Below are 141,737 nucleotides of genomic sequence, written 5' to 3'. Positions count from 1 at the left end.
ACTGGGTCACAGCATAGGAACCCCATTGCCAAATTGGGGTATTAGGTCTTGTTCATTTGGAGAGGTTTTGTTTTCTCTTGTTTTGTTTACACGGAGAGTTAAGCTTCAAGCCAACATAGGAGTTTACCTGGACTCAGGACTGAGCCCCGGAGGCTGTTAGTGCTTAGGGGACACAGGAATGGACCAGGAAGAGACCTCTCCCTGCCCAAGAATCCAGAGTTGCTGAAAGAACAGTCCTGTGGGCACCTAGTCCTGGCCGTGAGTCTCCAGCATGGCACTGGTCAAGAAACAGGAAAAGAGGCAGGTTACAGGCATCCCGGGACCTGAGCCCTGTAAAACTGGCCACCCAGCCCAGTTTTACAGATCAGGCGGCTGGGGGACAAATCACTCCACCCGCCTGTTTCCTTTCTGCAGGCTGGCCAGGAGAACACCACGCTCTACACTTGAACTTGCATTTGAACTTGCTTCGTCAGAGTAATTGCCCCCATAAATGGGCCTGGGCACTCAGGGAAAGCCTCCCATTAGAGAGCCCCATGGTGCCTGCCTCTGTAGCTGGTGCTGACACCTGGAGACAGCCTGGACTCCACCGAGGACCGGTGGGAGCAGGCTGGGCCTGGGGCAGTCCAGGAGGAAGGGGATCCCCAGGCCCAGAGAGGCCTGCCCGGGTTGCTGGCAGGGAGGCCCGGCGTCTCAGCAGCTCACCCGGCAGCCCCTGGCCACAGTGCCTGGCCTGGCCTGTGGTGACTTCCAGCTCCCTGTGCCCGTGTTCCATCTGCCTTTCTTCTTTGGTTTTCAGAGAGAGAAGAGCTAACCCAGAGCGTGCTGGCCCAGGTGGCAGAGCAGTTCTCCAGGTGCACAGCCCTCTACACACGCGCTGTCCCGACGGGCCGTCTGCTTCCGTGGCACAGGAGGCCCTTGTCTGAGGCTGGCCTAGGCCAGCAGGACTCCCTCTGTGACTTCTGTCCCTAAGCAGCTTGGCACACCCCGGGAATGCTCACCTATCCCAAAGACCAGGTCCCACGGTCACTTCTAGAATGTGAGCTCCAACTGCAGAGAATGTTCTCGGCTGGTTCTTCTGGACTAGAAGACAGTCTGCACTTTTTTTTTAAAGCACCACTTTAAAAATGGGCCTCCTCACCGAGGTCCTCCTAAGGGGGCCTCATCTCCACCCTGTGCTGCCCACTAATTCTAAGTGGGCGTTTAGTTTCTCAGGCTGACTTTTCTGCAGTGTCTTACTATCCCCCGGTGATTAAAATGGGGGAAAGGGCAGGTGGGCGGTGTATTTTAAAGCCCATGAATTATTGAACTGACTGGTCAGGGCCTCCAGAGGTTACACCAGTCCCCTGAGGGTGACTGTTCCCAGTGGGTGGGGTGCTCGGTGACCTGAGGACCTTGTAAACTTCTCTTCACTGCCCAGGGCAGAGGAAGTCAGTCCGCCACCTGGGGACACTGAGTTCCTTAAAAGCATCTCTGAGTGTCTTGGTCTCCACCCCACACCGCCACCTGGAGGCCTCGCCCCTGACAGGGGTCATAGAGTTTGCTGGGCCACGTTTAGCTTTGAGGATTTTATGAGTTACGTTTTGTATTTTTTTTTTCCATTTTATTTCTAGAGCATTTAAGATCAATGAACTGAAAGCTGAAGTTGCGGACCACCTGGCGGTGCTGGAGAAACGCGTGGAATGTGAGTGGGGTTGTTTCCTTTCTGCTTCTGTCTTCTAACCACCCTTAGAGCCAACCACTTGGCCGGGGTGAGGTTAGTGCCACTGGTAAGCGAGGCTGTTTTCCTTTTGAAATGCTTGGGGCTCCTGTGACCTCGCCAGGGCTGGAAGGGTAAGCCATCTGAGCATGTCGCTCCTGCTTTAAAGCACCGCGGCACAGGACTCAGGCTTCTGCGCACAGAGCAGAGGGAAGACTCGGGCGCTCACACTCGGCCCCGGAGCCTCTGCTTCAGGCCCCGCTGTGGCTTCTGCAGAATGAGGCATTCTCGGCACACCCACCCGCACACTGTGGGTTTTTGGAATATGTCTACAAAGTTGTTATCACAAAAGCAAAGCAGAAAAGTGAGCAAAGGAGAGTCGATTCCAGTCTTGATTCAGTTACCGGAACTCCACATTCTGGGAGGAAGACAGCTTCCTGTCGCCCACGTCTCTCACTCTCGGCACTAATGGCAGGATCAGGGCTTGACTCCCACCCGCCTGACGTTCCTGACGTTCCGCATCTGGCTCGCAGCCCAGCGCGGGAGGTGCTTTGTCAGTGTCCCGGCGGAGGTTAATGGTTAATGGGCACCTTATTTATTAACAGGATTAAGCAAACAATATCCAAACAAGAGGCCATTAGGGGCCTGGCTTGCTCCCCAAAACATGTGGCAGATCTGTGCTTGTAAGATTGACAGAATGTCACTTTTCCTATCGTGTTTGAAGTGCTCATAATTAAAAAAAAAAATGAAAAACTCAGCACTACACCAGGACTGATTCATCTAAACAAGTTGAATCGTGAGCTCCATGGACATGGGCAAACTTTTCAAAGTGTGTTGGCGTTTTAAAACTCACCTGCTCATTGGACCTTCTCGCACACCCCATTAGCTCTGCGTCTGCCAGGCCCCCACCAGCCTCTCGCCAACAGCCAGGGGGAGAAGGAAGAGCGGCAGAGCCTCACTGCCTGCCAGCCCTTGTGTGCACCAAAGCCCTTCCCCGAGGCAGCGTCTCTCTTAGGATATATCTAAAAAGATAATTTAAAAAAAAAAAAAAAAACAGTGCTAATGATTAAAAATAAAATTTCTTTGGGAGGCAGGGACTTGCAGAAGGCCCCAGAAACCCTTCTGAAGTCTGAGAAGACAGCCCAAGGTTCCAGACTTGCTAACCCTGCTGGTCAGCCTGTCTGAGGGTCCAGGCCAGCCAGGGGACATGATGGGCCAGTTCTGGGCTGGACTCCAGGGCGCTGTGAGTGCTAGGAGGGGAGCTTCTGCTTTGGGGATGCTTGGTCTCTGCAAACCTGTGCCTGCAGTTTGAGGGTGGACGAGGAACTGATGGACAGTATTTGTGTCTGGCCTCGACTCCAGTGTCCTCCTGCCACTGCCTGTGCATCCCCTTAGGAGAGGCCGCCCTGGCCCTGCTCCTGGAGCTGAAATGAGCCATGGAGGGGAGCTGCGGACTCTCCCGAAGGGAGCCTGGTGTTTAGACGATGGTATTTAATCTGAGCAACCCTGGACTCCTGTGCCAGACACGTGATGAATTCATAAACATGCGCTCGCGGGCTGTGGTGCGCTAGGCTACCCTGTTTGGCTGCATCAGGCCTGTCTCTCCCTTAGATCTACTAACTTTCCAGAACTTTCTGCCTTTCAAGTGTTGGCAAGATGGAGCTCTGCTTGCTGCCAATGTTGATCTACTGTTGGCTCCTGTCAGTGTCCTCATGGCGAGCCCACAGGCGGGCAGGGGGGACACTGAGGTCTGGAAGGCCCTGGGAGGCCACCTCATCTCAGCAGAGGACCGTGACATTCAGCAACTTCTTAAAGGGCCCACAATGCTGAAAGCAGGAGGAATCCCTCCAAAGGGTGGTGTGGCTGTCCAGCTCTAGTGCCCCTGTGGCCACCGCCCTGGCTCCATGCATGACCTCAACCTGAGTGTCTGTCCCCAGTCTGCCCACCGTGGTGGTATAGAGCGGGACAGAAGCTTCCCTGGCCCGGGAGCCCGTCACCAGGACCAGAGCTGAGCTTGCCCCTTTGGGCAGAAGAATCAGGTTCCTGAGTGCGGCCAGGCTGCCTCTGGACCCCGGTGGCCCGGGTGGGAGGGTCATCAGGAAGCCCCTCCCTTTGCTTTTCCTTCAGAAACGGTTCCTGTTTTACCTTTAGCAGTTATTCAGGGCCAAGCTTGATGAGGAGCAGGATAGCCTGCTGAGGTGCGACCACAAAGTGACAAAGCTGACCTCTCCTTCCTCTAGGCCCACTCTGCCCTGGAAGCCTCCTGCAGGCCACGCGGGGAGGATGGGGGGCAGTGGGCTGGGAGCGTCCAGACCCAGCTCTGCTAACCCTTAGCTGGGCCTCTTGATTGCTGTCTGGGTGAGGTCAAGGTTTTCTCCTGGTTAACTGCTCTGGGAGCTTAAAGAGAAGCTTTTATCTTAATGAGGTTTCAGTGCTTGCCGAGGAAACGTGGCCTCGCTGTATTTCAGTGCCCAGGGCCACATGTCCCCGTTTCTTCTTTGGGGGATAAAAGACTCTCATATCCTCAGCTGGCACTGGGCAGTGAAGAGGAGCGGACGTGGGCAAGGGTGGGGACATGGGACGGGGGTGGGGCTGCCACACTGAAGATACAGCACAGACAGATGTGGCTCGAGGTTGCCGGGAACATGCCTGGGGTGACAGAGCCCCTGTGGCTGAGCCGGGCAGGTGGGGCCATCCTACTGTCAGCAGAGTGGGCCAGAGCGGGAGCCTCTGCCAAGAGCCCGTTCTCCCCAGGGCCCCTGGTTACCAGGTCCCCCCAGTCTCTCCACGGTAACCCCCTGCTGTGTCTCTTTGTCACTAGTGGAAGGACTGAAAGTGTTGGAGATCGAGAAATGCAAGAGTGACATCAAAAAGATGAGGGAAGAACTGGCGGCCAGAAACAGCAGGTAAGGTCCGCGCTGGGGGCGCTGCAGGCCGCCGGCCTGGGCCTGGGCAGAGCCTGTCTGGGGCGGTGGACTTGGTGTCCCCAGAAGAAGGGCTTGTGTGACTCGCTCCAGCTCCAGCTTTGGCCACACGGGCTGGAGGGAGCCCCACTCTCCTGGGACCTACTGTTGGAGCCCGAGGCTTTCCTACCATAAAGGGTGTTCATGGATGATAGAGGCGGGAAGGTGACTTCGCGTGAGGGGACCCTCCTGCAGACCCAGCGTGCACAGGAGTCCACTTGGCTTGAAAGGTGTGGACACCGATTTCAATAAGAATGTACAGATATTTGGCTTACCAGGCACAAACATCTAGGTGCTCCCATCCTCATCCCCAGGCCAGGAGACATCCCCACAACACAGGCATCAGGGAACAATATGGTGAGAGCACCAGCCATCATGGACAGAGGGACACCGGGGGGACCAGTGAACCGTAGTTCAGACAAAACATGCCTGAGGTTCATCAGTGCCTCCTCAGAAGTCTATCAGAAGGACCCTCCTCCAAAGCTGTGGTCACCGTAAGCATGGGCCAGCCACGCACAGCCTGAGGACAGAGCCACACGGTAACAATGTGGCTATGACGGGCAGGCATGTGCCTGAGCCCACACAGCACTAAGGCTCTGGCTGATCCACTGAGGGACCCCTTCACCTCCCACGTGGTCTCTGCCCAGGAGGCTGAGCCACTGAGTAATAGCTGAAGGCCACACTGACTATGACCACGGCTTTGGCAGAGGGTCCTTCAGATGGACTTCTGAGTAACTGCTGTGGGGCCTCACAGGGACCAGTGAGCGGGGGAGCAGCCCTGGGCAAAGGCACACGTTTTCTCAGGGCCTCCTAACGTGTTGAGAACCGTGCCCGAGGGCCACCCACTCAGTGAGGAGGGCAGACCTGCAACAGGTGCAGGAGACCTGTCACGGCCAGCACCTGGCCTCTTGGGGAGGACGCTGAGCAGCTCACCTCCTGAATCACACCCCACCACGGTCATCATACTGACCTGGTGACTGATTGGCCTTGGGAATGTCTCGTGCCGTTTGATTTGGAGAATGCCAAGGTGAAGGAGTTTGTGACCACAGGAAATACGAGTTAGCGGTTTGTCTCTGTTGTCCCCATGCTAGAGGCTCCTCAGGGATGGGAGTCCCTCCTGGGTGGCCTTGGGAAGAGACTAGAGTTGCTCAGCCCACAGCTGTCACACAGCTGGGCCGGCGAGGCTAGGACCTGGCTGGGCAGTCTGAGGCCCAAGGCACAATGCAGCCTTGGCATCCCCCATTTCCCCCGGCCCAGGTGAGGGCAGGTGGCCTTGGGCAGGGATCGTGGGTTGGCAGGTCTCCTCGCCAGCCCAGCCAGCAGCCTCAGGGCAGGCGGGCTGCAGCAGGTGCCTGGGCTCCTTCGAGCTCCTCCGCGCTCTGCAGGAAGCGCCTTCTCAGAGCTCCCAGCGCCACAGCCTGAGGAGGCGCCTTCCCAGGGCCTGTGAGCCTTCTAGACTTGGAGTTCAGCTCTCCGTTCCGGCACGTCCCAAGTAAGGGAGGCAGGTACAGGGACTCCAGTCCGGAACCAGAGGGGGTCAAACCCATTAGGAAAACAAACCCAGGGCCCAGTCCACCTGGTGCTGGAGCCCACAGCCCCTCGGGTACCCCGCAAAGCAGCCCCTCCCCGCTCTCTAGAAGAGCAGGCTCAGAGCAAGGAGCCATGAGCGGCGGAGGGAAGGGTCCATGTAATCACGAGTGAGTCTCGTGGCAGCTCCGGCCCTGGGTGCTGGGCCCTTGGAGCGCGGCTTCACCTCCCTGGTCTGCAGGGAGGGGCTGTGTCCTTGCTGAGCAGCCCTTCCTCGTGAGCCACACAGCACTAAGGCTCTGGGCTGATCCACTGAGGAACCCCTTCAGTGGATGTCGGCCCAGCCCAGGGCCAAGGTTTTGCTTTATGGGGACACAGAGGGGAGAACAAGGGCACCAGGAGAGACAGAGCCCTGCCCGATGCCCACAGGGTGGCAGATGCGCCTAACAGGCTGACCTACGTTCACCCACACACAAGCACATCCCACAGGGCTCTGAGCCTGGAGCCTGGAGCCAGAGCAGAGCCCGCCCGGGGTCAGTGGGGCTCTGCATGGTCCGCCAGCACCCCGGAGCAGGCTGCCCACTCTGAGCTCCCTGGGTTCTCGAGGTTGTTTCAAGAGGACAGAGGTTCAGAGGGTTCTCTGGCTGCAGCTGCCCTGGCTCCAACACTGCTCAGGCAGAGGGCCGGAGAGGGCTGGAGATCTAGGATCGCTGCTTTCACCCCAAAACAAAGACCTTGACCACTGGACTGAGCCCCAGGGGAGGGGAGGATGGGACGGCAGGGAAATGAAAGCAGATAAGCTCCAAGTGGAATGAAATGGAAAGGCACCCTGCCAGCTGCCCCACGTGTTCCCGTGGCAACAGGGCTCAATGAGGGCTGCTGGCCCCCGATCTGCTGGCACCCAGCAGTCTCTCTGCTCCCACGGCGGCCGGCTGCCGTTGCCAGGAGGCAGCCAGGTTCTGGCAGTCAAGCCATCCTGCCTGCTGGGGGCCTGCAGGACCCTTCTGGGGACACAAGATCTTGAGGAAGCATGGGTTGGAAAGGCAAAAAGGGGCAGCAGTGCACCCCGGTTTTCCCACTGCACAGGTCAGTCTCCCCTGCTCAGAACGAGTGAGTAGGTTTCCTGTGTACAGGGCAACGTGGAAACGCTTTGATTGGCACGTTTGGTCCTTTGGTTATTGTTTTGCTAGGTCCAGATTAGAATCCACTCTGTACATCAACGTGCTGTAGCAGCTCTGATGATTTGTCAAGTGTGGACTCTGAGCGAGGCCCAGCAGCTGGCCAAGACAATAACATAGACAGCTCTGTTTCACAAATGAAGAGGTTTGTTATTCTGAGCTTGAAAATAGCTTAGGCTCTTGGCAAAGCCCCAGACTACCCGGACGGGACTGTGGTGGTCACCAGTAGCCACAGCAGCCAGCAAATGCCCCCAGCAGCCAGCAAATGCCCCCAGCTTAAATCTGGATGTGAAGCTTCCCAGGAGTTTCCATGTGTATTTATCCAGTTTTGAAAAACAATTAAAATGTACTGTTTTGTGATATTTTTTCACTCATTATGAACAATTAATGGATTAATTTTATCCAACATGCAGCTCATGGATGTTTCTAGAAGGCCATGACCCAGCACTTGGTTAACCACCAAACGTGCCCTGCCCTGGCCTCCCTACTGCGGGTGGCCTTTCACTTTCCCCTCACCTGAACCTCCCTTGCTTCATATCATAGTCACAATCACCTTGATAATGATGTAGCCGTCCTCCATGTGGATGAGCCAAACTGGCTTGAATCATTTCCCACCGGAGGCCTTAAGGTGGCCCCTGGGGTGTTCTGCGTTGTAACAGCAGACAACGCTGCATGAATCTCTTTGTGCACGGAGCTATTTACTCGTGTCTAATTCTTTCTTCTTTAGATCAGTCTCCCTAAGCAGAAGTACAGACTTAAAGGCGGTGCATTCCTCTGTAGCTCTTGCTGCACAAGATAAATGGCTTTTCCAGAAGATAGAGCTTTGTTTACTGATATACTGGCCCCTGCACACCACAGGGTGACTCCAGGCTGCCCAGGGGTCCCACCTCTGTAGTCCTCCTTGGACGAGTGGGGAGCATGCTCACTTCTAAGCTGGTTGAGTTCCAACCCTGATTCCTGGTCTGCCCAGCCCCCTGGCCAGGGCAGCCAGAGCTCCCGGGGCTACCTCTACAGGAGCCCCGGGGACAGCCCTGCAGGCCAGCACACTCCAAAACGTACCTAGCTCATTTCCTTCTCATGTTGAGTGGGGAAGAAAAACTAAGAAATTTCAGCCTTCAACATTGTATGCAGGGAAACTGCCAACACTGAAGGCCCAGCTCTGGGGCTGGACTGGCAGCAGGTGCTGCAGACACACTCGGGGGACCGCACAAGTGCTTCTCGCCCACTGGAAAATGAGTCCAGCTTGTGAAGCCACAGGGACTAAGCCCCTGACGTTAGGTGGAAGTAGCAAGTCGCCGCACAGTGAATTTGGTCCAGTTCCCTCTTTGTTCAGAAGTACAAGTGGCTCTCCATGGGGTCCATGCCCAGGTGTGCTCTGCAAGGACACATCAAACTGCTCACAGAAGGGACCCCCCGGGAGTGGGCGCAGGGGAAGGAGCGAGTGCATTGAGGATGTGGGGTTGTTTCCTCTTCACTCCTGTGTTCTCTGGACTTGTTAAAATAAGAAAGTTCTGCCTATATCATTAGAACGAAGAAGAACTTTTAGGGCTGGGGAGGGAGCCCAGTGGTAGAGGAGCTGCCATGCATGTGTGAGGCCCTGGGTTTGATCCCCAGCACTGTGGGGCAGAGGAGTGTCACCATGGACAGAAGGTGTGACTTATGCAGTCCAGGGGGGAGATAATGAATGTCCATGCACTTCTGCCCTTCTCAATGCTTTATTCACTTAAATCACTTAATACAATTTCACTCTATAGGTTCTTATGGAATGACAATCCTTAACTCTGGACATGGCAATAGACATAATCAGTTCACAGCAAACAATTCTGGATTAATTCCAAGCACTGCAAACACACTTCATCATGACAGGCTCATGACAGGCATTCCCTCTGCATGCAAAGCCCAAGTGTCAGATCAGAAGTCTCAAGTCTCAGGCTCTGAGTCCAGCAGATGCACAGTCAGACCATGGTGACCAGGTCAGGAACCAAGGCAGGCTTCTCCTGGGACAGAGCTCACGGTGGCTGAGGAGAGGGTCACAGGGAGAAGTCCTCTTCTCACCAGAGCCCAGAGGCTGCTGTAGAGTTTGAGGGTGGTGAGAACAATGCCAAGGACCAGGCACACGGGAAGAGTTGGGATGTCAGTCTTGTGTACGTGGGTGTCGGCTGGCTGAATGTCTGCTCATTTGCTCCAATATTTATACTAGATTTTGGGGCTTCTGACCCCCTCTCAATCCCTATCAGCTGCCACCAGGTTTGTCAGTGAGGTCATTTGCCCTGGATTAAAGCATCTGGTCTGGTGGTCCCCACCCTGATTTTCTTGCCTTTCCCCCTTATCGAGGTGAGGAACCCGTAACAGAGACTTCACTCTGAGCTTGTCAGGGTGGGGGAGTGACCTATTGGTGCCTGAGGGCCACACTGGAGGGCTCTGTGGGTGGGCCTGGTGAGACTGCAGGTTTCAAACTGGAGTTTTAAGATGGAGTTGCTCAGGCTCAGGCCTCAGGCCACCCTTACAAGGGGGTGGATGGGTGGAAGAGATTTAGAAGCTTGTCTAAAGCTGGAAAGAGACTCCTCACCTGACTCTGGTGTTTTCCAAGAGCCGGTGTGACAGCCCAGGTCCAGCCCGGGGACTGGCTTTAGGGTTTCGTTCGCTCTTGCTCTGATGGGGTGCCGGGGCCCTGCACAGGTGAGCCCCAGGCCTGAGGGCAGTGCTGCCACTGATGTCCACCTTTTCTCCTCAGGACAAGCTGTCCCTGTAAGTATAGCTTTTTGGATAACAACAAGAAGTTGGCTCCTCGAAGAGATGTCCCCACCTATCCCAAGGTGAGCTGGAAGTCCAGCCTGGGGAAGGCGGCAGCTCTGTGTGCAAACCCCCGGCCCAGGAGCCCCACGGACATTGATAAAAACAGGTCCCTGGCTGCTCAAGGGTGGGCCACTCTCTGGCAGAAGGTTTTTCTCTTTGACGTCTGTTTGGCAGAAGTGAAGGCAGACCTCCTGACCACTGGCCGAGTCTCTCAGCACACGGGGCTGACTCTGTAAGAGGTGTTTCCACTCAAGAGAGGTTGAACTTGAGGGCTGGGCTGTGGCTCGGTGGCAGAGCACTTGCCTGGCATGTATAAAGCACTGGGTTCGAGTCTCAGCACTGCATATCAATCAGTAAAGGTCCATTGACAACTAAAATATTAAAAAAAAAAAAAGTAGGTTGACCTTGAATGTTTGAATTTTCTAAAATGCACTTGGTTGGATCTCCTGTCCCTGAACAATCCACGGTTTTAACGGAGAGTCTCCTCAGGTTATAAAAGCAGCCGGGCCCTTGGTTCAGTAGCCCTGCGCTGGGACTGAGCTATTAAGGAAGTGGGCTGTTAAGGAAGGTCGCCTTCGCAGCTGTGGCCTCGGGTGGTGAGCCAGCAAACCCCTGGCTCCTACTCTTAGCTGAGACTGAGGCACTGGGCCCCTCAGACAGGCCCTCCCACTGCCCACAGTCCGAGTGGCGGCCAAGGCCTCCAGGAGCCTCCGCGTGGGCCTGGGGGGCGGTGAGTGGTTTTCTGGCGAGGTTTGAGCCATGCACTGAATGTGATTGGAGACTTTCCTCTGGAGACCAGTGTCTCTCTGCAGGAAAACAGGACCCAATCCCTAGTAACCCTGTCCCAGGACTCACCACGCACGGCCCAGGCCAGTCCTCCATGCCAGCCCCTTCTTAAGAAAACCAACAAAAGACCTGGGAGAAGGCCACAGCAGATGCCACAGGCCGTATCTTCCTATGTGTAAAAGACAATCCACCCTGAACATGGGGTGTGCCGGGAGCCGGCCTTAGGCTCAGCCCCATCAGCAAGTGTGTGGCTTAGCCCACAGCTGAACCCGGGTGGATCCCAGCATCTGAGTCGCGTCTGCCCGTGTGCTGAGGGCCCTGGGCCTCTCTTTCCTGTGTTTTTATTGTCGGCGTGTGACACCTGATTGACGATGGGTACAGCTCATCTTCTCTAGATGCAGAGTGCTGTGAACTCAGACCTCTGCCATGGTCAAGATAGGGAACCCTTCCATGGCCCAGTGCCCCAGGCCCTGGCCCTCCTCTGGCCACCATGATGCAAGTCCGTTCAGCTGTTTGCCCTCTCCAGAGGAAGGCACCCGGGGTCTGTGCACAGTGTCTGTGAAGGGGATCAAGGAGCACATGCCACCGTCTGCATCAGAGGCCGCTGGCCTCTGTCTGCACACGCCTCAGGGCCTGGTTAACTTGGAACTCCTGTCCTCCTAGTACCTGCTCTCTCCAGAGACCATCGAAGCCCTGCGGAAGCCCACCTTTGACGTCTGGCTGTGGGAGCCCAATGAGGTAGGTGAGGGGCACCATGGGTGCCAGGGTCACGGGGCAGGCTGCTCAGGACCGAGGACCCTCACCAGGGATGTCACAACTGCTTGTCCTCCTCTGTGCTTTCTCTTGTCTGCTCTTCTCTATAGAAGAAAACCCTGGGTCTCCAGGTTTTAGTTCAAACTAGTACTTCATAGGCTCGGGGGGCAGGAGATGGGATGGCTATAGGGTGGGGAGCTTCCACACCTGGAGTCCTGACCCAGGCGGCTGCACGGCCACCAGACACATGGACACGTGGGATTCAGGGAAAGAGGAGTCACTTCTGGCAGCCAGCTGTTTCTTCAAAACTTCCCATTGCCTGAGGAACACAAAAAAGGAGACTTTTTTTTTTTTCATTTGATTCTATTTCCCTAATAATATCAGATATGCCCTTCTCTGTCCACACCCAAGAAAAGAAAGTCTCCTCATCTTGGATGGACATCAGACCCAGCCATTTTCAACCCACCAAAATCTGAGGACTCTGTGGCTTGTCAGCAGCACGGGGACCCAGCCCGAGTTGCTCACCTGCAGCCCCAGAGGCTCCCGCAGTGAGACTTGGCACCGTTAGGATTCATGACTCAAGGTTACCGATACCAGGCTACCAGAATCTCCGAGGCTCATGCTCCACATATGTGGTCTCCCAGTGCACGCTGGCCAGCAGAGCCAAGACCCAGCCTCTGCTCCCCACGCCAGTTCATCCAGGGGAGCAGCCCACAGATGCTGCAGAGCATCAGCAGCCCACAGTCTGCACCCAGCACCCAGGCTGCAGCACTGGAGCAGAAATCACAGGAGCAGGATGGGTTGTAAGTGGGCAGCCCTCCTAGCCCTGAGCGTGGAGGCCCAGGGAGCGGAGGCAGAGCCTGAGGAGAGGTGGCACGCAGCTCCCCTGAGGCTGGGCACAGTAGGTCCAAGGCAAGTCACCCCACAACAGAGCGCCTAGAGCGCCAGGACTCCTGCTCCAGCAGGGGCCAGCATGGCTCTGGCTCTTCCTCTAGGAAAGCCAGTCATGTGAGTTCAGCCCACTGCAGTGCCACAGAGCCAGGGCGAGGGATGGACAGCCTCACTGTCCCTTCGGCCACCTTCCTCCTCATGGAGCATCTGAGCATAGAGCTGCCCATAGCTGGAGTGGTGGAAGCTTTGCCCCATGAGTTGAAGGGCTTATACACCCATGAGAAAGCCCATTTGTCTTTGTCCTCCAATTTGCAGAGTGTTTATAGCCGTCCTCAGGGCTGCCAGGTGGCCAGTTCCTGCAGCTTGACCAGCCGCTGTGTGGTGTCTCCCACTGCCCATGGCTTTGGCCAGGGAAACTGGCAAGGTACTTCCAGAAGTATCCAGCTGCCTGCTGTGACAACCAGGGGTTCCCAAAGCCTGAGGCCTTGGCCTCTGGTGAATCGGGTGGTGCCGGGAATTTGTGAATAGCAAGAATGACAACTGGCGGGACAGACCGAGAGCCCGTGAAACTGCCTCTGGCCATCAGCAAGCCTCACTCCCTTCCAGTGGGGCAGTCCTGCCACCCGCAGCTGGGCACAGTGTCCCACCCATCCCAAACCAGACAGAACAGACCTCAGGCTGCCCTGGTGCCTCTGATCTGTTAGGGCTTCCTCCAGGGCTGGGACAGCAGGCATGGTGGCTCTGTCATGCTGCTGGGGCCCCCTTATAATTCTGCCCCTCGCAGTCACGCAGCCCACTCAGCCCAGCACCACCACAGCGTCTGGGAGCTGCGCTCGCTCGGGGACATGGTTCAGGCCTGCAAGCAGGGAGCAGATGGGCCGTCCCTGCACCATGTTGGCACCAGATGGTTTGTCTGCCAGCTGCCTTTGTCTCCAGACTCCGATTTCACAGCAAACACTTCAGTTCTTCAGGGCTGATTTGAGCAGGGTCTGGGCTAGTGGGGCGGGAGCAAGGGGTCTGCAGGCCCCGTGGTCTTGAGGCTAACATCCAGGACAGTGGGACCACGGGCAGCTCTGGACAGCGAGGCCCCCGGCTGGGTGACCTGGGCAGCTGCTGTGCAGCAACCTGGAGTCAGCCCTCTAATCCTCATCCAGGCCCAGATGCCAGCCCTCTGTAAGGGGCTCCTTAGGGGCCACCATCTCCCAAACCTGGCCCCTTCACATTAACCACGCCTGAACAGTCCTATCAGGGAAGATGAGCCTGTGGATAGCATGCTTCAAGGACATCCCAGGTGTGACATCTCAAGCTGCCATATGTGGCCTGTGTGTGCGGTAGTGTCTAGCCTTCCAAATGGACTAACTCTCCGTGATGCCACAGAATCTGTTCCCTATCCTGACGGCACTAAGAGATCAGCATTACGCGAATCTGTCTCCCCTGCCGCACCCGCTTCTCCTGCTCTGCTTACCACGCGAGAGTGCGTGTCAGTGGCACACCTGCCGTCCTTCGCTCAGGTGGCCGAGGCCAAGTGCACACACTGGACAGCTTACACTATGGGAACTTACTGTCTCACATTCTGGAGGCTGAAGTTGGCCAAGGTCAAGGTGCCTCCAGGCGGGTTCCTCCTGTGGCTCATAGATGGCATCTTCCTGCAGGGCGTTCCGTGGTGTGTGTCTGCATCCCGATTTCACAAGGATGGGTCGCGGTGGATCAGGGCCACCCCAGTGACCTGTTGCCCTCCCACCTCTGTAAAGTGTGGTCAGGCCGGCTGTCAGCTTTGACATGCCTGGTGGACACAATTCAGTCCCAGATGTGACCTTCCCACATGGTGCACCCAGGGGAAAAACGCGCTGGGCTCCAGCAGGGACAGCCACTGCCACGTGCAAGCACCAAGCCGTGGGTGGACAGACGGAGGCAGGTGCCATCACTGGGGTCCTGCCACACGCCCTCGGGAGCTGCCTCGGTATCCCCATTCTGCAGATCTCCATCTCCCTGGGCGCTGCGTCCGAGACCTGCTTTCCCTGGGAAACAGCCGGCTCTTGTGGAGCTCCCTGATTTAGAATCACCTGTCTCTTCCTCCCTGGCTTAATGCACTCCAGGACAACAGGGCTAAACACAAACCGTTTCACCTTGAACAGGGGTCTGTAGACAGCAGAGTTCCCTGAAATCACCTTTAGGAGGAGCCCTTGCCCCAGCGGGGCCCACACTGCAGACCCTGTGATTAGGGCATTAGAAAGCGTCCCTGGTCCCATTATGCTCCCCAGAGGAGCATAATTTAGCACTTTTTATATGTAAACCATCAAACTCCTTTGATCCCTCAGCCACAGTCAAGTGTCGGGATTCCGCTCCAGGAGGTGCCCGTCCCCCGGGGTGCGCTGGGTGAACTGCACTAAACTATGCTATTGACCTGCGTGCTTTCCAGTGTAGATGTTAATAAAGTGATTTCTGTAGTCGTTGGGAGTGGGGGACCCCCACCCAGCCACTGTTCCTTCTTGTGTGAACCTCAGTAGCTTCTGAACTGGCTTCCCAATCCAGGAGAACTGTCTGTGCTCCCAGACCCCACAGCCCACTTGGGTGATCCTGGAGACACACCCACTGATCAGGACCCACTCTGAGGATAAGAGCTCACCCTCCCTGGGACAGGCCTGGTCACACCACTGGGTCACCCTGGTGGCATTTCCCAGGACAGTGCAGGGAGCTGGAGTGGGCAGCTGGCCTCCTTCTCCCAGTGCTGACCGCCTGGCCCTTTGCCCACAGATGCTGAGCTGCTTGGAGCACATGTACCATGATCTCGGCCTGGTGAGGGACTTCAGCATCAACCCCATCACACTCAGGCGGTGGCTGGTAAGTGTCCTGTCCACTCTGTTCTCAGGCAAACCCTCCAGCCACACTGGAGTGAGGGCTGCACACCTCCTGGGGGACTGCTACCAAGAGAGGTGTCATTTCTGAGCAAGTTCTGCAAGGACTTTACGGCATTGGGCCCATCTCTGGCCTCCCACCTGCCCTGGGCCCCCCAAGCTCCCACTTGGAGGAGCAAAGAGATAGCTGAAATCAGAGAGTCAGAGAGGCAAGTGAGGTGGAATGGGCTACAGCAGAGCGTGTGTGTGTGTGTGTGTGTGTGTGTGTGTGTGTGTGTAAAATACCTTTTTAAAAAGTTAGGCAATTGCTCAGAACTGAGCATTAAAGACCTGTGGGATGGTGAGGGGACCTAGCACCCCTCATGTACTGTCCCCTGCCCACACCCAACTTTGCTTCCCAGCAAGGCTTATCACACACCCCCGTGGATACCTCAGTCCATGCCCCAGTGAGCCAGGGCAGAGCCCATGGACGTTCTCAGGCTCCAAGGGCCCCTGGTTTCTACAGCAGCAAATGCAGGGACGCTCTGGCCTCGGTTTGGGTGGAGCACCCCTGATCCTCCTGGGGCCCTCTGGGGGCAGGGTGGGCAGGGTGGGCAGGCCAGGCACAGGGCGGATCTGACTCTCTGGCCTCCGCAGCTCTGCGTGCACGACAACTACAGAAACAACCCGTTCCATAACTTCCGGCACTGCTTCTGCGTGACCCAGATGATGTACAGCATGATCTGGCTCTGTGGGCTCCAGGTGCGTCCCCCAAGGCCACCCAGCTGTCTCCCAGCAGGGGAGCAGCAGCACTATCCCCAGAGATAGCCACAGGCCTGGGGTCCAGCTGTTCCACCTGTGAGGCCACTCCCAGAATCGAAAGTCGCTGGGTCCCACCTCCCCACCCCAGCCAGGGTCTGGGTCCTCCCTCCCCCAGCCCAGGGGCTCATGTTGGCTGGAGGGCAGCGTGTCCTGCCTGTCACTGTCTCCCACCACCCCACCCCTCCTCGGCCAGCCCTGCTCCCTGTGCAGAGGGCAGAAACTAACGCTGTCCCTCATCCAGGAAAAGTTTTCCCAAGTGGATATCGCGGTCCTGATGACAGCGGCCGTCTGCCACGACCTGGATCACCCGGGGTACAACAACACGTGTGTACATGTTCCTCTCTCCTTTTCTCCTAAACATGCCCCGGCTATCAGGGAACCCTCCAGCCTGACCCCCAGACGGTTCCCAGCAGGGGATGTGGAGGAAGGCCCCCAGCTCTGCCCCTGCAGGACACAGCTCCCAGCCTCCCCACCTTGTCCAGGCCCTGGGCCTCCCCTGAGGGGAGCCTTCAAGGTAACCAGCAAAGGAGGGTGGCCACTCCCAGAGCCCTGCCTGCAGGCCCCTCGCCTCCCCCTTCAGGAGCACAGGAGCAGGCCAAGGGCAAGGTCAGAAGGGAGCCCGAGAGGGCTGGGAAGAGGGGGCAGAGGTGGCCCATGGTGGGGCTGTGGGGCCAGGAGGATGGGCAGAGCCCTGAGTCCCTCCTGCTGAGGGGCAGAGTGCTGCCCACACAGCCAGCAGGGCCCAGCATGTGGCAGGGGCCTGCGTTCACAGTGACATGTGGGTCCTTCCTCATGAACCTGTGTGTTTGTGCAATGATTCTAAGTGTCCTGAGAGCCATGCCGTGGTCCGCTAGGATCACAGTGGATTCCAGGGTGTGGCCATTTTGCTCCTCAAAGGAGGTGGGCCTCCAGGCAGCCACCGGTTCCCTTCCTGCTGGCACAGGCGGGTGGGGAGGGAGGACCCTCCGCATCTGACCCAGAACCCAGCTGGTCCCTCTCCTACACCTGCCTTCGCACAGGCTTACGACTGACCATTTTTGCCACAATGCTTGAGGCTCTCTGCCAGGGAGAAGCCCGAGCTCATGGGTGGGACCTGGCCCGTGGGGTTTTAAAACGTGGGATACCCAGTTAGGGGAGCAGCTGGGAGCCAGGGGCACTGACAGAGTGGGCTCCTGGTAAGGCAGACGGCACCCCCTCCGGGCCGTGGCGCTTCCCTGCAGGCCACTTGCACCTGAGCTCCTCTGCTCTGCCCTCGCACCCCAGGTACCAGATCAATGCCCGCACAGAGCTGGCCGTCCGCTACAATGACATCTCGCCCCTGGAGAACCACCACTGTGCCGTGGCCTTCCAGATCCTGGCCCAGCCCGAGTGCAACATTTTCTCCAACGTGCCTGCAGACGGGTTCAAGCAGATCAGACAGGTGCGTGGGCCAGGGTCCTCCGCGTGCAGAGAGGCTGTGGGGACAGCAGAACCCTACTGTCCATGGTTGGAGGCCCCAGAGAGTCCTGGTCACAGCAAAGCCACCAGGGACTCTGGGAACTGCCCTCCTTCCCTGCCTTCTCCAGGACCCCGAATGGAGAGGGGACCCATGCCGTGGGCACTGATGTCTACTGGCCTGCATATCACAGCCACTCAATTCAACCCCACCAGCTCATGGAGATGAGCTCTGTGTCCATCTTGTAGATCAGGACACTGAGGCTTAGAGAGTTTGGATCCCTCGCCCAAAGGGGTGCACTCCATGGACAGGCACGTCTGCTCCAACCTGCTGAGCTGACCCCTGCACCCATAGCTCCAGCTGGGTCACCTGACCACGGCATGGTCAGCCCCACTGCCCCCGGCTCAAGAATACCATCTCACCAGCAGCCCCTGCCCGGGCACCCAGAGAGATGGCCTCCTCCCACAGGTCCCCATGGAGCCCTGATCCCCACAGGTCCCCATGGAGCTCCACCTGCTGACACTGCAGGGGAGGGACGGTCCCAAAGTGAACCAGGGAGGGCTGGGTGGGCCTGATGACAGCCGGCCCAGAACGTCTGCCTGTGACTTTATCTGGAAAAAGGTCTTTGCAGAAGTACTTAAGTTAGTTTCCAGATGCCAGGGTGGATGCCCAGCTGGGCCCTGAACCAACAAGTGTCCTCCTCAGGGACAGAGGAGGACAGGGCACCCACAGGAGGCAGAGACCAGAGTGATGTGGACACAAGCCAGGGAAGGCCTAGGCCCACCAGCAGCTGGACAGGCAGGAGGAACCCTTCCAGAGCCTGGGAGACCCTGTCGACAGCACTCTGGACTCCGGCCTCCAGGACGGAGGGAGCACATTTCAGCAGTCATGTGCTGCCCCGTGGGGGGCTCTGCAGGCAGGCCAGGACACAGGCTCGGAGGAGCAGCTGCTGCCCTCCATCCCACAGGACTTGCCCTCTGTCTCAGGCTCCTCACCCCACAGCCAGCACAGCGGGGGAAGCACGGCCCCTCACTCCAGCAGAGAGCCGTGGCCTGCGCGCCACCAGGCCCCTCTGTCCACAGCCAAAGTGCAGAGCTGGCCCTGGGCTTGCTCAGGTCCCTGCTGCACCACGACCCCTGGCCCCACATTCCCATAGGCTGTGTGCCCTCTCCTCCATGTTCATGGACCAGCTGCAAGCTCGTGCCATGGTGGTGTTGGCGGGCTCTGGCCAGCCTCCCCCTGAAGGGGCTAGCTGTGAGGGGACGCCCACCGTATGGCGGCTGCTGCCTGGGCCTGCCCAGCAGGGCTCCTCCAGTAAGAGGGCCTGGTGTCTGGCCAGGGGGCCTGCTAGGCAGCACGCAGAGAGGGCTCGCTTGACCGCACACAGGCTCTTCCCCATGGCGGCCACCGGGACCTACAAGGACCGTCCTGCTTCAAAACCTTACTGGAGTGAAGAGTTTCTCTAGGAGTAAAATCCAGTTGTTCCAATTTAAAAAAAAAAAAAATCTTATCATTGAAGATTCTGAGGATAACTGGACAAATCCTTTAGAATAACAGATTTTTACATAGATATTACATAATTCAAAATGCAGGTGATGCCCCGCCCCCAAATATATATTTGATATTGCCTATATTGATTGTATTTGATGCTGGTGGTTTTATTTTCTTGGAAAAGTAGAACACCCCACCTGGCAGAGAGGCTCTGTAGATGTGGGAGGGATGGAAGGATGGATGGATGATAGTGATTTTGACTTGTGTGACTTTTCCTGATCCAATGTTTGGTTAACAAAGTAGTCATTCTAGTACATTTTCTGTTGCTGTAACAAAATACCATAGGTTAGGTGATTTATCCAGGGAAGAAGTTTCTTTCTGCTTACAGTTCTGGAGGCTGAAAGTCCAAGAGCGTGGCTCCTGCCTCTGCTCAGCTTCTGGTGGGGGCTGCTCAGCTGAGGCTTCATCAGGACATGACAGGAGCTTAAAGGGCAAGTGAGCGCGAGAACTCACTCCTTGGACAGTTATCACAGTCCCCAGAGGGTGGAGTCCTGGGACCCAAACTCTCCTCCAAGGCCCCAGCACCTCTCACTCAGTTACCCCGGGGACCCCACTGCAACATGAGGTTGGAGGGGCCAACCACGTTCAAACCACAGCAGTAATGAAAACATGCATGTTAAAAAACTCACTGCCGCCTCATTTACAAATTGGTTCAAAGGTTATTAAGTATATTTTTATAATTTCCAAGTAACATGTACACATATGGATGAGATGATAGAAAAAATACCCTCAGAAAATCAGTTCTCGACTTCCACAAGGTCTGGAAGGAACAGACCTATCTAGGCGGCCAAACGTGGGGGAAAGGTCCTTGGCGGAAATTGCTGGGTTTCTCGAGTCCGCCTGTGAGCCTGTGAGTCAGTCGGTGTCCCTCGGGCCTGCCCCGGGGTGCATGGACCAGGCCTCGCGGCAGAAGCCATGCCAACCTGAGTGGCCCCAGGCCTCCCACCGGCTGTGGCCTGGGCGAGTCCCCTGCTCGCCACATGGCCGTCTCCGTGTCTGCAGAGCGGGGACAGCGGTCGGGGCTCAGTGACCGTCCAGGCGGTGCCCTGCTAACGCTGTCTTCTCTCGCGGCTCAGGGGGTGATCACGCTGATCCTGGCCACTGACATGGCACGGCACGCAGAGATCATGGACTCTTTCAAGGAGAAAGTGGAGAGCTTTGACTACAGCAACGAGGAGCACATGACCCTGGTGCGTGGTCCTGCTCTGCCCCGGGGACTGCCGCCCGGGATCACAGCAGCCAGCACGGGCGGGAGACCCAGGCACGAAACCCATAGCCTGGCCTTGGGGTGAGGGCCCCTTACCGCTGGCACCCAGGGTCACGACTTACAAGGCCAGCTGTGGCAGGGCTGCCCCCCCAAAGGGCCCTCCTGCGTGGCTAGGACGTGTTTCCCCATGGGCCAGCAAGGCTGGGCTAGGCTCCCCAGAGTTCCGAGGCACCCCGCCCTCGGTGCTTTAAATGGGGGTTTCCTTCCTCGCCCTTTCTTGAAAGACACCTCCTCGTTCTCACACTCCCAGCCTCGGGTCTCTTCTTGGCACCCTGTCCATCGTAGCCTCCTGACAGGGCCTCCCCTCTTAACCTCCTGACAGGGCCTCCTCTCTTAGCCTCCTGACAGGGCCTCCCCTCTTAGCCTCCTGGCAGGGCCTCCTCTCTGTCTCCTGCCTTGACAACCAGGAAATGGTGTTTGAACTTGCGGTTTATAGTTGGTATTACAAGTGTCAGTGTCTGATGCCGTGGGGTGGCTGGCGCTCCCAGTCTCCTGGTGGGGGAGCATGTCCCTCCAGGTGACACAGCTGTTTCCCCTCACCTGGCCTCGGGGCCAGTTCCCGCCTGGGAGGTCACCCTTCCCATGCGGCAGCAGTGGTCTACACTCTGACCTGCGTCACCTCAGTCACAACCTCTCTTCTTTCAGCTGAAGATGATCTTGATCAAGTGCTGCGACATCTCCAACGAGGTGCGGCCCATGGAGGTGGCGGAGCCCTGGGTGGACTGTTTGTTAGAAGAGTATTTTATGCAGGTAAGAGACTCACGAGGCCCACGGCTCTTAGCGGCCTGCGACATGGGGTCGGGGTGTGCTGGCGTGCCCAGCCCCCACCCGCAGCCTGCAGAACGCCTTCCCAGCAGCAGCCGAACCAGGGGCTCAGACTGGAGGGGCCTGAGGAGGCTTCGGGCTGAGGCCCACCTGTCACCACCGTGGAGCTGCCTTTAGGGGCAGCTCCTCAAGTGAACTGCAGAAAGGTCGAGAAGCGAGAGCCAGAGAGGCAGGGGGAGCCCAGGGAAGGCGAGCCTGGGCGGGTCACCTCATGAGGACAGCACAGGGAGCCGGGGACAGATGCCTGGACAGCCCTGCAATGCCCTGGTGAGGGCGGCCTCGGGCCAGGGCTCCACTGCCCGGCCACGGCTCCGCACACCTGCTGAGGCGCCTCCCCCTCCCAGCACACGGTGTTGGCCCCGCAGCGGCTTCCTTTCTTCCTGTGAGGACAGTGACACTCAGGGTTCCCAGGTCCCATGGCGCCTCTGTCTACCACACTCCCACAGAGCGACCAAGAGAAGTCAGAAGGCCTCCCTGTGGCCCCGTTCATGGACCGAGACAAAGTGACCAAAGCTACAGCCCAAATTGGGTTCATCAAGTTTGTCCTGATCCCGATGTTCGAAACGGTGACCAAGGTGAGTGGCCGTCACCACAGACTGATGGTGCACCAGTGAGAAATGCACACGTCTGTGCACATGAGCACACACACACCTGCAAACGGGCATTCACACGTTCACACATGCACATCAGTACACACACGTGTCAGTACATGCACACACATGTGCACGTGGCCACAGAGCACAGGCGCCTCACCATCTTACTGTCATGGAGACGGCTGCAGGGAGCCACTGCACCCTGCGGGGCCCAGCCGCCTTCCGGCTCTCTGGGTGCTGGGCTCCCCTGCACTGTCGGGGTCCCACCTGCCGCCCGTCACCACTGGCCCAACACCCAGCCTGCAGTTCTGGTGCCTGGCTCTCCTGACCCCCAGGCCTCACCCCTAAGGAACCAACCAGAATTGGTGCCTATGGCCACTGCTCAAGGCCTCTACCTCAAGTCCCCCATGTCCAAGACAGTCACCTTCCCCACCCCATCACCCACCCCCTGTTCTGCCAACCCTCTGGCCGGGGTGTGTCTCAGGGCTGCCCTTCCTATTCCAGGACCACCAGCCAGGGGGCTTTTGGCAGCCGTCACCTGTGTGTGTCAGCACAGGGACTTCCCAGCCCGTTCCCCAATGTGACTCCTGGGGGCAGGGGAAGGGAGGGGGCAGGGGAAGGGAGGGGGCTTGGGGGTCCCCCAAGGAGCAGCGGGAGGGGATGGCGCTGGAGCCTGGTAACAGCCCCAGGTACTGGGCTGACCACATGGCTGCCCACCACTGTCACCTAGATCTCCTGAAGGCCCCCACCCAGGAGGGCCAGGAGGGCCACCTGGGGAAGTGGCCTGTGGGATCTGGGAAACTGCAGGCCTGACCGCTCTCTTCCTGAGCGTGCGCCGTTGCCCAAGAGCGGTGGACAGACACAGGGCCGTCTCTCTCCGCAGCTGTTCCCCGTGGTGAAGGAGATCATGCTGCAGCCCCTCTGGGAATCCAGAGACCACTACGAGGAGCTGAAACAGCTGGACGACGCCATGCAGGAGGTGAAGGCCACGAGAGGGCTCAGGCAGGCCACGCGGAGGGGTTAGGCTCTGCTGTCACCCAGCCCAAGCCCTATATGTACTGGACAGGCAGCACCAAGCCACGGGGAGGCCGGGCGTCTGGACACTCTGGGACACCTGGCCTGTATACACAGGCCCTGAGGAGCACTGGGGTGACCTGGCTTCTCTGAGGGGTTGGCCACCATGCCTCATCGAGAACCTGGGGGGGGGGGTCGCACAGCCTTAGAGCACTGGTCCCTGTCAGGGGCTCTGGCCTGGGGAGGTCCCTCGCTTCCTGACCCCAGCTGTCCATGCAGGGCAGCAGAGAGACCAGGACAGAGTAACCACACACCAGGCGGCCCAGCTCCTCTGTGGTCAGGAAGCCTGTCTGACGCTGGCTCTCAGGAAAGGTCAAAGTCACAGGTCCAGGGAAGGTCATGTCTCCACAAACCCGGGAGCTGGCAGGGCTGCCTCAGCACTCCCTGGTGCACATGTCCCCTCCAAAGCCCTTGCTGCTCGGGACCCACAGGGTCCCCAGCCTGACACCAGCTTCCCACGAGGCCTCTCTCTGTCCATCCTCCTGCTCAGGGCCCAGGACATCTAGAGCGGTCTCAGGCCCCTCATGCTCCTCCCAGACCTGGCCTTGGCCACCACTGCCCCCTCCCTTCCTGGCCCCTGCTTACCTTAGCCAGGGCTCCCCATGACGGTGCGCCAAGCCCCACCCACTGGGTGCCAAGTGTCCTCCAGGGATCACCCACCTGCGGGCAGAGCTGGGAACACGGGGCTCGGCCAACGCTGACGAGGCAGCCGAGAAGCCAGACCTGCCGTCCTGGTTCTGCCAGTTGGTCCTTCACCACAAAGTCGGGGGGGGGGGGCTCTGAAGTCCTGAGGGGACACGATGTCGTCCCCAGACCCAGCTTCTGCCTCTCTGCAGGGCCATCCCACGAGCTGCTGCTGGGAAGGTCTTGAGTCTCAAGTCCTTTGCCCTGTTGCCCAGTGGGGACCAGGACTCCCCACAGTGCCATCATGTCCCCAAAAAGGAGACACCAGAGCAGTGACGGGGCCATGCCTGAGCCACAGACCCTGCACCCACTGCCAGCCCCCAGCTGTGGGATGCAGCCGGCCCAGCTCCTGTCCAGGTGCTGGTCATGGTCTGCCAGGCAAGGCACAGGACAGGGCAGTGCGCTCCGGCATGAGGAAGCCGTGGACAGCAGGCTCACGGTTCAGCCCTCGCCGCCCTGGCCCTGACTCTGGCCTGCTCTGCTCTGTCCCAGTTACAGAAGACGACGGAGCGCCTGGCACCAGGGAGCACCGAGAGGTGCGGCGGGAAGAGCAGAGATGGGCAGGAAAGTGCAGGTAGCGCTCTGGGGGGGGGGGGGCTCCCGGCGCGGTCACTTAGACAGAGTGGGAGGGGGTTGGGACCCCTGTGTGTGCGTGTGTGTGTGTGTGCACGTACGCATTTGTGTGCTGGTCTCCCCCTGTTCTTGTAAGGCGCAACCTGGGGACTCCATCCCACGGCCTATCTAATCCCTCACTTCCCACAGGCCCCACCCAAACACCTCCTCGGGCCTCACGATGGGGTTTAAATGTCACCTCATGAACCCTTGAGGGTCACTCAAGCCATGGTATACAGCCTGTTTAATTCCTTGAATGCAGTAAATAGATTTGGGCTCTGAGAAAAGGAGAGCACACTTCAGTTAGTAGAAAAGATCAATAATTAGGATATAAATAGGGCCTTGATCCACGTGGGGCATGCACAGGGCCTGGGCAGGGTGGTGAGGTGGCAGGTGCACAGGTGCTCCATGGTGAGCACCACGGGAGGCAGGTGCACACCTGAGGGAGCCAAGTCTGGCTCTCACTCTCAGGGAGCTGAGGAGGGGTCTCCATCACAGCAGGAAAGATTCCCTTTCTATGGTGCCTGTTTTGGGGACAGGTGTTAGAGGCATTCTGAGTAGCCCTGTGCCCATCCAGAAAACAATATTTTTAAAGTGAAACTGAAGTACTTAAGACTTTTCCAAAATAAAGCATTTGTGTACTTCGCCTAGGCATTTTCCCCTGCACCTGCTGACACTGGTCATTCACTTAACCCGCGTGGTGGCAGACGCGGTCCATGCAGCCACCCCGCAATAAGGTCACACCAGTCACGTGTCTGTCGGGTGACTTGAGAGCTCCTCAGTTCATAAAGCGTTTGGAGCACAGGGCCTGGGAACTGGGGCTGGGCCTGCCAGAGGGCCAGCGACTCCCGCATGCCCTAGCCTCGCTGCACACAGGCCGAGCGTCTCCACCTCAGACCTCTAAGCTGGAGTAGCACCCGCGTCACTGTGGCTTTAGCAATTAAATGAGCAGCGCACTGGTCCTCGCCAGGTGCCCAGCCAACTGCAGCATCCATCTTTGATGGCTTCGGGTTCTTCCATGGCTCAGAAGAGGGATGGTGCTTTCCTTGCCCACGTGTGTTCAACAGGACGACCCATGACCTCAATCTTTTAAAACAGTCCTGCCCGCCTTCCTGCCAGGCCCCAGAGCTCACCAGGAGCCCTTTCCTTTTCCCAGCAGACTGTTCCTGAAGGAAGCGGAAGAGCTGCGGTACTATCCAGGGCGGAGCTCCACAAGATGCCCGGGCCGGGGTCGCGCCCTGCGCCGGGCACCTCCAGGCCACGTTTTCTAAGAACCATTTTGTTCACTGATCAAAAAAAAAGGAATTCATGATGCTGTACAGAATTTTTATTTTTAAACTGTCTTTTAAATAATATATTCTTATACAGAAATGGGTACTGTACTTTTTCTTTGGTAGAGTTGTGTATCCGGGCTGCTTCCCAAGTGTTCACGTGGAGACAAAGGACACTGCTTTTTCAACAGATGTATCTCAGACCCATTGACCAGTGTGATGTAATGCAAACGTCCGTGTAAATTCTGCATTAAATGTCAGAATGTGCCAGAGTGCGGGGCCGTGCACATTCCTGTGTTCACGAGCAGAGGAGCATTGATCCACGTGGGGCATGCACAGGGCTGGGCAGGGTGGTGAGGCACACAGGCTGTGTGGGAGCACCACGGGAGGCAGGTGCACACCCCGGGAGCCAAGTCTGGCTCTCACTCACAGGGAGCTGGGGAGGGGTCTCCATCACAGCAGGAAAGATTCCCTTTCCATGGTGCCTGTTTTGGGGACAGGCATTGGAGGCATTCTGGGTAGCCCTGTGCCTATCCAGGACGGCCAACCCCCTGGGACGGTGGCACACATGGCAACCTTGCTCAGACTCACTACCCCCATGTGACTCACCACAGACTCACCAGTCCATGCCTGGACTCCTGGACTCTGTGAAAAGCCAACAGAGGTTTCTAACCCCCACCTGGGCTGTGTGCCCAGCTCTGCTCCCCTGGAGGAGGGACAAAATCACCCCGAGAGCCTCCATTCTAAAGAACTGACCTTAAAAGGCCACTTGCATAAGCCGAGCTTTGGGCACCCCTAGATGCCCTAGATGGCTAGTAACACCCGACACATCGCGAATGCCACATCTGTGGAGGAAGGGAAAACGTACGTAGTCAGTTCAGATGTGAGTTTTTTTCTAAATGTTTTTTTTTTAATATTTATTTTTTAGCTTTAGGGAGACACAATATCTTTATTTTATTTTTATGTGGTGCTGAGGATCGAACCCAGTGCCTCATGCATGCCAGGCGAGCGCACAACTTGAGCCATATCCCCAGCCCCAATAAGTTTCTTTTAAAAAACTTAACCTTGGGGCTGGCATTGTGGCTCAGTGGTAGAGTGCTCACTTGGCAAGCATGAGGCACTGGGGTCGATCCTCAGCACCACATAAAAACAAATAAAGGTATTGTATCCAAGTACAACTAAAAAAAAAAAAAAAAAAAAAAAAAAAAAACCTTAATCTTTATTTGTTTTTATGTGATTCTGAGGATCGAACCCAGGGCCTCACCTATGCTAGGCAAGCGCTCTACCACCAAGCCACAGCCCCAGCCACCCAAATATTTTTTAAATATTTATTTTTCAGTTGTAGTTGGACACAAGACCTTTATTCTATCCATTCATTCATTTTTTTTTGTGGTGCCGAGGATCAAACCCAGGGCCCTGCACATGCTAGGCGAGCGCTGTACTGTTGAGCCACAACTCCAGCGCCTCTCAAATGTATTTTATACAAGAATATGGATGCTGTTGATGCAGAGGGCAGGATGCACACCATCACGTGTGCACATGTGCGTCCACACAGGCAATGCGTGTGCACTACCAGACAAGCCACACGTGAGCTCCAAGGAGCTCCTGCCCCAGTCTGGGCACAAAATAACCGAGCCACCACACCACCTTGTAAATTCAAACAGCAACTCTTTATTCCCGAACTCTCACGACACTCTACACACACATTCTGGGAAAATACACTCCCTCCACCGGGCTCTGCGACCAATACTCTCAGAACCCCCGCAAGAACTCAACGGGAACTCAAGGAGCAGGCACCTGAGCAGCAGGATATGCCCTATTCCCAGCAGGATCCACCCTAAACCTGGAGCCGCCCTAATCCAGCAGGATCCACCCTAAACCTGGAGCCACCCTAATCCCTGAGCAGGGTCACCTTTCAACCAAAAAATGCCATGCGTCATTCATACTTGGCTATGGCTCTCAGCAAGCTGCCCCTGCAGGGCCGCACACTTCCTCTGGGCTCAGCCTCTACCACGTCCCAGAACCCAAAACCCGCAGATGGCAAGTTGGCAGGGAGGGGAACTCTTGGCAGAGTCTGCAGAGGGTCAGGTTCTTGGTTGACAGCGTGGTTTCCATTAACAGGGGCCTTAGGAACTGGCACGGGGGCATCGGGCTCCCCATGAATGCTCCCCCAAGGCCTCTGCTTCAAGTGTTTACACGCAGGGCAGTTCCTGCTCCATCAGCTGAGCCTGTGGGGACAAGGAGCCTGAGTCACTGCTCCCAGGGCAGGTCCCCAACCTTCACGTTGCAGAGAAAGCCCACTGGGAACAATCCATGGCAGAGCATCCCCACAATCCCCAAGGACAGAGGCCCATCCACCCTGGTCGTCTGCACACCCAGAGACCCAGAGCCTGGCTCCCCAGAGACCCACATGTGCAGGGGAGTCCATGGCCACACTCAGCAGTAGAGACGAGGGAACTCTTGGTACAGCAGAGGAGGTGCACAGGTCAGGGCAGCCCCCAGCCCCGGGGACAGGTCCAGCAGGAGGAGCCAGTGTGCAGACAGGCAGGCTGAGGGAAGACGGACTCCTGGAGGGGCCCGTTCCCAGGTCAGGCGCACACTGGACACACAGAACACCCACTCCAGGTAAATGTGGGTCGGTGGGACCTGCTCCAGGTTGCCCAGGTACAGGACGGCAGCTGCTTCATGTGGCCAGCCGCCCCACTGAACAAGCTGCTCCTGAGTGGCCAGCGCCAACCTGCCCTGCACGGTGGACTTCCTGCCCCACACTGGCATTCAGCCAGCACAAGGGGACAGGTGCCCAGACCAAGGTGCACATCAGGGCATGAGCAGCAAAGCAGCCAGGAGAGCACCACTGCCGGGCTGCTGTCCAGCCACAGCCCGTCACAGCCAGACTCTCGCCCTGCACGAGTTTGTCGCCTGTGCTGGTGACCACCACACCTTCATGGCCTTGGGTCCCTGCAAGCAGCAGGGAGACGCTGTTTCCAATGCTTTGCCCCCAGAGACTCGGGGAATGCTGCGCATGTCCAAGACTGAATCTGACCAATCCCAACGAATCTGCCTCTGCAGCGCCATCCTCCGAGTTGGGCCCTGCCACGTGCTGCCCTGGGAAGGCACGGCCCGGACACCTGTTACCCTCTTCTGTCGAGAGCAGTCTCATCCCAGCCAGCATCCTGGGGCCAGCACCCCGCCCTGCTCCTATACTCACCCTGCCCAGCTCCCTTCGCCTGTGAGAGCTGAGCCCGGGACTCTTCACTTGCTGTCACTGGCCACCACGTCACATGGGAAACACGACACAGAAACAGTGCCCTGAGGTCGGGCGCACACTGGACACACAGAACACCCACTCCAGGTAAATGTGGGTAGGTGGGACCTGCTCCAGGTTGCCCTGGTACAGGACGGCAGCTGCTTCGTGTGGCCAGCCGCCTAGCTGCCCGCCTGGCCCACCGCCACAGGAGACCCGTAAGACTGGAACCAGTCTGTCTAGGGAGAGATGGAGCCACGGCTCAGATGGCGGAGGCTGCTCCCCGTGACGAGCCGAGGTGGGCGAGGGCGCTGGGGCCAGTGTCCCCTGGGTCCTCGGGCAGGTGTTCCAGAGTCCACCGTGGGAGCTCCAATCCTTCCAAGGGGAGGTAGAGTGAGCAGCAGCAGGTCCCACAGACTCCTGGAGCCGGGGGGCGGAAGCCCTCCTTCGCCTTTGGCAGAACTCCTCACGGTGAGAACACACAATGCAGGAGCTCACCTGGGACAGAGCCCCGCCCTGAGGGGAGGAGCCCCTTGTCACTGTCCCCCTCAAAGTTCCCTTGGTACTGCACAGTGAACCACGGGCACTTTAAAATTTTGACACAGAGCCTCCTAAGTTGGCCAGGCCACTTTCAAATTTAGGATCCTCCTGCCTCAGCCTCTGGAGTCATTGGGGTCACAGGTGTGCATCAGCCCACCCACCCCCAAAATTCATTCGTGAAAGTCAACCCGTAGTCCCTCAGAGTGTGACTGTACTTGGAGTCAGGGTCTTTAAACAGGTAATGAGGTAAAATGGGGTCCTTGGGACAGCCCTGAGCCAATGCGGCTGTGTCCTCACAGGAAGGGGATTGGCGCGCGCACGCACACACACACACATACACACAGGATGGCCCTCTGAGGACACAGGTGGAGCACGCCAACTGCCAGCCACAGAGAGGGGTTCCCGGAGGAACCAGCGTGGACACACCTTGACCTGGGTCTCCAGCCTCCTGGAGGGTAAGAAAGGCGTGCCTGCTGCTGAGTCCTGGCCGGGGTACTTGGCTATGGCCACCCAAGCAGACTGATCACGAACCGCTGCCTACTGGGCACCAAGATGCCCGCCGGCCTCCAGGGCTGTCCTCTCTCTGGGACTTGCCTACCATGGGGAGATGGCCCCATCCTGGGGAGCCCTTGAAGGTCTTAGGCAAGGGCACCATGACACCCCAGCCCTCATGCAGCCCCCAAAGTCACCCCTCCATCTCAGGGGCTGCGAGGCCAGGAGGGGAAGCCCAGGAAACGCCCAGGGCTTCACCCTCCTCCCCAAGGGCAGGCCCGTGGCTTCCTCCTCGGCAGATACCAGCAGCAAGCGGCAGTGGACTGAGAAGCCCTCGGAGACAGACAAAGTCATGACCTTGAGCACTGGCCACCCGAGGACCGCTGACTTGGCCGGCCCAGCACACGAGGTCGGGCCACTAAGTCAAGCTCCGGGCCCTCTGAGCCCAGGTCCTCAGCTCTGCGGTCCAGCTGGGTCTAAAACACCACTAGGGAGTGTCACTGCCCACTTCTCCTCCAGTGTCTGCATTTCCTAAGATTTTCCTTTAATGAGTAAGTAAATGTTATTTTAAAGATGGGCATGAGCCTGGCGGGAGTTTCAGTCCACAGGAGAAGGCTGTGCAAGGTGGGGGCAGAGACGCGTCCAGATACACACCATCAGAGGCTGAGGGTCACTGGCGTCCACTGGCCACTCATCGGATACCACACGCTGTGCGGCTCACAAACAACAGCATGTGTGGCTCACAGTTCTGGAGGCTGGACGTCCAAACCCCAGGTGCCCACAGGCTCAGTGTCTGGTGAGGCTGCTTCCTGGTCACATGGTGCAGAGCGAGGCCACCTCTGGGACCTCCTTCAGAAGGACACTATCCTCATCATAAAACCTCCACCCTCATGACCTGGTCCCCTCCCACAGGCCTCACCTCCTAAAACTGTCACACCAGGGTTGATTTTAATGATGAATGAGGGCAGGGGTCACAGACATCTGGACTGTAGCTGCTGGTGACCCCTGGAACCTGGGAGAGGCGGGAAGGGTCCTTCCCTGAAGCCTCAGAAGAAGCAGCCCTGCCATGTGACACCTGATCCCAGACTTGTACCTCCAGAAGGACAGGGAACCCCTCCCCTGAGCACCAGAAAGACGGGGGACCTCCTCCCCCGACACCAGGAGGACAGGGGACAGGGAGGCTTACTTGGGGTCACTAATGGAACCACAGATGCCAGTTTTTGTTCAGCAGTGCTTTTTTGGCATTAGGGATGCTTTAAATCATCAAATGAACAATTCGCAGCAGTGACAACCGTCCTGCCACAACCAGGCTGACCCCACTTACTTAGTTACTGCCCCCACCCTCCCGCCATCGCTCAGCTCTCAGATCTGCCCGTGGCTCTCCACCTAGCATGGGACTTCCACTCTGCCAGGCTGTGAGGACTGGCACCACGTGCCACCCTTCCACCAACCACTGCTACCAGCCGGCCCACGGCTCAGCGTCCCCCATGCCTCTGCAATGGCCAGTTTGCATTGTGTTGCTGCCCAGGAGGACAGGTTCCTGTGAACGCCTGACGGCCCTTTAGCTCCCCTGTTCTGAAGCTCCGACCTCTGCTCACTTTCCTCCTGGAAGCCTGTCTTCTCTGCTGACCCCGGAGCTCCTTCCGTGCTGACCCTGGGCTCTGTGCTGCTGCCTCCCAGCTGGTCCCCTGGGATGCTGCTGTGACAGAATGTGTCTCCCACGAGGTGAGGCCCTGGAGGGGCTTCGCCTCGGGGATGGCATCAGTGCCAGGGAGCTGCCTCGGCCTCTGCTACCAGGAGGACACAGAGGGAGGAAGGCAGCTTGGAAAGGGAGGCCCACCTGCAGCCAGAGCCGCTGGCCCATCTCCAGCTGCAGCCTCTAGAGCCGCGAGAGGCACACGCTGTGGCCTGGGGTCCCCGTGCTGTGCTCTGTGACAGCCCATACCCATGCGGCCAGTGACTCCCTCACCCTGCCCACATCCCCACGCTGGCTGCCCACAGTGGACTCTCCTATAGATGTGGGTTCAGAATTCCAGGCGCCGCTCGGCTGGGCTGGGTCCTTTCTGGAGGCAGCAGAGGAAGTTCACGTCCGAGCCCTTGTCTGCGTCCAGAGGCCACCCACGTTCCCTGGCTCGTGGCCCCTCTCCCCATTCCAAGCACACCACTCCAACCTCTGCTTGTGGCGTTCCATCTCCTCCCTCTCCAGGGGCCCCGTCTGTCTTCCCACCCCACCTCCTCTGCGTCCCCTGCACAGGGGCCCTGCCCTGACACTGGACCCTCATGGGCAATGTGGTACAACCCCCGTCTCAGGGTCCTGAAGTGACACATGGCAAAGCCCTCTGCTGTACACGCTCACGGCCAAGCTTCCAGGGGAGGACGTGGTCATCTCACTGCGTCCCACACACGGCTCAAGTGCTGGGTTGCGGGTGGGGCCTTTCCTTACCCCATCGGCACTGCAGGACCAGCGCCCTGAGGCCCCTCCCCTTCTGGGTTTTAGCTTCCTCCTCACACTCTAAGGTAAGTGGCCAACCCCTTACCCAAGGCCAAGGAGGTGGCCCTGTCCAGGGCTTTTACTACCAGCACTGGGAGCGTTGCCCACCAGCCAGATGCCCACCCTACACTGGCTTTCCTGCTGTTGAGGTCCCTCCAGCTGTCGGTCTCCCCGGCTCCTGCTGTGCCCTGCAAGGGCCGCCCTTGGTACCCTCGCAGGTGTGCACACAGGCACGTGGGCACACCTTACTCCCTGAGCCCTGCTCCCAGGAAACCAAAAAGATAAAAGTATGGCGAGTGTTCATCCTTGGCACGGTGAGCAGTGAAAACAGGAACATCTGGGCTTCGTTTAAGAGCAAAGGCACGGTGCCCAGGGAGACCGGGCGGGCAGGCAGTTGGGTGGTTTGTGGAGCAGTGAGACCAGGCAACCAGGCCTTGCGCAAGCTCTGAGGATGGGCTGGGGCATCGTGATTTCTAGACTTTCTGTTGTTTTTATTAAAAATAATTTTTTTCCACCGCCCCCAATCCAAGTGCATTGGCTCTGCCAGCTGCCAGGTGACACAACAAAAGGCCCAGCAACTGGACCACTGCCCACACCTGCTGCAGGCTGGCGCCCCGACCTAGCCCACGTGCCCCTCGTGCACCAAAGCCAGGCCCACAGCCCCTGATACGCACTGTCTGGGGCTCCACGGGCTCCATCTCTGCAGGCCACGCATTGCGGGAGTGACAGAGGCAGCGTGCTGAGCACTGCAGAAACGTGCCGAGCCTTCTTCCATTCACACTCCACCTGCTGCCCCCGGACAGGCCCCGCCAGCCTTGGTGGAAGCACTGGGAAGCTTGTGGGGCCCAAGCAAGCCTCCCCGACTTCCCTAGCCACTCCCCTCCGACTTCCAGGCCACACTCATCATTTGTGTGCTGGGTCAGCTTGGCCTTCAGGACAGAGGGTCACCCAGAAGCCACCTGTCCTGCAACAGCCTGGCAGGGTTTCTCATGACTCATGTGGCCCGTGCACCTCCCGTGTTGGCATCCAGGGCTGCCAGGGCCAAGGCCGCAAGCTCAGAGGCTGGACCCAGCATCTTCTCCAACAGGAGTCCAGGATCAAGGGACCGCAGGCCCACACTCCCTCTGCAGGCTCCAGGGGAGGATCCCCCCACTCTTCTAGCTCCCAGGAAGTTCTCAGCAATCTCTGGGGGTCCCTCGGCAAAGGCAGCACTACTCCAGTCTCTGCCTGCCACTCCAGGGCCTTCTGTGTGTCTGTCCAACTTTCCTCTTACAAGGATGCCAGCCCTCCGCCAGGCTGACTCGCCTCAATTTGGCTGCATCTGCAAAGACCCTCTTCCCAGAGGAGGTCCCTTCCTTGGGTCTGACAGTTGACAGGCCGCAGGTCCGTTCCCTACACTCTCTAGGTCTTAGCCTCCCCACACCAGCTTCCTCCTCTTCAAGTTTTGTAAACTAAAATCACATCTGCCATGAGCTCCACGCAGGTCTGCAGCTAGCTCTCCCTCCTGGTCAGGCTTCCCCAAACAAGCAGGATGCACCCGTGACAAAGCATGAGTGACAGGCCCAGGGAACATCAGCAGGTACAGGGAGCAGCCACAAATTCTGTCTGATAGGACCAGGGTAGCTGCAGCATTCTGGGCACCTTGTGACTGGGAGAAATCATGACCTCACATAATCTGCTTAGTCAAATTCAGACCTGAAGTTCTGCCATGGATGGCTTGGATATGAATGGAGGGTGTATCTGTCAGCCACTGCTGTGTCACGGGCACCCCAAACTCTACAGCTTCTCAGTGCCGTGTGTGACTCTCACTGAAGGGGGCCTGGAGAGGGGAGAATGGGTGCCTGGGGCAGCTCCCGTGCAATCTGGACTCTTCGTTTCTGCTGGGATTGCACAAAAGCCCCGGGAAAGGCAGGAGCTGATCTGCTGTGACAGCTGCTGCCCACCACTTTAACTAGATAGATTTTTGTCCTTGGTTGTGGACTCTGCCAGGCCCAGCTCAGCTGCAGTGGGTTGTCTGGACAGTCTCACCCCAGGCCTGGCACTAGCTTCATGTCAGCACAGAGTCGGCCATGTATGTGGCCCTCTTGCGGCAGCCATGTGCCCATTCACCGTGGTAACGGGCTCTAAGCAGCCAGAGAGCATAAGCCCCCGTGCTCAAGTGCTTGTCCAGTCCCAACACACGCCGTGCTTCTTGCACCTGGCCAGAGTAAGCAGTCATGCGTTCAAGCCCAGGTTTAAGAGATGTGCAACCAGATTCATGATAGAAGGAGCAATGGCTCAGTCATAGCCCTGTCAGCCAAAACTGGGGTGAGGAAGACCGTGGCTGGTGCCGTGGTCAGCCATCTGTCACAGAGCCTGCCTAAACTTCTCTGCCACCACACACAGCTGTGTCTCCTACCGCCACCCAGTGACCTCATTCCAGGGGTCAGGACATGCCGTAAGCCGCAGTGCTGTTCCCCAGAGTCTCACTAAAGGGTCCCAACCTCTGTGACTGGGAGATGACCAGAGGCCTGCTTTTGCCACCAGCACTGCCAGTCTGGTGCCACCAGCACGTCACCTGCCAAGACCCAAGAGCCACACCTGAGCAAGCCTCTGAACACTGGCCTCGCAGCAGGAGCTGGGGGATTTGTCAACGTGAGGCCTTCTGGGAGCCCAGCGGTCCGCCAGGTCCAAGTTCAAAGGTGTGGCGCTCCTGGAAGGCGGGCTGATACGAGCATCTCATGAGTGAGAACGGCACGTTCACAGGATGACTGCGGCCCTCAGAGAGCACGAGTTTTGAGGACATTCCGTTTTATTCATTTAGATGAACAACGTGGATGCAAACTGCAGTCTGACCCTGATTTTGCTGAGGGAAAATGTAGGCGACAGGACGTCCCTGTGGGCCAGCTTCCTCACCCTCCGCGGTGCAGACACATCCCTTACTTCCTGTTCACTTACTCACTCACTCGTTCATGTTCAGATGCTCAGGGGCAACCTGGGGCCTTCTGCAGGGAGGTGAGCAGCCCCCCGCCAAGCTATACACCCAGCCCCTTCTCACAGGAGGCAGTGTGGACACACTGAAGGACACACTGACCGCACAGACCCGCAGGTTAGAGCAGGTCCCCCATGAGAGTAGCCAGTGTCCACCTACGGGCTGTCCAAGGGCCTGAGCCAGCAGAGCAAGGCACGTCTCCGAGCCTGACCTTAATTCTCTTTATATTTATTGTCAGAGAAATGCCCCCTCCCCAATGGCAAGGGCAGCACACTCAGGTCATCCAGTAGCCAGCCTCGTGCTGAGGACTCCAGATGCTCTGAGTTCCTCCAAGAGAGAGCAGGCCCTGGGAGTGGGGCGCAGAAGTGAGCGCATCTGCGGCCGGGTGCCTACGGAGGTGTCCAGTGCGGCAGAGTTAACCACAACTGGAACAGCAGACGTGAGTGTGGGGGGACAAGCGTGCGGACCAGCCTGCTCTCAAGCAACCAGCTGCCTCATCTTCCCCTTGTTAGGCACCTTTGGTCCACTCATGCCAGGTGCTCAGGAGCCTCTCACGCTCCCCGGCGTGAGCCAATGTATGGACCACAGGCCCCCAGGTGCGTCTGCACCAGGTCATCGTCATTGCCATGAACGAGAGTGAACAAATGAACAGCCAAGAAATGGCAACACAGCAGTCTTCATTGAAAAAAAATTTAAGTCCAGTAAGGACGGGGTGTGGCTCAGTGGTGGGGCACTTGCCTGGCACATGCAGGGCCCTGGGTTCGATCCTCAGCACCACATATAAATAAATAAAATAAAGGTATTGTGTCCAACTACAACTAAAAAATAATATATATTTAAAAAGCCCAATAAGGACAGGAAGCTTTTAAAAAAGCACCTATTGTTAGCCTAGTGAGCCCATCTCCTTGGGTCTCATGAAGAAGGCTGCGAGCTGGGGGCACTGGAGCCAAGGAGGGATGAAGGACAGGTCAGTGCGGCTCACAATGCTACTTATCAACTGTCCTGCTGAAAAGGCTGCATCTTCTGCCCACGCTCCCAGACGGAAGGGTCGCCAGCATCCCGTGAAACTGACTGAAGGGAGGCTGGAGGGAGAAGGGGTGCCGGGCAGCTCCCAGGCAATCGCACTCTTCGTTTCTGCTGGGATTGCACAAAAGCCCGGGAAAGGCAGGAGCTGATCTGCTGCGGCGGCCGCTGCCCACCACTTTAACTAGACAGATGCTGTCTTAGGAAAAATACATCTGCCTTTGGTCAGGAAGGAAAGGCCACAGAGAGGGGGAGGACGCTGGTGTGACTACAGAACGGGGGCGGGCTGTGCTCTCCTCCTTGGACCAGGTCAAGAGTAAACCCAGCTCTCTCACAGCCGTAGGTCATGTGATCCAACTATGTGGGAGAAACAACAGGACTTACAGAGGGCCTGGAAGTGACCTTGGTTTCTTGATTCCAGCCATCTGAGCCTCCCTGGAGAGTGCAGCAGCCCCCACAGGATATAAGGCCCGCGGCTCAAATCCTGCCTGTTCTGCAGATCATGAGGGCTTGGGCCAAACGGCCCTGGGGAGATGCCCGGACCGCGCATCCTCATCTGTCAGTCTGGGATTTCTGCTGAGCACAGCCCCAGGGCGATGGCCACCCACAGGGACAGAATGGGCTCCTCACTCTCCACTACTGCTGACCACTGCCAACAAGCATGGGCTCCCTCCCTGGGGAGGCAGAAAGAGCCCGGATGCAGAGCAGAGAGACAGGGTCAGGTCCTGCCTGGATCGTGGGGCACTGAGCAACCTGCCACAGCCTCCTACGGCATCCAGGGTGGGCTGGGATTTCCAAGGTCCCCAACTCTACTGCAGGAGACCCTCAACATCACAGCTGAGGGTACCATGACAACCTGCATTCAGGCTGTGTCCAGCACCCAGGATACCTGCAGCCCACACTGTCCCCACCACCCCAGGACACCTCCAGCCCTGACTGCCCCACCAACCCATGGTGACCTCTTATACAACATATGTAGCACAATGTCACAACCACTAATATGACACAGCTCTCGTCCCTGCAGGATCCCCTCTGCCCTCCACAGCCTCACCTCTTCATACCCTTCCCACCCCAGCAACTGACCTGCTCTCCCTCTCTAACTTTGTTGTTCTGGGACTGTGACATAAGTGCAGCCACAGCATTCAGAACGTCTGGCCTGGCCTTCCCTCAGCATAGTTCCCTGCAGGCTCACCCAGATCACTGTGAACATCTATTCCTTCCTCCTGCTGGGCACGAGTCATGGTGGATTGACAGTCTGTGTCTAGCTCAGGGACATCTGGGCTAATTCCAGTCTGGGGCTATGATGAACACAGCTGCTTTAAATGTTCACCCACTGGGTTTGTGCAAATATGAGTCAGTGTTTCTCTGCAATGAATACCCAGGAAAGGGAAAACTGTCAGCGTTTCAAAATGGAGCACTGGTGTCCAACACTGACAGAGAGTGGGAGGAGACCATGAGGGACAGCACGCCCATGAAGCCAGAACCTCACCCTTGCACAAACAGTACACGGAAAGCACTTCTGCAAGGACGTCTGCCCACCCGCGGCTCGGTCCACCCTTGCTGTTGGTCCTGTGGCCAGGGGGCATTGACTCCAGCAACCCCCTCCCTTTGCCTTTACAGACTCCCCCTGGCTTCAACCTGCTGCATGCACACATAGCTACCGTGGTGCCTGCCTCACACTGCAACAGTAAGCTCACTGTCTTCAGGAATGGGTCACCTGTTTTGACATCAGCAGTCCTTAGATCACACTGTATTTGATGTTTCATTTCCTAAGATGCTGCCCAACTGTGGTCCAGAGTGTCTGCCCCCCTCACGTTCCTGCCAACAATGCACGAGGATCTTCCCATTTGCATCAGCGTTTGGTTTTGCCCCACCACGTCTTAGCCAACCTGCAGGGTGTCCAGCACTGCGGCTGTGATCTGCCTGTTGTGGTGGCTGAGTGGGCGAGCACCTGGGCGGCTTCTCTAAGCTCCCCCTGCATTCATGTGCTTGGTCTTTTGCTCAATTTTTGATTGACTGTTTTAATTCATCGTCTTTCCTGTTGAGTTTCTAAAGCTCTTTGTGTGACATTCTGTGTCCTGGACCTCTGCTGGATAAGGGATTTGCAAATCCCTTCTCCCAGGCCAAGGCCTGGCTTACCATCCTCTAGTGTGTGTGCTGCTCGGGGTGGACCTAGGGTGCTGTCCAACACCTGTGTCTTCCACTGAGTGGCACCTCTTCTCAACCTCCAAACAGCATCTTCCGAGCAGCAAACATTTTTTATTTTTGATGAAGTTCAATTTTGCTTTTTCTCATACCAATCCTGTCAAATCTAAAAATGCTCTGCCTAACCCTAAATTCTGATGATTATTTTTCCTCAAACTTTTATAGTTCTGGGGCTGGGGATGTGGCTCAAGCGGTAGTGTGCTCGCCTGACATGCGTGCGGCCCGGGTTCGATCCTCAGCACCACATACAAACAGAGATGTTGTGTCCGCTGAAAACTAAAAAAATAAATATTGAAAATTCTCTCTTTAAAAAAAAAAAAATTATAGTTCTGCATTTCACCCACTGTCCCTTCAGGATCAGCTTGTGAATGCAGTCCGAGGTTAAGGTTCAAGTTAAATTTTTGCCTCCACATCTCCAATGACTCCAGCACCTATTTTCGAAAACCCATTTTTTTTCTCTACTGATTGCTTTTATGCCGTTCTCAAAATCAGCTGGGCATATTTGTTGGGGTCTACTTTTGAATTTTCTTTTCTATTCCATTGATCTCTGTATCTATTTCTCCTCTAATCATTATAATGATTATAAATCTTAAAATTGGGTAGCCTAATTCCTCCCACTTTCTCTTTTAGCTATTCTAGCTTCTTTACTTTTCCATGTTTACAATTATCTTGCCTGTATTTATAAAAATTTTATTTTCACGTGTATTAAATTAAACGCATATTTCGTTTTGTGGAGAATTGACATCTTTACTATACTGAATCTTCCAATCCATGAACATGGTATGTCTCTTCACTTATTTAGACATTTTTAAATTTCTTTCATCGGCATTTTCTAGTTTCTGGCATACACGTCTTGTTTTGTTGATTATACCTAAGTAGGTCTGCTTTCTTTTGAATGATCTTAAATGTTACTACACTTTGCATTTTAGTGTCCACAAGTTCATTGCTAGTCTATAGTAATACTATTGGTCTTTGTGTTATTTCTTGTATCCTATGACCTTGCTGAACTCACTTATGTTCTGGGAGGGCTGGGGCTTTGTTTTTGTTTGGGGGTTTCTGTACATTCTTTGGGATTCTTGGGTAGACAATCACATCATTGGAAAATAAGGATAGATTTTTTTCTGACTTGTGTGTGTTTTGCAACAGGTTAAAGGAGAAAAAAAATCACATGGTCACGTTGATCAAAGCAGATCAACTTTTTATTTTCGCCTTCTTGTACAGGCTAGAACTCCCAGCACTATGTTGAATAAAAGTGGGCAGAGGGCTGGGGATGTGGCTCAAGCGGTAGCGCACTCACCTGGCATGCGTGCGGCCTGGGTTCAATCCTCAGCACCACCTACAGACAGAGATATAGGGTCCGCCGAAAACTAAAAAAAAAAAACATTAAAAAATAATTCTCTCACTCTCTCTTAAAAAAAAAAAGCGGGCAGAGCAGTTACTTGCTCTGTTTCTGATCTTTGGGGGAGAGTATTCAATCTTTTAAGCATTTAACTTTTGTATCTGTAGATGTTCTTCATCAACTTAAGGAAGTTCCCCTCTATCCCCACTTTTCTGAGAGTTTTTACTATGAATGGTGTTGTGTTTTGTCAGATGCTTTTTCTACTTTGATCAACATGACCATGTAATTTTTTTTCTTCTTTAACCTGTTACAAAAGAGATGGTTTACACTGATTAGGTTTTGACTATTTAACCAGTCGTGCATAGCCAAAATATTCTCCTCCTTGTCATAATGATTCATTCTTCTTATATATTGTTGAATTCCATTTGGGAAAATTTCATTAAGGATTTTCCTTCTATATTAATATTGATCTTTAGTTTGCTTTTTGTACCATCTGGCTGGTTTTAGTATCAGGATGATACTAGTTTCATAAAATTGAGAAGTGGTCCTCCCTCTTCTATTATCTGCAAAAGATTGTGTAGAGATGACACTAATTCCTCATTAAATGCCTAAAATAATTCTTCAATGAAAACTCAGGCATAGGAATTTCTTTTTAATCATTAATTCAATTTCCTTACTAGCTATGGAGCTATTCAAATGGTCTATCTCATAATGGGTGAATTTTCTATCTTGTTGTTTCAAAGAACTTGTCCTTTTCATCTAAGTTGCCAAATTTATGTGTGTAGAATTATTTCTAGTGATCTCCTACTACCCTTTGATGCCTGCAGGGTCTGTAGTGATACTCCCTTTCATTCCTGATATTAATCACTTGTCTGTTCCTTTGTCAGTCTTGCTAGAGGTTTATTGATCTTTTCAAAGAACCAACCCTTTGTCTGATTTTCTGCATTGTTTTTCTGTTTCAATTCCATGATTTCTTATCTTTGTTATTTCTTTCCTTTGGCTTTCGCCTTTTAGTTAGATTATTGATTTGAGCTTACTTCCTCTCTTCTAACATAAGCATTTAGTGCTATAAATTTCCTTCTTGACCCTGCCATAGCTGTGCCCCACAGCTAAATTTCATATGTTGTCTTTTCAATTTCACTCAGTTCAATGTCTTTTTTACATTTCCCTAGAGAATTCCTCCTTGATCCATGGATCATTTAAAACAGGGTTACTTAGGCCCCAACTGCTGGAAGATTTTCCTGCCATCTTTCTGTTACTGATATCTAATTTGATTGCACTATGGACAAAGAACACACTCTGGGGCTATAGATAGAGCACTAGTCAAGCCAAGCAAGGCCCAGATTCAGTCCTCAGACCTGGGCGGGGCAGGGCACATGCTCCACGTGCTTTCAGTTTGTTGAGGTCTGTTTTCTGCTTTCTGATGCAATCTACCTTGGTATGTGTGACATAATGGGTTTCGTGCTGAGGTTTGGATGGTACGTTCTATGAACATGGAGCAGATGGTGCTGGTGGATAGTTTTGTTGAATTCTTCTACGTCCTGGCTTGTTTTATGTCTGGCCACAGATTGGCTGTGGTCATTTACTAAAGGCCACCGCTATTTTTTTTATCCATACTATCTAAAAAAAGCCTACCTTAAATACTCAGATACTGATAGATTAAGAAGAAAAGGGTGGTAGAGGCTGAGAGCACAGCGCAGCACCACGTGTGTGCTCAGCATGCACCAGTTCAGTCCCGGCTGGAATTCAAGAAACCAGGGTTCCCTCCAGGCCCTCTGTTCAGTCAGCTTGTTCTGCCATTGTGCAGGGTGCAGAGTTGGGCAGTCCTCCCCTCAGCCTCCTGAGCCTACTGAGACCCTCCCACTCAAGGAAAGCCCCTTTCTCAGGGAACTGAAAGGATGACTTCCCTCCCCTGTTTACCTGGACTTTGGTCCTAACTCACTTCTTCCTCTGGCCAGTTGCTAAATGCTAATTCTCTGCAGAGCTAATTTACCAAATGACCAATTCCCCAATTTTTTACTGTTTCCTAGAACTTGATACTTTACTGATACTTTACATTGATACTTCACTGCTCTGGATTCCAGTAAGTTTCCTCTCTTGCTCTTTCAGACCTCAGAGAAGCAAAACCTACCTATTTCACTTGCCTTGGAACACTGGGTTCTCTGAGCTCTGCCCACTGCTTTGTAAATGGTCTCATTACTAAACTTTTCTCATTGACCCAGTTTTCTGTGCCATCTGTTCCCCACTGTGGTCTTATCAAACAATGTACAGCCCAGGGAGCTACGCCATTACCCAGGACCCCCACAGAGGGAATCTGTCAGGCTCTTTCTGCAGTAAAATGCAGATACAGAGACTTCTGTCTCCTCTTAAACACAGAATGCTGCAGAGAACATAGCTCCCCACTAATAGTGAAAAAAAGACAGATAACCCTCAAACCATCAGAGGCGAGTCACAGGGAACAAAGCAAACTGGATTCTGAAAAGGAATGGGCCCATCGATAAGGGAGAGAAAACACCAGGTGCTTCATTTTGGCAGCTGTTACAGTGATTCAGCGATGCTTGTCAAAGCACAGAAAGGAAGAGCTCATTCAGCACCACTGGACAGATGTAAGCCCCCAGGCAGAGGGGCCCTGCAGTGGGGGAGGGACTGGGCTCTACTCCAAATACAGTGCCAGCAATGGGGGCCGACTGCTAAGGACAAGAGGAGCCAGTGGGTAGAAAGCCACAGGAGATTCCAAGGTGAAGCAGGCCCTGGCTAAATCGACTTAATAGGATTCTTGCTGAAGGCAGGCCAGGTGACCAGACGTACCCTGGGAGGCGGGAGGGTGGGAAGCAGGCCAGGTATCAGTGATATTGAGGGTAGGACTACCTTGCTGGTTGCCTTAGCAGGTTTCTTGTCAAGACTGACTTTTACAAGCACACTGAGGAGCCTAGGAGAAGGTGAGAAGACTGGCAGAAGATGGGTTAAACAGAGACTCTTTGCCACAGGGCACAGAAGAAAGAGGTGGCTGCCACACAGACGGCAAGAATGATCTGGCTAAATGCTGAGCGATTCCTACAGGTCAGTTAGGTGGCAAATGGGAAGAGAGCCTGCATTCACAACAGGTGTGTCATAGTGGTCAGCAGACCCTAGGACAGGTACAAGCCCCACAAACTCTGGACTCTTCTACCAGCAAAAGACAAGCTGTCCAGGGAAGGGCGGTCAACCCTGGTCCTCAGGGCAAAAGCAAAGATCCACTGGTTCTCAGAGAAGAAAGGACCAACCCCTAACCCCGAGGGGCGGAAAATGCCCTCCATCAGCACAGATAGAGATCCTCTGCCCTAAGGGAGGGAGGCCCTGGGTTGGAGTCTGCTGCCATAGAACAGAACCACTGGCCAGCTCCTGCCTGGGTCGTCTCAGCTCCGTACCAGGGGCTGAAGGTGGGCAGACCCCTTCTGGGCCATCGTGCTACTTGATCCAGTAACTACTGAGACAGCAACGGAAGCCTGCAGCTGGGGTGTGACTCCACTTCACCTTCGGTTCTTTGTGTACCTTGAAGCAAGGTGTCAGGTGCACACATGTGGGACTGTCAAAAGACAAAATCACAGCCAATGTGAAGATCTAGTTGGTTTCTGTGCACGTCTCCAGCATCAGGCGGCACTTCGTTCCAAAGAGCTGAGCAAGTGGGGACCAGGAGCAGATGGTCCCTGAAGGTTAAAGTCACAAAGGTTAAAGCAGAGACTTCCTTACGGCACTGACGTGGGTGGGCCAGAATCTCCTGGCTTTTTGAAAACTGGTCTGTTTCAAAGTTGAGCCCGATGCGGTGGCACCTCACACACACACACACACACACACACACACACACGACTCCACCCTGGGCTGCCCTGGGCTGCTGGGCCCAGACAAGACTTGTCCAAAACAGCAGCCTCCCATCAACTGGGACAGGACTGTGTGACCTACTGATGAACGGGCCCCTCGTTATTCCTTGTGTTGAAATCAGCTTCATGGGTATTATTACCAGGCCGGGGCCTTCCAGGAAACTGAGGCAGTGTAAAGACCCACCTCCCCCAAACAGTTCTTGTGACATGTCCATCCGAGTAACAGGCATGTTTATGGAAGGAGTAGGAAAAGGGAAAGAGGACAGTCTCAAGGGCGTGGCCCCACCCTCCCTGCCCCCAGAGGAGAGGGACAGTGCTCCTCTCCTGACCTCCAGTTTTACTGGAGTCCCAGGGAAGTTTCCAGAGAGGCCTGCCCAGGTCCACCTCTGACTTTTGACTGACAGCAGGATGACATCAAGTCCCCACTGCCTTGGCAACTCTAGGTCACTTTGGCCCACGCTGACCAGTTCTAACTGGAGCCTGTTTTACAGAACTTATGGCTGGGGAATTATCCTTATCTCCCCGATTCCAGGATCTAGTCTGCGTCAGGGTCACAGTCTTCCCTCAGGGTTCTTATCAGCACTCGGGGGCCTCCATTTCCCCTGCAGATGGCAGGTAGCTTTCTGAGGACTGTGACTTATCCTGTGGACTTAAGCCAGGCAGGGCTGCAGGGAGATGGCTTTTTAAAAGTGAAAGCACATGGATCAGCACAGGGAGCCATTTATTTATTTATTTTTAGCTGCTGATGGATCTTTATTTACATGTGGTGCTGAGAATTGAGCCTCACACGTGCCAGACAAGCACTCTATCACTGAGCCACAGCCACAGCCCAGGGGGCCCATTTTATAGAATTAGTCCCTTAACCCTGTGTGTATTCCCACCACTCTCATCTGTCCATTCCCTACTGACAGCACCATTTCACTCCAGCTGTTTTATGATTTACATGTCTGGGGCATAGCTTTTCCGACCCTCTCTACCTATTTACTGGGGTGCTTGGGACTGAACTGGTGCGTGCTGAGACACACGTGGCCCTGAGCTGCACTCCCAGCCTTTACCCCCCTTTCCTTCTTCATCTATTAGTATCTGTGTATTTAAGGTGGGCTTATTTTAGATAGTATGGATAAAAAAATAGCATTTATAAACCATGAGACAAAATATCATTTTTAAAAGAATTTTTAAGTGAATAGAAATGTGAGCTAGGTTTATTAGGATTCATCGACATAAGGATTGTACAGCAGACCAGAAACAGCTGAAGAGGGAACTAATGAGCGGGAAGCTCCATCTGTAGCACAGGGAAATGAAACATAAGACAAGACAGAATAAGCAGCTCATGTCTATCCTCTAAGAAAAGAAACACAAAGGGAAGGGACAACATTCAAAGAGAAAGCTCCAGGCTGCTTTCTTTGGGGGGAAAAAACCTCAAAACTGTGCACTGGCTGGATGTCCTGTTTGGGTTCTGGCTACAGGAAAACCACACACGAGTGTCTCAACCCGACACAACTTGCATCTCCTCCTGTTGGCAGTGGGCATGACATGGGCAGCCAAACGCCTGGCAGCCCTGCCTCAGGATCACCTCTGGGTGTCCTGGGAGGAGACAGGCCTCACCAGGAGGCCACAGACTCCATGCTGCACGTCCTGGCCCAGCGCAAAGACATGGTGAGCTGAGCACACCTGACCCGGAACCTACCCAGATGCAGCTGTGGGTCCTGCCATCCTCGCGGTTCCTGGACAGGCTGTGACGTGTGCAGAGTTCTCAACAATGCTCATCTGATAATGTTTTCCTTCTCTCCTGATTTCGTGGAGAGGTTTTTCAGGCTGGGAGACTTTGTTTGATTCAATTTCTGGGGCAGTCTGGGCTAGGACGGCAGCTCCCTTCCACCTGCGATCAGAGTCCCCTGTTTCTGCTTCACATCAATAAGGAGCTCAGCAGCTTGCTCTGTGTCTGGCAGAGACTTGAGGCTGGGGGGAAGGGAGCTCCACAGTGGACACGGGAAGGCTCCAGGGCTTGGGTGCACATGGGCGGCCCTGGTAGGGTGCTGCGCACGTCTTCTGGGATTGGTGCAGACTGGTGCAGATTGGTGCAGGCTTTTTCTATATAGTGAAAAATTGGAAGCGGGATCAAAAAGCAAGGAAGTGGACAGTTATCAATCAAGTCCTGGAGGTTTTGAGCCAATTATTAAGGGCTTATCATTCAGTGGCTTTCTGAACCAGTTACTAGAAGTACCGGTTTGAATTCCTACAAATCTAAATTGTAGATACCAAGCAAGCTTCCTGGGCTGTTGCTATGGATAATGAGTTGGTGATCGAGGCTGGCTGCTGCAGGCTGTGGGACCCAGTTCTTTGTATTATTCTATTTATTTGTTGGGATGGGTCTATGTTGTCCAGGTTGACCTTGAACTTCTGGGCCAAAGTGGTCCTCCTGCCTCATCCTCCTAAGAAGCTGGGACTAGAGGCGTGTGTTCCTGCACCTGGTCTGAGTTCTCTCTGTGGTCTGAACACTGTCGATTTACATATTCAGTCTCTCTGCATCAAGATCACCTCAAGATCCCAATATGGGTCCCATATGGTCCCAATATGCAGATCCAGCCATTGTGACCACACTCCAGACAGGTAGATAAGGAGCACGCTTTCTGAGTCTCTTTGCAAGACTTTCTAAACGAGGCATCATCCACATGCACTCACTGATAACTCCCCAGCCCTCAGCCTTCAGGGAGAGAGGGAAATGCGATGTGCGTACTGGCACAGGGATGCCCCCAGAAAAGGAAGGCTTCTTTCACAAGAAAAAAGGAAGACCGAATGTGACATACACAACCTGCTACCTCCTCCACCCCTTCAGATGGAAAAAGTGGAATGTATCATGAAAAATACATCGTAAAAATACAGCCTTTTGGCTGGCGGAGGGGTAAGTTGCAGGGTTTGAACCCAGGGCCTCACACAAGCTCAGTGCAGGCTCTACCAGCAGGCTACATCTGCACCTGAACATAACCTGAATAGGAAACACTTGTCTCATGACCACTACTTTCATAAATAACCCGTTGGCTGAATTCCACAGTCAAGGTTATTTGCTTCCAGCGTCCTCTCCTCCTGCCTTCCCAAATCCCTGGCATCACTCCCACCCCCGTCCTCAGGGTGCTGAGACAGACATAAAATGACAGTCTGAATCTGCTGATATAAACACAAATTGAAAACTGCCCAACTAAAACACAAGTTCTAGGAAACAATAAAAAACTGGGGAATTGGTCATTTGGTAAATCGGATCTTCATAGAACTAGCATTTAGCAACTGGCCCAGAGGAAAGAGTGAGTTAGAACCGAAGTCCGGGTTAAAAAGGGAGGGAAGTCATCCTTCCAGTTCCTGGGGGGCTTTCCTTGAGTGGGAGGGTCGGGAGGCTCGGGAGGCTGAGGGGAGGACCGCCCCGCTCTGCACCCTGCAGAATGGTGGAACAAGCTGACCACCCCTGGACTAGAGGATGTAGGGGACACAGGAGGTGCAGGGGATGCGAGAGACACAGGGGGTGCAGGGAATGCGGGGGACACAGGGAATGCGAAGACTTGGGGAATGCAGGGGTACGGGGGTGCAGGGGATGTGGGGGAGGCAGGGGGATGGGTCCTTTGCATATTCGCAATGCCTCAAGAAGGTGAAGCAGGGGCTGGGGTTGCGGCTCAGTGGCAGAGCGTTTGCCTAGCACGAGAGGCACTAGGTTCGATTCTCAGCACATGTAAATAAATGAATAAAATAAAGGTCCAGCAACATCTAAAAAATAATTTAAAAAATGGTGAAGCAGTGGTAGTATTGGAGGAAATGCTTTGATAGAGGGAAAGGGCCAGAACACAGGCCTTGAAAGCCACACATGGGTGGTGGCATCTAATCCAGTGCTTCAAAAGGAACTGGGAACTGAGACACTCCAGTTTGCTATTTCCTTCCCAGGGAAGAGTCCAGCACTCCCCTCCGTCCCTCTGCATCCTGGGTTTTGTCTTCTCTGCTGCTGGGAACGGGTCAGGCGTCCTCTGAGGATTTGCTCCACTCTCACCACGGCCTGGAGGATGTGTGCTGTCCTCCTTAAACCAGGCGGTGATCGATCGCACAACACTGCGAATGCCCTGAATGCCAGAGGGTCCCCCTCCAAATGGTCAGTTCATGTGGACAGCAAAGCCCCATTCTTGGCTCTAGGCTTGCTTTAGTTTATGTGGCTGCAAAAACCAAGGGGGAGGGCTGGGGCTGGGGCTGGGGCTGAGCGGTAGAGCGCTCATCAGGCATGTGTGAGGCACTGGGTTTGATCCTCAGCACCACAGAAAAATAGAATAAAGGTAGGTATTGAGACCACCTATAATTAATAATGTATTTTTTAAAAAACGAGGGGAGGAACAATCTTCCAGCCCACTCGTGACCTAACCCTCCCATCTCGAGCACCAGACTCAGGGGGCACACACCCTCACCCACTTCTTCCTGCGATGGCTCAGCTGCCTGCCACTTCCCTCGGGCCAGGCAAGCTTCCTTAGGGGCTTTCTGAAGGGGGACTTGAGCATCGGGAATGTGTCCTTGCCATTCTGTCAGCCTGTCCCGAACCCCACAAGGCCAGCCATCTAGCCGGGAGCCCCAACTCTGCTTGAGGCTACAGGGACTCCGACCCAGTGACCAGAGGAGTGACGAGAATCCAGTGAGACAATGTGCAGGAAGGGCCAGTCCACAGGAAGCAGCCTACACTCAGCAAGAGGATCCCAATTCAGTGGGACACAGAGGCCAGCAGCAGGACGCAGGCCTAAAGCACCTCCCTCTCCCAGGCACAGGGTGGAAGATCACATCCTCCATCAAGCACTGCCCCAGCTGCTGTTTATAGGCTCACGCCAAGGGGGCCATGTTCCCAGCAGCAGGGTCTGAGCAGCCCTCGGCCCGTCACTCAGCACCCTGTCTTCCGACACACCCTCAGGTCGACTCCTTCAACTGAATGAAGGTGAGCCTCATGCTCCCTGAGCTCCGTCAGAACTGCACTTCCCGGAGTTACTTGCTGACTTGACAAAGATGCTTCTGACATCCTCACATGGTTCTCCAAAGAGAATTTTGGCCAAAGTTTTTAAAAATAAAACATCCCAGAACAGTCACTATCCTATTATTTTCTATCCAGAAGCAAAGCTCTGGCCTCAGAAGCTGAACAGAGGATCCACCACCCTTTCAGGCCACTCGGCCCCAGCCCACAAGGGAGAGATGAAGCTTGGAGGCCTCAAACAGGAGAGGGACAAGGGACACAGGCCTCTGGGGGCCCAAGACGCTCCATAACAAAGAGACTAAACAGGCAAGACAACTAAACATAATGCACAGACCTGGACCAGATCCCAGACCGCATTTTTCCCCTAAAGGACATTATCAGTGGGTTCAAGGCATTACTGGACTATTGAGAACACATGAAAAGGTCTACAGGCTGGACCACACTGCTGCACCAATGTTCTCTGCTTATGACAAGAACATCTCCATTCTTAGGAAATGACCCAAGTACTTAACGGTAGAGTCACTACATCTGTACTTATGCTCAAAATGCCCATGAAAATATGCACACATGTAGATAGGAAACATAAGGCAAGTTTGATGATGTTGACAACTGGGAGATCTGGGCGAAACACACATGGAATTCACTGTATTCTAACTTCAAGCCTAAATCATTTCAAAAATTTAAAAACTGAAATGTTTTCATTCTGTACTGGGTCTTGTGTGTGCAGTACTAGGAATCAAGCCCAGAGGAGTTTAACCACTGAGCCACATTCCCAGCCTTTTGTATTTGAAACAGGGTCTCACCAAGTTGCTTTGGGCCTCACTAAATTGCTGACACTGGCCTTGAACTTGTAATCCTCCTGCCTCAGCCTCCTGAGCCACTGGCATTACAGGCATGTGCCACCATACCTGGGTGCCATTATTCTAATTATTTTTTTACCTTAATCTCAATCTTGGCTCACATAAGTCACACCAATTTTTCTTTGGCTAGTATTGGCCTAGTATGTTCCTCTTCTATCCTTTAACCTTCAGCTTGTGTTTTCTATCATAACATTTACGGTGTTTTTAAAATTTGCCTAGACCCACTCTTCCCAACCATACCCTTTATCTTGCCTTCAGAGTTTAGTCCATTCACGTTTAATATATCACTTTATCTTGTGTTTTCTTTTCATCTTGATTTCTCTATGCTTTTCTTCTTGTTTCCTGGAATTAAGTTGTTATTACTTTTTCTCGTTATCATATGGGAGTTATATATTTATATTCTTTAAGCAGTATTGCTTTTTTAAACTAATTAACAAAGTTCAAAGCTACTGTCTGGGGCTGAGAGTGCAGCTCGGTGGTAAAGCACTTGCCCAGCAGGCAGGCAGCCTGGCTCAGTTGGCAGCACTGCAAGGCACTCTCTACACCTATCCCACACACACACACACCTCAGGCTGCTCTAGCTCTGACTGCTCCCTCTGGGTGCTGCTGTTGCTAAATGTTCTAGTCTACCTTGGTGTGTGGTCTATCATATATATATTTTTTTCTCTTTCAGTAGCTGATGGACCTTTACTTATTTATTTATATGTGGTGCTGAGAACGGAACCCAGGGCCTCACACTTGCTATGGAAGTGCTCCACCTCTGAGCCCCATGCTCAGTCCCACCCAATCAGACCTCTCCAGTGCTACTTTGCACATCCACTCTCCAGCTCCTCCTGCACCTCTGCTTCTGCATGTGGACACCTTACTGAGCTTGCTCTTCTTGGTCCTGCTGTGTAGCTCCCCTCATGGTGAACTTCTGTCTTTATTCCACCCACCATGGTCTGGGTTCAGTTTGAGTGGGGCCCCAAGCTCAGTCCCCAAAGCAGCAATATGAAGGACCTTTAAGATGTGGAGCCTCTGCCTTGGAAGGAGCTAAGCCTGGTCTTGTGGAATGAAGGCACTCTCATGAAAGCGGCTGTTACAAACACATGCTTGGCCCCTTCTGCACAAGGTCAGTTCCCTTTCCATTTCTCCATTATGTTCTGACACACCCAGGGGCCCTCACCAAAAGTCAAACAGGTGAGGCTGATATTGCACTTTCAGCCTCCAAACTGTTAGCTAAATAAACCTCTTTCCTTTATAAAGTACCCAGTTGCCAGCAATTTATTATAGCAACAAAAAATGGATAATACACCATCTTAGTCTAGGAAAGGAAAGTTAGTCATGTTTGTGGTTCTAGTTTGGCAGTTATTTTTTTTCTTTGTATTCTGGATGACTAGGCTGAACTCACAGGCACTCTCGGCGGCTCAGTGGCCCTCCTGGCTCTCAGGACCCAGCCCATCGCCGGGGAACATGCCCCTGAGGGACCCACAGCTCCGCTGCCAGCTCTTCTGCCTCCCAAAAATCCCTGTCCCCGTGTCGAGCCAGCAAAGAACAGCTCAGAGGAACCATGAAGACACCTTCATTATTTCAGTTCTTTCCTTTCTTTGTTACGAACTTGGAACCAGCAAAACTCAACACCAAATGTACAGCTTGCAATTTTCTGTTTCAAAAACTGGCAAAGCTTACTGTGAATCCTCGACAGCCACTCTGCTTCCACAGCACAGGAAAGAAGTGGGGCTTCAGAGAGACTGGGGGCGGGGGAACCTCACTGGCTTCTGAGGTGGACTTGGTCTTCGCCCTCCTCTTCCTGTCTGCCCTCAGCCCCACATTCCCGCCTCCTTCCAAACATGCCACTCTAAATGCAGCTAAACATTCATGCCACTCTAAAGGCCCTTCTAAACACTCTGCGGAGAGATCATGAGGAGAAGTGCTGGCATGCGTGGCTATCAGAAAGTCTATTAAAAAGAAAGTACTGTGGGAGTGCAGCTCAGCTCAAGAGCGCTTTCCCAGCATGCGCAAGGCCCAGGCTCAAGCCCCAGCATCACCAAGAAACAAATAAATAAATGAGAATATTTACAAAGCCAAAAGTCAAACTGGGAAAAAAACTGCCAAGTCACAGAAAGTTCACCTTCAAATCAGTTCCCGTGTCCCATAGGCTGTGCCAACTGGACAAAGATGTTCATAGATCCTTGAGAGAAACACGCTGCAGGGTGGGTAGACAGGCACACTATCTCAGGCACCTGGATCACCCTGCACAACGGGCAGCACAGGCCTGTGGTCCCTGAAGACAGGGAGCCACCTGCTCCCAATCTGGTGCCCGGCAGCAGGGAGGGCCCGAACTGCACCATCCATCAGAGACAGAGACTCTCCCAGGCGAGGCGGCCGAGGCTGCGCAGAGCACCTGAACAGAGGGAGCAAGCGGTACAGGAGACGTGCTAGGGGTCTGCAGACCTTGGTCTGAATGCAACCTGCACACAAGGAACCTCCCTCCCAGGCCAGAAAGAGCAACTTTAAAAAAAGAACAATTCCCAGGAGCTTAACGGTCAACTCCAGAACCACACAGGCCAAGCAGACATCCCAGAGCACGAGGGACATTCAGTGGGGAGCAGCACGGCCACCCTTGAGAAGGGGACTGACTGTCCCCTGGGAAAGTCCACTCCAGTCCCACCCCAATGAGCTTACACACAAACCCTGCGACCAGACCAACCATCAAGCAGCTCACTGCCTGCCGGTGGGGGGACACGGGACACCACAGGAAACTCCGTGCCCTGCGAGAAGCCCACGTCAGACCCCACACACTCTCAGCAGTGGGAAAGCGCATCCTGGAAACGCAACAGACTAGCAGAAACTGATCTAGATACAACACAGACAGAAAAGGAGACGATTACCTTAGACACGCTCCACGTGCTCAAGAATGCGTGAAAGCATGGCTACGACAGGAAGGAAAAGGGACACAAACCAACCTCCCAGGGAAACCCTCAGGCTGAAGATGCAGAAGCGGAATCCACCAAAATGAACACTTGCAGAAAAAAGCCTGACGAACCTGAGAGATCCACTAACAAGGAAGTAGGTCAGATCAAGCCGTCTACACAGGGGCTGGAACTGTAGGAGTAGGGGGTGGGGGGTCACTGGCAGCCAAATCACTGGAAGTTTTCTAAGTTTCATAAAAATAATAAACTTAACAAATTTCACCAACCCCCAAGTAAGATACACACACACTCAAGGCTTATAGATCAAATCACAGTTAGGCAGGGATGAAGAGAAAAAAATCTTAAAAGTGGCCAGGATCAAAGACACGATGGCAGACAAAGAAGTCGTGGGCATCAGAAGAAGGGAGTCTGGAGGGAGGACTCTGTGCTGCACCTCTCCGTCAGGGTGGGTGGCGTGCTCACCTCGCTGTGCAGCTGTGCTCCCTGGAACCAGGCCTCCTGCAGCTCCTCCAGCTCACTCTGGTAACAGACGTGGCAGTGCACCAACAGGCAAAGTGCACCAGGGCTGGCTCCAGGATACCAGAGCCGGGCAAAAAGGACGTACAGGAGCCGAGAGCAAGGCACTGGCAGAGCAGAGGCTGCTGCAGACACTGAGCAGGGCAGAGGCAGGGGAGCGATGAAACGTCTTACACCATCGATCCAGAACCACATCCACAAGGTGTCTTTCCAAAAGAGAGGCCAGCCACAAAAGCAGCTTGCTGCTGGTCCTGTCTGTCAGAGGACAGACAGAGCCTCAGAACTTATACAAATCAACTCAGGATGGATGGGGGCTGACGTAAGAAATACAAAACATGAAACTTTAAGAAAAACTATAATAGAACTTCTGTAATAGAACTTCTGTGCCACATAGGGTTAGGAAGAGTCAAAAGTGCTTGACATCAAAAGCACAACTCATTAAAAGAAAAACTAATGAACTACTGAATCAAAATTCACAATGCATGCTTGGCAAAGATCCTGGGTTAGAAGGGTTACAGAGCAAACTGTTTACTGGCAGAAAACATGTGCACACCAGAGGCCTGACAAAGGGCCTGAAGACGACCCTCAAAACCCAAGAGCAAGGTCCACTCCAGACAGAACACTGCAAGACACGAGGAGACACGAGGAGAACAGACACAGCAAGTAAGCTCCTGAGAAGACGGTCCCTGTTGCGCCACCATGGAAACCAGAGTCACCACAGCCATAGGACTCGCGCATCAGAAGGGCCAAATAAAAGGTGATGACCTCAGACCCTGGCAAGGACGCAGAGAAGCTGCGACGAGGACAGGCCATGGGGTGGTGGAAAAGGGTGCAGCTGCTCAGGGCACAGAGTGCGCGCTCTGCACCCACCACCTGAGAGACGAGGACCTGCTCCCTCACACCCAACCAACGGGCACAGGAACGTCCTCAACTGCTCCACGAGCAGCAGCTAAACCCCCGACGCAGCTGGGCGCCACAGCCGCACTGGAACCAAGTGCTGAGGCCGACCAACGACACAGCGCATCCTCACAGACCCCTGCACGCCGCACAGGGCCGCGCACAAGGCACCCTGCAGGGCCCCACTCAGACAGCATCACAGAGAAGGAGAAAGACGCTGGCTGTGGGGGCAGGGCAGAGGGAGGGATGCGTCCGCAGTCCTGTGGCAGAACCAGGGACCTGTGACGAGCCGCTGTGCATCTTGACCGCGGCAACACCTCACCACTCTACACCGTGAAAACAGCACATGGGACCAGAATCACACACAGGTGCAACCCCGAGAAGCAGGACAGCGCAGCCACACAAATCACTCCCAAGGACACGGGCTCAGAGACACGGCCCTTCCGTGCCGTTTCCTATAGCATGTAGAAGCACCAGCACCTCAATGGCTTTACCATCCTAGACAAAATATTTTTAGAAAGAAAAAAAAGTCAAGAAGACTCCGAACAGCTGACCTGCACCACAACAGACACAAAACGCTCCCAGCAGGAGAGCCACCCGACAGGGAGACCCGGGTCTACGTAAGGGGAAGGCAGGCGCTGGGAACGGCAATGTGAGGAGGTGTGAATTCTCCCCACTTTCCCCTTTCTAAAGGTCAAAGACTAAGACATGGCTGTCTAGTAGAACCTTCCGTGATGATCAAAATGTTCTCCATCCGACTTGGCAGCAGTCACCAGTGTGACAGAGAAGCCGAATTTCAAACTCCATTTAAAGATTCTAACTTGGGCTGGGGTTGTAGCTCAGTGGTAGAGCGCTTGCCTTGCACACACGGGGTCCAGGGTTCGATCCTCAGCACCACATAAAGATAAATAAATAAAAATAAAGACACTGTGTTCATCTACAACTAAAATTTTTTAAAAATAAATTTTTAAATGTAATCATTTAAAACAAAGTGATTCTAACTTAAACGCCAGGTGTGGCAATGCCTGTGGTCTGAGATGGCACTGGAAACAAGAAACATAACAAGTCCTAAGTCCTAAACACCCAGAAAAGCAAAATGTGCGCACTGAGTCAGAGTCCTGGACCACCTGGGACGTGCTGGGACTCACAGGGTCCTCACAGTCACACACGGCGCCTTTCAGGGAAAGGAGGCGGAACAGCCAGCGGGAAAGGCACACAAGGAGAGCCTGGGGGAACCAGACACGGCCTCCAGTGTCCTCTCCTGGCGAAGTCAGAGGAAGTGCCCAGGTCCCCCAGCGAGGAGCTGACCACACAGGTGGGACATGTTCTGCCAGGGAGTGGTCAGGCTGTCACAGGGAGTCCTAGAGTGTTGCAGATTTCATATGTGGCTCAGATTGCCATTCCACTGAAATCCAATATTGGAGACAAGAAAAATGCACTTACCAAAACCAGGAAAAACCCACATTAAATACACAGACATGAAAGTAAAGAGATAAAGAAGGAAACCCCTGGTGAGCAAGCACAGGCGAGCTGCAGCGGGGACTCGCACTCCAGAAGGACAGCACTCCAGAAGGACATCCGAGCCGAGTCACAGGTTGCTTCGTGATGGGTGAGCAGACACACAAGGTCTGCGTGCACCCAATGTCAAGAGAACTACTCACACAGTGGAACAGCACCCAAATCCAAACCCAGACCAGGACAGTAAGCAAGGCTTCTGTGACAGCTGTGAACACACCAAGCGCCAACCATGTTCTTCAGGCAGATGTGGCCAATCCTACCTTCCCGCTGCTAGAAGCCTCCAGCCACGACGAGACAGGGGAACCCTCCTCTCACACACTCGTGCAGTGACCAGCGTGGCCAGCCTCCGAGGCCGCCGAGTCTGAACAGAGCACGGGGTGAGGCCCACTCTGAGCTCATAACGCAGCCAGAACAGAGAGAAGTGGGAAACCAAACGACTGGCTGGTAAGCCACACCTCCAAAGACCCACACACCAAAGCCATAGGGAATCAGGACAGCACGTGCCTGTGCACAGGGGACAGCAAAGACAGGCTGTGGGAGACCGCAGGAGCCCCTGCCAACGGTGGCCTCCCGGATGGGTGCCAGCAGGGGCCTCAAATCCTCACACAGCAACCTCTCTGTAGACCACTGGAGTGTCCTTGTGACCTCGAGGCTGACTTCCCTCAGGTGAGTAACCCAAACTAAGTGACACAGCAGAGAACCCAAGCTCAGGTCTAGACTCCGCAGGGCTCCGCCCACCAGTCCATAATTCCACATCTGTGCTTTGGTAAAAGAACACTTCAGCACACGGAACTTCAAGGCCCACCTCGCATCGTCAACCTCAAAAGCTGAGTGTGAGCATACCTGACTCTACGTTCTGTGGTCAGGATGTGAACTAGCACAGGTGGATTGTCTTCTAAACCACACACGAGTGACCACAGCCAGCGAGTCCACTCCTAGGTGCAGTCGTCCTCCACACCCACAGGCTCTGCAAACAGGGTCAGCCAGTGTGGACTCAAAACTACGTGGTGGGGAGTAACTGCCAGTAACGTACCTGCACAGGGTCCTGCCTATCGTCGCTCCCCAAACCACACAGTAAAGCAACTGCATACCTGCAGGGGCACTGCAGGGGCACTGTGAGTAAGGTAAAGGCGCCTTGAGCACAGGAGGACGTGCGGGGCTGTGTGCAAATACCATCGTACACACAGGATTCGTGCATCTACAGACTGCGGGGTTTTGGTGGGCAGGGGACGGGGTCCTAGAACCAATCTCCCACAGATACCAATGGAAACGCTTCTGTGTGCCAAATGACACATACTAGAGCGTGCACCACAGCACTTCACCAGACTAAACTGAGAAACCGTCCTAATGTCCCTCAACAGAATGGACACACCATAGCATCTGCTCACAGCACAACACTTAACTAGCAGGAGGAACAACCCATGACCACTGTGGCACCACAGATGACTCCCAGAGAGGGCCAGCAGAGAAATCAGAGCGGCAGAAGGGGATGACCCACCGGCCACAGGCCTTGCACATGTCAGGGCAGTGACCAGACGGGACACGGGGGTCTCAGCATTTGTGTTTCCTGTACACTTTTCAGATGTACACCCCACACACTCCACAGTCAAAATGAAAACACAAGCCAAGTGTACAGGGCTCAATATGATAACCACATTTTTTTTAATCAATGAAAGGGGTTGTCCCCAAAAGTAAACACATACCAACTAAAAAACAGAAATGGGCTGGGACTGGGGCTCAGTGGCAGAACACTTGTCTCACATGTGTGATCCTCAGCAACACAAAAAAATAAATAAAATAAAGATCCACTGACAATAAAAACAAATTTTAAAAAAATAGGAACGATGAAACAAGGATAAAATTCTAAGGGGGCGTAAGGGCAAATCTTCACACAAGTAGTGAAACTGATGCAGAAGTGGTCGGGTGGCAGGGCAGGATCTGAGCGAGTAGCCCAGCAAGCAGGCATCAAGGGAGGGAACAGTAGGTGGGGTGCTGCTGTGAGGTGAGGGGTTAAAGAGAGCTTGTGCGCTGGGTGAAGCCAACCTTCCACAGGAGAAACTCCTGGGACATCTGGGAGCACCTGAGCGTAGACTCTCAGAGCCAGCTAGAATAAAGCCCCCCACTCTGCTAGGAATTAGGGGCCCTAAAGGCAGGGAGCAAGCACAGGACCCCACAGGATATGAGGTCCAGCTGGAAGCCACTCCTGGCCATGGGGCCAGGTGAGCCAGAGCCACTGAGCAGACAAGAGGACAGCCCTGTGAGAGGGAAAGGCAGTGCCAAGAGGGCACGTGGCCACACCCACCTGGAAACCAGGCAGCGAGCGCTGGGCAAAGGTGCACTCGGATCCACGTGAGCATGTGGACAGCACCACTCAAGTGTGTGTACAGCAACTTCTGTGAGAGTGACCCAGTGAGTGGACCCTGGGGGTCACTTGGGTGTCGGGCAGGGAATACCACCAAACACCATGGCCTCTGGAGAAAGAAACAAGGTCAGCAACCACGGGAGGGGAGACAGCAGGCCACAGATGCCCTTTGGCCCATCACCTACGTGCATGACTTTGGTAAGGATAAGAGTGATTTAGAGCAACCACTGGGAAGACGGGTGGTCCCACCCGACTGCAGCCTCTCCTCACATCATGCCCGTGGCTCTGCAGCACTGCCCTGAAGCTGTGTCTGTGAGCCTCCTCACCAGACACCAAGGGGCCCTGGCCACCAACCCGAGCGCTGGCTGGAACAACGTGGACGGAGGACCTTGTCTATTCTGGCTGGGAGGAGAAGCTAGGTGAACAGGAAAGGTGTTTCCCAAGAAGCAAACCAGTTCATTTTTTAAACACACAACTTAAACAGGATCTCAAGGGAGGCGAGAATCGTCCGCTAGCGCTCCTGGTCCTGCCACACCTGCTGCCACAGCACCAAGCAGAGCCCAGATATTAACAGTTGAGATAGGAGGATTGTAGTCTGAGGCCAGCCTCAGAAACCTGGAAGACACTGAATTAAAATAAAACGTAAAAGGTGGGGGACAAGGGAGAAGGAAGGCTGCAAGCTCAGAGGGTTCCCAAAACACCAGCATGGAGGAGACCAAACCTGAGTTTCTCCTACACCAAGAACTCCACACCACCACTGAGGACAGGCCTGCTCAGAGGACCTGCAGCACACAGGACATGGCCCCTCCGCATAGCAGCCCCTCCTGCCCGTGAAGGCGAGTGGGCCCAGCCACTCCACAACACTGCTGCTTCCAGGCTGGGGTCCAAGGAGACCAGGGCACTGGGGGAGAAGCCAAAGCTCCGTAACTGCTGGTGCACAACAGAAATCTGCTTAAATGGCCACGTCCTCACCCACCCACGCTGGGCCTGGGTCTGAGACAGAATCACGGAAAGTGGGCAGAAGCTGGGTTCAGTGGCCAGGCTGGCACAGCCACGACCTGCACTGAGAAACACGACTGCCACACAGCACCCACCTCACACTGGGCCAGCTCCACACACTGCCCCACACACTTGCAGGAAGCCACAAAAAGCTCCCCTTCATTAGAACCCCCTGCCACTCCGCAGAGTGAGCAGAGCCCAAGTCAAAGGCACAAAAACACACGTCACCAATCACTTCCCTGTGAAATGAGGTCCTCACCAGGGCCACATCCACAGACGCCTTCAACAAAGTCCCCTCCTGTGCCAGCGCCAGCCATCTCCCCCAGGTACAGGTCACTGCTGCGCTGCAGAGCCACTCACCACCCAGCTATTGCACACGTGACTCAGGGACAGCACCCCAGAGGAGCTGCATGCAGCACCCAGGAGGAGGCACCGTGAGGGAGAAAGCCAGGCTGTGCCCGATTTCCCAGGAGGAAGACGCACCTGGCAGACAGCACTGAGGACACAGCAAGAAAGTAGCCGCCAGCGCCACGGGTAGTATATTTCCTCCAAAAGGAAGACACAGTGCTCAAGGCACTCCCACCACCCTGTGCAGACTCTCCAGCTCAGCTTGCACCGCATGGCTTCCCCTCACCAGGGAGGAACGGACTCCAGGCAAGAGCCCGCACCCAGCAATGAGGACACTCTAGAGCCTGGCGACCAGACTGCCCACTGAGCCAGTGGAACCTGGCTGCCACCTCTTCCCTCTAAAGGGAGGTGCTGGGCCAAGAGCTGCTTGTACTGTCAGTGGGGAGCCCCGCCAAGACAGAGGTCAGCAGCCCAAGGCTGCCGGCCCTGAGCGGGCCTTTTTGGTCCCTCCAGGGGGCCCTGGAGGAGGGCTCTTCCGTTGCTGCTGCTTCTCCAGCTGCTGCAGCAGTCTCTCCTCCTTCTTCTTCAGGTAGGAGGTCATGTTGTCAAAGGTGGCCTTGTACAGGCTGCGGAAGCCATCTGCAGCACCAACAGAGCCTATCACGGGGACAAAAACAGAGGCCCGTCAGGACTCAGCAGTTGAATGCAAAGAGCCAAAACTCAGAATTCCGAGAGGGCCACCATGATGCCTGCCTCCTGGTGTCTGCACCCTGGGGACTTGCTTCTAACAGAATGAGGCAAAAAGGAAAGGGATGGACGTGGGAAACCAGGGCACAAAGGCACTTTCCTGCAGGCTGTGTGCTGTCTGGCAAAGGCCAAAGGGCAGGGAACGGTGGGCCACCAGCTGTGAGAACCCAACTCCACCCCCAGCAAGGAAGCGAGCAGGGTGGGCCTGTCGGGGTAGACTCAAGACAGCAGCTCCTTGACTGTAGCCTACAAGGCCTCTCTTGAGTTGTGCCCCTGACCCACAGAAAGACGACCGGTGTTAGGGAGGCAAGTGTGGAATGATCTGCATGCAGCCACAGATGTCCAAGGCCTGCCATGGTCCAGAGGCCTGAGGGCAGCCATAGGTGTAGCCTGGCAGGCATGGTCTCTCCTGGCCAGGAGACACCCAGGGCTCTCAGTGACAGTAACCAGTGGCTGTCCTGCCTCACCCTGCACCTAGGCATGGCTGCTAGCATCCTGTGGCCACGCCACTGCTCTGGGGATGCTCAGACTGAGGTGGGCCTCCCCAACACCATCCCCACCCCTACCCGGCAAACAGGCCATTTTTGTCTACAGAACACCTTAGAAAGTGATGGCAGGCTTTGGCCTGAGTCCATGTGAGGTGATCCTCAGCAGGACAGGACTGAGCCAGTTAAGGCCCCTGAACAACGAGAGGGCAAGGGGGCAGTAGGTGCTGGGCGCTGAGCTGCGCCTGGGGGTCCCCACACAGTTAGCCGTAGGGCCCGTTGAAGATGCTGCTAGAGTAGATCCAGACCATGCCAGGGCCCACACCTCAACTTCCAGCCAGGATGGGAAAGAGCAAAGGAAAGGTGGGGAGGCAGCGCATAAGCCACCCACAACCCACAGAGCTTCACAGAGGACACTTCAGGGCACTGCCACACAAATACCTCCAAAGCCATGTTTAAGTTCAAACCCTTTAGACTCTAAGGAACCCAAACTTCAACTGGAAAAGACTGATTTTGGAGGATTTCTTCTGAGCAACATAGGCTGGGTCTGAACAGTCCTGCAGACATGGCCACCTTCAGTCTCTGGTCCACAAAAGCATGAGGGAACACCGGCAGGTGAGGCAGCAGGTTCTGCGTCTCAGGGGGCAGACAGAGGTGGCCAACACTGTGGCAGTATCCTCTACACCTGGGCCCCAGGCCAACCAGCAAATGTGGCTCCCACAGCCTTGACCACCCTGCTGCATCTGCAGAGGCATGGGCCAGCAGCCTACAGCCTCTTCACCAGCACAGGGCCTCCTGCTGTCAGCACAGTGCTGCCCCACGCCTGCCTGGTGTGCGGAAGCCTGCCTGTGTGTGGCATCCATTGCAGTGAGCCTGTCCTGAACTCTGGTCTAGGGCCTGATGAGCAGCCCTCTGTCAGGTTCTTACCTTCCAACATGGCCCAGTGTCCACGGAGATGACTGGCCAGCCTCTGTAACACAGCACTTTCAGGAACAGACTAGAGGTGACAAAGGCCCCAATAAGAAGATGGGAGACACCAGCAGCAGCAAGAAGGAGGCCAGGAAGCAGGTGCCAGGAAGCTCCCTGTGAAGCCAGTGAGGCAGGACCTGGGCCTGGGGTGCGGACAGGCCACCCCGGCAGCACTGGGCCTCCCAGTCAGCTTCTTTCAGACAAAGACCCCTGCGGGCTCATGCTTCCGGCACAGGCCAGGGGATTTAGCAAAGCATGGAGTTTGCAAAGGACATGATCCCCCTCCTCCCGGTCCCTGGCATGACAGGGCAAGGAGGCGGCTAGGCCTACTGCCCACGCCCCGTCCTCTGCCCCAGGGGCTCCACGTGTTCCAAGTGCCCACCAATAGCAATAACTGAGCCTGCACACACAAGGCACAGACAATGCTATCCCAGCTTCATGACTGAAGTACGTGTGGGACAGGACGTGGAACCCCAGAGAAAACTCCTGATGGCAACCCCTGCCCCAAGAACATGCCCACACCACAGCGGGGACAGCAGGGCTGGCCCTCTGCTCCCTTTACCCTGGGACACAGCCTGGGACTCAGAAATGATCAGGCTCAAAGGGCTCAGGGCAATGAGAAAATCATGGCTGCCCCACAGCCCCAGTCTTACAGGACAGAGGGCCCTGGACACAGGCTGCTCAGTCTCACCTGCCACTGGCCACGCACAGGCCTCCAGAGCACCAGGGGGCTTTCATGGCAGTCCTGCAGAACCCACAGGCCCTGGGTCTCCTCAAACGCCACATCCCACACCCGGTGTGGAAAAGTCAACTGCTGTCTGAACGCCAGCTGCTGTCCGCTGGCCTCAAGATGGAAGATGAGGACCACAGGGAGGCTTTCCAGGAGAGAGAGGATGGTTATGACCGCACTGCAGGCCTGTGGGGCCTGACACGGCTGCAGCTCAGCCCTCGCCCGACAGCGTCACCCTCAAGACCAACAGTGGGAGATGCCCCAACCAGGAGCCCCAACTGAGGTACCCGAACACCTGCGAGGTGACAGGCGTTTGCTGTCCATGCCCCTGAGTTCTGGGGCAACTTCTTACACAGCAAGCACTAACCAACACAGGACAAAGGACAAAGAACAAAGAATGAGGATGGCCACCCCAGCCACAGAGCCGTGCACAGAAGCCTGGGCTCTGGGCAGTACCTCCCCACTCTCCAAACCTACACCTTCATTCCCAGGATGAGCCAGGACTGCCTCCCCAGACTTGTCACAGGGCGAAATACAGAATGCAGAAAGCACCAGAAGACCTGTCCTAGCTCCAAAAGTGTCTGTGATGTCTCCACCCTAGCATGGCAGCCTCCACTGGGCCAGCTCTGAGTGGCGGGGACTGGAGACCACAGAGGCCACGGTGACCTGTAAGCTCCAAGGTGGAAAGCCCACCAAGAGCACCAGGACTCACGTGCCACAGGGAGCACAAGGGGCGGGGCTGCACCAGCAGCACTGTCCACCCCTCCACAAGGACACAGGCAGGACCACTGAGCAATCCATCTGCCTCCCCTCCCGATGGCTTACCTGTCACACAGAAGTGCCACACAGCTCTCCTGGGCCCAGAATGCAATCCTGGATGCGGCAAACCTCTGCAGAGAAAAAGGGCTCTGAGTCAGTGCCGCCCCGCAGGCTGCACACTCCCTCACAGGAAGGCAGAGCCCCCAGTGCCGCACTCCCCAGCCTCAGCAGGCAAGGCAGGGTGGGCACCCAGAACACTATGGAAATCAGTGGGAAAGAAGGGAACAGCTGGCTCCCCTGTCCTCTCAACTCCAAACAAGGGGACAGCAAAAGCTTCTCCTGGGCCTCAGTAGACCCTGCAGGCCTGTGCAATGCCTTCAAAGCCCAAGAATTGCTGCAAAAGCTAGAGGAGGAGGAGCAAGGGGCATGACTCCACAACCACCACCCCACAGGCTCTACTCTTCCCAGCACAGGAGACGACAGAAACAAAGACAGCTCACAGAACCCTGAGGCTCGCAAAGCAGAGGACAAGGCTTACTACTCTCCTGGCCAGCAGAGCAGAGGGCAGAAGCCACGCCACCCTGTTCTCACGCAGAGCAACTGGCCTAGTGGGGAACGTGATCTATATCTCAGGGAGCGCCTGGGTGCAGCCCAGGTGCCAAGACACACCATAAAGGATAGAGCACTGTGGTGGGCTGCCTGCCCTGCCACAGACGAAGCCGAGGTGAGGTCCCTCACTAAGCACCACCGTCTTCTCCACTTCCAAGTGGGACTAGAGGCTTTTCTCTCATTTGCTGTCTGAATGCACAAAGTAAGACAATTTGTTTTCCACCTATGTGACTGCATGTGTTCAGAATTAGAAACGCTGTACATGATTTCTCCCAAACTGGAAGAACGCTGGCACCGACAGCAAAGATGTGTCTGACAGATAACTCTTTGCACACAATGCAGGCACCTGGAGAGACGCCCTGCACACACCCAATCACCCAGACAAGTGCTGCAGCTACCTTGGGGCCCTGAGGCTCCACCGGCTCCTGCAGGCTGGCCAGGTCACAGCATTGCAGCTGGCGGCCACTTCTGTACTCCCAGAGCCGCAGGGTGCAGTCCTGCAAAAAAAGACAGTTTAGCACACAGGGTCGCAGCAGGCCTCCAGCTCCACAAGAGCCAATCATGTGGTGGGCGGGGAGGGAGATGGGGATGGGGAGTTACATGACTCTGAAGACAGCTGGGTGTGGTCAGGGGGTCAGGGCTGCCCTTGTGAGCTAAAGGTTCTCTGTAAAGATGCAAATATCCCAGCAGCACTGCCCAACCATCCTGGGTATGGTGCCTCCTACCACTTGGGAAGCTGAGGCAGGAAGACTGCAAGTTCAAAGCCAACCTCAGCAACTTATCAAGGCCCTACCTCGAGACAAAAATAAAAAGGGCTGGGGATGTGGCTCAGTGTTGAAGTGCCCCTGGGTTCAATCCTTAGTACCAAAAAAGAAAAAGAGGTGAATGTCCAGAAGACACAGCATGATGGGATAGGAATCCGAGGCAGCCAGACGCCATGTGCCAGGAGGTCCTAACCCAGACCTGCTGTGCTGGGGCCAGGTGTGCACACATGCAGACGCTCACACACCACAGCCACTTCCACACACACCTCACACACTACACCAACCAGACTACACACACACCACACGTCACAGACTGCACCCAGCCCCAAATGAGCGACTGTGGGCAAGGAGCAACCCTGGGCAGTTTAAGATGCAGAAAGCAAGTGCCATCTAGTGGACACCATGGGGGAGCAGGGATGCATGGACCACAGACAGAGACAAATTCCTCTGCTCCCATGGCTCTCCACCTTCCCCAAGCAGCAGCCAGTGGTGGGCACCTGCTGAGCACTGGCACTCACCCCTGAGGAGGACAGCAGCAGCTCAGGATGGCTGGGCACCACGAGGATCCGGCTCACAAACCTACAGTGGGACGAGAGGCCACCTTTCACCTCAGGAAGGGAACCCTCCCTCAGCCCCCACAGAACGGCTAGTGCTGTGGAGAGCCAGGTGATGGCCCCTGGCATTATGACATGATACCATGTCCTTCGGGGTCCCACAATGCAACGACCTCCACCTCGTGTCCCTCTACAGCGGCTCTGACTGGCAGCACCCCAACCAGCTCCCTGAGCACCTGCCTCTACCCAAAATGCCTGCACCCTTGGGGGGCCAGACAGCAGAACCACACCACAGATCAGACCCTGAGGTCCCCGACATAAGCAGCCAGGGATCAGAACCCTGGGCGGCCCGGCCAGTCACCATGCTCAGCCTGCACCAGCAGACAACTCACTCGGCAGCCACTCTCCCATCCAAAGAGCCACTGGGGGCCCTGAGCGACCTGGCTCGCCAGGAAGCCCCTCTGCTGGCGAACACAGGCCGACAGCTCCCTGCTCTTCCCCACCTCTAATGCAGTGCCCTCCAGTGATCACTGGGGCAAGGGCTCCCAGGCGCTTCCTTGTCCCCATCAGACAAGGCCTCTCCAAGTGTCACCCTGGCCTGGGCCCAGGGGCGCCGTCTGCCAGGGAACCCAATTCCTAGACTCAGGTCCTCCAAGAAGAAAAAGCCCACTGGCATGCATCCCATAAGTACTCATGTCCCAACGCACACGTCCCACCAACACGCATCCCCCAGGCCCTCGAGTCCCACAGGCACACCATGTCCCACCAACACGCATCCCCCAGGCCCTCAGTCCCACAGGCACACCATGTCCCACCAACACGCATCCCCCAGGCCCTCAGTCCCACAGGCACACCATGTCCCAGCAACACGCGTCCAACAGGCCCTCAGTCCCACAGGCACACCATGTCCCACCAACACGCATCCCCCAGGCCCTCGAGTCCCACAGGCACACCATGTCCCACCAACACGCGTCCAACAGGCCCTCAGTCCCACAGGCACACCATGTCCCACCAACACACGTCCAACAGGCCCTCAGTCCCACAGGCACACCATGTCCCACCAACACACGTCCAACAGGCCCTCAGTCCCACAGGCACACCATGTCCCACCAACACACGTCCAACAGGCCCTCAGTCCCACAGGCACACCATGTCCCACCAACACGCGTCCAACAGGCCCTCAGTCCCACAGGCACACCATGTCCCACCAACACGCGTCCAACAGGCCCTCAGTCCCACAGGCACACCATGTCCCACCAACACGCATCCCCCAGGCCCTCAGTCCCACAGGCACACCATGTCCCAGCAACACGCGTCCAACAGGCCCTCAGTCCCACAGGCACACCATGTCCCACCAACACGCATCCCCCAGGCCCTCGAGTCCCACAGGCACACCATGTCCCACCAACACGCGTCCAACAGGCCCTCAGTCCCACAGGCACACCATGTCCCACCAACACACGTCCAACAGGCCCTCAGTCCCACAGGCACACCATGTCCCACCAACACGCGTCCAACAGGCCCTCAGTCCCACAGGCACACCATGTCCCACCAACACACGTCCAACAGGCCCTCAGTCCCACAGGCACACCATGTCCCACCAACACGCATCCCCCAGGCCCTCAGTCCCACAGGCACACCATGTCCCACCAACACGCGTCCAACAGGCCCTCAGTCCCACAGGCACACCATGTCCCACCAACACACGTCCAACAGGCCCTCAGTCCCACAGGCACACCATGTCCCACCAACACGCGTCCAACAGGCCCTCAGTCCCACAGGCACACCATGTCCCACCAACACGCATCCCCCAGGCCCTCAGTCCCACAGGCACACCATGTCCCACCAACACGCGTCCAACAGGCCCTCAGTCCCACAGGCACACCATGTCCCACCAACACGCGTCCAACAGGCCCTCAGTCCCACAGGCACACCATGTCCCACCAACACGCGTCCAACAGGCCCTCAGTCCCACAGGCACACCATGTCCCACCAACACGCGTCCAACAGGCCCTCAGTCCCACAGGCACACCATGTCCCAGCAACACGCGTCCAACAGGCCCTCAGTCCCACAGGCACACCATGTCCCACCAACACGCGTCCCCCAGGCCCTCAGTCCCACAGGCACACCATGTCCCACCAACACACGTCCAACAGGCCCTCAGTCCCACAGGCACACCATGTCCCAGCAACACGCGTCCAACAGGCCCTCAGTCCCACAGGCACACCATGTCCCAGCAACACGCGTCCAACAGGCCCTCAGTCCCACAGGCACACCATGTCCCAGCAACACGCGTCCAACAGGCCCTCAGTCCCACAGGCACACCATGTCCCAGCAACACGCGTCCAACAGGCCCTCAGTCCCACAGGCACACCATGTCCCAGCAACACGCGTCCAACAGGCCCTCAGTCCCACAGGCACACCATGTCCCACCAACACGCGTCCAACAGGCCCTCAGTCCCACAGGCACACCATGTCCCACCAACACGCGTCCAACAGGCCCTCAGTCCCACAGGCACACCATGTCCCACCAACACGCGTCCCCCAGGCCCTCAGTCCCACAGGCACACCATGTCCCACCAACACGCGTCCCCCAGGCCCTCAGTCCCACAGGCACACCATGTCCCACCAACACGCGTCCCCCAGGCCCTCAGTCCCACAGGCACACCATGTCCCACCAACACACGTCCAACAGGCCCTCAGTCCCACAGGCACACCATGTCCCACCAACACGCGTCCAACAGGCCCTCAGTCCCACAGGCACACCATGTCCCACCAACACGCGTCCCCCAGGCCCTCAGTCCCACAGGCACACCATGTCCCACCAACACGCGTCCAACAGGCCCTCAGTCCCACAGGCACACCATGTCCCACCAACACACGTCCAACAGGCCCTCAGTCCCACAGGCACACCATGTCCCACCAACACGCATCCCCCAGGCCCTCAGTCCCACAGGCACACCATGTCCCACCAACACGCGTCCAACAGGCCCTCAGTCCCACAGGCACACCATGTCCCACCAACACGCGTCCAACAGGCCCTCAGTCCCACAGGCACACCATGTCCCACCAACACGCGTCCAACAGGCCCTCAGTCCCACAGGCACACCATGTCCCACCAACACGCGTCCAACAGGCCCTCAGTCCCACAGGCACACCATGTCCCACCAACACGCATCCCCCAGGCCCTCAGTCCCACAGGCACACCATGTCCCACCAACACGCATCCCCCAGGCCCTCAGTCCCACAGGCACACCATGTCCCACCAACACGCGTCCCCCAGGCCCTCAGTCCCACAGGCACACCATGTCCCAGCAACACGCGTCCAACAGGCCCTCAGTCCCACAGGCACACCATGTCCCACCAACACGCGTCCAACAGGCCCTCAGTCCCACAGGCACACCATGTCCCACCAACACGCGTCCAACAGGCCCTCAGTCCCACAGGCACACCACGTCCCACCAACACGCGTCCCCCAGGCCCTCAGTCCCACAGGCACACCATGTCCCACCAACACGCGTCCAACAGGCCCTCAGTCCCACAGGCACACCATGTCCCACCAACACGCATCCCCCAGGCCCTCAGTCCCACAGGCACACCATGTCCCAGCAACACGCGTCCAACAGGCCCTCAGTCCCACAGGCACACCATGTCCCACCAACACGCATCCCCCAGGCCCTCAGTCCCACAGGCACACCATGTCCCACCAACACGCATCCCCCAGGCCCTCGAGTCCCACAGGCACACCATGTCCCACCAACACACGTCCAACAGGCACTCAGTCCCACAGGCACACCATGTCCCACCAACACGCATCCCCCAGGCCCTCAGTCCCACAGGCACACCATGTCCCACCAACACACGTCCAACAGGCCCTCAGTCCCACAGGCACACCATGTCCCACCAACACACGTCCAACAGGCCCTCAGTCCCACAGGCACACCATGTCCCACCAACACGCGTCCCCCAGGCCCTCAGTCCCACAGGCACACCATGTCCCACCAACACGCGTCCAACAGGCCCTCAGTCCCACAGGCACACCATGTCCCACCAACACGCGTCCAACAGGCCCTCAGTCCCACAGGCACACCATGTCCCACCAACACGCGTCCAACAGGCCCTCAGTCCCACAGGCACACCATGTCCCACCAACACGCGTCCAACAGGCCCTCAGTCCCACAGGCACACCATGTCCCACCAACACGCGTCCAACAGGCCCTCAGTCCCACAGGCACACCATGTCCCACCAACACGCATCCCCCAGGCCCTCAGTCCCACAGGCACACCATGTCCCAGCAACACGCGTCCAACAGGCCCTCAGTCCCACAGGCACACCATGTCCCACCAACACGCGTCCAACAGGCACTCAGTCCCACAGGCACACCATGTCCCAGCAACACGCGTCCAACAGGCACTCAGCAGCAAAGAGCAGGACTAGCTTCCACGGGCTGGAAATCAAGCTCAAGGCCAACTGCTGTTGACTTATTAAGGCACTGAAAACACATCGAGATCCATCAAGCAGCTCCTGCACACCACACACTGCACTGCAGGCTGGCACCACGAGCATGCTGGAATATGGGGTGACAATTACCCAAGGCCACAGAGCTCGGGACGGCTCTGTTCAACAGAAAGAACGCAAGCCATCCAGGCAGTCAGCTAAATGCTTTCCTCTCATGAAACTGTAACCAGCCTCTGGCCTGCACTCACTCTGTGTGCCCCAATTAATCCTGGAACTTCCAAATCCAACCCTATTCCACCCACCCCAACCTCCACAACCCCCCACCTTCCAGACCACCTACCTTCCTCTCACCTGTCCCCACATCTATGGTACCAAGTCCTAGTGAGTGCCCCTTCATACCCTCCCACAAAGTCCTGCTTGGGTCCACCCAAGGCAAGACAGGCTGGTCCTCGTCCCCTAACACACCCAGCTCTTAATGGCCAACATGGGCACTGACCAAGGAAGGAGTTCTCCAAACAAGGCCCCCTCACCAGCAGTGTGGACACCGGGTGAGGGACAGCACACAAGGCGGCAGTCAATGCCTCTCACACGTCCCTTCGCTCTGGGCATCCATGGGCCCCCTCACTGGGTGAGTGCTAGGACAGCCACCAGCTGGGCAGGGCCAGCCGAGGAAGAACTCGTTGCTTTGGCAAAGGGGTTTCGGTGGTTCCAGGTGTGAGGCCCTGCTGTTCTGCACCAGGGCCCCACTTATCTGCCTTAAGCCTGAGGTCCCTGCACTCACTCCGTGTGTCCCAGGCAGAAGGCCTCAATGCTGTGTGGTGCAGCGGCCCAGCTGACGCGGATCTTCTCATCCCGGTCAGCAGTAAGCACGAAGCGGTCATCAGGACTCACAGCCTTGCGTCACCAGGGGTCAGAGAACAAAGAGACACTCACTGGCCACTCCACAGTACCACAGGACCCCCGATCTTCTCCCATTAGTCCCCTATGGAAGGCCACCTCTGAGGCCTGCCTAAAACTGTGCCCCACACCAGCCACCAAGGCCTGGAGCTAGACAGGGGGTCCTGCCCCTCCTCTCACCTCTGTGAAATCACTGGGCACCCCCTGCCCCCCATGGGTCTCCAATGTCCCCAGCCCTTCTTCTTCATCCCAGACAAGGGCAATTAATCCTGGAACATCCAAACCCAACCCTTATTCAACCCACCCCAACCTCCACAACCCCCCACTTCCAGACCACCTACCTTCCTCTCACCTGTCCCCACATCTAGTAGTCACCAAGTCCTAGTGAGTACCCCTTCACACCCTCCCGCAATGTCCCTGCTTGGGTCCACCCCAGCTCCACCACTCTCCAGACGGCTGGGAAACACCAGGTTGGGGCTGGGTCCTGGGAGAAGGCCTCAGAGCACATGGCGCTGCTCTGCTTCCCACCTCCCTCCCCTCTGTCATCCCAAGCTGGGGTCCCCCAGGAAGCTGTCCTTCACGTCTAGAACCACACAACGACTCCTAACTCACAGGTCCCCTTCCATCCTGCTGACCACTCCACCTGCCTCGATTCCATTCTAAGCTCCTCCTGCTCTGGGAGACCCCCAGCTCCTCCCCTTAGACCCTTCAGCCTCTGCCCTACCAGGGCGCCAGCTGGAGCGGACAACAAGTCAGCGTGCCCCTACATACCACGTCCAGCAGCATGGACAGGTGCCCGAGCTCCAGCCTGCCACCTCCATGGGGCTCCAGCACCGAGAAGGAGTAGACGTCTCCAGACTTGTCGGCCACCAAGACCCTCTCCTCAGAGGCTGTGAAGGTCAGAGCCGTGCACCTCCTCACCACTACCCTGAAGAGCAGAGACACACGGGTTAGCAGCCACAGGTCAGCTCAGCTGCAGGCCTTCACACCTATGCTGCCGGCCCCCGGCCCAGCTAGCCTGGTTCAGCTTGGAGCTGTCCACTTTACAACTGTGTGAAAGCACACCCATACAGTCACTCTTTGTTTCCTTCTGTAGAATATTCAGTGCCTTACACAGGATGTTCAACACCCTGCAGCAGAACCAGGCTTCAGTGCATGATTTTACCAGCTATAGGCTCAGGAAAGCGTCCTTAGCATTTAAAGCAGGTGAGGCTAACCCAGGATGCTCTATAGATTTGGTGTAACACATGTATTTTCAGCCTAAGGAGTTTACTGGGACGTGATCCTATTCTAAGTCCAGGGGCCTCTGTGCCCTGTTGCCTATGGCAACACATGTGCCCGTCCAGCCAGGGAAGATGATGCCAAAATAACAAAGCAATGCTGAGAACCACATCACAGCCAGTGCCCTAGGCTGAGTGCAGCTCAGTGGCAGAGCACTTGCCTGGCACACACCAGGCCCTGGGTTCCTCCCCAGCACGCACACACAAAGCCCTACCTTGGGACTAATTTTACTTCAATAATTTTTCCTCAAGAAAATTGCTCCTGGCCAGATGTGGAAGTGCACACCTGTAATCCCAGTGGCTTGGGAGGCTGAGGCAGGAAGATCAAGATTGCAAAGTTCAAAGCCAGCCTCAACAACTTAGCAAGGCCTTAAACAACTTAGCAAGACCCTGACTCAAAGTAAAACATAAAAGGACTGGAGATGTGGCTCACTGGTGAAGCACTCCTGGGTTCCATCCCTGGTATCAAAAAAAGAAAACTACTCCGAAAGGAAGGAAGGAAGGAGGGAGGGAGGGAGGGAGAAAATAAATTATTCTTGGTGATAAGACCGGGGTGGCAGGTACAGGAGTATGTGATGTAAAGTCCTCTCAGCTCAGCTGTATGTTTGAAACCTGTCGTGACATAATGCTGAGGAAATGGCCTGTGGCCCCAGAACCTTTGCCATGCCTGTGCAGGAAATGTGGGTGGGCTTCACCAATATGAGAAGGCCACTATCAGGGACAAAAGCAAAGGCCACCATCTGGGGCCCATGGTCCTTGACTCTCAACACCCAAGGGCCCACCTGACCTCCCACTGTTCTCCACAGCCTCCATGGAAAGCTGCTGGTGCTGCTGCATCTCACACATATTGCAGGGGTGTCTCACTCCTACAGGTGCCAGGGCACCATTCCTCACCCAACACAGGGCAGCAGCGAAAATGGCCCTGAGTCCCCGCAAGTCCCTGGCTGGAAGGCCACAGTACAGCAGGGAGCTCGGAAGCGGGTGGGGCACCATTCAGTTGGCACTGAATTCAGCACACTCATAAAAACCTTTGATCTGGGTTGCCAAGGCCTGCCACATCTGCCAGCTGGTTCTATACGAGATGCAGCTACATTCAAGCCTCTGCTTAACCAGGGTCAGCACTCTGAGTAGCAAGATGCCCATCACTCTCCAGGCAAGGCATCTGGGGTCCACCCCCCACAGCACAGGCTGCTCTCCACAGCACGCTCCACCTGCACTTCATCACAGCCCGCCCTGCTGAGCCCACGCCCCGGAAGGGCGAACTCCAGCAAAACAGGCTCCCTGCAGCTGGGCCTCCAGAAGGGAGCTGAAGAAGGGGGGGTGTGGCAGGGTAAACACAGAGGAAACAAAGAACAACAGAAAGATAATTAGGCTCTGGGGCAGGATTAATCAAAATTCTCTCTCAGAGCACGCCACAATGTCAACAAACAGCCCGTACTGTGCCAACAAGGAGCCAAGCGGGCAGCTCCAACAAAGCCCTACCTGGAGACCAGGACACACCTCCAGTAGTCTCCACCCCAGGACAGCGGCACAGATGCAGCCCCCAGCTCCACAGGATGCTCTGCCTTGTGCCAGCTGGGAGCTCTCTGCCTCTCAGTTAGGTCTGTCCCCACAGTGACTAGGATGCAGCTCAGCTGCAGGGAGTAGACTTAAGACTCCAAGGGAGTTAGGTGGCACAATGGGACAGATGTCGCCACTGTTAAATATCCCAGTTCCCAGGACCCCAGAGAACTGAGGTAGTGGCCCCAATAACCTTCTGATCCTGTCGGGGCCTGGTCTGGGCACTTCCCCTTCCATCCACAGAGTCATTGGATTCTTATTAGAGCCCTACACAACAGAGCAAATGCTCGGCTCTGCAGGGTCCCTCAGAGCTAACCTGGCTCAGCCTGAACTGGCACTGCCGTGAGCCTATCTCCAGAGCTGCCATCGCAGGCCTGCCAGGGCTCCAAGGGCTTCAGATGCCATACCCACACTGGCCCCAGTTCCCCAAATTCACATTCCCAGCCACCAGACTCCCCACCATCCCAACACCTGCAGGCAGAGCAAACCCAGATCTGACTTCCTGGCACTCTGCCCTCTGGGTGCCAGTACCAATCTCTAATGGGTACTCTCTGGAATGAGGTGATTTCACGTTCATAAATGCATATCAAAGAATACAAAAGAGGGCTCGGGTTGTGGCTCAGAGGCAGAGCACTCTTGCCTAGCATGCGTGAGGCACTGGGTTCGATCCTCAACACCACAAAAAAATAAAGATGTTGTGTCCATCTATAACTAAAAAAAAAAAAAAACATAAAAGACAAAGAAAGTAAAAAGCAAATGTGCATGTCAAAATTGAAGGTACCATCTGTCACCCGGTGCCCTCATCTTCAATTCCTTGGCCTCAGTTCCAGGGCAGGAGAGGGTCTCCTGATCTGCCCAGGTCCCAGGTCCTCTGATCTCCTGTCACTCTAAATTGCCACCTGAAGAAGAACCACTGTTGCCCACAATTTCCACCTTGGCTTTGCTTCAAACACCCCTAATATTAAGTCTGAAAGCAGCAGCATGCCAACATGGGAGTGACAGTCTGGTCCCAACTCAATTGAGCCCCCAACAGCATATGACCTCAGCCAGTCAACTACACATAAACGGCAGGTGTGTGGAACCCCAAAAATTAAACTGCACTTCAAATACATTAAAGATAGGCATTTTTACCAGGCACAGCAGTAGCACACGCCTATCAGCCCAGCTATTCAAGAAGCTGAAGCATGAGGATTGCAAGTTCACTGCCAACCTGAGGGACTTTGCTAGGTGCTGTCTCAAAATAAAATAGAAAGGGTTAGGGATGTACAGGTTACATTCAACTTGCACTCAGTACCACCAAAAAAAAAGAAAAAGATGGACATTTTTTTTTTGAGGAGGGGATCCATCAGAAGGGTTTGTGCTCCCAATAAAATGTCACTAGGCAGACCCCCCTCAGTGTGACTGGACTGGCCCCTGCACACCAGTCAGCTGATCACGCCATGCATGTGGTTCTGCGCTCTCATGTCTTAGCGCACAGTAGCTCCCACTGTTCTGATGAAACCACCTCATCTTGCTCTCCCTTCCCATCCTCATCCTTGCCCCAGAAATCTCTCCTTAGACCCACAAAGAGAGGGTAAAGACCCAGCATTGGAAATTCACAAACACCAAATTTTAAAGGAATTTAAAAAGAAGAAAGCTGAAGAATATGCCAGTAGGTCTTAGGAGGAAGGTAGCAATGAATACACATCTGTCCACTACTACACACACCCCAAAGGGCTATTCACCCTACAGTTCCATCCAGAGACGGTGACAAAGTGCCTCCTGCTGGGCTCAGGGAAATGCCAGAGAAGAGGCCATGTGAGGGCGACCCCAGGCCCTTAATGGCTCAAGGCCACCAAGCCACAGCACAGGGTACCCAGGGCTCACCAGCTCCCAGGCAGGTGCTAGCACCTGCCCCATGTCCACAGCAGAGCTTGGGCTTTGCCACCCACTGTCCCCACTGCATCCATCACACCATCCGCCCTCCACACCACCTCATGCCTACATACACAAAGTCACCCACCAGTGTCAGTTTAAAACCAGAAACAAACCTGTAATTAAAGGGAAAAACGATCAGGTGCCAACTGGTGTGTGCTCTGCCAAGGTAGTACTGCCCACCTCAGAGTTCATCAGGACTTTAAGGGATCACCAACATACTAACTTCAAAAAGAAGACCCAAAGCACCTCTCCACAGACAACTGCAAAGAGCATGAAGAACTACTGGCCTCGTTCTTGTCACTAATGAGATCCACACACTGCCCGCGGGACTGACTGGCACTGCAGGAGTCCTGCCCCTGAGTTATCCCATCTTATCAGCCCCACAGTCACACAGAACCCCCCTCGAGAATCCTCGTCCCAACACAGGTGCAGGGACCCAGACTCCCAGAGTGGCCCGATCCCTGCGAGGCCCAGGCGCTGGCTCTTTCATCAGAGTATGGTCCAGCAGCAGGGAAGACACATCCCCATATGGCTGTGTGGGGAGAGAGGGGCCCCTAGCCACCCCGAGCTGAACACATCAGCACACCATGTGCAAGCCTCGCACTTGAGAGAAACAGGAGGAGCACACCAGTGTTCCTGCACAGGGACGCCACCAATGCTGAGCTCAAGAGGATGGCTTTCTGTTCTCATCTTGCACGTCTCTGTGGTTTCCAATTGTCTGAATGAACCAAAATCAAAGGGAAAACATGGTAAAAGCTATGTGGTAGCCTATATTCCAGGGGAGCCAGGCAGAATCAAGAACTCACTCTGCACTCCCACAATTAAGCCTACAACTTTACCACAACTCAGGGCTCGGGAGACCATGTTGCTAGGGTCCCAGACAGTGCTAACCACAGGGCAGCTCAAGAATCACACATCCACATCAATTCTCAAGCCAGGCCTTTGAGTTTAGCAACCAAAGCAAGTGTACTGAAGACACCATCCAGTCCCCACAGCTATCAGCATATAATACCCTGCATTGTGCCAGCACTGCTGAAAGGCCCAATGAACCTTCTATCAGCAAACTCACTGAAACCACCAGGAAAAAAACTGTTTCCTAACACAAACAGGGCTCCTCACATTGTGATGAAACAAAGGCACTTCCTTGTGTGTGGTGCTGGGAATCAAATCCAGGGCCTTGAATATGCTCAAGTGCAATGCTCTGAACCTGCACCCTGTCCCCAGCGGCGCTCTAGATTCTGGAGTTAGGTATAGCTCGCCCATTCACCAGGTCTATGAGACAGCGGGTTGGGGCAATCTGAGCTCTACAGCATCCTGATTCTCAAAGTGTGGCCTGGCAGTGCTGCCATCACCCAGGAGCACCTGAAATCAAACTGGGGGCTGGAGACTGGCTGAGCAACAAAGCACAGGCTTGGCATGCACCAGGTCCTGTGTTCATGAAAGCCCCAGTGCCAAAATACATACACAAGCAAACCATAGCTGGTCCAGCCCAGACCAGTGCATGTCCAGCCTGCATGATCACAAGGACTAGGTGACCACGTCTCCCTTACATTGCCAAAGAACTGCCCTTGGCTTGTTCAGATCATGTCATTTATAATATCTTTTTGAGACCAAAGCCCCTTGGAGACTCCGTAGGGGTCACAAATAAACTTAGCAGTCAGTATTAGGAAAACAAGATCAACTATTATGGACTCAACCTTCCCCCACACCCCTGTGTTGAAGCCCTGACCTACCCAGTACCTCAGAATGTGCCTCTATTTGAGTAGGGCCTTTACAGAGCCATACAGACTCAACTGAGCCCTGTTCCAACCTGACTGCCTCCTTATAGGAGCTCGAAACACAGAAACACACAGGACAGATGACCGCGTGAGGACACAGGAAGAAGCTATGTGCAAATCAGGACAGGGGATCCAGGAAGGACCAACCCTGAGACACCTTGATCTCCAACTCCAGCTTCCAGGACGGAGAACAAACGTCCATGGTTTAAGCTGCCTGATGACAGTCACCTTGCTAAGGAGCACGAGCAGACTGAACACCAACCTTCTGCCTTGCCTCCCAGGTCCCCACAGGTGGTCAGAGACCCAAAGTCAAGACCAGCCAGCTGCAAAGCCCCACAAGGCCGGCAGGAGCCCCGTGGGAGGGGCTCACGGCCAGTTCGCAGTGTTCACCTGGAGACACTTCACTCTGCACTCTGTGGGAAGGGAGATGAGGGACCCTGGCACATCACTAGATATCTGGGTATCCTTTTGTTTAATTTTGATATGTTGTTAAATTTCCAAATTATGTACACCTACACACAAAAATGTGCATCTGCCACACAAAAACACACTGTGAACACTAACGATGAAGCAATATTCAACAGGCCTGTAGTTTTAATCTGACAAGAGGGCAGGGTGAATACTCTTGCTTTTGATGCTACCTGGAATATGGCTTCTTACTCTTACCTTAGAAAATCAGATAAAATAAATATCCAAAAACGTTGAATCCAATAATTTGGTATGAGCCAGTTACAAAGGGAAATCCCTGAACCTTAGTAGCTGAAGCATGGCAACCCACATGTTTACCTCTGATTCTCAAGGGAGTTTCAGGGAGGACAAGGAGGGGCCCAGGCCTGACTCTGTCCATGTGTTTGTGAGTCACAGAAAAAGCAGAATGATACAGCTCTCACTCTCAAGAACAGACACCAGGAGAAGTCAGAGATCTGCCCATGCACCAGTGACATCCACCTCCTCTCACAAGGACACAGTGGCAGCAAACAATGGTGGTGGCTTGGGAAGCAGATTCACAGCACTGCAGGGTCACCCCCTCACAAGTGGCAAAGATGCTTTGAAGAAGGGGCACAGCTGCACTTAGGCAGGGTGCTCCCGGAGTGGCTTGGCGAGAGCGCACAGCAGCACACCGCACTCCTGCCTGGGGCACGGGCTGCACTGGCCCCTTCCTCTCTTCCAGCAAACAGAAAGACCGCTCTGGACCCACCCAGCCCCAAGTGCCCAGCAGGACTCACTCGAAGCCCTGACCTGGCTGAAAGCCTTTGCCTCTAGCAGACACAGGGCTGGGGAATACTGTGTGCGAGGTAGGATGGCACAGTAGCTGGGGCAGCAACACTGCCACAGGAGGAACCAACAGGGACAGCCCTGCCAAGCCTCCTGACCTGAAAGCAGCCAACTCCTCACCACCGAGACCGTGCCAACCCCACAGGAATCTAGGATCCTATCAGTTAATACCAGAAATCCCTGGATCAGTGTCTAACCCACAGCTGGGACGCCATCTTGGGTGCTTATTACTATGGTAACTGTCACTATTGCTACTGACATGCAAGAACAAGGTGTGAATAAGACATCTTAATGATTCGACGTTAACATTTCATACCTGACACTCAGACATTGCCATGGTTTTGTACGGAAAAGAATCAGACGCTTACTGTCATCAGTTAAAGCAAAATAGCTGCCAGACGTGGAGAAGGTGGACGCTAGAATCATGTCGCTCCCCTGATCCATGGGCCGGCCATCCTCCCTGGGAAAAAGGAAGAAACAGTCAGCCTTGCTGGGGTTTGGGCGAGGGTACCCGAGGAGCAGGTGCTAAAGGCATGGTCCCACCATGGTGCTACTGGGAGTGGTAGCCCTTAGAGACAGGATCTTGCCGAGACGGTGGCACAAGCCCACAGTCCCAGTACTCAGGGAGCTGAGACGGGGTGCTTCAGCTCAAGTTCAAAGCTAGTCTGGGCAACACAGCAAGACCCTGTCTCAAAAAGAAGAAAAAAGAGGTAGGAGGTATTTACATCAACAGAGGGCATGTCCTTTAAGGGGAACATGGGACCCTGGCCACTTCCTTACTCTCTTTCACTTCCTGGCAACAACATGAATAGTTTGGCTCTGCCATATGCTCCTGCCATAAAGTGCTGTCTCAGCACAGGCCCAAAGCAACAGGGCCAACTGCTTTCAGGCTAGAACCTAAAAAACTGTGAACTAAAATAAACCTTTTCTCCTTATAGACTGTTAATTTCAAGTATTTGTTACAGCAACAGAATCCTAGCTAATGAAGGAAAATAAGATTGCATTCCTGGATGGCTAGCCTTGCCAATTTATAAAACAGGCAGAGGCAGAAAATGCTAATAGTTAAGTGGTTCATGTAGTCAGAACATAAAGACGTATTAAAGGGACATGAGAAAGTTCAAAAAAATGCTGTATTGTTACAATAGTTACATCTAACTAACTTGACTGTCTCTTAGCAAACATGCTAGAATCCAAAGAGCTGGACTGGAAAGACCCTCAGAGATCATAGAGCCCACACCCTCGTGCATATGGACTAATCCAAGACAAGACACAGCGGTTAAATCAAACTGAAAATAATTAAGGACAAGTTGACCCAGAAGACCGAGTGAACTAAAGAAAGCCACCATGCAAAACAACTGCACACTTTGCTTTCCTTATCTTTGAATTAGGTGACATTAATGTCCTGCACATGACCTCTACAGATTTCAAACTATTATTTCATAGGATCCAGTACTGACAGAAACTAATTAAATTTCCTTAATACCTAACTTGAAAGTTAATTATGTTAACTTAATTATGTTAACATGTTTCTTTCCTAAGGTGAAACTTAAGCTTATCCACAAAACCAGGTGACAGAAGTTAAGAATTCAGCAAGACAAGAATTACTTCTTCATCTAACAGTTCCCCCCCAACTCAATCCATCAGGCCCTGAACACTCTTCCCCATCACCTCACCCTTTATTTTCTTCTGGCTTCTTTTCTGCGGTACTGCAATCATATGTGAAGAGGCTGTCATCATCACTAAAAAAAAAAACAAAAAACAAAAAACATAATAAACACTTCTAACACAGATGCAGGGTTTGAGGTGTTTTACCCATGGAACAAAAAAGTTTGTACATTTGCATATTCATTAAATTCTGAGTCTTATCAAAGAGAAAAAAAAAAACTGCACTGGTACTACACAGCACAAAAGAATTCAGGAGCTCTGTTTGCTTAACCTTCTGTTTGGATATGTCATACACAATCCACAAGATTCTGTCCAAAAAAAAAACGACCAATTCACTCAAACTTAAAAACTCAACCAGAATTAATATACTGTTCTTTCAGGCACTAGAAAATCAACAAAACGTGATTACAAGAAGAAATTGTGGGGCTGGGGTTGTGGCTCAGCCGTAGGTAGAGTGCTCGCCTAGCATGTGGGAGACCCTGGGTTCAATCCTCAGCACCACATAAAAGTGAATAAATAAAGATATTGTGTCCAACTACAACTAAAAAATAAATATTTTTTAAAGGAAGAATTGTGTTCTGATACTGCAGTTATTCAGTGTGATTTTGCACCCAAATGTAAAATAGTCATTACTTGTTCAGAAAAATGTCTCCTACCGGAAAAAAGCTGCAGTGACGCCGAAGCACCTACCAATATAGAAATCACCCCTCTTCCCTACCAGACCCTGAGCTTTCTTGGGTCCCACCCGGACTCCCGGCACACAGAAGGGATCTTATACATGCTGATAACGTTTAAAGTGTCAGCACCCAAACGATTTTCTCATGGAACACTGCATTGCTGCAGAAAGAGAAACTGTCTTCAAAGTCGAAAACTCTGCCAATCAATAAGATTCCTCCAAAGGCTAAGCAGCGGGTCGTGTCTGGCACACCGTCGGTTCACAATGCCATGTATTTGGGGCTCTGAGCCCCAAACTAACGTCACAGGTTCGTGCGCAAACTTTTTGTGCAATCTAAATGTGGCATCGAACTGCAAAGCGTACACTTTACAGACAGGCTGTCCGTTTCAAGTATAAAAAAATCAAACCCACCCCGGAAAGGACACTGGAGACCAGAACCACAGCACTCAAGACCCGGGCGCGCATGCCCACGTGATCCGGACCGGCCAGCCCTCTGGCCGCGCAGCCGCAGCAGAACCCGGAAGCAAGCGTGCGCAAGGTCCGACGCCGCCCGGCGCTCGCGGCTCCACGTCGGCTTGCGGTGGGCTCGCGGGCCGCGCAGGGCTCCTGGAGTCACCCCCAGCGGACGCGACCACGGAGGCCGGGAAGTAGGGTGTCCAGGGCCGCCGCGCCCGCACTCCCCGCCCACTCCCTCACCTGCTCGCAGTAGAGACGGCCAGGAACCGGCTGCCACCCCGCACCACCAGCGCCTGCCCGCACACCGCCAGCGCCGCGCCACTCGCCATGTGCCCGCCCGCCGCTCCGCTACCCACGTGTGCCGCAGAGTGCTCCTTTCTACCGGCCCCGGCCAGTTACGTCACGCGCAGACGCCGCGAGCTGACGTAATCCCCGAGCGCCGGTCCGTGAGCGTGCGCAGTAGGTGCGGTCTTCTTCCCAGTGGTGATGAGCCCCGCGCCCCGACCTGCTGCGTTCTAGGGTTTTCCTCCAGACCGACAGGGAGATTCTGGACCTCTGATGGGAGCCCGGTACCTACTTGGTGCTGGTTCGAGTTAGTGCCAGCGCCCGGGATCGGGCCGCGGGTGTGGGTGTCGCCTTCGGTGTCGCCATAGATTCGAAGGTACGCCCCCTCCCACGGTCGAAAACAAGCCAGAGACGCCTTCAACTCGACATCTTGAAACTGGAAGTGATGTTTTCAGTATGAACCGCTATTTCCCAGAGTCCCAAGATGCCTTAAAGTCTCGTGGGATGCCAGCATGAAGCCTGAAGTCGGAAATGGCGTGGTCCCTCCTAGGTTGTCTGTGGCTCCTCTGAGGCAGGTCCTCCACGTCCCAAGACCTACCAGACTAAAGAGATGGCCCTCCACACGTCGCTGCTGACCTCACCATGGTGAAGGATAACACTGTCACACTCACATGGAGAAAGGCAGGGAGTGGGAGCGCAGATTCTCTGTCCAGAGCGATTCTGGAAGCCCAGGGAGGAGTTTTCAGGCCCCACAGCAGTAGTGCACTCCTTGGCTGTATTAGGTTGAGGTAGGGGCTTTCTCAGAACAAAGAAGATATACACCCTCGGTATCAATGTGCACTCTCCACAAGCTCAATTCACAATAGCTAAACTATGGAACCAACCTAGGGGCCCTTCAACAGATGAACAGATGAAGAAATTGTGGTGTAGGGCTGGGGACGTGGCTCAAGCGGTAGCGCGCTCGCCTGGCATGCGTGCCGCCCGGGTTCCATCCTCAGCACCACATACAAACAAAGATGTTGTGTCCCCCGATAACTAAAAATAAATAAATAAATATTAAAATTCAAAAAAAAAAAAGAAATTGTGGTGTATATACACATTGGAATTTTCCTCATCCATAAAGAAGAATGAAATTATGGCATTTGCCAGTAAATGGGTGGAATTGGAGAATATTATGCTAAACTGAAATAAGCCAGTCCTGAAGAACCAAAGACTGAATATTGTCTCTGATATGCAGATAATAATTCATAATAAGAGGGGTTGGCTAGGGACAAATAGAAGCACTTAGGATTAGAGGGGGGGGAGTATGGGGGTAGGAATGAGTAGAATTAATCATACCCTATATGCATATATGATTGTACTACCTGAGTAACCCTACATCATGTACAACCAGAAGAATGAAAAGTTATACTACAGTCATGTATGAAAAAGTTTTTTAAAAGAAACACTGTTGCGTAGAAATAGAATGCCAGTCAGACTGTGTATGACCTTATATGGAAGACAGAGCTGGCAAGTAAAAGAGGAACTAAGAAGAGTCCTCAGCTTTTGGATACAAATCCGCTGGCACTAATAAACACTGCTTCTTGCTGAACACCCAGTGCCCTGTCTCAGAGAATCCCACAACCATGAGTGGGTAAGCAAGTAAGGACAATAAGAGACCACTGAAAGCCACAGGGAGCCTTATCTGATAGATAAGCACCTATGGGGGTCCTTGTTTGTTAAAACCTATGCCTGCCTTACTTAAGAAAAATTACCATTTCTGGACCATGTCATCATTATCTCTTGTAACCAAGTCTCCAGAACCCTACCTTATCATTCTCCAATTGCCCTTTTAGCCAAAATATCAAGACCCTCATAATGCCTGATCTATTCAAAGGTAATGAGTAGGTTAAGGGGGTAGGAACTTTAGGCCAAAACAGAAGTATTCAGTTTCCATAAAAACTTCTACACTATGAGCACCACACCATGATCTGTTGGATTTTGCTGTCAGTCAAAAGTCAGAAGGTGGGGTTGGGTGGGACTCTGAAAATTTCCCTGGGCTCCCAATAAAAGTAGAGGGTAGGAGAGGCATGCAGCCCCTCACCCCTCTGAGAGCACTCACTCTCTCCCTTGAGAGTGTCCTCCTTTCCCAACCCTTCTACTCTGAGCCTCGTGTGAAATCTTTTTGACTTGATAACAAGAGTCAGGGTTTGAAGGGGAAGCCATTGCACTGCTTCAGTTTCCCAGAAGCCCAGCCCTGTCCCAGTGGGACCAGAAATCTGCCGCAAGATACATCTTAGCATGCTTCTTTCTTCTGCCCTCTTGGGTGTCCCTTCTTTCCCGGCCTATGATTGTTACCGGTTCTCTGAGATTTGCACACTTCCTTCACTCTCAGCATGTGAAGTGTGTCAATATTCTGAACAGACAATAGAGATGAAATTCTTTTCACATCTTTTGGTGACGGTGCCTATGTTAACTAATACTTGCACTGAAACTGGTTTTCACCCATCTCAAAAACATATACATTCAAACATGAACAAAAATTTTCTTATAAAATTAACCTGAATAAAATGCTAGATGTATGAAAATTAAAGAGAAAACTTTGTTTTATTTGATTATCATTGTGGATTCATGGCTTTGTCACAGCCTAAAGTGCCTTAATGAACTGTCACTATTATCTCTTTAAGCTCAGGCAGTGGAAGCTCCTTGTGGCTGTCTCCTGAGTCCCACTAACATCCATCTTTTGAAGGATCCCTGCTCCCAGGCAGCAAGAACCCCAGACTCACCTTGATTTCCTCTTCTACCAACCAAGATAACAGTAATTTTCCAAACACAGCTGAATTAAAGCCTAAAGTCTAGGAACTGCTCCGCACTCCTGGATACCACTGCTCATAGGACAGGGGTGAAGAGTGCAAAAAGAGATTGTTTCTGAAAGGCTCAGAGCCACATCAGGAGTTCCGTTTTACTTTCACCATTATGTTGCGACATACTTGCTGAAATTGTTAGTCCTCGATCCACATTGTAATTCCTTTTTAAATTCTTTTTTTCTTGTATCATGTTAGGATTTGAACATCTGTGACCACTCCAGAATTCCTGTTGGAAACGGCCCCCAGTGCAGCAGTACGAACTCATCCAGGAGATGACTAGGCCACGAGGGCTCTGCTTCTTGAACATTGGTGCCTTACCAAGGGGCCTTGGGGGCAGGTCTGTCCCTTCTATCATGTGGGGACACTCAGTCCATCCCCTCCAGAGGATGCTGCACTCAAAGCGCAGCACTGGAATCAGAGAGCAGCCCTCTCCAGACACAGAAGCCATGAGGGGCTCATCTTGGTCTTCCCAACTGCAGAACGGGGGGAGTATGTTTTCATGATGATCTGTATTTTATCATTTCAGTTCACATGATCTATGACCCGCTGGGGGGTCGCTCTCTTCCTCCAGCCTCACTGAGCTGTTATACATCAGATAAAATCTTTTACCCGGGTGAGTCATTCCAGTGATTTCTAGTACCTTCAGAGTTGGGCTTCCATCACTCCTGCCAATTTCAGAACATTTGTGTCACCCCCAAAGCAACCCTAAGTAGTGACTCTGATCCTCCCCGCCCTCTCCAGCCCCTGGCAAACACTCACCTCTTTTCTGTCCTACAGACCTCGCTGTTCCAGACATTTCATCAGACACGGGGTGAATTTTGTGATGACCTCCTTCACCGAGTTTCATATTTTCAAGGTCTCACAAGGCACTTCACTCTGTGTGGCTAAATCATAATCCATTGAGTGGGTATAAAACACTGTTAGTTCATCAATGGGTACGTATCTTTGGTATTTCCACTTTGGGGCTATTTTGAATAGTGCTGTTACAAACATTCTCAAGGGAGACAATTGCAGGGTCTATGATAACTCTGTTTAACTTCTTGTGGGGTTGAACCCGAGGTTCTTTACCACTAACCCACACCCCCAGCCCTTTTTATTTTATATTTTCAGACAGGGCTTCACTAAGCTGCTGAGGGTCTCACGAAATTGCCCAGGCTGGCCTTGATCTTGCAGTCCTTTTGCCTTATCTTCCTGAGCGGCTGGTATTACAGGCATGCATCACTGGGCCCAGATGTGTTTGAAGTTTAGAGGAACTGACAGACTTTTCCAAAGTTTCTACACACTTTACATTCTCAGCAGCACTATTTAAGGGTTCAAGTTTCCCACTCCCTCACCCACACTTGCTATTAACTGTTTTTGTGGTTAGTCAGCTTTTTGTTGCTATGACAAATACCTAAGAAAAACAATGTTGTGGAGGGAAGATTTATTTTGGCTTATGATTTTGGAGTTCTCAGTCCATGGTTGGCTGACTCCATTCCTTTGGATCTGAAGTGAGGCAGAACATCATGGTGAAAGGGCATGGCATTTTAGGCCACCCAATTTGGGGTACTTTGTTATGGCAACCCAATCTGACTCATACAACTTACATTTTCATATGCTAAAACCAAATCCCCAAGGTGAAGGTATTAAGAAGTGGGACCATTGGGAAATGAGGGAGCCCTCAGGAATGGGATTATGATAGTGTTAGTCGGTCTTCTTTCACTGTCTCCAAAATGCCACTAGGCTATTTTCTTGGTTGATTTGTCTTTCTTCTTACTTAGGAAACCAACTTAGAAGAGGAAAAGTTTCCTCTGATACGTGGTTTCAGAAGTTCAGCCCTTGGTCAGCTGAATCCAATGCTCTGGGCCCAAGTGAAGTGGAGCATCATGCAGAAGGGCTGAGAAGGAGAGCTGCCCTCCTTATGGTGGCCCACAAGTAGAGACAGGGGAAGGGATCACAGGGAAAACACTCCCTTCCAGGGCATACCTCCTCCAGCCTTGTCCCACCTGCCTACAGTTACCACTCAAACTAGGCTGGACCAATTGAGTTACAGCTCTCACAATCCAGTCATTTCACCTCCAAACATTCCTGCATTAACACAGAAGCTTTGAGGGGACACCTCACATGCAAACCACAGTATTCTACCCTTGGTCCTCCAAAATGCACATTTATCTCACCATGAAAAAATGCATGTAGTCCAAGAGTTCCCATGGTCATAATCCATGTATCTCCAAGAGTTCCCATGGTCATAACAGTTCCAGCATGCCCCAAAGCCCAAGCACAAAGTCTCCTCTGAGACTCATGTGAGCTCCTATATAACTCAAAAGCAAGTTACATGTATCTAAACCACATCTTAAGCAATAAACACCCAACAGACCACAGCCCTGAGGGCCCCTCTGTTTGGATCTCTCTCCATTCCCCCACAGGGAGCCACTAGGCTATTTTCTTGGTTGATTTGTCTTTCTTCTTATTTAGGAAGCCATGTATTCTGGATACTAATTTCATATTGGTTAATAGTTCCCAGTTTATGGTTTGTCTTTTCAGTTTTTATAGTGCCTTGTGCAGACATTTTGATTTTAACTTCAATAGACATTTTAATTGCTATCATAGTTTGGACTTTTTATGTCCATAATCAATTGCTGTTTTGTTTTAGAACTTTAGTTAGAAATAATTTTTATATAAAAGGTATAAAGAAGGAGTTATGTTTTCCATTTTCTTTTTTTTTTTTAGTATTGGGGATTGAGCCAAGTACTTTACCACTGAGCCACGTCCTCAGCCCTTTTTATTTTGAGACAGGGTCTTACTAAGTTCCTTAAGGCCTCATTAAACTGCTGAGGATGGCCTCAAACTTGCAATCCTCCTGCCTCAACCTCCTGAGTTGCTGGGATCACAAGTGTGCACCACCACCTGGCCTTTCCATTTTCATCATCACTTATATCAACACAACTGACGGAATGGTGCGGCCTTTCCTAAATGATCCATGGTGATCATTTTGGATCCATGACCTCCCATCTCTCTTAGAGCCACAACTGTTGACTAAAGAAATACCAGAAACACGTGGGCAATGAAGAACTAAGAAAAACACAAACAGACACACATAGGGAGAAAAAACTGGGTCCCAGTGGGAAAGCCATGCCTTGGAGAGGCTTGGCTGACCTGAAGCTACTTCAGAAAGTTTATATTGTATAGGTTTCATGATCAAAGGTAAAGTTCTGAAGGACTCGGCTCTTCAAACTTTCTCCTAACTGGGTGCACCAGCTTGCTTCTCTCTTTGCCTTTTTCGAAGGCGGCCAAGGGAGGATGGTGGCCCATTGTTACTATATTTCCCTTTGAGAGCAGTCAGATCTCTCCAGGTTTTATGTGAAACACCTCAACTTTAAATACTGATACTTGAAATTCTTACGAAACTGGGAAGGTAAACAAAACACACATTGCTCCTTAGGCCCAGAAGGCAACTGGTAAAGTGCTCTCTTATGATCACACTTATTCAGGGGTCACCATGCTCTGGACACCTAAGTGGTTTGTCAGAAGGACAACACACAACAGCCCCACTACCAGCCAGATTCAGGCAAGTGTGTGGGGGGGTCTGGCTGGAGGGGGCCCTTAGGGTCACTTGCCTTGAATTTTCAGACATAGGGCGAAGAGAGGACCCAAGAGGGGCCAGAAATGAGGGGGAGCATTGACAAGAGTACTCAATGACAGGTGACGATCCTTGGCTCTTCTGATGAAGTTGTAGGAGTGCCGGGATAAAGCCTGGAAATGTGAAAGTTGGTTATTAGACAGCTTGAGTTTGGCCACCAAGGGAGTGCACATAATCACCTGAGCAGGACCCTCCCATTGTGGTTTTAAAGGGTGTCGGGAGCCATTCTCACACGTGACTGGGTGACTCCCGGTTAGGGTCTGAGATGCTCTGGCTGTGTCGGAGCTTTCCCGGCCCTCTCCTGTTGAGAGAACCCATGTGGGGGTGTGACTGACCACTGACCCCGGGGGGCCCAATCACTGACCCTGACCTTGGAGTGCGACCCCCCCTTCAACCTTCATTGGATGGAATTCTCCCCTGAATTTCTTGTTCCCCAATAAAAGTCTACTCCCTGGCGTGCTCCCTCTCTCTCTCTCCTGCTAGCCCTGAGTAATCCTTGCTGCCCTGCCGGGCGGTTAGAGGTGGGAACCAGAGAGGGGAGCCGTCTTGGACCTGGTCATAGAAAAAGGCAACTGAGTCTGTGTGTTTATTTCGATCTCACTAGCTAACTTTTATGCCAAGAACCTCATTAATGAAACCATTGCTCTGGCCGCATGGTGGAAAAGGGGGCTTTTCCCCCAGTGGGCAATAGTAAACAAGTTGACCAGGTGTTAAGGAGATAGGGTTTTGAGAGAGGCTGGGGTCAGGAGGGAGCCAGTCTTGATAGCGCCAGAGTTCAAAGTGTAGATGGAAGAGGAGGGGCAGGGCATCTGTAGGCAATCTGGGAAGAATGAGGGGACATATGACTTCGAAAGGTGAGAGATTAGAAGACTTCTTTGGCAAGGCCCTAATGTGTAATAAAGCCAAAGGGAGCACCTTTACCCAGTCCAGGCTTAATTCCATGGTGAGCTTGGTGAGGGTCTCTTTAAGGGACTGATTGGTCCTTTCAACCTTTCTGGAAGCCTGGGGGTGGTAAGGGCAATGGAAATGCCAAGGGAGTGATAGCGCGTGAGCCAGTCCCTGAGTTATCTGTGAGGTGAATTCTGGGCCATTGTCTGATTGGATAGAAGTGGGCATCCCGAAATGGGGGATTTATGTGAGTAAACAATAGATCAACTACCGTAGAGGTCTGTTTGTTAGAAGTGGGAAAGGCTTCAACCCATTCCTGAGAAAGTATCTACCAATACAAGAAGATATTTTATGTTTTTTACTCGGGGCATGTTGGTGAAATCAATCTGCCAGTCTGCAGCTGGGGTATGACCTCGGGCCTGATGAGAAGGGACAGGTTTAGGTTTTAATGGAGTATTGGTATTGGTTCTCTGGCAGATATGACAAGCGGAAGTGATCTGTTGTAAGAGGGTCTTATCCCATGGGGAAAGGGTGAAAAGGGAGTGAAGGAAAGTAGTGAGACTTGCCGCAGTCTGGCTGGGCACAATTCAGGAGCCACTTGTCAAAAGAAATTTACTTTATTTTTAGAACACACACACCGCACCACACAGCTCTTTAGGAATTCCTTCAGAGCCCAACTGCCACCACCGGCTTCCCCAAGCCTCTAAACCTCCCCCACTCCTCCTGCTCTTGAGGCTGATTGGCTGGGTCACGTGGGCGGAGCCAAAAAAGTCCCCCAATGAGCAGCTCCGTGGTCTGAAAGGGCGGGGAAACAGCCCAAGAGCATCACCACATAGGAGCCAATCAGTTGGCAGCTAGAAGTTTGCTGGGGCCGCTGTGAGCCAATCATCAGCTGGCAGCTGGAAGTTTGCTGGCAGCTAGAAGTTTGCTGGGGCCCCTTCAGCTGTGGCTCTCAACAGAGACTGTGGACTAGAATGGAATAGAGAGTGAAGAAACTGGAAGAGTTTTGGGGGATTTTGGGGCCAATCCCCGGTGGTAATGAAGAGTAGCGGAGAGGAGGTAAAGCTCTGTAGGGCGACTGATCCAGCCTCCTGATCGGCCTTGGAATTCCCCATAGTAGTAAGGGAGGAGTCAGTTTGGTGGGCCTTGCAATGGATTATTCCCAGTTGGGAAGGCAGCTTGGAGGCTCCTAGTAGGCCAGAAATAAGTGGAATTAATGACTGCCGTCCTTCTGGTGGTCAATAGCCCCTTTTCTTTCCAAATAGCTGCATGGGAGGGAGATCAGGATATGGAAGATGTATTATATAGGGAGAGGGTTTTTCCCTCTGCTACCTCGCATGCCCTTGTGGCAGCTATGAGTTCAGCTTGTTGGTTGGTGGTATTGGGTGGGAGAGGTTTGGCCTCTATGATGAATGAGGGAAACAACAGCATACCCCACCACTTTAACCCCTTCATGTATAAAGGAGCTACTATCTGAGAACCAGACGAGGTCCGAAGAGGGCAGGGGTCCCTCAGAAGTAGTGGTAGGGCAGGGTAAAATCGTCTCTAATACCGCCAGGCATTTGTGGACGGGATCTTGTGAGGAAGAAAATGGGAGGAGGGAGGCAGGGATTCAAGGAATGAGACAAGGAGGGATAGAACCCTGGAAGGAGGAAGTGACTGTAGCCCCCTGTAAGTGAGGAAATCCTTTAGATGGTGAGGAGATGAGATGGTTAGCGGGAAGCCAAAGGTAAGCTTGTGAGCTTCCTTCTGAAGGTCATGGGCTGCTGCTGGGGCTCTGAGGCATGGGGACCAGCCCCTGACAGTGGGGTCGAGCTGTTTGGATAGGTAGGCCACTGGTGCAAATGTGGGGCCATATTCCTGACCCAGAATGCCCAGACTTTGTCACTGTTTTTATATAGAAGGTGAAGGGTCGGGAGAGGTTGGAGAGATGCAGGGTGGGTGCCCACAGGAGGGCCTTTTTAAAGGGCTTCCCTACCGCTGAGAGTAGGGGTTAATCTTGGGGGCCCTTGGCCAGATTATATAGCGGCCTGGCAAGGAGGGAGAAATCCAAAAGTAATCCAGGCCCTGAAGTGCCCAGCCAAACCCAAGAAGGAGAGTCATTTTTGGTCTTTGGTGTAGGTATAGACACAATAAGCTGTTTTCTGTCTACTATAATAGCCTTTTTCCCTTGAGAAAGAGAGAGAACCCTAGATACATGCTATTTGGGCCTTTTGTGGAGAGGCCCGATATCCCTTTAAGGCCAAGAAATTAAGTAGGAGAACTTAATTGGGTCAACCATCTGTTGAGTGCCCTTTGGATGGGCTAGAAGAATTTGTGGAGGTTTGCAAGAGATGCAGAGAGCAGGTTTTTCGGGACCCCTTGGCCAAGGCTTTTCCTGGAGAGGCTGGATACTCCCAGGACTGGAAAGAGGGGAGAAGAAGGGGAGGGTAAGTGTCTCTCTAGTGGCTGAGTCTTAAGGTGAAAGGACTAGGACTTTTGAAGCTACGGTGGCCCAAGGAAGGAGTCCCTGAGGGCCACCATAGCCTTGAAGGCTGTGGTGGGGTGCTTTTCTCCCCACAGGTGAGCAAAGAGATTTGCCTGACGATAATCAACATATTGCAAGAGGGTGGATTCGGGGCACTGGAGGTGAAAAGATTAAAGGTCGGAGGCCAAGGTTTGTCCAAAGAGGTGTGGGCTAGCTCAAAATCCCTGAGGAAGGGCAGTCCAGGTTAAAGGCAAAAAGATATCCTTAAATTTATGACCGAGACATGGGTGGCAGTGTGGGGGATCTGAGACAGCAGAGTGTATGGGATGGGAACCAAAGGATGTATGGGCCTAACGGAGGTGTTGATGAATCGTACGTAGGACCCGCTGGGCTTTTCTACCGCTAGTATGGGAGTATTGTAAGGGGAATGAGCAGGACGGAGGTACCCCTTGATAAGAAGGTCTTAAATAATAGGTTGTAGGCCCAGAAGAGCTTTTGTGGACAGGGGGTATTGAGCCTGATTTCGGAAGGTGTTAGGATCTTTGAGATGAATGTTAACTGGTGGGCAGGAAACAGTGGAGGGGGTGTGGGTATCCCATACAATCGGGTCAACCAGATTAGTATGGTGTTTTATGTCAGCCTCACAAGTGGAGCAGAATGGCCAGTTTTCTGCCAAAGGGGCCAAAAAAGATGAACAGGCCGATTCTGGGGCCTGACTGATGCCAGGAGCCTGGATGTTGATTGTTGTATTGAATTTAGAGAGAATATCTCGGCTGAGCAAAGGAACTGGACATTGGGGCATAATTAGGAACGTCTGAGAGGTTGGGAAGTTGTCTGGAACAAAGTAATAGGGGAGACTTTTTTGGATAGATGGTCTTTCCTCCTACCCTGACAATAGGAGAGGTGGACGGCACTGTTTGCCCCCAGAATTCTGTCAGGACTGAGAAGGCCCCAGTGTCAAGGAGAAAATCAACCTTGTGTCCATCCACCTGAATTCGCACCCTGGGTTCCTGTCTATTGATCATTATGGCCGGGGACAAGGACCCAAGGCACCGTCAATCGATTGCCATGCCCAGAAGGTCAGAGGGTTCCCTGGCCATAGGCCTCCTCTCCTATGGGATTTAGGACAGTCAGAGCCCCAGTGACCTTGTTGTTGACATTTAGGGCATGGGGTAAGCGAAGTGCATGATGCAGGGCATGCCCTGGCCCAATGTCCCTCCTTGCCACACTTGAAGCAGGCACGGCGGGCGGGGCGGGGGGGTGAGTTCGGTGATGCGCAGTGACCTGAGGAAGCACCCTGCAGGGCCTGAGTGAGCATAAAAACCTTAAAGGCTACCGCCAAGATCTCAGTCTGGGGGGTGGCAGGGCCTTTTTTGAGCTTTTTTAGTTTGGCCCAGATGTCGGGGTGGCTCTGCGAGAGGAAATATGTCATAAGGACATGACAGCCATCTGGGGTTTCGGGAGTTTGATCTGTGGCAGCAAGTGGCCCTGGAGGGTGATTGGGATTAACTCGGTGAGTTTCATCCGCATGGGCTCTGGCAAGTTCCCAGACTCTGGTACGTTCCTCAGGAAGAAGAGTATTAGCCAATAACATAGAAGTGAGGCTATAAGCCTGGAGGACCCTTATGTAAGTGGTGGGATCTGTGGGAATGAGCCCCACTTTCACTCGAGTTGCATGGGGTCATTCATAGAGAACGGGACATGTACTCAGATAATGCCCTCAGGTCCAGCAACCTCTCTTAAAGGGGCCATGGTTTGTGGGACTAGGGATGGGACCTAGTTTGGGGGGAACTAAAGGTGTCGGCTGAGTCATGGGGAGCACCTGAAGGGCTGGACGGAGCTGACGGGGGAGGTCGGTAGGGAGGGGGTTCATCTGCTGGATAGGTCAGGGTGAGAACGAAGAAGAGAAAAAGCCTCAACATCTCCTTCCACTTTTTCGAGCACTCACAGAAGTTAAACAGATCTCTGAGAACTGCGGGATCTGGGGATCCTCCCAGGGGCCATTGACTTTGATTGTCTAATTGATAGTAAGGCCAATCTTGTGTGCAGAATTTAAAATGAGGGAGTATGCTGGGAGGGAAGAAAGGCCCCCATAGGTCAGGAGAGGGACAAGGGTGGTTAAGAGGGAGAGGGGTGGGGAGAGGGGAGTGCCTGTTCTTCCACCCCTCAGGACCTCCTGCTCATGAACCGGGTTCCAGAGAGTCCACCATGACAGTGAAGGTCGAGGTGAGGTGCGTTCTCTCCTCCAGATTGGGCGTCAGACGTTTGCTGGATGATCACAGTAAAAGCCCCTGTGTAGCCCATCTGAAGTTGGATACCTGATAGGGGAACTCACCTACTGAAGTCTGGTGTTGTGTGAGTAGGAGCAGCGCTCGAAAGAGTGGACGAGGACAGCAAGCCTTGAGAGAGGGGGCCCTCGAGCAGCGAGGCATTCCTCCTCCCGGGTTTCAGCACCAATGAAAGAATGATCAAGGCTTGCCGTCAGAGAAAATGCCCATTTATTGAGGAAATATCTGCATATTTATAGAGCAGGGAGTTGGCATAAGGTGCTTTTTTATTGGTGGGTAAGGATCAGGTGAGCCAGCAGGTCTAGTCTGATTGGTGGGTAAGGATAAGGTGAGCCAGCAGGGCTAGTCTGATTGGTGGGTAAGGATCATGTGAGCCAGCAGGGCTCACCATTGGACGGCAGGATCATGTGAGCCAGCAGGGCTCACCATTGGACGGCAGGATCATGTGAGCCAGCAGGGCTCACCATTAGACAGTTCTTCTTGGGGGATGGGGAAGTTAGTCTTTGGAGCCTGGGCGACTCCCAACAAAGACCATATTGAATTGAATCCCTGTTATGAGCTACAAAGAGGTATGACCAGGTGGGACAATTAAGAGGCAAAAGGTATGTGAAGGTTCTGCCTCCATGAATGGATTAGGGATTAGATGAGTCTGTTACAAAACCTAAGTTGCCTATGTGTCTTGGATATTCACCTCTCATCCTGGGAGCCCTGAGCTGCCTCTAGACTCTGCAAGTTCTCACCAGCAAGAAGCTCTCACCAGATATAGACCCACCACCTTGGACCTGCCAGCATCCAGAGCTGTGAGCTGAATGGATCTTTATTCTTTGTAACTTTCCCAGTCTCTGGTATTATATTACAGTAGCAGAAAACAGACTAAAACCATGCTAATAACTTCTTGCACTAAATTCCCTCTGTCATAAATACCTGAAAGGACTTCTATTTTCCTGATTAGCTCTGTCTACTACACCCACCCAATCCCTGTTCAAAGTCCTTCCTCATTTGCAGCAAGGAGGGGAGTTCCTTAGAACCCAGTTCCTTCCAATGAGGTGAAAGCAGAAGATGGGACAAATAAGACTTCTGTTTTCCTTGGAAAAAGAGATAGCAGGATAGAATGACCTCTGAGAGTTGGCAGCCAGGACGTACGTGTGAGTGTGTGTGTGTGTGTGTGTTCATTCAAGGCTCATTGATCTGGACACTCTCATCGTTCTGCTCAGTAGTTCTTCAAGTGTGGTCATTCTATTCTACTCCTCTGCCCACCCTGACGTGCCAGGTATAAGGACAAAGCCCACATTTGAAGAACTACTGAGCAGAACAATGAGAGTGTCCAGATCAATGATCCTTGAACTCACCCCCCCCACACACACACACAAACATCCTGGCTGCCAACTCTCAGAGTTCTCACAGCGTGGAACAGAGTAACCCTTCCTTTTCAGTCATTCTCAGACATGTTTTCTGATACCTGCACCCAAGTTCATTCTCATGGGTAAAGTTACAAACATAATACCACTGGTGAAAAATAACAGCTTTGTTTCTTCCTTTCTGTTTTAGTCATTTTTTTTTTTTTTTTTTTTTTTGCTATTGTGACTAAAAAATGTGACAAGAACAGTTTTAAACGAGGAAAAGTTTATTTGGGGCCCATAGTTTCAGATGGCCAACTCCATTGCTCTGTGCCCCAAATGAGGCAGAGCATCATGGTGGAAGAGTGTGGAAGAAAGCAGCTGGGGACACGGCACCAGGAAGCATGTAGAGAGCGCTCCCCTCACCAAGACCAAAATGCAAACTGCAAAGGCTCCACCCCGCAGGGACCCAGTTCATCCCTATGAGAGGGTTCATGCACTGATTTGGTTGTAACTCTCATACACTTTCTTGCATGGTCTCAGTCTCACACGTGAACTTTTAGGGGACACCTAATAAACCCTTACACTTTCTAAATTCTGATAGATTTTTCTTTTCTTTTTCTGTTACCTATGAACTGAAATTTTTCATTCCCCAAATTTGGGGCATTAGTTTTTCAAATATGTATTTTTCTTTATCATCTTTTCCTTCTCCTTCTGGAACTCCAAAGAAATAGGTATTAAACCTTTCAAAATTGTCCTGCTGGTTCCTAAGAGTCTTCTCTTGCTTTCTTCACCCTCTTTCTCTCTAGTCTTCAGAATGAGTTATTTCTATTGGCCTATCGTCATGTTATCTAACTCTTCCGTCTGTTGTCTCCAATCTCTAGTAAACCCATCCAGTGCAGGGTGTGTGTGTGTGTGTGATTTTAGATTTTGTGTTTTTCAGTCCTAGACTTTTCACTTGGTGCACTTATATTCTGTTTCTTTAATGAGATTTCTTATCTGTTCATTCATTGTGAGCAAAATTCCTTTGCATTCTCTGTCTTTTTTTTTTTTTTTGGTGGGGGGGGTACTGGGGAATGAACTCAGGCACTCGACCACTGAGCCCATTCCCAGCCCTATTTTATATTTTATTTAGAGTCAGGGTCTCACTGAGTTACTTAGCACCTCATTGTTGATGAGGCTGGCTTTGAACCCCCGATCTTCCTGTTTCAGCTTCTCAAACCACTGGGATTACAGGTGTGAGCCTCCGTGCCTGGCCTGCATTCTTTATCTTACTTTATCAAAGTTCTTCTCAGCAACCTGAGAAAGCATCTCACTGACTATGATGAATTTTATGTGTCAACTTGACTGGGCAAAGGGAAGTCCAGAGAACTAGTCAAACATTATTTCTAAATGTGACCATGAGGCTGTTCCTGAGAAAGATTTAGCACTTGAATTAGTTGTGCTAATTTTACTAACTTCTTGGTCATATAGGAGGCAACCTCTTTATTATCTAGAAACAAGAAGTCCCCAAATGAGGCTCATTTGTCCACTATATACACTACATATACAGCAAAGCAAAATGCACAGACACACGGAAAACTGGTATCTGGGAATGTCCAGGAATGGACGCACTTGCATATCACCTTTCGCAATCACTTGGCCCCCACCTCTTCCCCGGCACCAAACAAGTACAGAAGATATCGTCCTGCTTACAGAGGTGGGTCAACATCTCCATTCCCCAAAGACAATATTTCATATGGATTTTAGTAAAAACATATTTACAAGTGGTATTTCACTACCTCTACATTTCATATACATCAGGACTTCAAAACATCTGGATAGGCTAGGTGTTTCAAGTAAGAATGTGATTTGCCCACTGTGTACACAACAATCTTGAACAAACTGCACACATGTAACAATAGTTCTAATTTGAAAATGTCTTCAAAATATGAGTGTTCTGGCTCTTCACGAGCCTAGTGGTCTACAGTGCTCAAATTTTCAGAGGACAGTCTTACCTAAGAAATTTAACACAAAATGTACCAAATTTATGTTTACTAATTCTACTTTTGTCTTACACTGGCAACCTCTTTAACATCTAGAAACACCAGGTGTTGATTAGGACTCATTTGTCCTTTATGGACACTAGGTTCACAACAACGCGAAACAGATACGCAGTCGTGAGGCTACTTGTGCCTCCTTGTAGGCTCGCTGGTGGGGCACTCCTTGTCTTTCCTCCTCCTCTGGAGAACCAGTGCACAATGTGTACCACTCAACTGAACAGGGATGTAGCTATTTCCCCAAAACAACATTTCATAGGATTTTAATTTTTTTTGCTGTGCTTGGACAGGACTCAGGGCCTTACACCAAGCACTGTATCACTGAGCTACCTCCCCAGGCCTTCATAGAAGTTTTAACAGAAAGAAATTCACAAAATGTGTTACATTTTGTTAATTCTACTTTTACCATCTATTAGGTACTTCAGAACATCTAGAAATACCAGATGATTCAAAAAAGCACTTAGCATTGCCAACCTTATACAGCAACGGAGAAAATACACACGCAAAACAATGGCTACGAGGGCAAAACGTCCCTTACACGTGACTCATATGGCACAGGACCTTCTCTCCTCAAGGTCCATGTCACCCATTGAACAAGCGTGGAGGAGTGTTATTCCTGGTGCCACTCCTAGAGGGGGTCTTACAACTCCATTTCAAAGTCACCTGCAGAAGACACTTGTGTTCTGTTTTTTTACCAAATGGGCATTTATCTTCTGACTCTATCACACGTTGGCAACCTCTTCACTTCTAGCATGGCCAGATGTAGCAAAAGCCGAAAGCAGCTTTTTCATATCATATACACACAGCTGTGGCGAGCAGGCTGGGCCCTACTCAGGATTCAGAATGGCGGTTTTACCTTCTTTCTGTTATTTGTGGTTTTAGTCAATTTCTGCATCGCTGTGACCAAAACACCTGACAAGAACAACTCTGAGGAGGAAAAGTTTGCTCAGGTGGCACAGTCTCAGAAGTGCAGCCCACAGATGGCCACTCCATTCCTCTGGGCTCAAGGTGAGACAGCACATCATGGGGGAAGGGCCCAGTGGAGAAAAGTAGTTTAGCTCGTGGTGGGGTCAGAAAGCAGAGAGGGAGAAGGAAATGGGCCCAGGGCAGACGCACCGGTCCAGGACTCACTCCCAGTGGCCCGCCTCCTCCAGCCACGTGCCCCCTGCCTACAGCTACCACCCAGTCAGTCCAGCCAAGTGAGGGTGACCTGATTAACTCATAGCTCTCCAAATCCAGCCATTTCACCTCTGAACACTCCTGCATCCACAGGGGCTGTGGGGCACACCTTATATCCAAACCCTAACATCTGTATGTTTCTTTTGCCAACCAATCCCTCGTGGGACAAAACCCTGTATATTATAGGGAATTTGCCCTCCCAGCTCCCCGATCTTTCACCCTCAATCTGCATGAATCAGAGGGGTGCACACCTTCTAGCATCCAAGTTGGGTTTCATTCCAAATGATTTGCTCCATGGCATAAGCCAGACCATGGCAGAGTAAGTGTTAAGTCTCTGTTCACAAGTCTTTGGTATAGATGCTGAATTTTTTCTATATTGCCAAATGGCTTAATCTATTTAGAAAAAAAAATGTATATGCCTAATTATTTTGCTAATTGTCCTTTGACTCATTGAATTCCTTATTTAATGAATGGAATCCTGCTGACTATGCCAATTGTTGTGAGCAAGCTATGTCATTAACATAGACCAAACACATCTGTATATTCCACGGTGTCAGAATTTATCAAATAACAGTAAATTTATATACTACACCACTTTCATGGATGGCAGTCCACAGGACCCTCGTGGGCCACCTGGCAGTCACGGGCTGGGCAAACACAGGCTCTTTCTCTCCAGTCTCCATCTCCAGGATCTATGTCACTTGAGTCACACATCGTACTTTGCACGGTGATATATAAATAGGTCACAGGAGACCAGAGGGTTAAGGCAGTTGGGGTTTGCAGACTCTGAGCCAAGAGCCCAGGCAGAGAGAAAGGTAACTGCAGAGTCAGGGTCCCTACAGGTGGTCAGACTCTAACAAGCCAGTTCCACAGAGTTGTCAAAGCAGAGGGTCTGGGCGGACGGCAGTTTCAGTTTCAGAGCATCAGCTTGGAGGGGGTCGTGTGTGGTTGTCACAGGCAGGAGAAACGGCTCTCTGCTGAAACCCAAGGACAAAGATTCAGAGGTTCGACACTGTGGCAATTTCCTGGGCAAGACCCATGACAAGTGACAAGGTTACATGGTCAGAGTCCTACTGTGTCATCTTGAGGGGTCCCTCCTTTTGTGGGTCTTAGGAGAGGTTGATAAGCACCCATGTCTGGAGTTCCTGCTATGATTTGGGATGACCACCTGTCCAGGTGCTCCTGATTCAGTTTGATAAGTTGACACATATTAGTTATTTATCAACTTGTGCCTTTTGGTAGTGCCAGGCAGATGGTGGTTGTTTACTTGTACAAACAAGGTGTGGAGTCACCCCACCTTGGCCCCGATACTCACGATGGAGTAGCTGATAGCAAACTACTGTTTTACAGAATGGAGTGACTCAGCATTAGGCCCAACCTGAAAATTGCTGTTCTGTAGGTTACAGAGTAGCTCAGAGCAGGACCTGGCCTACTGTCCACAACAGGCCTGCTACAGATGGCCAACAAATCTTCCCATAGGTGGAGGTACTTCTACTTGGTCAAATGTCATGTTTCTCTAGCATTTCTCTCTGGTAGAAGGAAGAGCAGTTCCATGATGGCCACCTGTTGCCAACTGGTCTACCTGTGCTCCTCCGGGCTTCGCTCACCTCCAGTGATAGGGACAGACCGATGCGAGTGGTGGGAGCACGAGGTCAGGGAGTGACTCTATGAAATGGCCCACTGTGCTGACCCCATATACTTTCTTTTCCAAGCAGCAACTTACCTGCAGCCCTGTCTGGCTTATGTGGACAGGATATGTCACGTTCCTTAGAAAACTCCCTGTCAGGACTGAGGATGTAGCTCAGTTAGTAGAGTGTTTGCCTCACATGCACAAGGCTCCAGGTTTGATTCTCAACACCACATACACACATTGCACACAAACTACCTGTTATATGCAGGCTGGAAATAATGTAAAAATGTCAACAAGAGGAACCCAAAATTCTGAATGGGGAGAATTTTGTGACCCTTTTCCCAGACCAGATCCTGAAACTCAGGGATATAAGGATAACTCCTCCTAACTGTAAAGCTGTAACAATATATGGTTAAGAATCCACATAGAACCAGACAGCACGGGTCAGCATAACCTAGAGTGACCATGGCAGTGTGGACTTGAGAGTCTGATGTCACCTTGCTGTCAGCCAAAAGTCAAAAGGTGGACCTGGGCAGGACTCTCTAGAAACTTTTCTGGGATCCCCCAAAAACTGGAGTGCAGGAAAAGCATATCATCCCTCTCTGAGAGTACCCACTCTCTCCCCCGAGAGTGTCCCTTTTCCTTTTTTTTTTTTTTAATATTTCTGACATGGGATTCAGAAGTAAAGATTTTTTTCTTAAGAGAGAGAGAGAGATAGAGAATTTTAATATTTATTTTTTAGTTTTCAGCAGACACAACATCTTTGTTTGTACGTGGTGCTGAGGATCGAACCTGGGCCGCACGCATGCCAGACGAGTGCGCCACCACTTGAGCCACATCCCCAGCCCCTCCCTTTTTCCTTTGGTAAACTCATGCCTGTTACTCTAAGTGACATGTCTGAAACCTTTCTGACTTGACCACAAGCATGGGGTTGGAAGGTGGGGGCGGGCAGTCTTTGTGCTACCTAAGTATCCTAGAAGGCCCCAGCCCCATAACACTGGGCCTTCATTCCTTGCTGTGGGACAAGGTAAGGTCTTGTCTTTGACAGAGCAGACACTACAGGGCCCTGGTCTGCGCAGCTCAGATGTCTAAAATGGCTGGCCTTTGGGCATCCATGAGCCTTCTGTGTCCACCTGCTATCCTGGCCCATTCTTTGCCCCACACACTGTGGCCACTGGGGGTGCCTTGTCCTTGGCTCCCCCTGGGCCAGAGATCCAGCACCTACAGGGTCTGGGCTCCAACATCCTTGTCATGAGGGTCAGGATGGACTGAACTGGGCCTGGTGGGTGAGTAGCTACAGAAACCTAGAGTGTGCAGGGCCACCTTGTCCCTGCCCAGCTCCCCAGGAAGCCTAAGGCCAGGGGAACAGGCCACACTTTCTTGTTGTACTCTACCAGGACTCATTCCATGTGTTTTAGAACAGTTTTAGGTACATGGAATTTAACTTTCCTCATTTTAGCTTGACTTGAAAAATCTTCTAAATTTACATTCTCTGCTGAGATACCCATTTAAAAAAAAATGTAGTCGTGGATGGACAACATGTCTTTATTCTGTTTATTTTTATGTGGTGCTAAGGATCGAACCCAGTGCCTCCCATGTGCTAGTCAAGCACTCTGCCACTGAGCCACAATCCCAGCCTGAGACACCCATTTTTATTCTACCTAAAAAAAAAAAAAAAAAATCATACTCAGTAAGGCATAATATATCTGACTATCCTAGACAATATTCCTCTGGCAGTGCTGGGGTCAGGCAAGTCAAGAAAGTACTCTACCACTGAGTTGCACTCACAGCCCAGAGCTGATATCTTAAAATCACAGTGTGATTGAAAGCACTAAAGAGATCTTAATTTAAGATACATATTAAATGCTTTTCATTTACATAAGATAATGCCATGACATATCTCCTTTGAGGCTTAACAAGAATTCATGCATTTGAGGGGTGCAGAACTGAGGCCTGAGGGTAGACAGGGTGATATCTAGTGTTTTTACTTCTCTCTTGGGCTCCACAGCTTGAAGTTAAATGGTCAGGGTATAGACCCAGTGATCCTCCAGTTATACAGTTATTTTCAAAAGAAATTTAAGCTGGGCATGATAGTACAAGTCTGTAATCCTAGCTACTTCAGAAGCAAGGCAGGAGGATCTCAAATTCAAAACTAGTCTTAGCAACTAAGCAAAGCCCTAAGCAACTTAGTGAAACCCTGTCTCAAAATCAAAAATTAAAAGAGGGCTGGGGTTGTGGCTCAGCATTAGAGTGCTGGTATAACACATTTGAGGCGCTGGGTTTGATCCTCAGCACCACATTAAATAAATAAATAAAATAGATTGTGTCCAACTACAACTAAAAAATATATATTTTAAAAAATTAAAAGAACTGGTTATGTGGCTCAGTGGTAAAGTGCCCCTGGGGTCAGTCCCTAGTATCCCTCCAAAATTTTTTTTTAATTTACCCTTAGGAGACATGAGAAGGTATTTGTGATTTATAAAGCAATGAATATGTACATTTTTATCTAAAAATCCTGGGTCCATTGCTTGCTAGTGCTCCAAGGAAAGAAGATGGTGCCTACAGGAGCTCTGGGCAGAGAACTATCAACTGCAGGAGTGCCTCTGGGGCCGCTCAATCTCGTCCAGTCTTCTGATGATTGGAACTTACAAAGTCATCCTCCACAAACACTCGTGAACCACCCACTGGCCTCTGCTACTTTGATTTTTCTGCAGTAACTTTAATTTGACTCTTGAAGCTGACCTTGACCTTCCCACTCTCTCTGGCTACTGTGGTTTGGATCTGGAAGGTCTCCAGCAAAACTCAGTGTCAGGAATGCAGTAAGGTCAGAGGTAAGTGAGCAGATCAGGAAGGCTGGGATCGCCTCAGAGGACTAACCGTGAATATTTTATGGGGCACTGGACATGGAGTAGGAGAGATGAGGCAGGAGACCACTACTCAATGAAACATGAAGGAAACTGATAACTAATAACACCTACTCCACAACTAAACTATGCCCAATGGGTGGTGGGATGTTTGCACTGATAAATTTTGAGGTAAACTAAAACATCAATTTCCAATCTAATTCTGGTGTTAGCATTGTCTTGGGCCAAAAGCAGGCCTGTTCGTGCAGGGTGGACGATGACTGGTGACCACCTTGATGGTGTCTGATCAGTTGTAGCTATGGAAGGAGACCGGGCACGTGGTATGGACCCAGAGATATGGTGCTGAGGAGCTTTAAAACCCACAAAACGTTCGACGTGGTGATGTGAAACTGTAATCCCAGCAACTCCGGAGGCTGAAGCAGGAGGATCACAAGTTCAAAGCCAGCCTCCGCAATTTAACCAGGCCTTAAGCAATTTAGCTAGCCTCTGTCTCAAAATTTAAAATAAAAGGGCTAGGGATGTGGCTCATTGGTTAAGCCCGGCTGTGTTCAATCCCAGTGCAACATAAATGAGTCCCACAAAACACAAAGGACTTTCAAATAGGACCATTAATGCTACGAAGGGCAGAACTGATGAGGCTGTGCACCTGGGAAAGTTTTCAGATTTAAGACAGGAAATTGGCAACGCAGTGAGTTAAAGGGGAAAGCCAGATCCGTTCTCCGCATACAGCGAGAAGAGGGATGCAACTCCCACAAAACACTTCGGATCTTCACCGGGCCCCAACAGCTGCGCGAAGGACACCTTGCACCGCGGGAGCCTGCCCACCCCATCCTACCAGGTCCACATCTGCCCGGGGCGGGCCGCTTTGCGCTGAGGACTGCGATTGGTAGACTCTGGCCGGGGGTGTGGCCTAGCCGGCGGCTGGAAATGCGCGCGCAGGTCCTCGACCCTCGCCCCGCTCCTCCGGCCCTGTGATTGGCGAGCTCGGGATCAGGGGCGGTTTGGGGGCGGCGGGTGCGCGCGCGGGGCGTGTCTCCGTGCGACCTCGGCCTGCGCGTGTCCGCCATGGCGGCTTCGCTGGTGCTGCGGCGAGGACGGGCTGGGCCGCTGAAGGTACGGAGGAGTTCCCCGCTGCGCGGCCTGGAGCGCGCAGGGACCCGGCGAGGGCGCGCGCCGGCCGCACCTGCGGACCCCTCGTGCCGGGCCGTCTGGGCTCCGACGCCGCCCGGGCGAGGTGGCCCCCTGCGCGGCGCCGCCCCGGCCGGGCCGGGTCACCTGGGGAGCCGCAGCATCTCCCGGGGCGTCCCCGCTGCGCAGCGGCGTGGAGAACCGCTGTGCGACGGTGACTTGTGCCACCCGCGCGGCTCCCGTAAGGACAGTGCCCATATTTAGCCGAAAACCAACCAACCACGGGATCTTGTGGGCTGTTCGGTGGCACCCGAGGTTAAGTGAATGAGGGCACTGGCTGACCCGGTGACTACCTGGTGGCCACTGAGGAGGAGTCGCCTCTCCGGGCCGTGAAAGAAGGGCTCGCCTTCTCTGTGAAAAGCTAAGGCCGCTATTTTAATTTTAAAATGGATCTTATTATGAAAGCGGTGTTTGCCTTTCCCCGGCTTGGAGCTGGGATTGCACCCAGGCCTCCAGCGTGCGTTCCCTGTCACTGCGCCACACGCCCAGTCCCCAGAAGCAGTAAGTAGTCACTGCTGAGTAGAGTACCGGTGAGGGAGGAAACCATCGTCGGGCCCACTGTGTATGTACTCCTCGAAGTTCCCAACGTTTTTTTCAGTTTTTGCGTGTGTATATACTTTCCCTGCTTACAGTCAGGAGCCAGATGTTCTCACGTCTTGTTCTATGGCCAGCATCTAGAGCATCCAACTGTTTAGCTCGCAGGCCTTATTGATTACCTGCTGGGTGGATTCACATGGTATTTTTCATTTCCATTGTAAGTACTTCTGAAGCAATTATTTATGTACATCATTTTAAATTGCAGATTGTATTTTTGTTTCTAAGTATAGAAAAACAGTTTATAAAAAGAACAAAACGTATTTTGAAAGTTAACAGAGTCAGAGATGACAAGAGTGTACACAGGAGGACATCCTTCATTATTAACTCAGATACTAACAGTGATTGTCCTTGAACCTGGGCATTTTCTTGTTGCGACTTTTTTGTATTTTCTAACGTTTCCAAGATATACATTTACTATGGAAATTGGAATAACCTCTAGTTACTTGAATATTCATGTGTAGTAATAATATGTAGTATTTATATGTTGTAATAACTGTTATAAATGATAATACTCTAAAAATCCATATTTATTAACTCTCTTGTCAGACTATGCTCCTAGAAGCACGAGTATTTCGAGGATTTGCCTCTACAGCTTCTCTCTGTGCAGAATCAGGGAAGAATGAAAAGGGACATTCACTAAATCCCAAGAAGCAAAGTCCACCAAAAAGTAAGATTTTAATGATAATCATAAGGGACAGAGAATGCCAAGTAAATACCTAGTCAGCCTTCCATGCATGCAAATGAGGTTTTATTAGCTACATGACTTATGGCTCTTCATCCTTGCCATGTCCAGATCATAGTCAGATATGAGGTCTGTGACAGATAGACCAAACACATGAGAAACGGTGCTTTGACTCACATCAACCCTGAACTGGTCTTTTTGTTTTCTAAACACCCACCTCCAACAAGTCGTACCAAGCATTAGTCCTCTGAAGCACTTCTATGGCCTCACCATGGACCTCACTAGTGTGAGATAGAGCGACTACACCCTCATTTTCCTCCCCAATTTTGATGGACCTTTTTTTTTTTTTCAATTTATTTATATGCAGTGCTAAGAATCGAACCCAGTGCCTCACACATGCTAAGCAAGCGCTCTACCACTGAGCTGCAACTCCAGCCCCTTTCCTCCCCAATTTTGACTTTCTTCTCTCTCTTTGAAACCCTGTGGTGGTTCCCCAGTTTGCTCCGTCACAGACCAGGATTGTGGGTATCATTTTAGGACTGTGGAGAAGGAATTAATAAGAGCAGCCAGTTTTCCACTGTGACTCATTCTGCTGAGGCACAATGTCTGACCTGTTTCCAGCTCTTTACACAATCCTTTTGACTTTTACCACTAGTTTTTAATTTTTTTTCTCCTCCCTGAATACCAATGTAACATGTCCTCATTGGAGAGCAAAAAGAAATGCAGAAGTGAATTTTAAATGCTTCTCTCCTGGGATTACTTTTATTTTCTATTCTCTCCTCCCCCTCCCCCCCTTTTCCTTTCTGCAGTACTGGAGTTGGAACCCAGGACCTTGTGGATGCTTGGCAGGCACTCTGCCACTGAGCTATATTCCCAGCCCCTTGTTCATCATTGATGATTGATCATGATCTAGGTCTACTTAATTTAGCTTTTATTGATGAAAACTTAGTTTACTCTAGAAAGACTATGCAGTATTACTCTCTTTGCAGGTCTTTGATCCTCATATGGGGTTGTAGAATGATAATTGAATTTGGTCTTCCTTTATCAAAATACCATTTCTTCAGTTTGAGTGTCTGAAAATGTCTAAATTCTTTTGCTTGTGGTCTCCTTGACCTGCTCATAGAACATTGGTGGGTTTTAAAAGTTTGCACCTGTAGAGAGTGCCAGCCCCACTTTCACACTGCCCACCTGGGCCGGGGAGACTCACCATCTTGGTAGTTTCTGCATGTCCTGTTGACCTGAGGCCTGTATTGCACAGGAACTTTTTAAAATTCTATCCTATACCAGCCTCATTTTTAAATCTGATGTTCTTTTCCATCTGAATGCATTTTTTTAAATGTATGTGTTAAACATAAGAACTCTTCTTTTAGTAAAAATAATCTCAATACCAGTACCACACCTAAAAAATGTTTGTGACAAGTATGTCAGTTATGACACATGCCTGTAATCCCAGCAATTTAAGAGGTTGAGGAAAGAGGACCTCAAGTTCAAGACCAGTCTGATCAACTTAGTGAGACTCTGTCTCAAGATAAAAAATTAAAAAAGGGATAGGGATGTAGTTCAGAGGTGTAGTGCTCCTGGCTTCAATTCTAAGTACTTAAAAAAAGAAAGTCACATTCTGTATTACGCTTTTTGTTTATGCAAACCCAGGGCCTCCTGCAACCTGGCACATTTTTTACTTATGTCAGTACCATCATCCTTTCCTTTGGTGAATTTTAACCTTGTGTCAGTAATCCGACCTCATGGATTTATGAATCTGAACTAAGTGAATTTGAAAATATCATGACAGAGCCCAGAGCCTCCTATTTAGAAATGTGCTTCCACATTGTCAGTGGGAACCGCGTGCTCTGTCCTGGGACGGTTGGGGTGCCATCATGGGATGGGAATGCTGAGCTGGGAGTTGGCCTTGGGCCCCTGTGGAGCTTTTGTCGCGAGCTGTGGCATCCTTGCGGGTGTCTGGGCCTGGGTCCTTCCGGCTTGAGTGTCCAGTGTGCGCCCTCCCTGGGTGTTAGGCTCATGGGCATGTGATAACTGTGTTCTTCATAAATGACAGGGGGCTTTTGGGTGGGAAGACAGCTTTGAATTGTTTGGGGTGCATGTTACATTTACATCTCATAAAGCAATCTCTGTACAAAGAAAAAGAAAGAATGCTTCTAAACTGACGCATGGAGCCTGCATTTCCCCCGAAGTGTCAGTAGTAGGAAAGTGTAAGGTTCAGTCATTCTTTTCCCCACCATGATACATTGTCATCTTAAACCCTCCTACCCCAAGCTGGCTTTAGAAGTTCTGGTGGAAGTTTTCTGCATGCAGATGGGGACCCTAAGTACTCACCCTGGGGTCACATCTCTAGCCACAGGGTCTGGCTGGACTTGCCTCAGGCTACAGAAGTTCCTCTGCCTTGTTCTGGAAGTTTCTAGCTTCTTTTTGAACCAACTTCCTGAGGGAAGCAGTAGGTGAGTGTCAGTCCAGGGTAACCTCCCAGGGCCCCTCTTGGGGAATGTCTGGCTCTGCAGGTTTGTCATCTGCTGGGTCCTTTCACCAAGCTGAACTTTGAGTCAGTAGTAAGCCGTTGGCTGGGTAATTTCCATGTGGCTTTTTAAAGAGTATGCGTAGAAACCAAAGTTGATTGGCCATTCCAAGTCCTATCTCAGGTTTAAAAGTGAGGATATTTGGAAATAGAGATTTGATGTATTTATTTTATAGCCATAATACCAAGTGCTCTTCTAAGCACTTTCCCCTTATTATCTGTGTGTCCACAGACAAGCCTGTGTGTGGACGCTGCTGTCCCCTGTGTCACCAGTGAGGCTGAGATGTCACAGAGACAGCAGCACGGAGTCTTAAGTTTGCCCCCAGGCATTATGATTCATGTTCTATATCTTATTCACTGTACTGTATTGCTTGTGAAAAATCTCCATTATCATGCGTTTCTTAAAAGAAAAACTTTTTATGTCAAACACCATATAATTACCCTATAAAACCTAAGTAACTTCAGCCTTCTATGTCATGTTTAGATGATCTTTGCTTCTGAATGTGCTTTGTATGCTGAATTAGTTTTGTGATCTGTTGAAAAGATTTGGAAGTGTTTTAAGGTGACTAATCTGTTTAAAATACTATAGTCATCCTTGCTTTTGCTAAAAACCTGAAGGTCATGCCCTCACTTTTCAATCAAGCCAAAGAGAGAATCAAGAAACTTAAGCTCTGTTTTGAGAAGAGAAGTGTGAGGAGAACTGCTCACTGGTGACCGCAGACCTTTATCTCATGCGGCTTCGTGGTCTTCAGAGGCAGGAAGTGCCCACAGGTGCCCAAGTGAGCTATGAGATGGACCTGCCCCATGAGACTTATTTAGCAGCCAGGCATTCTGTTACTTTGTCTTCGAGGAAAGCCACTGTCGTATTGTCAGAGGTTATCACAGTCTGTCTTTGGACATTGAATGAGAGCAAGCACTGGGGTGAAGTACTTCTGTTCCTTGATGTGATAGAACTGTCTTCTAGGCGACATCAATTCTGAACTGTGAAACTCAGCCCTGGTGGGGACCCTGGGCTTGTTAGTTAGTGATGCAGGCAGCTACAGATCAGCAGACAGGTTTCCTATTGAGCCATGCAGAGGAGGCTGGCCTTGTGCTGTGGCAGGGCAGAAACTGGCTCTTGGTAAAAAGCAAAATCTGTTCCTGTCCTCTGTTAGCCTTTCCCTGGGGTGTTCTCAATAGCTAGCACGGACAAAAGAAACTTGAATGCCTTTTGTTTCATATAATGAAATTTCCTTTTTTTGTCTTTGGGTTTTGTTTTGTTTTGCAGTGCCAGGGATTAAACCCAGGGCCTCAGGCATATTAGGTGATCACTCTACCACCGAGCTACATCCAAACCCTTAAGGTTTCCTTTTCAAGTAAAATATCTAAGTTGTATCATTGTCAGTCCCATCTGAAATGTTCTTTCCATTTTCTGTAGGTAATAAATCAATTTATAATGTAGGTTGGGTTGTTTTTGCTTTGTTTTGTTTTTTCTGCTAAGGACTGAGCCTAGGACCTTGTGCTAGGCTGGCACTCTTATCACTGACCTCTACTCTCAGCCCCAGTGGAACCCAAGTTTTGGGATGAAACTTAATTCCCGCCTTCTGCTGGCAGGTAACGCTGGAAGGTGGGGTTTGGGTAAGGCAGCAGTCCTCTGCAGCTCTCAGTGGCTGGCCACGCCCTCCAGTGTTGCAGCGACCCCAGCAGTGCACTGTCAATTTCTTCTTTCTGGGTTTTTATCTTGTGAATTCAAAGAATGAAATCCATAGACCAAGATGAGTGAGTGTAAGAGCAGCATTTTTAGAGAATAGAAACAGGAACAGAACTCTTGCAGTGTCACCATTAGTCTGGTTTAATAACATTACAATTTTTAATATATGCAAGGGATAGGGAAATAGCTCAGTGGTAGAGTACTTTCTAGCGTACACAAGGCCCTGAGTTCAAGCCTCAGCACCCCACATACGCACAAAGGTCTCGGTAGATTTTGAAAGATTCAATCCTTACCATCTTTCTATTCATACTTGGAAAATTCATTCAAGTCAAAATAGAGATGAATCAGTAATTCAGGTGAGTGGCTGGCAGGGTTTGAAGGCCGGAGCATCTTAGACACAGCTGTTAGGAATTTCTGAGCTGGGCAGCTGGGTTCAGAGAGACACAGCAGAAGCCAGTGTGCACTACCCCTTTGCTCACCTTCCGTTCAGCATGACCTGCAGCTGCGTGTGCACTCTGAAAATCCCCTGCACCTGCATCAACACCTGCTGGGGTGGAGTTCCAAGTGCAGGGTCTGAGTCCGAGGTTCCTATGTGGCTTGGTGGGCATGGTGGTAGTGGGCTGGGGTGATTACAACAGTCACCCACACTAGCCCTCAGGTCGTTTTTCCTCACAGTGCTGTCCCCCTCTGACTGGCCTACGTCCAGTGGCTTGTTCTTTTTTCATTTTTGGTTGTTTGTTTTTAATATTTACCTTTTAGTTGTAGTTGGACCCAATACCTTTATTTTATTTACTTATTTTTATGTGGTGCTGAGGATCGAACCCAGGGCCTCGAATGGGCTAGGAGAGCGCTCTACCACTGAGCCCCAGCCCCAGCCCTCTTTCTTTTCTTTGATCTCACCATATCAGTCTATTATAGTCATTGGTTCCTGAGCTCAGAAAACCCTGCTGGGTACTGCTAAGCCAGAGTGGTTGGGAGGACAGGTTTTACCCTAGAGAAGTAGGATAGAGCTGTTTTCAGTACAAAATAGGCGCCTGGCCTCCAGGACTCTGGATATAAGTCTGCTCACCTGTAATAGTTTTAAGTTTGAAAGATAATTTTAAGAATGTGTCTTATACTTTTCTTCTGATTTATGTGGTTAGAAAACATTTATTACTAGCTGACAAAATTAAATTAAATTAGCTCTAATTGCTATATTACTTGATTTCATTTTTTCATCAATGACCATGAAATTAATAAGACTACTTTTATTATATTAGTACTTATCTTTTTTTTTAGAATTTAAAATCCATTCCAAGTGATACCTATGATATTACATTATTTAGAACTTTTCAGTATCATAGTACCTTTTTTTTGGCTCAAGAAATCCCCAAATGACCTGTGTGACTGTGAAGGACTTCTCTTCCTTTTCAGGGCAGTTTTACTTGAACTGCACCATCCTCTCCCACCACCCCCACTCTCACACACATCATGTGGGGACCCCAGTCCCTGCCAGGCTCCTGTATGTACTTTCACTGTTTGGTTGTTTTTTTGTTTTTGTTTGTTGTTGTTGTTTTTTAATATTGGAGAAACACCAAATATTTGCTTGATTTTAGGGATTCAAGGAATTATGTAATTATAAAACTTCAGTAGTCATCTAAAAATATCTTTATTAGATGAAATAGTTTAAAAATAACCATAACCAAAGAAGCCATCAGTGTAGAAATGCATGCAGTTTGTTATTCCTGTTGGTTTAAAAAAAAAAAAAAATCCTCCATCTTTAATGTTTTCAGCAAGAGAGGGAAGTATCTCCAGTTCTTAGCTGCCAAGCACACAGCTTGGTTGTGTCACTGGAGAGCCTTCCCGGGGGACTTGTCTTCGGTTGGTTACACTGAAGGTGTTATAAGTAATGGGTTGATATGCAGTGAAATGTCGATGACTTTGACTAATGAGTTTAAGTTGTTTCATTAAATAGTAAAAATAACCTTCCTTTTTATGCCGTTTCCTAGATGTAGTGGAACCAAAGGAGAGGGTCAAGCCACTAACCCCCCAGACAGCAGCTGCGCCGCCTGACAGCCTGTCTCCACCCCGTTCTCCCCTGCCATGTGGGAGCAGAGGCAGGACACTAGCTAGCCCCCACCCCAGTGGCAGCATGCTGCTCTCAGAGGAAGGGCCCCTGCAGCATTTTTCAAGGAAGACTCTGGTAGAATTTCCTCAAAAGGTCCTGCCTCCATTCCAAGAACAGGGTTCTGACTCCAAGGTTCATCAGGTTCCTGGGAACCAGAGGGATGATTCGTCCTCCTCCTCCACCTCCTCCTCCTCCTCCTCCTCCTCCTCCACATCCAGCTCCTCCGATTCAGAGTCTGACGAGGAGGGGGATGTCCCAGAAGTTGGTCCCCAAGGGGTGAGCAAAGGCAAGGGACAGTTTTCAAAGCCAGAGGCCACCCGCCCCTTTGAGAAGAAAGACCCCAAAGCCACGGCATCTGCAAAAGAGAATACTGGGGTGCAGAGGCCACCCATGGATGTCACCTACCCAGGGCAGCCCCGTCCGCTGAAGAAGACGGGGCCCTCCACCAAGTCAGTAAAGGACAGAAAAGAAGCCAAAACAAAACCCACCACACCCAGCTCACAGGCCAGTGAAGAGATTTTGAAGAAAAATGTAAAGAAAGAAGAATTGCAAAAAATATTTAGTTCCAGTGAGACAGATGAAGAAAGTCAAAAGCCATTTGATGTTCAGGACACTTTACCTGACCACACAAAAGCTGGATCTTCAACACAGCAGAGTGGCAGCCCAGTGTTCGCAGCGCAGACAGAAGAGGCCAGGGCGCGGGATCAGCTGCCAGCTGCCGCCCCTGGGGCCCAAGGCAGACGCCTAGAACCTCAGGTGCCTGGGCCTGGTTGGAAAGCCTCTTCTCCCCTAGCCAGAGAAGAAAACATGGGGAAACAGGTAACGGAAAGGCACTCAAAAGCCAAAGGGGGCATCTTGGAAGATCAGGTACCAGTGAGAGACGTGAAGAAGGCAGACGTCTCTGGAGAGAAGGCCGCAGGACCACAGCCTGAGGAGAGAGGCCAGGCCGCCGAAGAAGCAGCACCTTGCGGGGAAGCCCAGGGCCTCACACAGGGTACACCTCGCCTTGTTAGACTCTTATCCTTTGGGGTGGCTAGACTCACACTACTCTGAATTTCTGCTTGCTTAGAAAGAAATGTTAATCAGCTTCTAGTAGAAACTAGGTCTGCAATGCTGTCCAGCTAGGCAGAGAAGTATATATTAATTACAGATAATGCACATCTTTATACAAAATCCTAAAATATTTTACTTTTTCTGATATCAACATTTTTAAAATTTTTTATTGATGCATTATAATTATACTTAACAGTGGGATTCATTGTTACATATTTGTACATGCACACAATATGACAATATCTTTTTTTTTTTTTTAGTGAAAGAGTATGCCCTTGGCACTCTGGACAACCTCTTAACCAGCATAATTTTTGCAGACTGTCAGTTTAGCATGGCCACCCTTAACCTTCCAGGGTATCCAGATGTCTATTTTGTGACCTTGTGAGCATCCTTGGTCTCCCATCTAGCTTGAATAGGCAGGAGTGAGAGTCATACGTGGAGTGATAGTCTTCAAGTGAACTAAGCCAGCGATTGCCCTGAGCACCCTCAGGCATGAGGGAAGGTTCGCAGTTAGGGACTGAAGCAGTGAGTGCCACGCAAAGGCAGCTGGGGACTGCAGGGTTTTCTTTTCACAGGACATTTCCTTTTCTGATTTACCTAAGAAACACAACAGGCTTCCTGAGGAAAACAATGCATCCCTTAAATGTTACATTTCGTGAGCATCAGACCTTGTAGGATATGAGGTGCTGTGGGGGTGCGGCCAGATATTAGCAGGAGGGCCTCAGTTTTAGGATCTGTGGTTCCGCAGGTTCTTTAAAACAGCATCGCTAGCAACGCCTTCTCCTTCCTGTTTCTGTTTCATCCTTCTGGAAGCCTCCCTGCCTCACGTGCATTGCCTGGTGTGCTCCTGATGTGGTCACAGGATGAGTGTTTGCTTCCCTTTCCACCAGCCCTCTTACGTGAGCTCTAGTGCCCCGCTTGCCAGGCTTCTCCCGACCTCAGGCCCTGCCTCTCCTCGTGCTCCTGCTTTCATTCCTCCCCTCTCAGATGGAGGTGCCAAAACCCTCAGGGTGAAAATAGGATGTTGGGATTTTCAGACTGCAAACCAACTTGCCAGCCTGGGGTATAGCTCAGTAGCAGAGTGCTTGCCTGGCACAAGCCAGACCCTGGGTTCATCTCTAGCAGTGGAGTGGGGGGAATCTCTTTGCCCTCAGAGGCAACTATAACCCAGTATCACTGTGGTCATCCCCTTGCGTTAGCCAAAGGTGTGTGTACAGCACACGAAGGGCTTTGGCTTGTTGAGTTTGGAAGGATGTCAGTTCTTTAAGACTTTTTTTTGTTTAGTCCAGCAAAATTGTGAGAAACAGAGCTTTTGGCATTGATTAGAATAGTAAAAAGTTTGTGCATTATATTTGGTGAAGCACAAATAGAAGTTGAGAAGGCCCATCCTCTGATTCCCAGGAATTTTAGAGTCCATGGAAGTTCCAGCCCAAACCTTGCCTGCAAGGTTTATCCTGTCCTGTCGCATGTTGTGTGGCAGAGGAGCAGTGTTCTTGTGCTTCAGCCAACACTTCCAGTTCTAAGGTCACCAAATGCCAGAATTCTCCTAATCTTCTAACAGAGACTGGAAGGCTCACTTAGTTCTGCTTAGGGAAGTGTTCTTCTACAAATAGTTTATTTCTAGTACAGACAGATTTCTGATAGAGGTAGTATTCTTTCCCATGCATCTTCATGCAAACTGAAAGTCCTTCTGTAATGGTTCTAGGCATTTTTAAACTTAAAATCTGGGGCCTGGAAGTACACAGAGTGAGATGTTAAGTCATTATTATTTTATTACCGGACAGAGCAGCGTGGTCCCTTCCTCTAGTGGGCTTGTGATGCAAACCTGGGGCAGTTTTCAATGGTGAGGTCAGGGAGAGGTGAACATTTTATATGGCCCAGTGACAGCTTTGTCCCCAGGTGGTCGTGTAATAATTATCACTCCTGAATTGTTAGGGCCACAGTTTTAGAATAACTTTTCAACTAACATCCTTGTCTTGCTTTTGAAGGTATGGTGCCTCCGCAGGCTTTCCTTTCTAAGTAGACAGTTTCTTCATCACAGGTAGGATTGGTGGAAGCTGCTGGGATGAGTCTCCGAAAGCCCCTCTTGTCCTGTGCTTCCTCCGCAGAGCCCGCCCAGGCCCCAGCGCCCCCTAAGCCGAATGACACCACCACCTACAAGAACCTACAGCATCATGACTACAACACGTACACATTCCTGGACCTGAACCGGGACCTCTCCCAGTTCAGGATGCCTCAGCCCTCTTCTGGACGTGAGTCCCCTCGGCACTGAGCACTCTTCTGGAAGTGAGTCCCCTTGGCTCTGAGCCCTCTTCTGGACGTGAGTCCCCTCGGCACTGAGCCCTCTTCTGGAGTGACCTGGCCTCGTCTTGGCTGCAAAAATAAAAATCACTTGAGTCACAAGCCCAGAGTGTGTCGTTGGTTCCCTTTTAAACTCCCCAGTGAATGGTACACAGACAACACTGTGCTGGTGACTCATTCCCACGTAGGACATACTCAGGAATGTCCACTGTGTGCAAGGAATTCTTCATTGTAAGGCGAGGGCCAACAGGACAAGTCCACGGAACTAGAGAGTGCTGGGTGAGTTGGCAGTAAGCTGATTGACATGGAGGTGTTGGTAATGGCAGTAGTGACTTCGAAATTTATAGGCCTGGTTTTGATAAATTAGAAATAATCTTAAAATTTAAACTACTGCATTGCTAAGAGCTGTGGTATTAGATTATAGCATCTTATTATCAGAAAAGGAGCAGACTGATTTTGTTCTGTTGAGTGTCACGTAGACTGAGGGACGTTTTCAGTGGTTAGATTAGAGCAAGGTGGATGTTTGGTATTGTCCAGGGCAGCTATGCCCCCAAGTGGCCATGGGCCGGCTTTGAGCTGCTGTAGCTCTTCAGGACTCTGCAGCTCGTGAGGCCCTCACTATGCACCAAAAAGCGCTGGTCACTGCTCTCTGGAGGCCAGGTGAGTCACACAGGTGGGCCGCTTACCCACATTTTGCTTTGCTTTCCTTTTATGGTCTTGTGTTGAGCCCAAATTGGGGTTTATTACATTTGGATTCTGGTCCTTGGCCTGTAGGCCACCTATAGCAAACTCAGTACAGTGACGTGACTCACAGTCCACATTTCTGTAATCCTATGTTTCTTAAGGTTAGTCAGGGATTCCAAAATAGAAAGCAGTGTTGAAAGCAGGTATTGAGATCATCTACCTCAGACTTTATGACCACCCAAGAGGCTTAGCAACTCAACAAGTTTGTAATAATCACCTTTTTATTATAAAGTAATAAAACCACATTCCCAAAAAGAGAGCTGACTCTTGAATCAGAAGAAGGCTAACTTTGGAACCTGCCTGCTGGCCTGACTGTTGCTGCCCCCCTGCGGTGGCTGCACTGGACGCAACCTCTTAGACATCCAGTCCCTTCTTGGTGGCGGGGGGGGGGGGGGGGGATTGTGGCTGGCTTAATGGCTTGCTTCTGGGGCCAAGACCCCTGGAATCCTGGCACACGGAGCTTCCCTGGGTACGCAACCCTGGGGTGGGTGAGGAGGAGGTCTGCACATGCTTTGAAGAGGAAGATTGAGGCTTGAGCAGTTCTCCCCTTGGAACTGGCCCTGGCTCATCCCGGCCTCCCTGGGTCACACCCTCGCAGTTCACCCTCCTGGAAGCTCTTGTGGTGGCCCAAGAAGCCTATGTTCCCTAGAAGTGCTGCCAGAAACTCCTGTGAAATGCAACTAACTTTGTGTCTTGAATTCTGAGACAGAGTCTCTCTAGATTGTCCAGGCTGACCTCAGACTCAGTCCTCCTGCCTTGGCCTCCTGTCACTGGGATCACACTGGCCTTCATTTAGTGTTGTATTATTTTCTTAAGATGGATTCCAGAAACTGATCTGATGAACCAGAGTGTAGACACTAGTATTTCCTGCTGGATTTTTAAACCACTTTGAACAAAGTCATTATTTTGCCTCTTTGTATATTTCCCTGTCCCCTAGACGTCTGCTTTCATGCCTAGTACAGATGCCCGTGCTCCAGAGGAGGCAAACCTCTGCCAATGACAGGTTCCTGCCCTAGTGACTCCCCAGGCACTGAGAGCCTCAGCATTTTTTGGCGGGGAGGGGGGGGGTGGTGGGTACCAGGGATCGAACTCAAGGGCACTCAACCACTGAGCCACATCCCCAGCCCTATCTGGTATTTTATTTAGAGACAGGGTCTCACTGAGTTGCTTAGTGCCTTGCCATTGCCGAGGCTGGCTTTGAACTCTTGATCCTCCTGCCTCAGCCTCCCTAGCGCTGGGATCCTAGGTGTGTGCCACTGCGCTCGGCCAGCCTCAGCCTTTCTGATCCTACTTAAAGCCTTGTGTTTGTATACTTTATTCTGCTGCTTGTCCCAGCTCGGTTCTGAAGCCAGGCAAGGCTCACTGGGTCACAGCACCCCTGGCAGATTCTGGCCTGGCAGGTGCTGTGCACACAGGAAGCAGGAAAGGTTTGTGAGGTGAGTTCAGCACCACAAAGCTGGTTACTCCAGAGAAATTGTAGAGACTGACTGGTTCTGTTGGAGCTTTCTCTAAGGGCTGGATGGGGAACATCCCTACCTCTGGGGGCCCTCACAGTCTCAGCTACCTAGTCTTTTCACAACCTTTTAAGAGTGTGAAGACCATCCTTAGCTTCTAAGACAGGGCAGTGGACGAGGCTTGTCTTTGAGGCTAGTGTGTCAACCCCACTAGTAAAGGGGTTGCTGTGGATCATTTAGGGAAAGGGCTGATGGAGGGTGAGGCCGACCAGCAGGCTCTTCCCGTGCTCAGGGCCTCCTGTTACCAGCCTTTTCTCCCCCACCATCTCCTCTCCCCCTCCCCCTTATTCTAGAAGGAATCAGAAACACTGTGGCATAAAAAGTTAGCAGCTAAAGCACAGCAGTTGTCGCCCTTCAAGGCCTTAAGAAACTTCAAGTGGAAGTTCTTTCCAGGTCACGAGAGAAGTGTCAACACCTGGGGCCAGGGGCAGGAGGGGGGACCTCTCTGGTCATCCCTGCAACTTTTTAGGTACACCCCATTTGAGGTGGTTTTGGTTTGGGGGCTGAGTTCCCAGGAAGGCAGCGTGGCTGGTTCCAGGCCTCAGAAGCACCAGGATACATTTAGTTTAAAAAATGACAAGTTTGAAAAGAGTGCTCAGACCAAGTGTTCAATGTCCACAGCACACGGTGAAGGATTCCTGCCACAGGATGCATAGATCACGGGCCTCGGAACTCATTTGAGCAAAATGTGGAAAGAAAGAAGACATTGTTATTCCATTTGATAAAGCTCCAGAAAAAAACAGGAAATTTTGAAAATAATGCAGGTTACAACCATGTAAGAAACTGCAAAAGCTAAAATTAAAGAACAGGGAATTTTGACCAACTTTTGCCTTTGAGGGGCTCACAAAAAATATTGTGACATCCTAATGAAATCAGAAAAAACTATAGAAAAATATGTAAAATATATACATGAACAATATAAATTGTGTAAAATGTTTGGATAATTATCAAACTTTCATCCAGAGTTTCCTTAGAACAAATTTTTTAGGTTGCATATCCTAGAATAATATCTGCCAAAACACATATGAAGTATCCTGTTACAGTTTGTGAGAATTATTTAAAAGAATGTTTTACCTAAATACATAAATGTATTTGTTATCAAAGTAAGCAAGACTCAGAATTGGTGATCATATAAGAACTATCATGTAAAAATAAGATGATATTATTAGTAAACAGCCCTCTTGGCAAAAGTTCCTTACTTATATTTGCTTATTACAAAGCAATAATGGTTTATTCTTTTATAATCATGTATACCAATTTTCTTTCCAAAGTATTTTTATAGACCTCTTCACACCATTGTACCTTTTCCTCTTATGAAATATACATCCATAAAAATGCATGGATTTTTTTTAATTTTATTCTAATTTGTTATATATGACAGCAGAATGCAAAAATGCATGGAGTTTCTATGACAGTTTGCCAAATAATTATGAGAGTTTTTACACTTACACTGGGATGCAGAAACTGCTGGGACCAGAAGCTTCCCAGGAAGCTCTCCCACATCACAACTTCATTCTTCTTCCCAGAGTTGGCACTAACCTGAATTTTTTTTTTTTTTTTTTTTGTACCAGAGATTGAACTCAGAGGCACTTGAACACTGAGCCACGTCGCCAGCCCTATTTTGTATTTTATTATAGACAGGGTCTCAATGAGTTGCTTAGCACCTTGATAAATTCCTGAGGCTGGCTTTGAACTTGAAATCCTCCTGCCTCCACCTCCCAAGCCACTGGAATTACAGGCATGCACCACTGCACCCAGCTCTAATCTGAATTTTGATAATTATTCACTTTATCACTTTCTACCTCTAAACACTAAAAATTCAGTTTGCCTGATTTTTAAACTTTCCTATCTTTTTATTTTGAAACATCTCAAGCCCACAGAAAGGTAACAAAGTAGTATAATGAACCTTTGTATAGTCTTCACCTGGATTCCAAATGTTAGCATCTTACCATGTTTTCTTTATAGCTCCATAAGTGGGTGTATATTTATTTTTAATTTGCAGAACCACTTGAAAATAAGTGCTTTTTATTTTGAACTTTAAATGAACAGACTTGCACTATGCATATTATTTTTATCTTTTTTTCATTTTTTATAAAATTTGGGAGATTGATTCATGTTGTTACAAAGTTTAATTTGTTCATTTTATATTATTTTATGGAATTACATAGTGTAGTTTCTTTATCCTTTCTATGTTAAGACATTTGAGTTAACTCACATTTTTCCTATTGTAAGCAATATTGGTATAAGCACTGTTATATGTGTCTCTTGGTATATATATATGCATTTCTGTTAGTATATATCAGTGTAGAAGAAATCAAGTATATATATGCTCAGTTTTACTATATAGCATGAAACTTTTTCCAGAGGTACAGTTATTCTCCCTTCTCTCAGCAACATATTACTGTTTCTGTGCTCTGCATCCTTTCTGATGCTTAGTATCAAAAATTTAAATTTATGCCAATTTCATATGTATATAATAATATCTCCTTGTATATATTATATACATATAAAATTGGCATAAATTAGTATTTCCCAAATTAGTATTTCCCAAATTACTAACCCTGATCCCCTTTTTATGTTTATTAGTGATTTTTTTGGTAACAGATAGTGCTAAGAAAATAACTTTGTTAAGTGTAATAATGTTATTTTAAAGAGGTATACTGAACTACGTAAGAGTGCAACTGGGGAGGAGGGCAGGGAGGCACGGCACTTCCCTGTCACCTGGGCTCCCAGGACAGTGGCCTCCAGAATGTTCCAAGGGCGCCAGAGTAGCTTCCTGGGCCAGTACTCTGTCCCAAGGTGTCAGGGGACCAACACTTGGGGGAAAAAGTCGCACTTCACGAGTTGGTACTTGCTGGTCTTTTATCCCCCGGCTCTGAGGTCAGGAAATCCAGACAATGGAGCCCAGGTTAACAAGCATATCTTGATGTTTTAGCTCATCAGAGCCTTACCAAGGTCGTTATTACTTTTTGCAGGCTTTGGGATCGAATCCAGGGCCTAGAGAGTGCAAAGTAGGTGCTCTGCCACAGAGCTACACCCCGTCCAGTTACTATTTGTGAATGTAGAGCTTAACACACATCCTCCTCAGTTCTGAGCCAGCCAGAGGGCCAGAAGGAGGATCTGTCTCCCCAGAATGTGCAGAGTGTTGCTGCTGCAGCCATCAAAAGAAATTCTAGAAAGGGCATTCTCATACCAGGGCAAATCTTCTGGTCACCAGAGCCATTTTCAGGGACTGGGGTCCAGCTCAGCAGCCAAGCACATATGTAGCAGGCTTGAGGCCCTGGGTTCACCCAAGACAGGACTAAAGCTATATTCAGGAGGATTTTAAACTATGGAATTCACAGGAGAAAATAAAGACAGGAAAGAGGTGTAAGCCCCAGGGGTCTGAGTGTTCCCACCCTGGTGCCCAGGAGGGCAGGGGAGGCAGGGAGGCTGAGCTGGGGAAGGGGATCGCCAGACACACTGGGCGGCCCTTCTCAGCCTGCCGGCCTTGCAAGAAGGGCCTCCTTTTCCCCTCACGTTTGGTTTCCACCTTCCTCCCTTTTCATTGTGCCACTGGGTCCTTTAAAACGTGGTTAGACACCAAGGACATGTGCAGGCAGGAGGCAGCTTATATAGCGCTTTTAATGTGTTTAAGGTTTATTTTCCAGTATCTAGTGGTGTTTGCTGTATTTTTTAAAAAATTAGTTATTTAATCTAAACTGTATAATTTTCTTTCCATGATTTTAACCTTCGGGGAATTCCCACTTCTCTTTCCCCTCGCAGCAAATGATGTGTTTATTAACATTATTGTTAAAGATTTGACAATTGAGTAGAAAATTTTAGGTAGTGTTACTAGATATTCAAAGTTTCAGATTTTTAAATTTATTGTTGAAGTTAGTGTGTCCTTAGAAAAAACACATAAAACAAAAAGGGGCTGTTGGCAGTGTAACTGTGAAGCACCCGGTTAATACATAATGAATGAGTCTGTATAATGGATAGTTTATTCATCATAAAATTTTTAAGTGACTCACAGATGTGTGTCCTTGCAGCTGTTCCTCCCTGGCTGATTGTGACTCAGAGAGAAGTCTGTGCCAGGGAATCCTGGCAGCAGCCCTGGTCCTTGCAATGCTCCCCTGCGGAAGCCATTCCTTGTTGGGGGCGACGGTGACCAGGCTATAAGAGGCCACAGGGTGAGGCTGGTGGAGAAAGAGCTATCTGCCAGCAGCTGAGAGGGCAGCCTCCAGAGCCCTTTCCAAAAGACACGCCCCAGCCTCAGAATTCCTGCTATTTATTGACTTAAGTCCTTCTGTTTACAATGACAACCCCAAGTAATTCCCCAGCCCATTGTCCACCAGGCCCCGCCCCTGCTAATGTAGAAAGAGTGTTAGCCCTTGTGACTTTCCTGGGTCACCCTGGCCTGCAGGGTGGTATTGCTCAAACCTGACCAAGCATAGGAGCCACCCACTGGCACTAGCTACAGAGCTGATTTCTGATTTAGAAGGCCTGGGTTAGGTGTGGGGGAGCTTTCAGAGACAAAGCCAAGGCCTGGGGTGCACTTCAGGGGTAGAGTGTGTCCTTAGCATGTGCAAGGCCCTGGGGTCCAAACTCCAGCACTCAAAATGCCAAGCATGAGATTGATTTTATTCATGCCACTACAATAGGGAGAAGCCCCAGAATTGAGATCAGAGGTCTCTGACCACACGTCTTAGCCTGCCCTTGGCCACTGAGTCCATAAGTTTGAGCCAGCCTGGTCAAAATAGAGACCCCATCTAAAAACAAACAAATGGATGAAAAGAATTGTTGTTCCTCTGAAACCAGCCAGACCCAGACACAAACATTTCCTGTTCAGTGAGGGGTAGCTCCCTCCATTGGTCCTAGCATAATCATTCAGGTACAGCTGTGTGTCCCTCCTGCTCAGCCTTCGGAATAGCTGGGACCCCAGGGGCATGCTCCTGCACCCAGCAGGGGACAAACAATTCCAATCTCAGTAATCATCTGTGGACAAAGAGCGTGAAGGTGCAGAGTCAGGTCTGGCATGTCACAGTGCACAGGGGTGAAGCTGGTGGGGAAGATGGCATGAAAAGGGAGGGCCTGTGGAGGTGGGGCTTTGTGGAGCCCAGGCGCATTCTCCGTTTCTGGCAATGACGAGGTTCAGGAACAGGTGCAGCTGGACACACCTCGAGATGCCCTTCACGGCAGCCTGTGAAGCCGAAGGAACCCTTTGACTCTTTGCAGTGCTGGGGAAGGAACCCAGGCCCTTGCTCATGCTGGACATGCGCTCTACTGCTGAGCTGCACCCGGCCCCACTCCTGGTGTTTCTTGGTTGTGTTGCCATCATGGGATAGATAACCAGATGAACTGAGAGGCTGAGATGTGGCTCAGGCAAGACCAGGACATCGAGGAGCCACTAGCCCTTCTCCAGCTTTGCTGTCACCTCTGCTCACAGGGCCAATACATTCCATGATGGGAGAAGAGACTCTTGGCAGATGTCACACAGAGGACCCATAGCATGGATGGCCCAGCCTGCCCTGTTGAGGGAGCTTGACCTTGGTGACCTTTGCAGGTTCCTGCCCCCTTTCACCTGAAGTTGGTCTGTCTGGAACCACCTGGGACAGCTCCATGTGAAACCCTAGTGCTGAGCAGATGACAGGCAGCTCCCAAGGAAACTGGGCCTCCTCTTCCCTGGCCCAGGCTGCCTTCTGCTGCCTGTCCCCACCCCGGCTCAGGTCAGGGGCCAGTGAGGTACAGAATGCACGTGCAGAACAGGCAACCTGAGGGCACTCTTGCAGGCACTGTCTCCAGGCTACGGCTAAGGGATGTGGCAGTGTCCCTCAGGAGGGGCAGCAGGGGAACAGGGGAAGCTGGGGCTATGAGCAGAGGGCTACTGCAGCCACGGGAGCCCGCCATGGACCCTGCCTCACCCTCCTCTTACCCTCTGAATTCTGACACCACTTGGCCAGACCCAGTGGGAGCCAGGAAAGGAGGGAGGCTCCGTTTTGGCCTGTGCAGGTGGCCCCTCAGGGCACGAGCAGAGGCAGAAGGTCAGGCACAGCCCTGAGGAACGCCAGCCTTGGGTCCTCCCTGTGGGAAGCAAAGCCAGCCTCGGAATGGTTGGTGTTCCTTGAAAGCATGGAAACAACACCTTCCAGAGGACAGGAGTTGCCTCTGGGGACACTGAATGTATGCTCATTTATTGAGTTCTCTGTTTTTACCTATTTACCTCTATAGGGGAGGGAGGAAATTTCTCCTCCACCATCTGAAGTTTAGCTGGAATGAATGAACAATTTGTTGAATAGAAGGAAAGGCAAATTTGTTAATGTGCAGAAGGGAAAAGTCACAGTGAGGGGGAGTTACAGGAGTGTGATCACCCACATCCCCAGTGTGACCTGGAAATGGACACACCCTTTCTTGACAGGGGATGTGAAGAGGAGCAAATGGTTTGGGGGACTCAGTGGGTCTGGAGAGCACACCATGGCCTGGGACAAAGTCTGTTGGAATAGGCAGTGGCCTCTGCAGGAGTCACAGTAGGACAGAGAGCGGGGACAATGGTGTGGCCAAGGCAGTCCAGGGGTGTGACAGACTCCAGCCTTTCTTCCTGCAGTGAGTTCAGTTGTCTCTGGTCAGTGGTGTTGCAGAGAGGCCTGGAGGCCACTGTGCTTCTCTTTTGGCAATCCCTGATCCCTCTGTGGATAGGGGACTTTGCAGAAGTTCTCTTCCCTCCCCTGGTGGGACAGGGAGGCAGGGAAGGTGCCAGAGTCCTGGCTTCTAGGAGGTGCCCTGGGCCCCTCTTGGGTAGGGTTTCCTGAACCTGAGAACTTGTGTAGCTGAACTTCAACAATGTTGTGTTGCTCAATAATGAAACCTGACACAACCGTCTAAACTCATGAGTCAATAAGCCTGGTGACAGGAAGCAGCACCGGAGCTGGCAGCTCAGAAAACCCTCCGTTTCCCTGAGAAGGGTGCCTTGGGACCCTGCCTAGCCTGAGTGGTTGAGGGGAGAGGAGCCCAGGTCCTTGGGTGCTGGGATGGCACCTGGGGTGGTGGCAGGACTGAGAGGGACCAGGTGACCCAGGAAGGTGACCAACAAGGAAGCTCATGTACGAGCTGCGGTTTGGGGTCCACTTCTAGGTAGGATGGGTGACTCGAATTAGAACGAACAGACATAAAGAGACAGGTAGAATGGGGAGGAGAGGACAGACACCTCCACCTGAAACCTCCCGCTGAGTTCCCCATCCCTCCACTCCCAGGCCAGTCTCGAATTTCTGGGAAATCTAAAAATCTTCACTAACAATCTTAAGGTTATTGGAAATTTACCCACTTATAAAATTTGCCCTGTTCACTGCTCATTAACCCACTAATACTTTTTTTTTTTGGAGGGGGGTACCAGGGATTGAACCCAGTGGTGCTTAACCACTGAGCCACATCCCCAGCTCTTTTTTATATTTTATTTAGAGACAGGGTCTTGCTGAGTTGCTTAGGACCTTGCTAAGTTGCTGAGGCTGGCTTTGAACTCTCAATTCTCCTGTCTCAGCCTCCCAGTCACTGGCTTAACACCTATATTTTTAAAACGGATTGAGCAAAGGGAGATACGAAACCTACAACGTGGTGCTTCCCCAGGCTATCTAACCATCACCTGAGGACCCTGAGAACTGCCAGACCACCACCAGCCATCCTGGGATCACCCATGCCCAGCCCATGCCCAGCCCTCGCCAAGCTGCCTTTAGAAGAAAAGCTGGGAACCCAAGCGTGCCCCTCTCGTGGTGGCCAGGTTCTCCCTGGAAGTGAACTCCTTGCTTCAATATCCGACACGTGATGAAATTCTCCTCCATCACCTGCATCAGGGACCCATCATCCTGCGTTGAGATCCTCCTCTCTGGGACCGCCTAGGACCCCTTCAGCTGACAGACTCCCTGGGCACCTGACTGAATTCCACCTACAGCCCTCCTCCTGGGAGCTCACATGATAACATGGGGCTCATGCTCTTTCTAGTGTGACCACCCCCATCCTGAAAGCATGGGTCCACCCTGTAACAAGACACTCAGGGAGTCCAAGAACTTAGGGGCTCCCTTGCAGGAACAAAAGTGGACAAATATTTTGTTATTCAACAGCTCCCCAGGACAGTGCAAGGGACCAAAGACACCCTCCCCTTCTGCCTCCTCTCCTCTGAGCCACGCAGAGAGCCACACTTTGAGAAGGCCTCTCATGCTGACCTGTCTGCCTGGCCATGTCTCCAACCCTCAGACAAGGGCCAGGAGAAACCCCCAGGAAGCTACAATGCTTTTATGGGGAGGGGACACGCTCACTGAAAGTCGTACCACCAGACACCACGGGGCCCCACGCAACCGCTAAAAGAACAACCAGGAGTGCTTCAGGGTCCCAGCTGGCAGCGGGGCAGACACTTAGGCCTCATGTCTCCTCGTGTGTGGCTTTTAAAGAACATTCCTGCAGGTGGATGTAACTTAGGGCTCAGTTTCCTATTCTTTCTTTAAAGGTGAGATAGGATAGGAGGAATAAAAATAGGTAGAAAAGAGACTTAAGGGAAGAACAGTAACAAGACTCTGATTCAGAAGTCTCTCCAGACTTTTCAGGCCTGCTACCCCTACGCCAGTCTCTAGGCCTGTACCCCCAAATTTCAGGGAGATTTGTAAATCTACCTGTGCACTATTATTTAACGCCCATAAAGAGATTAAGCAAAGAGAAACATTATCTTGAGAAACCTATAATTTAGGGGGTTTTCCAGCACTATCTATTGATCAGATAATGAAAACCATATCTGTCTGAGGATCCTGACACTGACCAGACCACCCCAAATCGGCCTGGGATCACCAGACTGATATCATTCCTATATACCTTCCATGGTTTCCTTTAAAAGAAGAGCTGAGAACCTCCGAACTGAGTCTCTCGCTCTGGAGATGACCCCTGCTTCCCCTTGAATGTATCTGCTGCTGTGAGCAGGCCGTGCTGTCAACATGGACCAAACACCTCTCCACAGTGTCAGAATGGATTGGATAACAATGGATTCGCAGGCTGCATCACCTTTAGTGGTCAGTTCACCAGATACTTGTGAGTCACCCGACCGTCATAAGATGGGCAGATAGTCTCCATCTCTCCTATCTATAACACCGAGTCACACAGCACACTTCACCCAGTGATGTCTGTCACAGGAATACAAAGAAAGGTTAAGGCAGGGTACAGGCTGCAGAGCCAAGAGCCCAGGCAGAGGGACATGTGACTTCAGAGTCAGAGTCACTGTAGGTGGTCAGAAAAGAATTCTAACAAACCAGTTCCACAGAGTTGTCAAAGCAGAGGGTCTGGATGGACGGATGGACAGCAGTTTCAGAAGTCAACATAGAGTGTCGGCTCAAGGTGTCAGCTTGGCGTGGGCCTTCATGGTTGTCATGGGCAGAAGAAACCTTGCTCTGCTAAAGCCCAATAGAGCAGGAAAATGCAGGTTTGACATTGTAGAGATTTCTTGGGAAAAAAAATATCACTCATGATCTGGAAAATGACCAGGTCCTAGCCCACCAGACAACTCAATGAGATCTCACCTTTGCATGGTTCCCAGAGCAGCCTGAGCTCCCTCTTGGTGCCGTCTCCCTCTTCTGGAGCTAAGCCCCCAACCAAAGCTGGGCCTGCATGTCCTGCTCCTAGGCTCAGTTTCCTTGCCACTGTCATGAGTCAGAAGTCCCTGTACCCAGCATCAAACTCCCAATCTACTTGAACACTCATGACTAAAGCAAATAAATCTGTGTAATTAAAGTGTTTGAATTGTTGTAGTATGTGACATGTTTATACACGTAACTGCATAACTAAGTGCTAAAATGGTAATGAAGTAGCTGGGCGTGGTGGTACATGCTTGTGATCCAGGCCACTTAGGAACCCGAGGCAGGAGGATGGCAAGATTGAGGGCAGTCTGGGCAACTTAGCAAGACCTCAGCAACTTTGCAAGACTGTCTCAAAATAAAAAAAATAAAAAGGGCTAGGGATGAGGCTCAGTGTCTGAACGATCCTGGGATCAATCCCCAGTACCATCAAAACAAACAACAACAACAAAAAACAGGTAACTAAGTAAAATATTTTTTAGAGATGTCTTCTTTCTTTTTCTTTGTTTTGCATTGCTGGGGACAGAACCCAGGGCCTCAGATGTGCTAGCCGAGTGCTCTATCACTAAGCATATCTCCAGCCCTGGGTGGGAGGTGTCTTAAACGAGCACCGTATTGGATGGAAAGAAATTCACTTTGACATCTAGTTTTCCTATAGACTCTGTATCATTTCAAGTAAAATTCTTAATTTTTCAGTGCCTATTTTCTCCCCAAATTGAATTAATAATAGGTGTCCCTACTTCAGTAAAATAACATGATGTCTGGGATTTGCTTTAAAATACCTGAGGTTTGGACTGGGGCTATAGCTCAGTGGTAGAGTGCCCATCTTGCATGTTTGAGGCACTGGGTTTGATCCTCAGCACTACATAAAATAAATAAAAGATATTGTGTCCAGCTACAACTAAAAAATAACAATTAAAAAAATACCTAAGGTTTACTAAAAAGAACAAGTAAAAAAAATATGTAAATAAAATACCCAAGGCAGGGCAGCTGGGGTGTGCTCAGTGGTCAGGTGCTCCCTACACATGTGAGGCCCTGATATGCACTCCAGCAACACGACAGAAAGGGTGGGTGAGGGATAGATATAAGATTGACACATGCTATCATTTGTGCATGTGCCCTGGTGATAGAACCCAGGGCCTCACACATGCTGAACATATACCCTATCTCTGAGCCTCGTCCCTAATTTATAGCTGAATGCTGGGCATGTGGAGTATCATATCCTGCCCTTCTTTCTACCACCATGCTTGTGAAAATTTCTAAAATAAAATATTTTTAAAAATGCCTGGCCTTGCCTAACACATGACATCACCATAGCTTTGAACAGTGTCTTTGAAGCACTTTTTATTTCTTAGAGAAGGCTGCTGCCTGAACACAGATCAAGTTTTACACAGCAGCCCTAAAATTGTTGCATCACACTGTGAGGTCCTGTCATCAGGGAGGCAAAAAATACACTAGAACCCAGGGGAAGCACTGCTATGCAAGATGAAGATACAACTTTCAACTATGAGATGCTCTGTGGAAGATCTGACCCTAGTGTAAAAACTGGGATCCCATCTGGGAAGACTGGTGATGCAGGAAATAAACGTGCAATACATCAAAAATATGTTGTCCAGTCGCTGACAATTTATTTCTAGAATTCCATTTGTCTAACGTTTCCAGTCTCATAAATGATAAACAGTAAGGTTTTACTTATAACTCGTTGGTCCCAGAGGCAGGTGAGCAGGGAATGGAAGGGGCTTTGAGGAGGCGGGTTAACCCTCACCCCGGTCCTGCTGACGCTCGGCTCTGTGGGTCGAGGGAGTTTGCATGCCAGCAGGAGAATCCAATAAATGTAGGAAGCCAAGCCTATTAAAACACAGACATGACTGTGAGATGCACAATATGGGCCATGTAGAAGGAAAAGCATTGCCATCCGTTCTGTAACAAATTATCAAAAATCATTAACAACATGAGGGAAGTTATACTTGAGAACAAATTATTGTTGGTTCCTTTGAAACCCCTGAGTTTTCTGTTATCATACAAAGAGAATTTTCTAGAGACAAGTAATAAGTCTACTTTGAAACCTGGGAGGGAAACCTGCCTGCTCCTGCACCAGAGATCGGGTGTCTGTTGGTCCACACCGTGAACCGGGCAAGCTGGGAGCAGGGAACTCCAGGTCTCCCGGATGGCGAGGAACCCTAACTGTTCTGAGACGACAAACATGAAGAAAGGCAACATGCATCTTGCTGAAATTGAAAAAAAAAAAAAAAAAAAAAAAGGACCCCAAATTACTCAGTAGCAGCTCCATGGCTGGATGCTGTGAGCCCATCTCAGTGAGTGCAAAGCAGCTCGGCTGGTCCAGCAGATGCAGCAGCAGAGAGGTTTATTACTTGTCTCAAGCAAGACGCACACTGGAGTTAATCTGCAAAGCAGTGTTCTCTCCACACAAAGACAGCTCGGGATTTTAGTGGGGAGACTTACACATATTCACAGAGGGAAGATGCACTGTCACATGTCCAGGCAGACACATTCCTGAGCATTTTCAGTTCAAGGTCAGAGTCACATGTTCACACAGAGTTGGTGGGCACATTCCTTGAGCATAGAATTTAGTCCTTGTAAGTTTTCCAAAGAGCCTTAGCTGAAACAAAAAGGAAAACAACTTTGAAAACCCATTAGCAGTCTTTTAACTGGGCAGCAGCTTCCCCCATAAGTACCAGAGCCTGGCCCCACACAGTGTCAACCTTGCCTAGCTAGCTGCTCAAGGTTGCCCCATTTTTTTAAATCATTAAACACCCCCATCACTGCCAAAACAAAAACAAACAAACAAACAAAAACCCCACAAAACAAACATGAGTTGCAGAACTCTTTGGCAATACAGGATCACTGATGGTCCAAAGAGTTGTCTCCAAATGAGACAGAAGTTGTTTATTGTTTAGCAAACCCTTTGGTCCTGGGAAAAGATAATATAGAGAAGGCCTGTGGGAGAATCTGAGTAAGTAAGCAGTGGTTCTTAAGGGACTTTGATAACTTTTACATAACCTTAGCCAACCCCAAGTTAATCACACACTATTTCCATCTAGCTGTTAAAAAAGTACACATCTTTTAAAAATATTTTTCTAGTTGTGGATGGACATAATATTTTTATTTATTTATTAATGACTTATTAGTTGTATCTGATGGACCTTCATTTATTTATATGTGGCACTGAGAATCGAACTCAGTGCCTCACAAATGCTAGGCAAGTACTCTACCACTGAGCCACAACCCCAGCCCTATTTTGTGTTTTATTTAGAGACAGGATCTCACTGAGTTGCTTAGCACCTTGCTTTTGCTGAGGCTGGCTTTGAACTCATGGTCCTCCTGCCTCAGCCTCCCAAGCCACTGGGATTACAGGTGTGTGCCACCATGGCCAGCTAAGATTTCTTATTTGAATTGAAAGTAGTGAAGAAAGCCAGGCATGGTAGTGCACCCCTGCAATCCCAGCAGCTCAGGAAGCTTAGGCAGGAGGAATGCAAGTTTGAGACCAGCCTCAGCAACTTAGCAAGACCCTGTCTCAAAATAAAAGAATAAAAAGAGCTGGGGATGTTGCTCAGTGGTTAGGCACCCCTGGGTTCAATGCCTGGTACCAGGAAAAAAAAAAAAGTGAAAGAGACACCCATTTGCAGGACATCAGAATATATCACCAAATGTGCCTCATGGGTATAAGCTGATTATTTTGAAAACCAGCAGACATTAAAGCAGTTCTGAAAAGGGAGCACAGGGTATTTTGTAAGGGAAATGCACATTCATCAAAGAAACTGTCATTTGTAAGAGTGGACTCTCTCTCTCTGAAAGATGACTACATCACAGGAGACCAAGATCTGCAGAAGGAGTGCTACCTAGGTTTACCTGGCCACCTCCCCCTCCCGCCTCCCACAGCCTCCCTTTCTTTACCTGAAGGAGGTATCTAGGCTCAGTTTTGCAGCCTCTTGGAGTTCACTCATTCCCTGAGTTCCTCCTCCTACATAGAAGAGACACGTGTTACCACACCCCCATTGGTCTGTCCCTTGTTTATATCCCTTTTCTAACAGGGGCCCAGGGAGACCTAGAAGGGAAGAAGGAAAAGAGAGATTTTTCTGAGAGTGAAGAGCCCTGGGCAGGAGGAGGCCAGCAGGGCCTGGAGCCAGCCTCCAGCTTGTCCAATAGTGTCCTCCTGTAGAAGGACCGGGCAAGGGCCCTCCCGGGCTTGGAACTGCATGAGCTTGTTCTCGTCCCGTTTAACAATGCTGATCACTAACCTTCCACTGATGCTGACTGACACTTGCACATTTACAGAGTGCCTTTATTCGCAGGTATGCAAGGTACGTGGAAACAGCCTGAGAAGAGAGCTGCCCCGACGCGGAGGCAGGGGAGAGGCGCTCGCCCAGCCACGGAGGAGGGCCACCTTGCGCTGAGGTCTTTCTTTGTTACTGTCATTGGAAATATGTTGCAGATGCAGAAACTGTGTTCTTGACGTCTCAGGACATCAGATGCTCATTTCAGCACCACGAGGAGGACAGGCAAGAAGTAAAAACCCTTTTTTTATTTTGATGCTCCCTTTTGTGCAGACTGTGCCATCCTGGGCCCAGGAAGGTGGTGGACCAGTCACCTCCCTCTCCCCTCAGGGTGTTTACCCTCAGCCTCCCCAGATGTGCCACGGCAGTCTGAGCCCCTGGAAAGGTCAGCTCTGGGCAAGGAGGTGGGCAGGGCCTTCAGCCAGGCGGTCACTCTTCCTCCCCTCCCTTCGTCCCTCCCTCTCCGCTCCATTCTCCCCACTGATGGCCCAGGCTGAGAGGAGCCTGAGCTCCTCCAGCTAAGGGTGTCTGCGCCTGGGGCTCTGTGCTGGCAGAAGAACAACTGTCCAGGCGACACTGCTGTGGCCAGAGAGGAGAGGAAATGGGAATCTGAAAGCATCTTTCTGTGGCTGGTCCTCAGCTGCACCATCCTTCAGGAAAGTCCGAGGGAGAGTGGCCAGCCAGGACCATGGGCCTTCCAGGGTCTTCCTATGGTGGCCTTGACCATCCAGAGGTCCAGGGAGAATGTGCAACAGACCTGTGAAGCCTGTGCTGCTTATCACCCAAGGGCCCCGCAGAGAGAGCACTGGGCCCTGGATTCTGCAGAGACGGAACCACCAGGACAGATGGCTGCAGCTCTATGTCTGTCTCTATCTATGGAGAGAGACGGATTTTAAGGAATCGGGGACTGGCATGTCTGCAGTTTGCAGGCGTAGGGAAGTTCAGACTTGCCCTGTACAGTTTTGGTAACTAAAGTGTGCTGAAACAGATGGACACAGACCATCAGCAGCAGAAAGGATTTCTGCACATTCACCTGTGCACAGGAGCCTCACTGAGTAGTAAGTTCAAAGGAGGGCCAGGCGTGAAGACCAAGCACCCTCTTCATGGAGTTGGGAAAGGGGAGCCTGGAGGCCGTTTTAGAGGGCAATGCTTTTTTAGAGAAATCAGTGGGTCTGAAGGACAGCAGCCTGAGAGGAGGTAGCAACAAGTAGGAAGGGGAGGTGAGACTGTGCTGGAACAAAGGTGCTCTCCTGCAGGAGGAGGACCTGTGTGTCCCCAGGGAGATGACCAGCACAGGACAAACTGGTGTGCGCCTTCTAGCCTCCTTTGCTGGGAGTTCAGGGAGGGAGCTAGCCAATCACACTTTTTTGGAAGACCTTTCTTCAGTCAGCAAAGGGGGCTTCATGGAGCCTTCCCCATCCCTGTGCCAGAGTGGGGAAGTCCCTGGTTTCCTCTAGTTCTCAATGTTCTGAAGCATCATTTTCCAAGTTTGGACACAGCGCAAGCCGCAGGCGGGAATTCTAGCAAGATGTGAGGTTGCAGCGGGAGACCCAGGGCAGTCTGGAGGCAGGAGCCCTTCCTTACTGGGCCTTAACATATGAAAGAGACCCCTCAAGGTTGTAGAGGGTCATCTCCTTCACTCAGATCTCCTTATCAAAGTGTCAGCCTTGCTGGGCAGGTGGTGCCCAGCTGTAAGTAAGCCAGCTACTTGGGTGGCTGGGCAGGAAGATCTTAAGTTTAAGGCCAGCCTAGAAAACTTAGCAAGACCCTGTCTCAAAACAAAAAACAAAAATGGTTGAGGGTGTATCTCAGTGGTAAGGTATCCCTGATTCAATCTCCTACACCAAAAAATAAAATAATTGAATTTTTAAAGTTTAAAATATAAAATGTTAGCCTTATCTAAAACTGCTCCTTCACTGAAACATCTCATCTACCTTTCACCATTTAATTGGGCACCACAGCTAGCCTTGTTGACACCCATAACCAACTATTGTTACAGGGCAGTGAAAGGACACTCCCAGATTCCTCACGAAGTCCAAGGACCATGCCACACACCGGAATCCCACACAAGAGAGTTACTGTCGGTAACAGGAGGCAAACCAACAAGGCTGTCCCTTGGAGGAGAGCAGCAGCCTGTGGCACTCACAGAGCAGCTCCATAGCCTGCAGGAGGAATCTCGTAAATTGCTTAGGAGCCTAAGCTGGGAGGGGTCAATCCTTCAGCAGGCACATGTCTTATGGGAAGTTGGAAGTTATGCAGTTTTGCCTCAGAATCCAAACTTTGGAACCTCTAGGTAAAATGGCTCCTGACCTCAAATGGTGAATCTGATGCCAATAGCCAGGCTATATGGACAAGGACCAAACCAACTCCATTTTTTCCTGAGACTCCACGTCATGTAAGAAATGCTTCTGCCAGGGAAAGCCCACCTCTGTGCCCATCAACAGTTGCTCGGCACAGCAAGGTTGGCAACACAAAATGGGGATTCTTATACAATGTGAAAGTGTTCTCTCTTTGGTTTCTGCTTTTCTTGGACAATGTATCCAATCTCTGAGTGTCTAGATGTTAGTAACCATTCTGTAACTTATACACAACTAGGGACGTTTTGGCCCACTCTCTTTTCTGCTTATGATTTTAGATCTCATGACGTTTGTTTGTGCTTTTGAATCATAGCAACAGCCACTTATGCTTTAATATGGTTTTGGACTATAAAAGGTGTACTCAACAGGAGGGGGTCAAAGGATGTAGACTTGCAGCCTCCCTCTTAGCCCACCAGCTGATGGATCTGGACCGCCAACTGGTAAATAAATTTGTCTCCTGTTTTAAGATTGACTCAGTGATTTATTGCTATCTTGCCTTAACACTGTCATAGGCACCTGTCCTTATGTAGTAGAGACAGTGCCGGGTGAGTGCACTGGTGATTTTCACAGTGTTTTCTCACTGAGTTTGCTCCTGCTGTGGTCTGTTACCTTTCTGGAAACGGAAAGCACACTGGGCTCAGGCACAGTCCACTGTCTGTCCAGGAGCCCATTTTTGTTTGTAATCCTAGGTTTCCAGGAGGCTGAAGCCAGAATATTGCTTGAGTCCAAGAGTCTGGGGCCAGCCTGGACAATGTGATGAGAAAAAAAATTTTTTTAATTGAGCAAAGCAGGCTTGTCACTTCAACCATGATGTCATTTGCCATGAGGGATAGAATCAATGCTTTCAAGCTGAAGTTAGAATTCTGGAGAGCTTATGTTCGTCATTATAAACTTGACCATGTTCCAAAACTAACTGATTTTTTTCTGTGTCTGTGTCAGTGTGTGTGTGTACACTAGGATTGAATCCAGGGGTGCTCTACCACTGAGCTATACCCCCAGTGCTTTCTGTTTTTTGAGAACTTGCCTTAAAAAAACCTGCAACCCTCCTGCCTCAGCCTCCCTAGTAGCACAGATATGTGCCAGCATGCCCAGCACTTACTGACTTGTCTGATGAGACTGAAAGTAATATTTTTATTTATTTATTTTTTAATTTTTATTTTATTTTATTTTTTTGAGTTGTTGATAGACCTTTTATTTTATTTTACGTGGTGCTGAGAATTGAACCCAGTGCTTCACACATGCCAGGCAAGTGCGATACCACTGAGCCCCAGCCCCAGCCTCTGAAAGTAATATTATCAACTGTGATTTTTAAATTTTGTTTGGAGAAATGGACCAACATTTGGAAGAGCCACATAACTCAGTGAATTAATATTTTCCAAAAGATCATGTTACAAAATCACTTGTGGGTAGTGACCCATTAGATGTGCCAGGAAGAACAATGGCTTTCGGTCTAAGAGAGCAACAGTTCATTGATGTGGAACCTGCATCCACACCAACAGTCCTGTAAGAAGGTCCATGTGTCCAGCTTAGCTAAGTACCACATTACCTGCAAAGGCTGCAGGAAAACCCCTCTGTTCTCCAAGTATAAACCTCCACAAGTTCAAATTTTCTTCATACAACCTTTCATGTTGGGCGCAATATCACATGCCTATAATCCCAGTATTCAGGAGGCTGAAGCAGGAGGATTACAAGTTCCAGGCCAGCCTCAGCAATTTAACAAGACCATCTCAGAAAAAATAAAAAGAGATGGGGGTGTGGCTCAGTGGTAAAGCAGCCCTGGGTTCAATCCCTGGAACACCCTCCCCGCGCCCCCCCCCCCCAAAAAAAAAAAAAAAACCACAAAAGAAACGTTACAAGTCACTGAATTCAGAGACAGACAGAAGCACTCTAGTGTTCTTTGGTCCAGTCAGACGTAAAGGAGATTCCCAAAAACATAAAACAGTAACTCCCTTTTCATTCTTTTCCCTTTTTTTCTTTTGGGAAATAGTTATTTTTCACAAAACATGTAGTTTAGGTCATCACAGAATAACATGGAATAGGCTTCTTTTTCATAGGTTAATAACCTTTTAAAAAAGCCACTTGAGTCACCTTCTAGTGTCACGTGCTTTCATGAGCTCAAAGGCTCCTGTGAAGGGACACCTCTCAGCCTCTGGCCAGGAGAGTTTGGACTGGTGTGAGCAGACCCACCCCAAAGGCTCTGTGGAATTTACATTTAGTCTTCTTAGTTCCTTTACACAAGTTAAACTTCTTGCTCATTTAAGAAGATGAGAGGGGAGAGAGAGGGTATTAGAGAGATTTGGTAACAAAGGGACCTTAAAAATCATGATACCACCCATACCCATTAGCACAGCTACAACCAGAAAGCCAGAAAATGGGAAGTGTTGGTGAGGACTGGAGAGAGCAGACCTCTCCTGCAGGGCTGATGGGAAGGCAGAGGGGTGGCCTCGCAGAGAGCAAGGGGCTTCTCCTCGCAACCCGCAGCCCCTCCTAGGACTATGCCCCAAGCACTGAGAGCAGGGTCTGCAAGAGGTACCTGCACATCATGATCATAACAGCCTGTTTACAGCAGCACACAGAAGGACCCGCCCAGGCGTCCATCGACAGAAGAGGACAAGTACCAGGTGGCCATCTGTACAATGGAACTTTGGTCAACCTTGAAAAGAAGGACCTTTTGGCACCTGCTCCAACAGGAACCTAAGCCTGGGGCTCTGAGGAATGGTTAAAATGGATCAGAATTCATAGCAAACACAGACAGAAGCTCGACTACTTACTGATTCTGTTTCTCAGACCAGTAAGCGGGCCCACCAGGCTGCAGGCTGCAAGCAGAGGGTGACTTTGACCACCCTGACACTGGGTGGCAGGAAACAGAGCAAAGTCTTGGTGGCCCTGTGAGTTGTAATTTCCATGAGAAAAACATCATCCACAATCTCCTTGACTGCAGATCTAATTTAGATCTTAAAAGAAATTGAAGCTACGGCCTGTTTCACAAGGTTGCTGCTTTCTAGAAAGCAGAGGGGGCCCTTGGCAGTGGCCTGGGGAGACCTGCCCTGCCTGGCCCAGAACAAAATCTCCACTCCTGCCCCACTTCCTCCACGGAGCATTGGAGTGTCACAGCCCAGATTCCGGAGTCGGTCCTCTCAGGGAAGTTTGGACAGCCATGGTGTGATCACGGTGGGTGTGATCAGGAAGGTATGGGAGACCCAGAGAAGTTTCCAGTATCAGCGCAGATGTTCCAGGACAAGCAACGGGACAAGGGCCTGGAAAGCTGTCCAAAGCCGCATGTCATCAAGGAAACACAGGGACTATAGAAGCAGAGCCATGTGTTGTCTGTGTGACTGGTTAAAATTCCAGGTAGGTAGGCCCTGAGACTAGTGGCCACCACAGGACTCTTGGCAGGGTGGACTTTCTGCACACTTTTAAGTGATGAACAGATTTTATGTAACCCACCAAAATGGGAAGGCATGCCCATGAGTAAGAAGTGTCACTGTGGTGCCAGGGTTGGAGCTCATTGTATGGTGGACCTTTGATGTGGACAGGTGTGATCAATTATGGCTGTGTGTTGTCCAGCCACGAAACAGGTGATGGGATCCTGATGACCATCAATAGTGAAGGGACGGGATGAGAACTCTCACAGAGCAGGGTCTTCGTGCCACCCAAGCAGCAGTCAGGGCTCAGGTCCCAGCCTCCCAACAGCTCTGCCTGGACAGGTTTGCAGGTTGGGGTTTCCTGATGGTGGGTGACATGTCCCGAGGAGAAAGAGTAGCACACAGCCACTGTTGGTCCTACCACACATGCTGGAAGCAGAGCATTCCATGACCTTGCAAGTGGACTCTTCTCAGTCAGCGGATCCCTGGTGGACAACTTAGCTTGGCTTTGACACTGTCCACCTGGAGACAGTATCAGATCCTATAAATCAAGGGCTCAGTCCCTGAGACAACCCCTCCTCAGACACCAGTCTCAAGTTGATTGGGATCTGTGCTTCTGACTGACCTTCTGTGAACTGGAGGTTCCCCCGTACCCCACCCACCTGCCCCAGACCAGGTTTGACCATTTGCTAGCAAGACTCACAGAACTCTGAAAGACTCACGGAAACACTGTCCTCATGTTTACCCACTTTTATGAGGGATACAACTTGGGTTGTGGCCAGCCCCCATCTAGGAGCCCACCAGAAACCACCTCACTGGGACAAAAGATGATCCTGTCACCCTGGAAACTCCCAGGGATTAGGCACTCTGAGCTGAACAAGGGTCAAAGGACAAATATTAAGACAAAAGATGTTACCAGCACCCCTATTGCTCAGGAAATAGCAAGGATTTTAAGGAGTTCGGTGCCAGTCACCAAAGACAAAGATCAAAGTGTATATTATTTACTATGAATCACAATTTTACAAATTATGTCCCCCCAAATTAATAGGGTGATGTCCTAATCCGTGGTACCTGAGACTGTGTCCTCACTTGTAGATTTTTAACTTTACCAAGTTAAAATGAGGTTTTAGGTTGGGCTCTAATCCAACATGACAAAAATTGATACACATTTATGGGACACACAGACACAGGTGCAGGGAGAGGACTGTGTGACCGCACAGGGTAAGATTGTGGTGATACTTCTACAAACCAAGGGACATCAGAGATGGTTAACAAGATACCAGAAGCTGGGCAATGCCAAACTCTGCCTCACAGTCTCTAGGGAATGTGGCACATCTTGAGACTGGACTTCTGGTCTCTTGCACTGTAAGAGAAAACATGTCTGTTATTTAAGCCCACTCAGTTTGCAGTACTTAGTGATAGCAGCCCTATGAAATGGACACTCCTGGTGTAAAGAGACTTGGAATCAGCAAAAGTAAAAAAATAACTAACCCCACTGGGAAACTACACATTCTGTTTCGCTCTCCCTTCTGGGTTACCCCAGGCTGGTTTTTAATTGCCTTTGAACTATTTTCAAGTTTGAGTTTTAGATGAGGAATGATAATAGAAATGACTTTTTTTCCCTTTGGTACTAGAGATTGAACCCAGGGGTTAAACTCTGAGCCATATCCCCATCCCTTTTTATATTTCAGAGACAGGGTCTTGCTAATTTGCTTAGGGCCTTGCTATGTTGCTTGGGCTGGCTTTGAACTCACAATCCTCCCGCCTCAGCCTCCTGAGCTGCTGGGATTACAAGTGTGCACCATTGCACACCACTGGAAATGATTTTTGTCTGTGTACAAGCTAATGAATTCTGTGTAGTAGAGGGAAAACCCTGAGTCCCCCAAACTGTTCCACTCAAAAGCACAATTTTGCACAATTTAAAGCTCATTTAAATATACCTAAATATTAAATGTGTATGTTCTTCACATTCTCCTTTGAACTGGTTCTAACATCTTACCAGTTCCCTATTCAATTAACAAATTCAAAAGCATATTTGCCACATGCCAGGGCATAGCTATATGACAATATGGTTCTTCTCCTTTTTTTGGTCAAAATTATTATTTTTTTAACATTGGAAAGCCTCAAATTGGGCTGTGGCTGGCATTTCTCTGCTGCATTTTGCTGGGATCTTTGTGGGGGAAGCGAGTGGTGGGGACAGCAGCCCTACCCTGATCTCTTTAGGACTTCATTGTTGGAATTGCTTTCTTGAGAAAATGTGAGGCTTGGGAATGGAGAACAGAGAGTCCTCAGAGCCCCACTGCTCTTCATTCTTCTCAGCTCAGAGGCCTTACGATGCAGGAGGTGCTGGTTTCCTCTTCTGCACTCCATGAGAGATCCACTGTTGTCCTGCTGGAAAATAGAGGGAACTGGTTCCCAGAAGTGGTTCACCCCGTTTAAACCACAAGGCAAGTGGCAAAGCCACTGAACATCCAGGACTCCAAGGGTGACATCATTCCTACCTCCTGTAGGCAGGCCTGAGATCATCCTCAAAGATCCCCTCTCCCCTTGAGTGTGGGCAGGACTTCAACTTGCTTCTGTTCTGCGAAGGGGATGGGATGTCACCATTTTCATGATTACATAAGATTGTAAATTCTGTCTTCCAAGCAGAAGTTTTGACACTCCAGCTGCCATGGGTGAGCTGCCTATGGCAAGATCCACATGGCCAGAAATCAGGGGAACTCTAGCCAACACTCAGCAAGGAGCTGAGGCCCTCACTCCATCCATGCACACAGAAGGACTTCAGCCTGCCAACATCCAGACCCTTCCCCAAGGGACCTTCAGATGAGACCCTGCCCTGGCTGATACTCCCACTGCAGAGAGGCAAGGAAGCAGAGGACACACTGTGCCATGCCCAGACTCACGACTCACAGAAACGGAGAGCACGATGGGCACTGCTTTAAGCCACTACGTTTGAAATGATTTCTAGGCCAGCAGTAGATAGTGAAGCAGCATGCTCTAGAACATTCACCCACCGTTCACCATCTCAGGTGTGCGATGCACATCTATCTGTAAAAGAAATAGAGCAAAATTCCTGCTCTGATGGATCATGGATTCTAGAGTTGGATGTGTGCGTGCTAGGCAACAGACGTAAGAAATAAGTGATACAGGGCGTTAGCCAGGGTTCTCCCCAGAGACAGAACCAACAGGCTACCCAGCTGGAGACAGGATGCACAGAGTGAATGTACTGGCTTGCATGGGTATGGCAGCAGTGAGAGCCTCACAGCAACCCTGGGATGGCTCCTCCATCCTCGTCCTAAGGCCTCCAAACCAGGGAAGCTGATGGTGTAATTTCCAGTTAAAGGACGAAGACCTGGGAACCTGGAGAAGGGCAAACCTGGAATTCTGGTGCCCAAGCAGGAGGTGGGCATGTCCCAGCTCTGTGGGGTGAGGGGACTCCATTTCGCCTTCTGTGTTTGTTCTCCTTGAGGGCCCTCGGCTGATTGGGTGGTGCTCACCCATACAGAGGGTGGATCTTCCCCACCTGGTCCACATGCTAAACTCTGGAAACACCCCAGCATCCACACCCAAAGTAATGCCTTGCCAGATTTCTGGGGATTCCTTTGTCCAGCCAAGGTGGCATGTAAAATTGGCCATCACAAGTGTCCTAGTCTGTTCAGGCTATTAGAACACCGCAGACCAGTGGCGTATCAACTCATTTTTTCTTCACAGGTTTGGAGGTTGAGAGTCTGACATAAGCTGGCCAGCGTGGCTGGGTCCCTGGCGAGGGCTATTCTGATTTGGGGATGGCTGCCTCCATGCTGTGTCCTCACATGGTGGCCACAGGGTGCTCTGGTTCCTTCCTCTCCTTGCAAGGGCACTAATCCCATCATGGGGCACACCCATGATCTCATCTAAGCCTAATCACCTTGGAGGCTGCACATTGGGGATTAGGGCTCAATATCACCAATGCTACTTAACATAGCACATGCTATTGTTCAATGGTTACAAAGTGTGTTAGAAGTGCGGACACAACACAGGAAGGCAGTGTGAGGAAGGTGGGGAGTGGGCTGGGTGGGAGTCTGCTATTTTAAGCCTCTCCTGGGAGAGTGATTGTAGCAAAGACTGCAGGAGGGAGATGGCCGTGCAGATACATTGGGGAGGAGCACTTCATGCAGAGGAACACTTCATACAAAGGCCCTGAGACTGACTCACCCCTGGAGTGACAGAGGAGAAGCCAGAGGCCCTGACTAGAGCAGATGAAGGGCAGGGTGGGTGGAGTGCAGGTCAGAGGTACAGGGGCAGAGGGAAGATCTTGCACGACCTCAGGGGTCACTGCAAGAACTTTGCTTTTACCCTTGGAGGAGTAGCATGCTCTAACCACTAAATGCTGGTCACTCCACCTCCTGCCCACTCTTGCAAATTGGAGAATTTATAAATCAGCCAAACTGGGCACCTTAATAAGCAAGATACCTGCCCTGTTCTGAGATAGTTTGTTGATGAAGACTTTCCAGAATCCTAGACATCCTTTGAGGACACCCAAAGCCCTGACTTCTCCCACCTCCTCTGGCTGTATTCTCAGATCCCAGCAGGGTGGGCTGCATCCATCTGGCTTTGTGCCCTGGGCAGGAAGCTGTGCTGGGCAGGGCCTACATCCTACCTTTCTGTTAGGTCCCCTGCTGGTGTGTGCCCAGGAGCTCTCTCCTTCTGGCTTCTGAGCTTCTCTGTTTTGGCAGAGTTCTGCCATTCCTGTGGCTTTCCACCAAGTGCTGCTCCACCAGCCTGCCCTGCAGCTACCATACCTTTTCCTTGCTGCTCCAAGGAGCACAGTCCATGCTCAGTGCCTGTGACCATCTGGCCCTCCCCTTCCCTGTTTCCCCAATGGGGTTTATATATGCTGCAGCCATCAACACTCCAAGGATTAAAATGCCCTATTAATGAGAATGATGGATGAATTTTAAGGAAAGCAATGAGTAAGGGTGTTGGTTTTCTAAATAAGTTCATGTCCAAGTAAAAAAGAGAAAAGCAGATTGCATATTTAAATTCCAGTGTTCTTTTAACATTACAAATTTTACCCAGTGTCCCTAGCAGTACAAGTGTCCCAGTGTTGGGTTTCTATAAAGAATAACTGTATATGTGGCTTTTAATTTTATATACCTAAACAATATCTTTCGGAAAATAGTAACAAATCTTTGGGAAACATACATAAATTCAGATTCTTTTCCAAAAGGAAGGTCTCCTAATGTATGAGTCTCAAGGCCCCTGATGTGTGGGCCCCTCTTTGGAGGTGATAAGAGATGGAGATGAATTGGTGGCAGATCCCAGCAGGAAAGGAACAGTGGGACAGACAGAGAAGGCTCAGCTGCTGAGACCGGTTGAAAGGTGGGCAGGTCTCTCATCTGCTTCTGGACTTTGGGACAGCAGCTTGTACTAGGGAGTGCCAGGTGACTCCTCCTGCCTCTCAGACTGGATGGGACCAAATGAAAGCTTCAGACAGAGGCCCAGTCTAGGTGAGGGTAGCAAGGCCAGGGGCCCTTCATGGGTATGAACCAGTATCAATTTCAGGGCCTGCTTAGAAGACCCAGTCTTGGTTCACTTTCTGCTGGTGTTGCCCA

The 141,737-nt window shown here is 51.6% G+C and overlaps 3 protein-coding genes across 14 annotated transcripts in view; 2 read left to right on the top strand and 1 right to left on the bottom strand.

Moving 5' to 3' along the window:
- Nucleotides 1-25,822, top strand: part of Pde9a (phosphodiesterase 9A) — an 81,266-nt gene extending 55,444 nt beyond the window's left edge. The window contains exons 5-19 of one of the 6 annotated variants that reach the window (XM_076868362.2): nucleotides 797-851; nucleotides 1,611-1,681; nucleotides 4,518-4,602; nucleotides 10,099-10,180; nucleotides 11,610-11,684; nucleotides 15,345-15,431; nucleotides 16,082-16,186; nucleotides 16,488-16,570; nucleotides 17,510-17,666; nucleotides 20,309-20,422; nucleotides 21,145-21,249; nucleotides 21,771-21,899; nucleotides 22,801-22,896; nucleotides 24,174-24,249; nucleotides 25,444-25,822. In XM_076868362.2, coding sequence (XP_076724477.2) covers nucleotides 797-851; nucleotides 1,611-1,681; nucleotides 4,518-4,602; nucleotides 10,099-10,180; nucleotides 11,610-11,684; nucleotides 15,345-15,431; nucleotides 16,082-16,186; nucleotides 16,488-16,570; nucleotides 17,510-17,666; nucleotides 20,309-20,422; nucleotides 21,145-21,249; nucleotides 21,771-21,899; nucleotides 22,801-22,896; nucleotides 24,174-24,249; nucleotides 25,444-25,457 — 1,334 coding nt within the window. In that variant the 3' untranslated portion in view covers nucleotides 25,458-25,822. Of the gene's footprint in view, nucleotides 1-796; nucleotides 852-959; nucleotides 1,037-1,610; nucleotides 1,682-4,517; nucleotides 4,603-10,098; nucleotides 10,181-11,609; nucleotides 11,685-15,344; nucleotides 15,432-16,081; nucleotides 16,187-16,487; nucleotides 16,571-17,509; nucleotides 17,667-20,308; nucleotides 20,423-21,144; nucleotides 21,250-21,770; nucleotides 21,900-22,800; nucleotides 22,897-24,167; nucleotides 24,250-25,443 lie in introns of those variants that run through there. The other 5 variants (XM_076868361.2, XM_076868360.2, XM_076868363.2 and 2 more) reach the window with 5 other exon arrangements.
- Nucleotides 25,823-44,624: 18,802 nt separating this feature from the next.
- Nucleotides 44,625-81,115, bottom strand: Wdr4 (WDR4 tRNA N7-guanosine methyltransferase non-catalytic subunit). Of its 5 annotated transcripts, none has more exons than XR_013092524.2 (12): nucleotides 80,938-81,115; nucleotides 79,574-79,639; nucleotides 78,217-78,360; nucleotides 70,862-71,018; nucleotides 69,975-70,087; nucleotides 64,698-64,758; nucleotides 63,814-63,912; nucleotides 62,873-62,937; nucleotides 62,009-62,192; nucleotides 61,276-61,345; nucleotides 57,710-59,773; nucleotides 44,625-45,811 (listed from the first exon to the last, which is right to left on the bottom strand). XR_013092524.2 is itself a non-coding variant. In XM_076868697.2 (11 exons), the coding sequence occupies exons 1-11, from the start codon at nucleotides 81,024-81,026 to the stop codon at nucleotides 59,580-59,582; spliced, it is 1,242 nt and encodes a 413-aa protein (XP_076724812.2). In that variant the 5' UTR covers nucleotides 81,027-81,115; the 3' UTR covers nucleotides 52,226-59,579. The 5 variants fall into 5 exon arrangements, 3 of the variants coding, with proteins under 3 accessions (XP_076724812.2, XP_076724813.2, XP_076724814.2); XR_013092525.2 differs by having other exon boundaries at nucleotides 59,252-59,773; XM_076868697.2 differs by lacking the exon at nucleotides 44,625-45,811 and having other exon boundaries at nucleotides 52,226-59,773.
- A 22,030-nt stretch (nucleotides 81,116-103,145) lies between these two features.
- Ndufv3 (NADH:ubiquinone oxidoreductase subunit V3) lies at nucleotides 103,146-114,386 on the top strand. 3 transcript variants are annotated; one of them, XM_076868100.1, is made up of 4 exons: nucleotides 103,146-103,252; nucleotides 104,471-104,591; nucleotides 110,812-111,924; nucleotides 114,092-114,386. In XM_076868100.1, the coding sequence occupies exons 1-4, from the start codon at nucleotides 103,205-103,207 to the stop codon at nucleotides 114,253-114,255; spliced, it is 1,446 nt and encodes a 481-aa protein (XP_076724215.1). In that variant the 5' UTR covers nucleotides 103,146-103,204; the 3' UTR covers nucleotides 114,256-114,386. The 3 variants fall into 3 exon arrangements, with proteins under 3 accessions (XP_076724215.1, XP_076724217.1, XP_076724216.1); XM_076868101.2 differs by lacking the exon at nucleotides 103,146-103,252 and adding an exon at nucleotides 103,939-104,081; XM_076868102.1 differs by lacking the exon at nucleotides 110,812-111,924.
- The last annotated feature ends 27,351 nt before the right edge of the window (nucleotides 114,387-141,737 follow it).

The sequence above is a fragment of the Callospermophilus lateralis genome, chromosome 10, assembly GCF_048772815.1.
Source record: "Callospermophilus lateralis isolate mCalLat2 chromosome 10, mCalLat2.hap1, whole genome shotgun sequence".
Classification (NCBI taxonomy): domain Eukaryota; kingdom Metazoa; phylum Chordata; class Mammalia; order Rodentia; family Sciuridae; genus Callospermophilus; species Callospermophilus lateralis.
Note: the sequence above shows the minus strand (reverse complement) of the source record. Positions and strands in the feature narration are given on the sequence as shown.

Excerpts from the sequence above, each read along its gene's own strand:
- Ndufv3 (XM_076868100.1), top strand. The coding sequence starts at position 103,205 with ATGGCGGCTTCGCTGGTGCTGCGGCGAGGACGGGCTGGGCCGCTGAAG. Across the intron at positions 103,253-104,470 it reads GACGGGCTGGGCCGCTGAAG|ACTATGCTCCTAGAAGCACG; the intron begins GTACGGAGGAGT and ends CTCTCTTGTCAG. Across the intron at positions 104,592-110,811 it reads GAAGCAAAGTCCACCAAAAA|ATGTAGTGGAACCAAAGGAG; the intron begins GTAAGATTTTAA and ends GCCGTTTCCTAG.
- Wdr4 (XM_076868697.2), bottom strand. The coding sequence starts at position 81,026 with ATGGCGAGTGGCGCGGCGCTGGCGGTGTGCGGGCAGGCGCTGGTGGTG. Across the intron at positions 64,759-69,974 it reads TTCTGCCTGGGACACACGGA|GTTTGTGAGCCGGATCCTCG; the intron begins GTGAGTGCAGGG and ends GTCCCACTGTAG. Across the intron at positions 62,938-63,813 it reads TGGAGCCTCAGGGCCCCAAG|AGGTTTGCCGCATCCAGGAT; the intron begins GTAGCTGCAGCA and ends TTTTCTCTGCAG.